Source organism: Theropithecus gelada, chromosome 13, assembly GCF_003255815.1.
Source record: "Theropithecus gelada isolate Dixy chromosome 13, Tgel_1.0, whole genome shotgun sequence".
In the NCBI taxonomy this organism is placed as follows: domain Eukaryota; kingdom Metazoa; phylum Chordata; class Mammalia; order Primates; family Cercopithecidae; genus Theropithecus; species Theropithecus gelada.
Window position 1 is genome coordinate 11,563,469 of NC_037681.1, and position 143,832 is coordinate 11,707,300.

At 44.3% G+C, this 143,832-nt stretch overlaps 3 protein-coding genes across 6 annotated transcripts; 1 reads left to right on the plus strand and 2 right to left on the minus strand.

Moving 5' to 3' along the window:
- Positions 1 to 8,934: 8,934 nt before the first annotated feature.
- On the minus strand, positions 8,935 to 22,065 carry C13H2orf49 (chromosome 13 C2orf49 homolog). 2 transcript variants are annotated; one of them, XM_025353595.1, is made up of 5 exons: positions 20,482 to 20,640; positions 18,399 to 18,565; positions 15,190 to 15,316; positions 14,941 to 15,063; positions 8,935 to 12,820 (listed from the first exon to the last, which is right to left on the minus strand). In XM_025353595.1, exons 1-5 carry the CDS (start codon positions 20,578 to 20,580, stop codon positions 12,764 to 12,766), a joined length of 573 nt encoding a protein of 190 aa, XP_025209380.1. In that variant the 5' UTR covers positions 20,581 to 20,640; the 3' UTR covers positions 8,935 to 12,763. The 2 variants fall into 2 exon arrangements, with proteins under 2 accessions (XP_025209380.1, XP_025209379.1); XM_025353594.1 differs by having other exon boundaries at positions 9,329 to 12,820; positions 14,941 to 15,316; positions 20,482 to 22,065.
- A 6,045-nt stretch (positions 22,066 to 28,110) lies between these two features.
- TGFBRAP1 (transforming growth factor beta receptor associated protein 1) lies at positions 28,111 to 105,550 on the plus strand. 3 transcript variants are annotated; one of them, XM_025354758.1, is made up of 12 exons: positions 28,111 to 28,519; positions 49,315 to 50,016; positions 58,119 to 58,313; positions 60,304 to 60,458; positions 72,323 to 72,405; positions 75,992 to 76,333; positions 79,016 to 79,073; positions 80,996 to 81,139; positions 83,034 to 83,180; positions 83,708 to 83,867; positions 86,994 to 87,427; positions 89,182 to 92,303. In XM_025354758.1, the coding sequence occupies exons 2-12, from the start codon at positions 49,329 to 49,331 to the stop codon at positions 89,356 to 89,358; spliced, it is 2,583 nt and encodes an 860-aa protein (XP_025210543.1). In that variant the 5' UTR covers positions 28,111 to 28,519; positions 49,315 to 49,328; the 3' UTR covers positions 89,359 to 92,303. The 3 variants fall into 3 exon arrangements, with proteins under 3 accessions (XP_025210543.1, XP_025210545.1, XP_025210544.1); XM_025354760.1 differs by lacking the exon at positions 89,182 to 92,303 and adding an exon at positions 104,548 to 105,550 and having other exon boundaries at positions 28,436 to 28,519; positions 49,312 to 50,016; XM_025354759.1 differs by having other exon boundaries at positions 28,436 to 28,519; positions 49,312 to 50,016; positions 89,182 to 92,304.
- Positions 105,551 to 111,492: 5,942 nt separating this feature from the next.
- On the minus strand, positions 111,493 to 113,533 carry GPR45 (G protein-coupled receptor 45). The gene has a single exon (XM_025354775.1). It carries the CDS (start codon positions 113,281 to 113,283, stop codon positions 111,982 to 111,984), a length of 1,302 nt encoding a protein of 433 aa, XP_025210560.1. The 5' UTR covers positions 113,284 to 113,533; the 3' UTR covers positions 111,493 to 111,981.
- Between the last annotated feature and the right edge of the window lie 30,299 nt (positions 113,534 to 143,832).

Consider the following 143,832-nt stretch of genomic DNA (forward strand, 5'->3'; position numbering starts at 1 on the left):
AAGGAGAGCCCCAAGTGTGTTGCATGAACTTAGAAATTTCTGGCTGACAACTGAACCGTGTATACTTAGGCCAGACTCCAAGCAGCCCAGCCAAGGCTTAAAGCATTGACTGACGGGACTTTACGGATAGTGGTGTGCAGGGCTTAGCTGACCAACCCTCTTCCTACTGAAGGAAATTACTTGTATATAAACCACACAACGCAAAGTCTCTGAAAATTTCCCCAAAGGCATGTAACAAAATAAACATTCATTCAGGAAAATCCACTACGAAGTCTTAGGAAGAACAGTGAGTCTGTGGCATTTGAGCCACAGCCTCATCCCATCTCATCCCCACTCCCCAGCTTCATGTGACAAACTCTACTTTGGGCCAATGCAGCCAAAAATTAAGGGGTCTTTCTTCCCCCAGATACTGGTCTAGGGCTCTGCCCCAGGTGCCACAGGCTGAGAATCCTAGAGCTCCAATTGCCCCTACCCTAGCCTGCCAGTGCGGAGGCTCCACACTGGGAGGGGCAATCTCCGAAGACCGGTGGCTACCAACCCACTCACAGAGAAGGCGTGTCACTCCCGGAGAAGCAGGCCACTGTCCAGCCCCCAGGGGAGAGCCAGGCTCTGAGACTGGCAACTCAGCAGTTCCGCCCAAGGGGGCTCGTATTTGGTACCGAGAATTGAGAAATCTTTGCCTAAGGGGATTGTCAAAAACAGTAAGACATCTTTCCAGAGAACCATTAAGGAAGGGGCTGGTAACTCCGTGCTATTAGTAGCAAAAAGCAGAATGACAGACCAGCCAGAAGTTTAACATGGAAAAGCAGAGAAAGAGCCAAGAGGAGCCCTCCTGGAATCTTGTTTATCCTTGAGGTTCGGGAAGTATGTATGGACTGGGCTGTATCCACTCAGGAGCAATCAGATGTCCAACAAACGTGAAAGCATTCTCCAAGGCATACACAGGTCCATCAGCAAAGAGCAGAAATCTTATTAGCTCAAAGGGCGTAAGCAGAACCTCTGACCAAACACTGGCTGAACATAAACACATGTCTGTTCAAAGAACTAAAGGAAATCATATCTAAAAAAGGAAGGTAAGAGAACAATTATAGTTGGTCCTCCATATCCACAGATTCCTCATCTGTGGATTCAACCAACTGTGGATCAAAAGTATTCAGGAAAAAAAAAAATGTTGACACAGTTCCAAAAAAGTAAAACTTGGATTTTCCACATGCTGAGTCCTATGTTGAATCCATGCAGATGAAGTGATGTGTAGGCACTGTATTAGGTATTATTATAAGTAATCTAGAGATTATTTAAAGTATACAGAATGATGTGAATAGGTTATATGCAATTCTATGCCATTTTCTATAAGAGACTTGAGCATTCATGGAGTTTGGTATTTGTAGGGGGTCCTGGAATTAATCCCCCACAGATACCAAGAGATTACTTTACTCACCAAACAAACCAATGAAGAGATAAAAATTATTTTTAATAAATCAAATGGAATTCTGAAGTTGAAAAATATACTAAATGAAATGAAAAATTCACTAGAGGGGGCTTAATAGTAGATTTGAATTGGGAGAGGAAAATCAGTGAACTTGAAGATGGAACAACAGAAATTATACAATCTGAAAAACAGCAAAAAGAGTGAAATGAAAAGAGCTTCAGAGAAAGGTAAGAAACCATTAAGCATACCAATATATGTGTAATGGAAGGACTAGAAGGACTAGAAGGCTAGGAGAGAGAAAAAAAGAACAGGAGAAAATATTTTTCAGAGTTAATGACGAGCCAGGCACAGTGGCACGTGCCTGTTGTCCCAGCTACTCAGGAGGCTGAGGTGGGAGAATTGCCTGAGTCTAGGAGTTTGAGGCTGCAGTGTGAGAAAACAGCACCTGTGAACGGCCACTGCACTCCAGCCTGCACAACATAGTGAGACCTTCTTAAAACAGAAAAAGAAGAAAAACAGTTAGTGGTTGAAAAAGCCTCCAAATTTGATTTGATGAAAAATATGAATCTACATATTTAAGAAGCTCAATAAACTCAAAGTAGGATACATGCAGAGACCATACCCAGACACATCACATTCAAAGTGCTGAACACCAAAGATAATGAGAAAACTGGCTAGATGTAAAATAATATAGCTATATGATTAAGACTTTTTATTAAATTGGGAAATTAAACATACATATACAAAAGTACACAAAACAAATGCTGACAGGCAAAACTAAACCAACGAGATGTTGGAAATACTCTGTATTATGGGTTGTAAACTATGGTCCCTGGGCTAAATTCTGCCCACTGCCTGTTTTCTTTCCTAGTTTATTTTTTAGGGACAGGATCTCACTCTGTTGCCTAGGCTGAAGTGCAGTGCCATGATCACAGCTCACTGTAACCTTGAACTTCTGGGCTCAAGTGATCTTCCCACCTCAGCCTCTCAAGTAGCTGGGACTACAGGCACGCACCACCATGCCCGGCTGTGTGTGTGTGTGTGTGTGTGTGGGGTGGGGGGTTGTCATTTTGAGATGGAGTTTCGCTCTGTCACCCAGGCTGTAGTGCAGTGGCATGATCCTGGCTCACTGTAACCTCCACCTCCTAGGGTCAAGCGATTCTCCTGCCTCAGCCTCTCGAGTAGCTGGGATTACAGGCACCCGCCATCACACCCAGCTAATTTTTGTATTTTTAGTAGAGACAGGGTTTCACCACACTGGCCAGGCTCGTCTTGAACTCCTGATCTCAGGTGATCCACCTGCCTCGACCTCCCAAAGTCCTGGGATTACAGGTGTGAGCCACCACACCTGGCTGATGCATGGCTATTTTAAAAATTTTTTGTAGAGATGAGGTCTCACTATGTTGCCTAGGCTGGTCTCAAACTCCCGGGCTCAAGTATCCCCCCATCTTGGCCTTCCAAAGCGCTGGGATTACCAGCATGAGCCATCACACCTGGTCTTCTGTTTTCTTAAAAAAAACAACAAAAAACCGTTTTGTTCAAACACAGCCATGTATGTTCATTTATGCATTGGTTTGCTGGCTATTTTCTACTGTCTGGACCATTACAGAAAAACGTGCCACCTGTGCTGTACTGTGTATCTTGTTCTGGGTAGTGATACACACACACACACACACACACTTTTTTCTCCTAAGCTATATAACTTAGAACTTTTCTAACTTTACAGCATTTTATTATAACTCAATAAAAATTTTAAAAATTTATAGTATGTTACACTTTGAACTTGAGTTCACTTGAGTATACTTTGAGTTACTTTAAAGCTTGTCTTTTTTTTTCATTAAACAGCAAGCCAACTCGTTTGATCTTTGATTATTACAATATGTGAAACCTTTGGGGGTCAGTCTCTACTGCCTGATGTTTCTGTTGCAGCCCACACTGGGTCCACTGTGCTGGGATTACAGGCGTTGAGTCACCACGCCCGGCCAGGATATTATAAAATTCTTAATAGAACTAGTCTACCCTCAATCAAAACCATGAAAATGTAGTCACTGAAGTAAGTGAAAGAAACAGTTTCACTAATGAGGTAATCATTCTACATGAACCACGAACAAGGCAAGAAACTCAGTAAATCTATCTGCTGTGGTGCAATGTACCCTGGAACTACAATGGTTACTACTCCCTCAATATTGCCCTTAGCCCTTTATCTCTGGAAAAACTTTAGAGGAATACCTGCAAAAGAACTCAGTGCTGTTAGTAGAGCAGAACTTTAGAAAACTAGCAGAGAAATCCTTGTGATCACAAAAATGAAGCCCGAGGTATATGTACTACACATTGTGGACTTGCTACAACTAGACACTATCCAATTTGTAAGCAGAGGGCTGCCCTCAAGTCTTTGAGTCAGCACAATAAATAAACCCTAACTCCTTTGGACAAAACTTTGTAAAACTAGTTATATTAAAGCAAAATAAAAGTTATATTAATTTGCGTATCACTTCATCATATTACTTTAGAAACTTAAAGTATATACTCAATTCTCATCATCTTTAGTGATGCCCATTCAGACTTGAGGGCACCTCTCATTTTCTGCCTAGTTATTAAATGACAGATTACAGAGGCTCAGGGATAAGCATAAGGTTAATTCTAGAAATATCAAGAAATAAGATCTGCAAGAGTCTTAAGGATAAGAGTGAAATCCATCTGCTTTGCAAAGGAGGAAGTGGAAGCCCAGGAAGAATAAAGCTTACTCAAGACTGCGAAGAGGCCAACACACTAGAAATCAGAAATCCTGACTCCTAGCCTACTGTCCCCTAAAACATGAGATTTTTTCTTACACATAGAGATGGAGATGGGGCAAGTGCCATCTCTAAATACACGAGTTTTTAACACTGAGAAGGAAATGTCCACGTGACATACATGCCAAAATGTATGTAGTGACCTTTCAGTGGGAAAAAAAAAAAAAAAAATTGAGACTAGAACTCCATTATAACAGTAAGAGCAGACTGACTTCATCCCTGGCATCTATTAGCATTTATGCAGTTTACTCACTTACTATGTTCTGAGAATGCTATGGTTTGAATGTCTCCCCTAAAAGTTCATGTGTTGAAAACTTAATTGCCATAGACACAGTATTAAGAGATAGGGCCTTAAAGAGATTAGGCCATGAGGGCTCTGTCCTCATGAATGGATTAATGCCATTATCACAGGGGCAGTTATTATGGAAGTGATTTCTTGACTAAAAAAAAAGAAAGATGAGTTCAGCCCAACTTCTTCTGTGCTTTGCATACTCACTGCTGTCTTTCCGCCTTCCACCATGGGATAACCCTCACCAGCTGCCAGTGCTGTGCTCTTGGACCTCCCAGCCTCCAGAACTGGGAGCCAAATAAACTGGTCTTTATAAATTATCTAATCTGTGGTATTCTGTTATAGCTGGAGAAAAGGGACTAAGACAGAGAGGATCTTCTACAAGAGTAATCCAGTCGTTTGATTTTGATTGGTTTCTCTAGGCTTCAAGGAATTAAAAGATAAAACTAGTAAACTGCCTAATGCACAGAATACTGTGACTTTAATTATTAAATGTTTTTTTTTTTTTTTTTTTTTTTTTTTTTTTTGAGACGGAGTCTCGCTCTGTCGCCCAGGCTGGAGTGCAGTGGCCGGATCTCAGCTCACTGCAAGCTCCGCCTCCCGGGTTTACGCCATTCTCCTGCCTCAGCCTCCCGAGTAGCTGGGACTACAGGCGCCCGCCACTTCGCCCGGCTATTTTTTTGTATTTTTTAGTAGAGACGGGGTTTCACCATGTTAGCCAGGATGGTCTCGATCTCCTGACCTTGTGATCCGCCCGTCTGGGCCTCCCAAAGTGCTGGGATTACAGGCTTGAGCCACCGTGCCCGGCCAATTATTAAATGTTCTTCAGATTCCTTCTCAAATTTTTATTTAGATTGAACAACTGGGATTAAGAAGGAGAAAAGGCCCACCAGGCATGGTGGCTCGCGCCTGTAGTCTCAGCACTTTGGGAGGCCGAGGCGGGCAGACCACAGGGTAAGGAGATCAAAACCATCCTGGCTAACATGGTGAAACCCTCTCTACTGAAAATACAAAAAATTAGCTGGGTGTGGTGGCATGCACCCATAGTCCCAGCTACTTAAGAGGCTGAGGCTGGAGAATTGCTTGAACCCAGGAGGCAGAGGTTTCAGTGGGCCGAGATCCTACCACTGCACTCCAGCCTGGGCAACAGAGCGAGACTCCATCTCAAAAAAAAAAAAAACAAAAACAAAACCCAAACAAAAGAAGAAAAGGCCCTTGAGGACAGGGACCATGTTTTATTTACTTCAGTTCCTTATTTAGAGCCTAAGTATAGAGTAGACACCTTAAAACTGGTGAATCGCTGTTGTCTAGGGATTTTGTTGTTAATAGAGAAAAGTCAATTTGACATTCTTTTTCATTAAAACAAAACTGCAAAACTATCTTAAATGATACGACTTGAGCAACATTAGAAATGAGTTGGAGTCTCTAAGATTAAAGGCAAAAGGAATGAACATAGTCACTCTCATAATTAACAATTTATAATCACTCTCATCTAGCTGATAAAGTCGTTTCCCACATGGGTACAGGCTAACAACTCCTGCAACTACTGCTGGGTAAATGGATGGTGGTTGCTAGGAGCCATGTTTCTCACTGTTGGAGTGGGAGGTTACAGACATGCAAGGGAAGTCTGGAATGATCAATATGGTAATCGAGTCAGAGACATAGTATGAGCTCATGTTTTACTACTATAGGTACAGATGGTTACATATAGATAAATCTATAGAAATGTACACCTATAGGGCTTAATATACATACATATATTTCCTTGCTCTGTCAGTTGAGGAGGCCTAAAAACAATGACGCCCCAGTAGCAATCAGCATACTTAGTACCCAGATCTCAGTTTTCAATAAAAGGAGCCAAGGCTTCTTAGAGAAATGATTCATTCTAGGGCTTGGCCAAGAAATATACAAAATGACACTAGAGCATCCTATAGTACCAGAAAGGAAGTGTTCAAAGAAAACACCATGATGGGGAAAGTCACAAGGAAATGGGAGCTAACTGAAAGAGCTTTTGATGGCCAATGCAAGAAATAATTTGAGTTAAAAAACAAAACAAAAAACAAAAACACACATTAGACTTTAACCCAAAATACAAACTAAGTATCCATGAGTCATACTGACATACATCACTGAATAAAATTAATGGTAGAGAATAGATAAGTCTCCTGTGCAGAATTACAAATAATTTAGGTACTTCGCCAGCAAAGTAACTCCGCATTCCTGAAGTGACTTTGTCCCAAAGAGCACAGTATGTATGAAAAGGGGAAATAGAAATAACCTTTTTTTTTTTTTTTTTTGGGGGGGGAGAGGGGGTGGGGGGCAAAAGTGACATTCAGAAGGGAAAAGCAGTAACTTTATGGTGGAAAAAAAATGACAAACACTATGTCAGCCAAATGAGATTAAAGTTAACCTCAAAAGTAATATCATGTTTACAGTATGTGTTCTCAAAATAATGTGATGAAAATAGCAATTTACCTCTGTGGTCTTCCCCCCAAAACACACAGCCCCAGTCTAGTCATGAGAAAACATCAGAAAAATCTCAATTGAGGAACATTCCCCAGGTATTTACCTGACCATTACTCTTCAAAACTGTCAAGTCATCAAAAACAAGGAAAGTCTGAGAAACTGTCACATCCAAGAGAAGCCTAACATGACATGACAACGAAATAACATGGTATCCTGGGTAGGATCCTGGCACTGTAAAACGGTACTAGGGAAAAACTCAGAAAATCGAAAAAAATTATGAACTTTAGTTAATAATGAGTCATTTCAACAAAGGTACCATGCGAATGTATGTTAGCAGGGAAACAGTGTGGGCTATGTTAAAAATCTGTACTACTGTGCCAATGTCTCCAAAAATCTAAAACTGTCCTAGTTTATTTTTTAAAAGTTTATTTTCAAAAATTACATAGCAAGGCAGAACAGACATAACAGAAGGCTTCGAAAGATAGGATGGTTTTGTATTTATGAAAAGTATTTGTCTTTCACCATAACTGGTAAAGCATTTTAAAGTCTCTTAAAGGTTTAACTGTTCATCAAATAAGTTTTAGTTTAAACTATTTACCTGAAGATTAAAAAAACAAAACAAAATTTGGCTAATTTTACTTGAAGATAAAAGATAGGGCTATTATCGACTTACTCAACTAGTCTATTTTTGACTAAACTGAATGCTTGGTTAAGTCTCAACGAGTTAACAGCTTCCAATTGGTATCAGAATCAAATCCAAAGTCCTACGTAGGGTCATACATCATCTGGTCCTGCCTATTCTTTGACGTCATTTTATACTACCATTGCCCCTATTTTCATTCACTTGAGCCACACCAGTCTTTCTGTTCTAAGAACCTCGTAAGTCTTAGGGCTTTCATGTTTTGTCCTTGTCTGGTACCTGTTACCTACTGCTGGGTAGCAAACTACCCCCAACACTTAGTGACTTTCTACAACTCCTACTTTATTCACTCATGATTCTGAGTGTCATCAATTTGGACTGATTCCACCAGGAAGCTCATCATGCAGCTTTAGTTAGCTGGCAGCTAGACCGGGGATAGGTGACTACTGGTCACATGTCTGGCAGTTAGTGCTAGCTGCTGGGTGTTGGGAGAACCATGCATTTCCATTGGGTAGCCTGGGCTTTTTCACAGGGCTGCAAGCAGAGGTCCAAGTGTAAGAGTAGAAGCATTCACTTGATCAAAGCAAGTTACAAGGCCAGTCCATATACAAGTGGTGGGAAGCTGACTCCAGCCTTGATGGGAGGACTATGCAGCCATCTAAAATCAGACACACGTAGAATCCTTCTCCTGAAAGCTTTCCATAGCTATGCCTTAGTCATGCTCTCTTCAAAATATAGTATCTTCAGAGGCCTTTCCTAACCACTGTGTTTAAAATAGCTCCTCATCCTACTTTCTTTGTCCTTCACCATTTCATGACCCTGTTTTATTTTCTACCAACTGTCCATTATATCCTGGTTCACTTGTCTGTTTTCTCTATGAGAGCAAGTACTTAATCTGCCTTGTTCATTCCCAAGAGCTAGCATAGTAGGTACTCAACAAATATACAGGCAATTCAAATCTCTATTTTTTATTCCACAATAAGATGATCAAGTTATTAAAAAACTGAAAAAGTCATGTACTTTAGTGAGTAAAATGTACTTCAGTAAAAACAATCTAAGTGGAAATAAGACTTTTGTCTCTTCTGTCCAGACAAAAAAAAAATGAAGAATCTACGTGTGAAAGTACAAAGTAGAAGCTGGGTGTGGTGGTGCATGCCTGTAGTTCCAGCTACAGGAGGCTGAAGCATGAGGACCGCTTGAGCCAAGGAGTTCAAGGCTGCAGTGAGCTATGATGATGCCACTGCACTCCAGCTCTGGGTGACAGAGCAAGACCTCATCTCTAAAATAAAACAAAAGACAAAGTAGAAAGTTACCTGAGTCTTTTCCAAATTATTTAATTTAGAGCATCAGTCTCTAAATACAGTAATATTAAGATAGCAGTTTAGAAATTAACTTTTTTTCAGATCACTGTAACATAAAATCTCTCAACTGAATCTCTAGTTTGTCTCATTTTGTTAAGAGCTTTAACATTAGATGGGAAGGTTCAGAGACTTCTATTTCCATCCTTCAACATGTAGTGACAGTCAACGTATCAGGCTCTGTAGCACCATGATATCCCAGCACCAGACTACTCCAGCCATCCTCTCATTCAAAGAAGGGCTGCAAGACGTGGTTGGACTACTCAAATCACATCTGATCTTAATCCAGGTACAGAAAGTTGTACTATAAAGAATACTTTCCAAAATTGTTTACTCGAATAAAAACAGATCAAGTCATTACAGAGCATTTTTCCATTTTAATAAGAACAACAGACCTACTCAAGGTAATTTTATTCTGTTTATTTAAATAAGGATAAGGCTACTTAAAAGACTCTTTACATACAAAATGTACAAGGTTAAACTTTTCTGTACTGAATTACAAAACCTGCACAAGCATTTAATAAAAGAGCACACTTAAAAACATTTGACCATCATTTAGCCTCTAAAAATTACTGAAGTTCAACAGTAGTAAATAGAGGAAGCTCTTACATATATATATATATATATATATATATGATTTAATCTACTGGCAGTTTTACTTAATGTAAGTTTTTAAAAGGTCACATTGCTATTGAATGAGTCTCTAGATCAGTTTTAGAATCGTCTCTCAAAACTTAAGTCAACCAAAATATTATTTCAAATAATAATTCCAATTCTGAAGAATTTTAATACTAGCAAATATATTATGGCCTCATAGTAGTAACTGAACCAGCTTTCCAAAGTGCCTGCTAGCTGTCCAGATGAATTAGGCTACTTTGGAAAACTGTACTGTCTTTACAGCCATTGAGAAGTCATTCAGTGCCCTGGTGCTGTAGGGTCCTGAGACTTTCCAGAATTCACACAGCAGTCTATGATCCTTCAAATGTAAGAGGACAGGGGGTCAGCCTATCTTCACCCCTCATTGAATGAGGAGGGCCAAGCAATAAGACTTGCAAACCTAAGCCAGAAGCTTGGGTTCTACAGTAAGGAGGAAGGAGAATTAAAATAGAGAAAGAAAATGTGTAAGGAGAAAGGGTAAAGAAGGAACAATGAGGGAAAGGAAGAAAAAACAAGGATGCCTGCTAATGGCAGGAAGTGGTAAAGTGACTATAACTACAACTTACAAGCCACCCACTAACTCTAATGCCATTCATTTGCCTACTCCAATAAGAAAAGCTGGCTTTACTGGAATATAGAATCAAGAGCAACATTATCCGCCTTATGTTAGTGAGTAACTAGTATTCTAAAGTTGTTTGCCATACATATCAAGTTCTTCTAATCTTTGAAGCAAACCAAAATACTTCAAAACATAGGGCTCCCAGGGCTGCTGCTCCAGATTCCCAGCATTCAGCATGCTTCACTATGTGGAGAAAGACATTTCAAGACAAGCTGTATCCATACACCTTCAGAAGGAACAAAGCTCTAAGAAGGTGGGATCATGTTAACCCATAGTAAATGGTTTAGCGTTTCTCCACATCATTTCAAACTCAAAATAGCTCAATAATATGCTGCTACATGAGCACTGATTCTGAATGTTCATAATATAAACTTCAATTTGAAGCAACAATGTTACACAGTTCAGCTGTTATTACCAACCTACTCTGTAAGTTAAAATACAAATAAAATATTAATTTTATTGAGTAACTAAAAATAAGTTCCCACTGACTTAAAATCGTCAAATGGCTAACTCTCTCTCAACTAAGAGAGATACACAGAAGGAAGCGGAAAGCACAACTGAATATAAAATAAAATTTGTCCATCTACTCTAAAATCTGCACTTTTAAAATCTCCTTTTGCATATATTTATGTATAGGATCACAGTTGCCCACCAACATTATTATGTCTATCAGCCCTGCAGATAACAATTTACTGTAACGTTAATTTATGCAGTACTTAGTATGTTTTATCTTATGTGTACAGATTTACAGTCTGGAATAAAGGCAAAATGATTAAAAACTATTGGGTTAAAGTCTTAGTATGATACTTACCTGCAAGGCTGAATTAATTTTTTGGAAGGCTATTCAATAGCTGAACTAAAATGCTTGTTTTAACAAATCAAAAGAGAAATAAGACTACTTTAAAACATATTTAAAAAGGTAAATCCCAATTTGAAGATCAATCATATAACAAAAAAGTATGAAGTATCCTTTGCTTTTGCTTAGAAACACACAGCAGAACAGTAGAAACTAGAACTCATGAATATAAGGTAAACCCTATCTTCCCACTGATTTCCATTATACAACTGGAGTGAAAAATACCACTCGAACAAAAATAAACAAAAAACCTTAGCAGGTAATTCTGTGTGGAACAGCCCTGTGGGAAGAGTCTATATTACAGCTGCAGGGAATCGCATGTAAGCTAGGAGTCCATCTTCCTATGTTGCACTCTGCAGTGACTTCCGACTCCAGTGGCTCCTCTATTGCCTACTCCATATTACACTAATTTTTGCCCCTGACTGCTATGCTTCCTGGACTCTTATAAATTCTAGAATTCTAACCCCACTCCCAATTCTCTAAACTTTCTTCCATCGAATACCACCTCTAACATGATTACTCTGCCTAAGATTTTTTAAATCAACGTCATTCTGAAAAGATTAAGCTCCCCGGAGCGAGTAATAGCTGAACTCACAGAGTGAGATCACAGACTGCTCATGAAAACAGTAGGTAGGACTGCTGCATGACAAGAACATTCTAAAGGATGGGCCAGGTGCAGAATCGACCAGTCAACTCATAATATATATGTCAATTGTTACAACTTCAAGGAAAGGAACAATAGCAAGCACTGATTCCTTTTTGCTTTTTATGGGAAGAAGCAATGTAAGCAATTAAAGAACAACATTTTTATCTGTATATTCTCAATAGTTTTCCAGCAGTACTACAAAGATGCTTTTCTTGGTGAACCTTTAAGGATGAATGTTGCAATATTTACTAAAATACTATGATAAACTCTTATATGCTTCTGCTTTGTAAAAGAAATTAAAATGGCAGGCAAACTAGTAAAATATTTGAGTTTTTAAAAAAATCTCAAATTTCCCCAAAGACTCTGAACAAGGCTAATGAGAGTAACTCCTAAAATTCACTGAATGCTTTCTTTTTTTTTGAGATGGAGTTTCGCTCTTGTTGCCTAGGCTGGAGTGCAACGGCATGATCTTAGCTCACTGCAACCTCCACCTCCTGGGTTCAAGCGATTCTCCTGCCTCAGCCTCCCGAGTAGCTGGGATTACAGCATGCACCACTATGCCCGGCTAATTTTGTATTTTTTAGTAGAGACAGGGTTTCTCCCTGTTGGTCAGGCTGGTCTCGAACTCCTGACCTCAGGTGATCTGCCCGCCTCAGCCTCTCAAAAAGCTGGGATTACAGGCGTGAGCCACTGTGCCTGGCCAATTCAATGGATGCTTTACAGCAGACTTGCAGCTAATGATTTCAGTAGGGTCAATATAAATGACATATACTAAGCCATTGGTTTTAAAAGATATTCTTTCCTAATCAGGGCAAGACAGGCAAGAATTTTAAAAAAGGAAGGGAGGGAGGGAAGAAGGGAAGGAAAATAAATCCTTTATTTTTTTAAACCTATTTGGAACCTCTTAAGAAAATTCCACAATAATCAGGATTTCTGTAAATATTGTCAATATATATGAACATGTTTGAAAAACTACAGTTACAGTATATTTACATTTTTGGAAACTTTTCTTCAGGGCCAAGTAACATGTTGTATCTTCCTTTTTGCTTGTGGGGGCTTCAGGTTATTCTGAAAGACATGAACAGAAATCAGTTTATACTTGTACGAGTATCAGAAAACAACTAAAATGAACATTTTAAACAACCAAGGTTTACTATTAATATATTAATGGAAGATCACTGCTGCCATCTGGTGGGAATATATTCAAAGAGAAGGGGGTGAGTTTTCTTTTTTTTTTTTTTGAGACGGAGTCTCGCTCTGTCGCCCAGGCTGGAGTGCAGTGGCGCGATCTCGGCTCACTGCAAGCTCTGCCTCCCGGGTTCCCGCCATTCTCCTGCCTCAGCCTCCCGAGTAGCTGGGACTACAGGCGCCGCCACTTCGCCCGGCTAGTTTTTTTCTATTTTTTAATAGAGACGGGGTTTCACCGTGTTAGCCAGGATGGTCTCGATCTCCTGACCTCGTGATCCGCCCGTCTCGGCCTCCCAAAGTGCTGGGATTACAGGCTTGAGCCACCGCGCCCGGCCCGAGAAGGGGGTGAGTTTTCTAGTGCTGTGGTTCTCAAACCTGTGTAGTTTAGAATAACTCAGAGCACTTAAAAACATGACCCAGGCCTGGTCTTATCCTAGAACCAATTAAACCAGAATCCATAAAAGGTAGGGGGATAAGGCTCTGACTTCTTTTTGCTTTTTTTGGAAGCTCTTCAAGTGATCTTAACATACAATCAGGGTTGAAAACCACTGACTGCTCCAGATCTGCCTTCTCCCTGTCCAGCCCATCTCCCCCATCAACTTGGCAATCCAAAGTCAGTGGGAAACAGGCCAGGCAGGCAGCTCATGTCTGTAATCCCAGCACTCTGTGAGGCCGAGTCAGGCGGATCACTTGAGGTCAGGAGTTTGAGACCAGCCTGGCCAAGAGGTTTGGTGAAACCCTGTCTCTACAAAAATATGTATCTCGTATCTATAAAAGAGTAAAATTTTCTAGGGTAGAGAAATGCTATTTAACAGCCTGGAAAAAAAAAAATTCTGAGGCTTACTCCTTATGGCAATATTTGAGATGTAGCTTTATTCTTCTAACTCTTATCCCACACCTTCCTCCTCTCTCCTACAAAGGTAGCTGAAGGGTGTATGGAGGAAGCATGGCCTCCGGAGTGTGTGCCCTGGGATCGAAGAAACCTAAATTCAAATTGCAGTCCGGTCGCTTACTAATAACTCCGGAACTCTGGACAAACTTATTTAAATTTACTAAGTTTCTGTTTCCTTATCTGTGAAATAGGAATAACGAAGATGCCTACTTCATAGGGTTACTGACAGGAGTCAATGAACTCATGAAAGTAAAAAACTCATGACCAAGTCAGGTGGTTTTCTTTTCCCAGGGTCTACTATTTTAGAATGTTTGAATTTTCTGAGTTTTGATCCCTTTGATACATGATTAGATAATGATAATACCAAAGCCAAAGTATACTACAGGAATAACGGCTATTAAACTACTAGGTATTTAAAAGTAAAAGTACTTTTCTGAAGAGCCTATATATATTACATATATATATGTATATATAAAAACTCATCTCACAAATTAAACTCTAATACATTGTGTTAACTGCACCAAATTTGCCAACAAGCATCCAAATGACTCAACATAGTAGAGCGCAACATAATAGATTTCCCCAACTTCGGCTATCCCCACAAAGCGAGGTAACTTGAGCAGCAGGCAAGGCAAGTGGTAAATCTTAAAAAGATTCTGGTGTGGATTTAAGGTATGGTGTGGGTTTAAGGTGTGGGTTTAAGAGAGACTTAAGGTCAGGCCCCAAATGCTACTTAATAAATGTGAGACCCTGGACAAATTACTTAATGTTCTAAACCCTGCTAATAAAGGAATATGTATCTGTTTTAGTTCCAAGACAGTTAAAGGAATTAAATGAGAAAAATCTAGGGAAACTGCCTAACAGCTCCTCTCTCTATGTATTTAAGCAGAAATAACTTGAATTAACTTTTAAAAACATTAATCACCACGGATTTTAAAATTCCAGGATTCAAGTACTGGAGTAATGAGATGTATTATACAAATTGGACAGACCATCAAAAGGGTTCAAGAACAGAATGTAGCACAGTCGACCCACCTCCCGTCATCAGGCAGACTGCTCAGGTTTCATTCAGACCACTTACCAGCATGGAAACCACCCCCATACTTACCATGGCCTCTGCTTCTTCTTTAGGAGCAGCTCGCTTTAACTTCACTGGAGTAGTTCCAACAGGGGACAATGGTGGCGACTTCACAGGGCCTGAAGGACTTTTCCTATGCGTTAAGTCATGGTTCTGTTTAGTGTCATTATTATTGTGTTCCGTTTTATTGTTCATAGGCAAATTGGAAGACAAAATTAGGGGTGAAACACTCGAAGAGGAATTTGATAATTTTCTAAAGGCATTACTGGTAAAGCTTGCCTGAGGGGGAGGCTTGAGTCGATCATTATCTCCATTCTCTGTCTTTTTCACTTTTATGCTTGTACTTGTTGAACTTCCATCAAATACGATGAGGGGTCTTTTCCTTAACCCATCTACAGTACTACTCCTGAAATCAAAGAGATGCACTCTTGAAAAATACCATCTGGAATTCAAGTTCACTGGAATTCAAGTTAAAATAAACAGTAAACAAAAAGATTTATTGATAAGACTAATCTATTCTAAGTGAGACTATTAAAAATGAATTTTCTATGTTCACTCTAAATGAAAGAATTTCCTAGTGTTTTATTTCAAAGTTTAAAATAGTTATGTACAAGAAATTCAAAGTTAGCTTTAATGTATACACAAGATGCAGCTATTTTTAAAACATCAATTAACCATCTAGCCCTGGAACTTAAAATGAGATTTCCTAGTTAAAAAACAAACACCAGCTTATTGATGGGGTTATCTTAACCATGCAATCTGTTATTATTTAAAAAGGATAATAAACTATAAAACTATACCAAGACTACCACAGTAGCAGTCTACAAATGAGGCACAGCATTCTACTCCATTCAATAAAGGTCTCTAAAGCCAAGGCATTTTCTAAACTAATTGTAACTATGACATTTGTACAAGTTCAATTGTAAAATTTGGCAAGTGTCTCATATTTACCTCCTGGAAACCTAATTTCCACTCTTAATAGTAAAGGTTAATAATGAAAGCATTTATTTGCTTACTACTTATTATACCTCAAGCTATATCACAGATCAATTGAAAAAAAAAATTTTTTTTTTTTTTTGAGAGGGAGTTGCACTCTTGTTGCCTAGGGTGGCATTCAATGGCATGATCTTGGCTCACTGCAACCTCTACCTCCCAGGTTCAAGCGATTCTCCTGCCTCAGCCTCCTGAGTAGCTGGGATTACAGGTGCGTGCCACCATGCCCAGCTAATTTTTGTATTTTTAGTAGAGACGGGGTTTCACCAAGTTGGCCAGGCTGGTCTTGAACTCCTGACCTCAGGGTGATCCACCCGCCTCAGCCTCCCAACATGCTGGGATTACAGGCGTGAGCCACTGCGCCTGGCCTTAAAAAAAAAATCCTTTTAATTAAACATATTAAAAGAACTTGACATAGCCAGTTATCAGGAAGAACATTTTAGCCCTGCCACTCAAAGTGTGATCCAGGGACCAGCAGCACCAGCACAGCAACGTCATTAGCTTGGGAGCTTGTAAGAAATGGAGAGTCTGGGGCATCAACCTGAACTAATACATCAAACCCACCTTTGAACCAGACTCCTAGGCAGTTGGCCAAACTCAACAATTCTTGGGTCATCACTGAACATTATTTGGTAGAAAATGAGAAATAAGCTCACTGTATACCCACTGCCTTTGTAGAAGTAGAAGGGAAACAGGGACTGAGAGCAGGGTTTGACAATTTGTTTAATCTAAGATTCAAGAGGCACATTAAAGTTTGAGAAGCACCGGGCTATATTGCTATGGACCTGGTCCTAGCTCTGTGTGACCGTGGGCATGTTATAGCTCTTCTCAGGATCTCAGTTCCTCCATAGATGAAATAATAAGCAGTTCAACAATACAAGATGATCTCTTGGATCCTTCCAGTTCTAATGCTCTGATCCAATTGTGAATTTAAAAAACAGTCAAAGATCCTTTCCGAAATGATTTTGGGGGACTAATCAAGACAGTTGTACGAAGATTGCTTCAAAGGAAACTATGACCAGCACATAAAGTTTTGCTTACTAGAACAATATGCCTGAATGTGCTGATCAAGAGGAAAATACTGGCTGAATACCAGCAAAAGTAAATTAAAAGTCATATGCAGTGTAAGCCATATTTATGAAAGTTAACACCACTACATAGTCTGTACAAGTAAAAGTAACCACCAAGCTAAAATGATGGTCAATCTGAAGTGCATTCTTGATCAAAGGTCAGACTGTGTATTTTCCAAAAGACAATGAGGAGACATGTATTCTTCGTACTTGGAGAATAATCTCAATCCTTAAGTTTTACTTTGTAAAACAGAGACTAAAACTCAGAGGAACATACTCCCTTTTACCCCCACCTTCCTACTCTGTATTCTCTCACTGCTTCTAGTGGATTGCCTATGATGGTGTCTTACAAATAGAAGGTGCTAAAAAAATTAATTGATCGATAGTATCCACTTGAGATATAATAGGCATAGAAGAGTTCACTTAAAGATCTTAGGACACTTTGTACTTATTAACCAATCAACAACACTGATTAATCACATGTAATTTTCTTTAAAAAAGAAAAATCACTTGCTTGTGGTTTTATAAAAATTTTTTTGAAATTAAATAATTTTAAATAGCATAACTTAAGCTAGTTAACAGGCCCTTCATTTGTGTATTATTCAAAGACCTTAGAGTTTTACCTGACTTGACTTTTTTCTCAAAATTCAGGAAATCCTATTGGCTCTATCTTCAAACATGCATGCTCCAACCTACCAAATTTACTACTGTAGTCAAAGCTGCCGCCATCTATTGCCTAGATTACAGTATAGCCTTCTAATTTGTTTCCCTGCTTCCACTCTTATACACGCCCATTCCCTCCCCACACACCTTAAATCACTTCTCAGGACAGCAGCCAGAGTCATCCTGTCAAAATGTACATCTAATGATGTCACCACTCTGCTTAAAACCTTCTAGTGGCTTCTCATCTCAGAGTAAAGCCAAAGTCCTTACAATGACTTACAAAGCTTTACATGATCTGACAACCTCTCCCGTTGGCCCCCAATACAACTCGTTCCTCCTACTTCGCCATCCAACCCTGATGGCTGCTTTGTTGTTTCTGGTATACGATGGGCACATTCCAGATCCAGCCTCTTGTATTCTGCCTGGAATGCTAGCTTGTTCTCTTCTTCCTACAGGTCTCTCTACTAAAATGTCATTTCTCACTAAGATCGTTCCTGGACAATTTACCAAAAATTGTAATCTTTCTCCCTGGTCTTTATTACTATATAACAATACCATATCTTAACTGTGTTACTATGTTTCTCCCAACAAAAATATGAGCAGAGAATTTTGTCAGTTTTATTCACTGCTATATGGACAGTGCCTGGTGCTCAATAGATAGTTATCGAGTAAATAGCTTTTTTACTTAAGTTTACTTCAGGAAAAATCAATAACTGTTTAGTTATATAAGATAAATTGAAAACCAGAACCACCAAAAAGTACCTTTTAGTCTCATTTTTAATCTCATGTTGTTCTCTTTTCTTTTCCATCATTTTTCCCCATCTATTCTTCGGCAAATCCCTCTGAGGCAATGGTATTGCATGCTGGACATAAAGGTCAGTAAGACTGTCTTTGTTTACCCTTACATCAGTTTCAACAGCTATGTTCTTCTGTGGGAAAGGAAACAAAAGCAATTTCAAAACAACATTTTTTATTTTAATAAGTAACCACCTTACCTAACAGGGTAAAACATGACTGCTTAAATAACAAATTATAAAAAGCAATTTTCACAAAACACGTGCACTCAGAGGCAGTGTTATAGGTTGAATCCTGTAAATATGAGGTTCAGCCTCATCTTAAAGACAATGGTCATATTTTCTCAGTGTGACAAGGATTGCTGTCCACAACTGCTCAGCCAACACACCAAGCATGAAAGATCATTTCCAGTAATATTATCTTAATATACAAAGGGGATTGAAAACGGGAGACTGCCCGGGAAAAACAGACAAAAGAAAGCTAACAATGATTAACAATCACCACATTCTGTCAATAAGCTACTTTGAGTGTTACTATCATGATCAGATTAGTGGGATGAAGGTCTCAGTCTGTCTTATATTTCTCGTGCTTCTCTAATCTGGTGCTTCCTAAATTGAAGTTAACTACTAAGATTTCAAATAATACCACAGATAGGAACTGTTATCCCCGTACTGATGACAGTAGCAGTACATCATTAGAAAAGCCTGCACCCCATTTTCACTGGTCCTTTCAAGTAAGCCTCCAGTCACTGTCCAACCATCTAATCACCAAATTCCTCCTCATTTTCCAATTTGTTCTTGACATCATGAAAACCACAGCATAAGCACAGTAGTCATGAAGACAGAGTTTGGATTTAAGAAGGAAAAATGAGAATGGAAATGAGATCACAGGCTCTTCAATTTCAACTCAGAAAGGCTTGAAAACATTACATTGAAAACATTAAACAGTACAACTGACAAGCCTATATCCTCTAACAAAAACTAATAAAAGCACATTTTACTTCTCTTTCGTATATTGGACTCACCTATTTTTACCCTGTACTCACTCAGAGGTAGGGGAAACTCCCAGGATTCTCTTGGACAACATTCCCAGAGAATTCACAGGCCCGTTACTTTGGAAAGTATTGCCTTAGGACAGCTGTTCTCAAAGCGTGCTGTCTAGGCCAGCAACCAGCTGGTTAAAAATGCAAAATTTCAAGCCACATTACGGAACTACTGAACGAGAAACAGGGGACGGAGCCCATCAATCTGTGTTTTAGCAAGCCCTCGACTGATTCTTAAGTACCTAAAAAGTTTGATAACCACAGGTAAAAACTTACTACCATAATTAAAATAAGCTCTACTTGGCAAGAGGACTTGAAATTCAAGAAAGATAGGGTACCAGGGGAAAACCATATGGAAAACAACAAAATACGCTACATAAACCCCAAGGAAACTTTCAGTAATTCTCTATCACTTAAAACATCACTTTTTTCCTTTCTCATTTTTCTCCTATTACTACAGGCCACGCACTACATGGAGAGCCAGGAGCCCTGAATTCTCCCCCGGGCAGTACCATTTACAGATGCTGTGACCTTAAACAAGTCACTTCATCTCTCTAGAACTGTTTAATCATCTTTAAACGATTAGAGAGGGTGTGCAATGGACGGCTTCTCAGATGCTTTCCAGTCCTGACAGTCCATGATTTCTACCTTCCATGTCTATTCTACGCTTCTTCCCCACTTCCTTTCTTCCTCAGGTCGGTGCTTACACACAGGCAGGGGGTGTCGCCTGGGATTCCTCTTTACAAGCCATCGGGACTCAGATAGATAAGCCCTATTTCCCAAGCATTCCTGATATTCTACGGACGTCTCTTTTTCGGAGAGGAGGCGAGGAGCGGGAGCGAGGGGACAGCTGGCTGGTTTGCGTGGGTGGAGAGTGGCACAAACCCGGCGGGAGTGTCAGTGGTTGCCGAGGGCTACTTAAGGCAAGCTCAGGTGCAAGCGCCTCACCTGGGAAGGCCCACTCGCCCGCCCTCCTTCCCTCCCTCCCTCCGATCCGGCGCGCCCAACCTGCTCTAGAGTGAGGAGAAGGAACTCTTGGGACAGCAGCTCCGGGTGCAGCAGCAGTTCCGAGTCCGTGCAGCTGCGACCGCCCACATCCCCCGCCATCGTCGTCGCCAGGAGACCCCAGTCGGCTACCCACAAAGCCCCGCGAAGGAAGCGTTCCGGAAGTGACGTACCCGGGCGGAGACTCGCGTGTGTCGTCACTCTGAGTGCGCCGCATGCGGGGCTCTTTCCCTCGCAGCTGGTGCGAGTGTTGGGGCCTGGTCCAGCTTGCAAAAGCTCGCAGAGACCAGAGAAAAGAGAACGATGTCAGACGTAGAAACAAATGGCGTGTCAAGTTTTGCAGGAAGGGAGGGAAGAGTGAAGCTCCGGGAGCCGGCGACGATTGGTCGCGCTTTCTGTGACGTCCAACGGCAGAGGTCAAAGGGATTCCTGGGGCAGCCTCAAGGGAAAGAATTCTGGCGCGGGGGGCTGGTATACAGTACTCTAAATATGGCAGTGGTTGTGTCTGAAATTATCGTGCTTTTCTTTGTTTAATCTGTTTCTTGTCTCTTCATCGCCCTTCTATATAACGTAAGACCAGAGGCTTTATTTAGTGAATTCCCTGTAACCCAGGCTCCTTGGACAAATAGGTATTCAAGTATTTGTTTTGAAGTAATGCTCTGAATTAACCTGCTCACATGTAAAAAATAATAACCGGCTGGGCAACGCCAGTAATAACCGCCAAACGTTTGTTAGACATTTACAGTGTGCCAGGGACTGCGTTTTACGTGTATTATCACATTCCTCAGAACAGCCTAATGAGGTGTGTATTACCAGAATGCCTATTTTTCAGATGAGGAAACTGATGCATAGAAAGAATAATTTACTCAAGAGTGAGGAAGTAGTAAGCATAAAATCCAACTACATTTTTTCTGCATGTATTAATAGCTACAGTGAAGTTTTTAAATTGCTGTAGGTATCAATTATAGTCTAATTCCCAGTAATTCACTTACTAAGAAATATTTTCTGCTTCTCTTTTATCATTCATGGGAGCGATACATATCCCTAAATATTTTGCACATTTAAAACTTAAACTTGTTGGGTGTGGTGGCTTATGCCTGTAATCCCAGCGTTTCGGGAGGCTCAGATGGGAGGATTGCTTGAGGCCAGGAGTTCTAGGCCAGCCTGGGCCACGTAGTAAGACCCTGTATCTACAAAAAAAAAAAAAAATTAGCCAGGCATGGTGGTGTCTCTGCAGTACTAGCTACTTGGGAGGTTGAGGTGGTAGGATCACAGGCGCCCAGCAATTCTAGCCTGCAGTTAGATAGGATTACCACACTGTACTTCAGCCTGGGTGACAGAATGGTACCATGTCTGAAAAAATAAAACTTACAGATATGTTTTGAATATTTATTGTATGCATCCTCTGTGATGTGTCATTTTATTGGAAATTATTGCATTGTCTACAAAAATATGAAGAACTCTGAGGATGCCAAAAGATAAACCTCAAAAGAGTACTAGAAGTGAGATCCTCAAAAAGAGAAAGCTGAGAAGTGTTTCCCAATTTTTCTTATTAATGTATGTAATACTTTATGTCTAAAAACTGAATTTCAGAGCTGGGAGGAAACTTAAAAGTTGCTCAGTCTAGTTCTTTCAGGTTGGTGCCAAGAAAGCTGATCAGACTTGCCCAAAATTGAACAGTCTTAAATCTGAGCTGAGGCAGGCATCTGTCTTAAATTGGAGTTAAATGTATTAGCGTCATGGTATTAACATCATCATATTCCACATCTCAAATCTTATTTGATTTTCATTACAATAGTGAAATAAGTGTGATTAGTGTTATCCCCATTTCCTTCACCAGGAGGCACATTGTTTTAGTATCAAAAGCAGCTACCTTGGGAGAATCTGGGGCTAGAAACCTGACCTCATTTCAAGTTTTACTCTGTTGCACCAAAACCTTGGGTGAGTTACTCAGTTTCTCAACTTCAGTCCCCTCATCAGGAAAATGCTGTCTTAGCACTTTCTGTGAAGGATGATCAAAGGAGTGGAGATTATTGTAGAGATTGTAAACACACTTGACACAGAGTAAGTGTTTAAGAACTGGCAGCTGGTTTTTACAAAGTTATTGGTCATAGAAGGCAGTTTAGAGGAAAGGGCAGGCTTTGGAGTGGCTCAGAGTTGTGTTACAACCTTGGCTTCTTTGCTTACCTAGGACATACACTCTAGCTGTAGCGTCCTCCCCTCTGAGATGGAAATTACAAGCCATCTCGCAATGTTGTGAGGATTGGAGCTCAAGGGTGTAAAATGCCTCCTCTGGGGGCTCTCCTTGGAGACGTCTTGTATCCTATTGATTGTCATCGAAGGAAAGAAGTGGCAGGATGATGGTGTAAGAAGGAAGAACCTTGAGTTTAACAGTCTGAAAAAGTGGTTACAGGTTCTTGCTGTGCTTTTTCTCTCTGCGGTTTTCTGAACCCATCGCCTACCCTGAAGCCTTAATTCATCTGCAAAAATGTTTTGTGGCAGGTAAGATGTCTTTTTATTCTTCCAGTACTTCCCAGTTTAAAACTAAGAGTACTTCCTTGCTTAAAACTAACTATATTAATACTGTTCTAGGTGCCTCTGAAGCAGAACTCTTGAGATGGAAGGGTTGTCATCTGAGGAAAAAAAATCGAGATTAAGAGAGGAGGGACTAGAATGAGATTCACTTACCCTCTCTCCTCCAAGGGAAGGAGGAGAGGATGGTGATGCCTGCCCAATCCTTCCTGGGCGGAACCTTTGTAGCATGGAACATTGGAGAATTTGCAGTCTGCTGACTTTCTGATTTAGGAGGTTGACGGGGAGGCCTTATAATTTGCATTTCTAACAAGTTCTGAGGTGATGCTTCAAATATGTCCAGGCAGAAGGGCCGCCACGCAGAGACTTCTGCCATACCACATGAGAATTGAAGCCACAGACATCTCCAGCCCTCAAGCCTGAAACCAAAAGACTGAAAACCAAACACTATGGTGGACAAAGAACATCTCAGAACTTCTGTGGGGACCAGTGACACAAGGACCTAAGGTCTCTCTCTTCTCATCTTGGCACTTCGGGTAGTCTCCCCAGTCTTGACAAAGCCCTGGAGAAAGGGGCGGGCCTCCCGTTGGTAAGATTGTCACTGCAGATAAATGGAGGTTTCAAACAGAAAGGAGGAGGGTCTCCCGTTTGATAAGATTATTGTCACTGCAGGTAAATGGAGGCTTCAAATAGAAATAGGTTTCAGTTACAGAAAAAAAAAATTATCTTTGTTACACATTTGAGTTTACAGGCCTAAGGTTACTCCCGCTACATTGTCATCTGTAACCATAAGGCACTCAACATTTTAAGGTAACTATAAGGATTTTTGCTTCACTCAAAGATCCTGAGGTTTTATTCACATTTTTATTTGGTGACTATAGTTGACAAGAACAAAGCTGTGGGGAATCAACAAACACTGCCATGCCTGGCATTGTCACCTCACTAGATTGTGCATTCCTCTGGGACAGGGTCCATACATTGCCTTCAAATCCCTCACTTAGTCATTAGCCTGCACGGTGCTTGTACTTAGTAGGTGCTCAATAAATGTTTGTGGAATGAATGCATGATGAACAAAATATATACTGAGGACTCTGGTGTTGGTTCTTGTTGATAATGTAATAGTTAAGATATGTTATAAATATTTCATCAAAATATTGTGTCAAAAATACACTTGAGCAGGCTGGGCGCAGTGGGTCACGCTTGTAATCCCAGCCCTTTGGGAGGCTGAGGCGGGTGGATCACTTGAGGTCAGGAGTTTAAGACCAGACTGGCCAACATGGTAAAACCCCATCTCCACTAAAAAAAACAAAAGTTAGCTGGGCATGGTTTTGAGTGCCTGTAATCCCAGCTACTCGGGAGGCTAAGGCAGGAGAATCGCTTGAACCCAGCAGGTAGGGGTTGCAGTGAACTGAGATTGCACCACTGCACTCCAGTCTAGGGGACAGAGCATGACTCCTAAAAAACAAAAAATATATATATATATGTGTATATATAAAGTATATACATACACACGAGCATAAAGGAGCTTCAATGTGAAGGTAACAGTTTAAGCAATATTTCATATTTTGGACCTATGTTGTTAGCTATTTAGAGCAGTTAAACTACTGGCTTGCTTTTAAATCCATTGTCTTAGTCATTTCAAGTTGTTACAACAAAATACCATATACTGAGTAGTTTATAAACAACAGAATGCATTTCTCAATTCTGGAGGCTGGGAAGTCCAAGAGCAAGGTGCTGGCAGATTGGGTGTAGTGAAGACCCATTCATAAATGGCACCTTCTCGCTGTGTCCTCACATGGTGGATGGGGCAACAGGCTCTCAGGCTTCTTTTATAAGGGCAATAATTCAGGAAGTTTCCACACTTGTGACAGAATTATCTCCTAAAGACCCCACTTCCAAATACCATCACCTTGAGCATTAGGTTTCAACATAGAAATTTTGGAGGTACACATTCAGATGATGACAGCACTCATCTCATGTTACCTTTCATCGTTGGCTTCTTAGTGCCTGCCACACAGCACAAGAACAGTAAGTGTACACTGAATGAATACAGATGAATGAACCTTTCCCCATCCTCAGATACTTCCTAACTGAGCCCCACTATCAAACTTCTAGAGCACATTATTTTTTCCCTTATGATCTGGTTAGGTGGGTTTTTCTTCCACATATCACACTAATCCAGTGGTCCTCAAAATTGTGTGCCCGTTAGAATCCTCTGGAAGGGTTGTAAAAATAGTTTGCTGGGTCCTAACCCAAGTTCCTGATTTAGGAGGTTTGGGATGGGGACACCAGAATTTGCATTTCTAACAAGTTCAGAGGTGATGTTGATACTGCTGGCTAGCAACTCTACCTTATAAACCACTGCACATTAAACTTTGAGGGTAGAGACTGTCTTCCTCATTTCAGTATCTGCTGAAGCCTTCCTCATTTCAGTATCTGCTGAAGTACCTGGCACACAGGAGCTGCTCAAGAAATAGTTGAGTGAATAATAGTTCAAAAAAGTTTATTTTAGTGAAGCTAGATTACAAGTACATGGATGTGTGTGTATATATGATTAAATGAGCTATTACATGTAAAAGCTCTTAAAACATGGCACATAGTAAGCTGTTGCTTTAAAAAGAATCGAAAATGTAACCTTTCTTTGCTTATCTTCTAAAATGACACCAACTATCCTACACGTGTGCTCTTGAAGAGCGAGACTCTGTCTCAAAAAAAATTTTTTTAAAAAGCTTATATATTAGAATAATGGAATCTTAGTATTAAAAGCCTCTTTTAAAGTTAATCTAGGCCGGATGTGGTTGCTCATGCCTGTAATCCCAGCACCTGGGGAAGCCGAGGTGGGTGGATCACTTGAGGTCAGGAGTTCAAGACCAGCCTGTTCAATATGGTAAAACCCTGTTTCTACTAAAAATACAAAAATTAGCCCTGCGTGATGGTGCGTGCCTGTAGTTGCAGATACTTTGGAGGCTGAGGCAGGAGAATTGCTTGAACCCGGGAGGTAGAGGTTGCAGTGAGCTGAGAAGATTGTACCACTGCACTCCAGCCTGAGCAAAAAAAAAAAAAAAAAAAAGTCATCTGGTTAGTCAATATTTCAATATTGAGCTTCAAGAATTTTTTAAAAATTGGTTGAGTGTTTTCTACATGCAGAAATATACAGCAGAGAGCATAGACACAATCCTTGCCCTCCCAAGTGTATACCCAGTGAGAAAGTGAGGAGCACAAAGTATGTGTAAGTATAAGGATCCTAAGTTTTGAGAGTAGACAGCAACTATGAAAATATTCCGTTATATCGATGCAACTCAGTCTTCAATAATCGTTCTCATCGGAGCACATCTTTTTCACATTTTGTAAAATAACGCTTGGTATGGGCCCAAGGAATATCTAATAAATATTAAAAGTGAAGTTAATAATTGTTTTGAAAGCCATATGATTGATATTCTTAAATGTAACCAATAGAAACAAGGAATTTGGCCTATGCACATATTTGCACATTTATGGTACAGGCATTTACATGAAGGTGCCTGTCATTTGTGACACAGACTTTTCAAGTTTCAGAAGGAACTGATGTTTCTAGATGGAATAATATGGAGCTTGCCATTATAAGAATCCTGTGATAAATCCTTTCATAAAATAAATATGTCTGAATTATTTCTTGTTATACATTTTCACTCCTGGATCATCTAAAGTAGAACACAAAGATTGTTCATAAACTGTTCATTCAAAACTATATAAAAAGAATCACTGTTGCTAAATTCTGGATTCTTACTGTTGCTTTTTCTTACTAGCATGAGGTTTGAGACAAGTCACCTTTTAAAATTTTTTTAATTTATATTTTCCTAAGTGAATTAACACAGGAAGTCATTCACCTTTCTTTGCCTCAATCAACGCATTTGTAAAATGGTAAATTAGTAGCATCTACTTCATTGCTCAGTCACTAGCAGTTTCTGAAGTCACTGTCTGGCAGTCAGTAGATATCACCTCTGTAACCAGTCTTGTGCAGCTCTGTGTAATGTGATCTGGTAGAGGACTAAAATGCTAAAGCACAAGGGTGAATTCTAGGCCCACCTGAGCCAGTGATTAGTTGATGACAAGTCACATAGTCTCTTTGAGCCTGGGTAAAATGAGGAGACTGGATTTGCTCTTGTACCTTCCCAATCCCTGGCTCCACTAGCTGTTGGCCACCTTAGACTTGAAGGTCCATTCACTGCTGCCTGCCCTTGAAGCTCAATTGCTGGCCACAGCTTTACACTCCTGGGAAGCTAGTCCCCTACTTGGAGGCTGAGCCGGTGACACTGGTTCCACTGGGTCAGAGCTGAGGCCCCACTGGGCACGGGGCATTTATGTTGCCATGAGTCACACTAAGGTAGGGATGGAGGACAAGTCACAGAAGATTGCTGGGGTTTTTTTGGCCGCTTTCTTTTTCTTTTTTTTCCTTTTTTTATCCCTTTGAAACAGAAGACCATGGAGTACAATCTGGTATCTGCCTTCAGACTTGGGATAATACCTCTGTTTTACAATACTCAGAGTGGCTGTAAGAAAGCTGAGGCCACAGGTCACTAGCAGGTCCTAAAGTCTGAAAATCACTGGGAAAATTTGACTTTTTATATGCTAATAATTGAGTACTGACAACTCTGGTAGGAGCTTTCCAGTTCTTTCATCATGAAATTGGACTTTGTATATTGAAGAGAGGTTCATGGATTCATAGTAACCTACAATTCTTCACTGCGGCCTGAACCAAAGGAATAGCTGCAGTTGGGTTTTCGTAAAAAGAGTAAGATAGTCCCAGGCCTCCCTTCTCAAATAAGTTATCAAGCAGGTGGACTCTGCCAGTCAGGGGTCCCAGTCAGTCCCTGGGGCCCTGGGGCGCTGCGGGCCTCCTGCGAGGACTGCGCATCCCAACAGTGCCTTCGGCTCTTGGTGGGGCACCGGCGGTACGTCCGAACCTCCAGCCCGCCTGGTCAGGTGGCCGCGGGCCCAGGCATTTCCCAGGATTCATTTATTCGTTCATTCAGCAGGTATTTCCCGAGCGCCCTCCTCCTGTGTAGGTGACAGAAACTGGGTGGCGAGCCAGCCAGGCAAAGCCCGGCTTCCCTGACGCTCCCCGCGGCGGCGAGGGCGGAGAAGAGACCTCAGCCCCACGGCTCGCACAGCTGGCGCGGACCGCGCTCTCGCCCGGGGCCGGCGGCCTCAGCGCCCCCCGAATGAACACCTTCCGCCCGCCGGCCGCCCCGCGAGGCGGGCCGTGTCGTGGCCCCGGTACACGGAGGGGGACGAAGAGGCCCGGAGCAGGGCCCTTCTCGGCCTGTGCTCGGAGCCAGGCGGCAGGGACCACGGGCCGGCGGGCGGCGCGGGGACGGCTGCGCTCCCGCCCTCCGCCAGCGCCTGGCGGCCGCCCCACGTGACGGGAAGCGGCGGCTGCGGGGTCGGGCCAGCCCAGGAGCCGCGGGCCGGAGCGGGGCGGCGGGGCCCCAGGCCGCGGGGCGGCGCGGGACGGCGGGCGCCGGCGCCGGTGAGTGCGGAGGGCGGTGGGGCGTGGGGTGCGGGGCGCGGGGCGCGTGGGGCAGGAGAGCGGGGAGCAGGAGGGTGGGGGGCAGGCGGCGGGGCGGGGTGGAGGGCGAGCCCGTGCGTGTGCGCTGGGGCAGGTGTAGTGGGGGCTGGAAGGCGGGGATGGGGGAGCAAGTGGCTATACACTTGGGGGCAGGTGTGCAGGTGTGCGACTTGGTAGGTGTCCCTTGTGGGGGCCAGCTAGCCTGCTGGGGAGGTGTGCACGGGTGTGGGGTCAGCAAGTGTGTATGTTGTGTGTGAGGAGTGCGTGTGTGTTTAGGGCAAGGGAAGACCTGAGAGACCTCGTCCTTGATTTGGGTTTTCCGGGGAGAAGGGCCAGGAAGGACTTGCACCTCCATCCCAGGTATGGAAGGGTTTGGGCGCTGTGATTGAGGTTTCTCGGAGCTCTTTGGATTTGGGAGCTCAAATTCGGGTCACACTCTGGCCTGAATTGTCCTGAACGGGAGAGTAGGCAGGGCTGTGTTGGGGAGCAGGGAAAAGGGCAGTGCTGGACTTCCTGGCCCCTGTTTTTAGCACCAGGTCAAGGGCTGGAAGCTGTCATCCCCGTGAAATTATTTTCTTTCCATTGCGTTCTGGAGGTGCAGGTGCAAGTTAGTCCGCCTGCCTCCCTGTGTTAAGTGCTGATATCCTTAAACACGGAAGCTGTCCAGTTGTCTGCACCTGCCGTGGCTTCTACCCAAGGACTGTTGAGTGACCCTCAGGAAGCCTCCTCCCTGGCTGCTGAAAGTCGAGGCTCACAGATCACACAGCAGGTCTTACTGCACGTGGGCTGCATGGGCAGCTGTGGTCAAAACATGTCTGAGCAGAGTTTAATCACTGATGAAGTGCTCGTGGGCAAGCACCTTGTCTATCAGGAAGAAAGGCAGCTGCGGGTGTGATTGTGGTGGCAAGTTAAAGCACTGAGAAGGTGTGCAGGGAAGATCCTACTGCATTGTGTATGTTGGCTTGCTTGGAGTCAGGATGAACGAGTGTAGAGGGGCTGTGTGGTGGCTGCTGCTCTCTCATGGTGGACATGCTTCTCTCTGTTGGTCAGCCGGAAGCTGGCAGACAACTTAGAGCTCGCAGCTCCATGGTCAGTCGGAAGGAACATTTGGTCAGCTGCTTCCTTTTCTTTTTCCTTCCATTTCTGCCAGCCAAGCAGCCTCAACAGTCATTGCAGCTGCTTTTGTGATGTGTAGCAAAAGGCCGCCTGGGGTACTAGAAAGTCTACTGGCTGGAATCTGCTGGAACCTGTCCATAACTAGCCTGCCCAAGGTCATCTATGAAATGGGAGCGGTGCTCTGTGGTGGTAATGAATGTGGAGTGTGGGTTCAAATCCTGCCTCTGCCATTTCCTGTGACTCTTGGGCAATTTGCTGGACATTCTGAGTCTCAAGTTCCTCCATCAAAATAGGGATAATATTAGAAAAGGCACATAGATTCTAATAAGAAATTGTGCCTGGAAAGGATCTGGCACAGGGTCTGGCACTTAGTAGGTGCCCAATAAATTATTGTTGACAAATACAAATGAAGGTATAGAGCCAGGTCTCCCTCAGCTCTGAAAATATGTAGTTTTATGTTTTGAGCAATTGTTAACCTAACAAATGGTTTACTCTGGAGTTAGACTTGTGGGTTCTCAATTCCAATTTGCTGTGTACATCAAGGTTTGCATTATACAATTGAATTGGTGAGAGGTGAGATGCCACTCTTAGCCTTCATTCACTCTGTCTTTTCTTCTCCACTCATGATTGTGCATGGCAGTCCTCTTGTCGTAGCATTGGAGGCAGAGCTTTTTCACCACTGCAGGAATCCCAGGACCAATCTAACCTCAGCCTAAACCCTCCAGAGACGGGGATTTGTAAAGGGCCCATTCTTCATTTAGGCAGCTCCGGTTGAGGAGTTTTAAAAGCACAGAGCTCTCTATTTTAAAAATGCTATATTTTCTTTTTGTTGTTGTCTTCTGGGTGGTTTTTTTGCTGTTGTTTTTGGGACAGGGTCTTGCTCTGTCACCCAGGCTGGAGTGCAGTGGTGTGACCATGGCTCACTGGTCTTGATCTCCCAGACTCAAGAGATCCTCCCACCCCAGCCTCTCAAGTAGCTGGGATCACAGGCTCGCACTACCACACCCAGATAATTTGTAAATTTTTTTTGTAGAGATAGAGGTCTCCCTGTGTTGCCCAGGCTGTTCTCAAACTCCTGGCCTCAAGCAAGCCTCCTGTCTCGGTCTCCCAAAGTGCTGGGATTACAGACCTGAGCCACTACGCCCAGCCAAAAAACTTGCTGTATTTTCTGGGTCTGCAGCTAACATCTCTGTTATGAAAAAAAAAAAAAAAAAAAAAATAATGAAGTTATTTGGCTTATTCCTTCATGCTAATATTACAAATTTGTGATCTTTTAAGAAAACTTGAAGAAACTGTACTTAATGGGTTAAGTGTCTTCATCTTGGTCTGAATCCAGCCCTCGTTAGAAATACATTAAAGTAGTCATTTGTGGCGGCCAGGTGTTTGGATACTGCCGAATAATTTGGCTCAGACTTTACAACTCATCTCTGTAGCAAACCTGACTCGTTTTTCTTTATTTAAAAAAATACATACCTACTAAATGAATGTAGAATAACAACTTAATTTGGTGCCACCCCAAATGACTTTAAGCGCCTCATGAAAAGTGAATTATAAAATCTTGTAGATGATTTGAAATCAATATCTTTTCTCGACAGTCAAGTAGCTGCTGTTGAGAAAGTTAAAGATTTAAGAAAAAAATCCTGTATTTAAAGATGACAACTGACTAGCTATTATGGACTACCAAGTCCTGTAGATACTCAATAATTCTTTTTTTTTTTTTTTTTTTTTTTTTGAGACAGAGTCTCATCCTGTCACCCATGCTAGAGTGCAGTTGCGTGTTCTCGGCTTGAGTGATCCTTCCACCTTAGCCTCCCAAGTAGTTGGGGCTACAGGTGCATGCCACCATGCCCGGCTAATTTTTGTATTCTTCTATAGAGACAGAGTTTCAGCATGTTGCCCAGGCTGCTTTTGAACTCCTAAGCTCAAACCATCCATCTTCCTCGGCCTCCCGAAGTGCTGGGATTATAGGCATGAGCCACTGCTCCTGTCCAGTACTCGATAATTCTTTGTGGCTGTTTGAAGGTTCAGAATTGAGGAAGATATTATGAAGTAAATACCATATTTCTCTTCTGCTCTTTTTCTACCTCCCACTTCTCTTCCTAAACCCTTTTAATTCTAACTGCTGATGGTACTCTTATAGGATGTATATTTTATATAATATGTACATACACACACATATACCCTTATGCATATGTATGTATACACATACCATATATATAGTGTGTATATATGTGTGTGTATATAAATATATCTTTGTATGTATTTAAATAATTTTGATTAGTATTGACCAGTAAAAAGGATACCAACTAGGAATAGTTACATATATTAAATATACGCCATGATAATATTAAGATGACAAGTTAGATATTAAAGCTTAGCTGTCTTTTTTTTTAATCGTCTTTTTTTAGATACTCTTGCAGATTATCAGAACAGGTCCACTGCACTATAACTAGTCTTGCTGTCCCTGTTGCATGAGTGCAGAAGGTAACATAAAGTGGTTGTCGAGTAGTGTCTTCATTTTCAAAGGGGGGAAAAGTTGACTTTTGTACAAGCCACTACATTTATTGTTGATGCCTGACAAATTTCAAGATTGAGTCATTCAACAGATGGCTGTGGGACTTAGGGAAGAACGTGAGACCAGCATGGGGTGCAGCTCAGGAAAAGCAATTGCTGTCACATAAACGTGTATCCTGTTTTGGTAGATTACTATGTTAGTAGAGAAGTGTGTCAACGTACTATTCTGTGTCTGAATTTCAGCAAGCAGATAAAGCCACAGGATTCCTCTTCTGGATTCATGGTGGGGAAGCAGTAGCAAAGACTCCTGAGGAGGAGCTGTGGCAGCGTGCCAGTCTAAGTTCCAGAGTGGCCTCCTGCTGAGCGTTATCGCTTTGTTCAGAACTGAATTCTAGGAGAGGATCTGAAATCATACTTGTTCCCCTCAATCAGTAAGAATATGGCCTTGGAGTCATGAACGAAAACTAGGGTCAAAGCCCTGTTTCATCACCTTGTAGCTAGGTAACCTTGAGCAAGCCATCTAAGATCTCTATCTCCATAACAATGTCCACCTCTCAGCGTCAAGATAAGAATGAAAGGATAATGCTATATCAAGTGTGCAATATCCCACCAAAGCCATTTTTGGGCTCTCGTGAGGGGGCATCAGGGCGTCAGCCAGGGCTGCAGCCTATGGGTGCCACCCATCATCCAGGCTTGGGGCAGTATTGGCCTTGGGAGCCAGTGTGGCGTCTGATTAAGGATGTGTGCTTTGGAGCTGACTACCTGGGTTGGAATCCCAGCCCTGTACTTACCAGCGTGGCTCTTCCACCTTTCAAGACCTCCAGTCCCTTCCTTTTCATCCAGAAGTAGCTGAAGAACAGTATAGGGGAAGCACACAGCCCAGTCCAGGTTCCTGTTTTATAGAGGAGAACACAGGCCCAGACAGAGCCTCTTAGTGAGTGGCCTAAGATCATCAGGAAGTGACCAAACAACAAGCAGAGCTCAGGCTTCCCAGATTAATGTCGGGAATGTCTGCTATGCAGCATGCCCACACTTACCACAGTTCACTGCTGGGGTGGTCCAGTTTTGCTCTGGGGCCTTGATCCTTACTGAGAGGCTGTGCTCCTTCCCGGCCTGAGTATCCACCCTCAGAGCCCCCCATCGGACTGCTTCTCCCAAAGCTCACGGTATATCCAGTTCTGAACACAGCAGGAGTCAGCTCACATTCACCCCAACCCAACCAATCTCAGCCCCTCTGTCGGGGGAAATACTCCACATGAGCAAAACTCCCAAACTCTCCTCTTTGAAATGCATTTTCAGAAAGAAAGAAAAAAAAAACTTTTAATTTATGGATATTATTCCTCTTGTAATTTTAAGCTAGGACACTAGGCTGGTGAAGAATCACCTCCAAAAGTGGCTCAATAAAAAAGGCTCCAGTAGCCCAGAGTATGCTAGGGGAGTCCTGGGCTGGACTGATGGACAAATGTGAAACATGGGTTCATGTTTGTCCTTTTTAGTCACTGATACTCTCAGTCTTATGACTGTTTCCTTTCCTGCTAGAAAAGGAGATTCCCAGGTCTCTTTTCTCTTTCTTGATCACTCTAAGGTGAGATAATTATCCAATTATCTCCCCAATTACATTTTCATTTTAACTTTTGAAGTAATTTTGGGCTTACCTAAGAGTTGCAAAATAGTACAGAATTCACGAATACCCTTTACCCAGCTTCCTCCTTTGTTAACATCTTGGATGGCTGTAGTATAATGATCAAAATGAATCAAGTAGTGCCAGTAAACACTATAAAGTGCACACGCGATTTGAATTTCACCTGTTTTTCCGCTTAATGTCTTTTTTTCTCTTCCAGGATCCTTTTTCTGATCCAGTTTCCCCACTTTGCATTTAATTGTCACTTATTCTTGGCTTCTAATCTGTGACAGTACCTCAGCCTTTCCTCTTTTTTCATGACCTTAACACTCTTGAAAGGGTGTCAGAGATTTTGTAGACCGTCCCTCTGTTTGGATTTATCTAAACCCCTCCAGTTCCCATGGGGGATTTGAGATGCTCTCTGACAATCACCTTCACAATCTTTAGAAACAACACGTTTAAGAAAACCACATAAGTATCTCAAGACTTTAAGTCAACCCATAAAGCTACCAAAATGCATTTTTCAGATGGGACTTCAGTGATTGTCAGAGAGCCTATCAAACCCCACCATGGGAATTGGAGGTGTTTCGTGGTTTGTTTTTTAGTAGGGACTCTTGTTGACATCTCATTTCATTCATTTAGCACAAACACTGCATCTGAAGGTAGCTTGCAGTGGGAGAATATTGCTGGCAAGGTTTGCCTTTCCTCACCCAATATAGAATTTTGAGGCTGTGATTTGGCTCTTCATTCAGTCAGGAACGCAGCATGGGAGGTAGAGGTTTTCAAGCTTTCTCTCCCTGCTGCCTGCAAAAAAAGTGTCCAGTCATACCTGCCTGTCCTGCTCAATACCCACGATATGGTGGCCAGGAGAGGAAGAATGGGCATGGGGTTGGTGCCTGTGCCAAAGGGGGACAGGAAGGTCTGAGTTTGCACCGAGTCCCAAGGGGTTGCAGAGATAGAGGCTGAGCAACAGGCCTCTTGGCAGCTGCCCACGCTGTTTCTGTTTTAGGAAGCTGACAAAGCCAGAGGTGGGTGTCAGCACATCCCCCCGCCCCCGTGACTGAAGTCACCACCTGACTTTTCCAGGCTCTCCCTCCCCATCCAGGCATCACAAGAGCCACCATCACTGGGACCACAAGAAAACTAGTCTCCAATGCATGCTTCTGAGTCTTTCTCTCTTAAGCTTCTCAGGACCGGCCTCAACAAACATGGGGAATAAGGCAAGGTGTCCCACTGTGTTGCACACCACCCCTTTTCTTCACCTTCCTCCTCACCACCATGGTTTGCTTTTGGCCAAGTCCTTGGTGATTTAGCTTTCTCTCCTAATCATATGGCACCAGCACCCAAACTAGTTGACTGGGAGCTGTGAACGAGTGTGTGCGTGCCAAGTGTGTACGAAGTGTGCCAAGTTCTGTCTGCCCCGCATCCGTCTCAAAAGCTGTTAGGATCTATGGCAACTTTTGTCAATTCACTTATAGCTTTGCTTTCTAGAGCTAATATGTGATATACAGTCATGCGTCAGTGAACCACTAGGATATGTTCTGAGAAATCTCCCACTGGGCAATTTTGTCATCGTGTGAACATCGTAGAGTGAACTTACACAAACCTGGATAGTACAGTATATTATACACCTAAGCTATATGGGTATGGCCTGTTGTTCCTAGGCTACAAACCTTTACAGCATGCTACTGTACTGGATCTCTAGGCACAAGAGAATCTTGTAACACGAAAGTATGTGTGTATCTGAACACATCTAAACATAGAAAAGGGATAGTAGAAATACTATATAAAAGACTAAAAAAAGGGTCCACTTGTATGGGGCACTTACCACGAATGGAGCTTGCAGGACTGGAAGTTTCTCTGGATGAGTCAGTGAGCAAATGGCAAGTGAAAGTGAAGGCCTAAAACGTTACTGTACAGTACTATAGGCTTTGTAAATATTGTACACTTAGGCTACACTAAATTTATTCTAAAAATACTTCTCTTCAGTAATAAATTAACCTTAGCTTACTGTAACTTTTTTACTTTATAAACTTTTTTTTAAAGTTTTTGACTCTTTGTAATAACAGGTAGCTAAAAACATGTTGTATAGCTGCACAAAAATATTTTCTTTATATCCTTATTCTATAAGTTTTTTTTTTTTTTTTTTTTTTTTTTTTTACTTTAAACTTTTTGGTTAAAAATGAAGACACACACACACACATTAGCCTTGGCCTGCACAGGGTCAGGATCATCCATATCCCTGTCACCCACCTCCACATCTTGTCCCACTGGAAGGTCGTCAGGAGCAGTAACACACATGGAGCTGTCGTCTATGATAACAATTCCTTCTTCTGGAGTCCTCCTGAAGGACTCTGTTTTACAATTAACTTAATTTTGTTCTGCATAAGTAGGAGTACACTCTAAAATAATGATAAAAAGGATAGTGGAGTAAATACATAAACCAGTAACATAGTCATTTATTATCATTATATCAAGTCCTACATACTGTGTGTAATTGAACGTGCTAGACTTTTCTACGACTGGCACTGCAGTAGGTTTGTGTACACCAGCAACACCACACATGCGAGTGATGCATTGCGCCACAACGTTCCAACAGTGAGACTGTCACTAGGTGATAGGAATTGTTCAGCTCCATTATAACCTTATGGGACCACTGTTGTAGATGCTGTCTGTTGTTAATGGAAATGTCATTATGCAGCACGACACTGCTCAATTTTCCCCTGTGACAGACATTGCTATCTGTCTGCGGCTTCATGGGCTTAGTAGATATGTTTATCCAAGTTAACTGAGAAACTGCTTCTCAGAGAAACATTTTTTTTTCCTATAAAGGTTCTATATTAAAATGGCAAAATAGAAACTTTAAAAAAGTCATTGTAGGCCGGGCATGGTGGCTCATGCCTGTAATCCCAGCACTTTGGAAGGCCGAGGCGGGCAGATCACCTGAGGTCAGGAGTTCGAGACCGGCCTGGCCAACACGGTGAAACCTTATCTCTACTAAAAATACAAAAAAATTAGCCAGGCATGGTGGCAGGTGCCTGTACGCCCAGCTACTCAGGAGGCTGAGACAGGAGAATCACTTGAACCTGGGAGGCAGAGGTTACAGTCAGCCACGACCGTGCCACTGCACTCCAGCCTTGGCAACAAAGTGAGAGACTCCATCTTAAATAAATAAATAAATAAGGACTTGTATTTATACAAAAACTGTAAATTGCAGGAAGAGGCAAAGAAAGAAAGATACTCACGCCTAAAGCCAGGATCCCTGCCATCAGCCAGTCAGAGGAGGTCCAGTGTGTGGGAATCTGTGCCGCCCTCTGAAGGCCCATTCTGAGGCTGCCCTTGTCTCCCAAACATTGCTCCTTTCCATATAGACAAGTGACATTTGGCGATGAAAAGGAGGCAGTGTGTTTTCCTTTAGGGGTTATTACATTGGTAAATTCGATCCCACCGCTGTAGTTAATGGTAACTATTTCTGACTCATTGTGTTAATCCTTTGGAAACGTGTCTAGAGAGTAGTGTTTGCTCAAATCCCTTTTGACAACTGCTTGGTTTGTGGAGTGCCTTGGACACTTACAGGCTGTTTGGAACTCAGCAGCAATTCCGAACTGATTGTAGCTTATAAAACAAGAGACTGATATTATGGAACCATAAGAATAGGTTAATAGCTATAATTTTTCTTACTAAATAAAGGAGGAGAGGTTGGCTGAGGTTAAAATTTTAAGGGCTGTACATCTTAAGCTGAGTCTGGAGTTTATCTTTTGGGCAGGGAACTACCTTCTGGTGTGTGATAAGGAGGATAATGACCTAGTGTTTCAGGTGTGTGGCCCACATTCCTGCCTCCTTTCTGCATTGCCTTCAGATCTGACCTGGCTTTGGTCCAAATGTTAGAATGACCACTTGATGTCTATTCATTTTTGATGGACTGTCATAAAGAAAAAAAAAAAAACTTCTTGCTGTAAAATGAGAAAAGAACAAATCTTACTTGAGGTAGTGTGTCCTTTTTAAAATGCAGATACAGAATTAGTCTTGAGCTTATTCACAGGACGGTGCCTTCTATTATAGGGCTGACTTTTGTGGTTCCTCCCCCAGGGTGATGAAGTTCTGGTACACGTATAGCTGCATAGGTTTCGGAAGAGTCTGTTTCATTTATAAGCTGTGAAGTAATTAGAAAATGTGAGGGCTTTTTGCAGACACAGAGGACACCAGGCCAATCTTAAAGTTGGCTCGCAGGTGGACATTATTTGGTAGAGCAGATAACAAAGTGGCATTCTTTGGTTCAAGAATAATTACTGGTAAAGAGCCCATCTTAGTAAATGCCAGTTTGTCATAGCATTCTTTTGGGAGAGTATATTTATCTCTGTACCAGGTTAGGAGTTTCCTATTGTGTGTGTGTGTACATATGTGTGTATATAATATGTATGTGTGTGTGTATATAACAGATATATGTTTACATATAACAAATATATATATTTCAATACATGACAAATACATATTTTAATATATAACAAATATATACACACATACATGTATGTATAAATGTGTTAAACATATACATACCTATATGTGTTAAACATATATATTAAAATCTTATATATGTGATGTGCTAATATTTACATGGTTAATGTTGGAGCTACAAGCAGCCTCTTTTGTTTTTTGTTTGTTTGTTTGTTTGTTTTTTGAGACAGAGTTTTACTCTTGTTGCCCAGGCTGGAGTGCAATGGTGTGATCTCGGCTCACTGTGACCTCCGCCTCCTGGGTCCAAGTGATTCTCCTTCCTCAGCCTCCCAAGTAGCTGGGATTACAGACACCTGCCACCACGCCCAGCTAATTTTTGTATTTTTAGTAGAAATGGGATTTCACCATATTGGCCAGGCCCAGCCTACAAGCCTCTTTTTATGTCTAGATTATCTACTTAAAAAATTGCTCTTGGCCGGGTGCAGTGGCTCACGCCTGTAATTGCAGCACTTTGGGAGGCTGAAGCAGGTAGATCACTTGAGGTCAGGAGTTCGAGACCAGCCTGGCCAACATGGTGAGATCCCGTCTCCACTAAAAATGCAAAAATTAGCTGGGCAAAATGACGCACGCCTGTAATCCCAGGTACTCAGGAGGCTGAGGCACAAGAATCGCTTGAACCTAGGAGGCAGATGTTGCAGTGAGCGAAGATCGTGCCACTGCACTCCAGCCTGGGTGATGGAGTGAGACTCTGTCTCACAAAAAAAAAAAAAAAAGAAAAGAAAATGCTCTCATTCCCCATTTATTCTTTCTGCTGTGACTGTTTTTTGAATGAGGTCTGTCCTTGGTGAGTTTTAGTACAGAGGAAATGGAAAGAAGAGTAAGATAGTAAAACCAGTTTTGAACTGGTTGAAACTGAGAGTGGAGATACTTACGTGGCCCTGAAAGTGGAAGGGAGAGGGACAGAGGCCCATGAGGTGAGAGGCTGGCCTCACAGAAGCTGCTGCCTCAGATGGTATACACACCCACGGGGCAGGGTGTTCACCCCCTGAGCCATCTACCACATGCTGGTCTTTCCCTTCACCTTCTAGGGGATATTTATGGAAAACGATGGATGGAATGCCCCAAATTGGACTTTGATATCCTGAGAAATGTCTATTAAATATGGATACAAAATAAACTAAGCACTGCATTTAGATAAACTAAGCTTCCATGCAATCAAATTTTTAACAAGGAACATACAGTTGGTGAATTCCACCAGGTTTATTAAACAGATTCTTTCTCTATTTCCAGGGTAAGCTGGTTTGGGGAAATGAGTAGAATTTTATACATTCTATATGTACATATGTATTTTTAATTAATATTTAATGCCTATAGAAACATATTTGTAATCTGTATAAGATATAGAGAGTCATAATAAAAGCAACCCCCAGCTTCAGAAATAAAACATTGCTGACCCTTGGGAATCTCATGCACACCCACACCCAGTTCCATCCTTCCCAGATTTGTGTTCCTCATTCCCTTAAAACTCCCTTACGATTCATCCTTGTGGGCGGCTCTAGTTCATTCTCTTGCAGCTGCACAGTATTTCAGCCTCTGAGGAAATATGAGTTGTTTCTAGTTTTCCCCTGTCTCAAACAGGATTGCTGTGAACTTTCTTTGCCCTGGTAAGCACAAAACAGACTCAGTAAGGCAAATGCCTAGAAGTAGAGTCATGGCTTACTCAGCCATGACAGGGGCTTCCTAGAAAATGAAAACGTGTCCTTACCAGCTCCGAACCTTCCCCCAGCATGGTGGAGCCTCCTCATTGTGCCGTGTTCTTAGGAACACCTTGTGTTGTCAGACTTCAAATATTTGTCAATTTAATGGGTAGAAAATGAAATATCACTGTAGTTGTAATTTGCAAATGCCAGGTGCTAATCAGGTTGTGTTCTTTCATGTTTATTGGATATTCATGTTTCCTCTCCAATGAAAGGCCTGTTTGTGTATTTTGCCCATCCTTCTGTTAGATCCTTGACTTTCTTGCTGCAGGAGTTCCCACATCATCCAGATGTTTCTGGTCAGATACATGATGTCAGTGTCTTCTCTCCAGCCCCCTTTTTCCCTTATCTTTTCACTTTCTTCATGATGTCTCTTGAAGAACAGAAACAGTACATTTTCACATGGGAGAATTTATCATTTTTCCTTAGGGTTTGTGCTTTTTTATATCTTATTTTAGAAATTCTCCCTTACCCTAAGAAGGTCATGAGAATATTTTTTCTTGTTTTTTTTTCCAATGTTTCAAAGTTATGTCTTTTATACTTAAGAATATTAATCACCTGGAATAATTTTGATGTGTGGTGTGAGGTAGGAATCTAGCTTTCTTTTTTTCTTTTTCTTTTTTTTTTTTTTGAGACGGAGTCTTGCTCTGTCTCCAGGCTGGAGTGCAGTGGCGCCATCTCAACTCACTGTAACCTCTGCCTCCCATGTTCAAGCAATTCTCCTGCCTCAGCTTCCCAAGTAGCTGGGACTACAGGCACCTACCACCATGCCCTGCTAATTTTTGTATTTTTAGTAGAGATGGGGTTTCACTATGTTGGCCAGGATAGTCTCTATCTCTTGACCTTGTGATCCTCCCACCTCGGCCTCCCGAAGTGCTGGGATTACAGGTGTGAGCCACCACGCCTGGCAGAATCTAGCTTTCTTATATTCTCTATGGACATCCAGTACACCAAGCACTGTTTACTGTACATGTGTATACATGGTATATGCCCCACATGTACAGTGCCACCCTAGTCACGCTTCAAGTTTCCACATATGCGTGGCCTGTTTCCGGGCACCCAGGTGTGTTCTCTAGGTCTGGCCTTGTGCTAGTCCAACATTATCTTAATTACCATGGTTTCTGATTATATTTTATCTGTTGAGTCAAGTCTCCTGGCCATTTTTCAGACGTGTCTAACTTTTTCTGGCCCTCTCTGCCATGTGAATTTTTTTTTTTTTTTTTTTTATGACACAGTCTCATTCTGTCACCCAGGCTGGAGTGCAGCAGCATAATCTTGGCTCACTGCAACCTCCGCCTCCCAGGTTCAAACGATTCTCCTGCCTCGGTCTTCTGACTAGCTGGGACTACAGGTGTGCACAGCCACGCCCAGCTAATTTTTGTATTTTTAGTAGAGACTGGGTTTTACCAGGTTGTCCAGGCTGGTCTCAAACTCCTGACCTCAGGCGATCCATCCGCCTCGGCCTCCCAAAGCGCTGGGATTACAGGATTATAGGGATGAGCCACTGCTACCAGTCTGCCATGTGAATTTTAGAATCTGCTTTTTGAGTTACACGCACACACGCGCGCGCGCACACACACACACACACTACCTGTACCTGTAAGAGTTTGTATTGGAATGGCACTTTTTTTTCTCTGGATCAGGTAGGGAATTTTTTTTTTTTTTTTTTGTAAAAACATAATTTGCATACAGTAAAATACACAGAACACAAAAGTCAATGAATTTTGGTAACTCCATACACTTGCATAGGTAATACCTTAAGTAATATACAGACTATGTCTGTTACCCAGAAAGTTTGCTGTGTCCCTTTCCACTTAGTAACCCTGTTCCTTCCAAAGTAAACACTGTTCTGATTTCTGTCACTATAGATTAGCGTTGCCAACTTTTGAACTTCAGGTAATTGGAAATATACAATATAGGCATGATTTCTTCCACTCAGTGTTTTTGAGGGTCATCTATTTGTTGCCGTTGTCAGTAGTTTCTTTCTTTTTATTTCTGAGTAGTATTCCACTGTATAAATATGCCACAATTAAATGGGGGTAAGTGGGGAAAACTGAGCCGTTCCCTTTTTTTGGGTAATATGAATAAGCTTGCTGTGCATATCTTATATATATCTTTTTGTAGATATAGATATATACCCAAGAGAAATGGAAATATTAAACGTGACGTAACTGGACAAATGCATGTTTAAGTTTATAAAAAACTGCGGAACAGATCTCCGAAGTTTACCCTTTTAAACTCCTTCCAGCAACGTATGAGATTTCCAGTTGTTTTACATCCTTATTAACATTTCATGTTGGCGATCTTTTTAATGGTAGCTCTTCTAGTAGGTGTGAAGTGATAGCTCATTGTGGCTTAAAATAAATATCTTGGTTAAAGATGGTGAGCATCTTTTCATGTTCTTATTGGTCCATTCATATGCCTTTTGTGAAAGTGTCTGAGTCATTTGCCCATTTTTAAAATGTTTGTCTTCTTGTTATTGGTTTGTAGGAGTTTTTCTATATTCTGGATATGAGTCATTTGCCAGATATATGCATTACACATTTTTCTCCCAATCTGGGGCTTGACCTGTTTGTCTATCCTCATATCTTCATTACTGTAGTATTAGAGTAATTTCTGAAATCAGTTAGTGTAGGTCCTTCAGTTTTGTTCTTCATTTTCAAGACCTTTGACTATGCTATGTTCTGTGCTTTCCATTTAAAATTTAAAACCAGCTTTTCAATTTCTGCAGAAAAGCCTTCCAAGATGATAATTTAGGTCTTCCTTAATGTCAAACAATAAAATTTTATTACTTTATCCTTACAGATCTTAAATATCTTCGTTAGATAATTCTTTCATACCTTATATTTTCTACTATTGTAAGGTTTTTTTTTTTCAGTTTGTAATTTTGGGGCTAGAAATTCAAACTACTTTGGTTTTTTAAAAAATTAAACTATAAAGTCATTAATTCTAATAGCTTTTTTGTGGGTTTCTGTGTAAACAGTAATGTCATTTGTGAATAATTATAATTTTATGTTTTTGTTTTCAATTCTTTTTTTTTTTTTTTTTGAGACAGAGTCTTGCTCTGTCACCCAGATTAGAGTGCAGTGGTGCGATCTTGGCTCACTGCAAGCTCTGCCTCCCAGGTTCAAGCAATTCTCCTGCCTCAGCCTTCCAAGTAGCTGGGATGACAGGCGCCTGCCACGATGCCCAGCTAATTTTTGTAGTTTTGGAAGAGACGGGTTTTCACCATGTTGGCTAGACTGGTCTTGAACTCCTGACCTTAGGTGATCCATCTGCCTTGGCCTCCCAACATGCTGCGATTACAGGCATGAGCCACCAAGCCCAGCCTGTTTTCAATTCTTTATAACTATTCTTGTTTTGTGGTACTGGCAAAGACCCCTAATACAGTGTTGAACTGAGATCGTGTATTAGTTTCTAGGGCTGCTGTAAGAAAGTACTACAGGCTGGGTGCCTTAAACAACAGAAACTTACTACTTCAGATTTCTGGAGGGTAGAAATCTGAGAGCAAGGTCTGGAACTTCAGACATTCCTTAGCTTATAGATCTCCTTCCTCTTCCTGTGTCTTCACTTGTCTTTTCTCTGTATGTGTCTGTCTCTGTGTACAAATGTCCCCTTTTTATAAGGACACAGTCATATTGGATTAGAGCTCACCCTAAATGACTCTGATCGTCTTATTTCCACAGAAGGTCCCATTCACGGGTACTGGGGATTAGGACTTCAGCATGGCTGGGGAAGATTCATTTCAACCCATAACAGATGGCAATAGTAGACATTCTTGTCTTGTTCCTTGTTTCAAAATGAAAGATTTTAAAATTTAATTTAATTTAATTTATTTTGTTTATCTTATGAGTTAATTTAATGCTTTTTCTGCATCTATTGAAATAATTAGTTGTTTTCTTTTCATTTATAAATGTGGTGAGCTAAAGGAACAGATTTTATTACTTTAAACCAATATTGCATCCCAACTTAGCCATGTTATATTTTTAATATATATTTGTTGATTTCATGTGCTAACATTCAGTGTTTTTTCAGGTTTCTTTGTGAGTAAGAATGATCTGTGATTTTCCTTCTTCCTACATCCTTATCTGGTTTGAATATCAAAGTTTTACTTTCTTCTACTTTCATAAAATAAAGTAAGGATATGTTCCCTCTTTCATTTATCTTTTTATCCTTAGGAACATTTATTCTGTGAAACTGGAATTAGGTGGTTCCTGAGTGTTTAGTGACAGATCCATCTGGACCTGGTGCTTGCTTTGTAGGATAGACAGTGTCTATTAAATCAGGATGTAACCAGTGCTCTGTGCTGTGAAAAGAAGTGGGGCCTCTAGAAGCCTATACAGCTTTTGTAACAGGTCTCCAAGTAAAAAACACAGAAATTTTCTTTGAAACTTATAGGTAATATAAAATCTGTGGCTCCCAGCCCCATGTGTAGCCAGAAAGAATAGAATTGTCATTTTTGAACTGAGGTTTAGTAAACTTCCTGAGGAGTAAGGGAAGATGCCAAAAGTCATCAGTTCTTTTTTTTTTTTTTTGAGGCGGAGTTTCACTCTTGTCACCCAGGCTGGAATGCAGTGGCACAATCTCTGCTCACAGCCACCTCTGCCTCCCAGGTTCAGATGATCCTCCTGCCTCAGCCTCTCAAGTAGCTGGAATTACAGGCATGTGCCATCACACCTGGCTAATTTTTGCATTTTTAATAGAGATGGGGTTTCACCATGTTGGCTAGGCTGGTCTCGAACTCCTGACCTCAGGTGGTCCACCCTCCTGGACCTCCCAAAGTGCTGGGATTACAGGCATAAGTCACCATGCCCGGCCAGAAGTCATCAGTTCTTTTAAAATGATGCCAGATACTGAATAAAAGATAATGTTTCTGTGTACATTTGTAGAAAAAGATTTGCATTTTTACATTAGCATTTTTAAAGATGCTGACTAAGATTCTGATTATCACCAGTGACAAAATCTTTAAAATGACAATGTGCATATTCTTAACCTGGTAGGAAGTAATTACTAATATTTTTATTTTGACCCTTAGCACATATTGCTTTATACTATTACTGATTTATTTTTCTAGTCCTATTTCCTTAAGAGGACGGGGAGACTCTTAGGAAGTGGGATTGTGTCTTATAATTGTTTATTTTAGTTTTTTGCACACTTAGAGGTGCTTGCTACATATGCAGTGTTAGCTTTAATTAAATTATGGTCCTTGAGCATACTCACATTTTCCAATCTCTTCCCTACCTGGGTATGTATTTTGAAATTCTAAGAAAACATTAAAATGTTGATCTTTTAAATTATTATAATCATACTTTTTAAGTGAATTTTTTAAATTTAATATTCTTATTTTTATTTTTAAATAGAGACCAAGTCTCAATATGTTGCCCAGGCTGGTCTTGAACTCTTGGGCACAAGTGATCTTCCTGCCTTGGCCTCCCAAAGTGTTAGGATTATAGGTAAGCCTTAAAGTTCTAACAAAAAGTTTAAATTTTAGATCATTTTGAGATCACACAGTAAAGTATGAATTGTACACCTTAGAGAAACGTTTCCTTTCATTACCGTGTTGAAACTTCTCTGATTCAGAACCCCAGCAGATTATATTTAATGAAAATACAGAGGTGTGGCCTAAAGTTTATCTATCTTTTTATGATTCATATTTTATCTAAGTAAATATATCATGTGAATTAGGTCATGGAGAGAATTTTCCCACTGCTTAAAAAAATAGGTTTTAAAATTATTATTATTATTATTATTGTTTTTGTGAGATGGAGTTTTGCTCTTGTCACCCAGGCTGGAGTGCAGTGGTGTGATCTTGGCACACTGCAACCTCTGCTTCCCGGGTTCAAGCGATTCTCCTGCCTCAGCCTCCTGAGTAGCTGGGATTACAGGCGCCCACCACCACGCCTGGCTAACTTTTTTTTGTGTGTGTATTTTTAGTAGAGACGGGGTTTCGCCACGTTGGGCAGGCTGGTCTTGAACTCCTGACCTCAGGTGATCCACCTGCCTCAGCCTCCCAAAGTGCTGGGATTACAGGCATGAGCCACCACTCCTAGCCAATTTTTTAATTCTTTTTTCTTTTTTATTTTTTCTGTGTGAAAGCATCTCACACTGTTTCCCAGGCTGGAGTGTAGTGGTGCCATCATAGCTCACTGAAGCCACAAACCGCTGGGCTCAAGCAACTCTTCAGCCTCAGCCTCCTGAGGAGGAGGGAATACAGGTGTGCCCCACCATGCCTGGCTAATTTTTTATATTTTTTTGTAGAGACAGGGTTAAGAATGAGTCATTTTTAAGTGCTAGCATGTTACTTCTTCAGCTTTCATTTACCTCCATGTAATTCTGCATTATTACCATTTAATTACCAAAGCAAGTCCTTAATTTAAAGACCTGTAATAGGAAGCTTATCTTTAGCAAGGCTTGAGTAGCTAGTTTACTAGATAGTGAAACAATATTGCATTTCTTTTTAAATATAGAGTTATGACTTTTTAGTAAACCATATATTTTTTTACAGCTCTCTCTCCCTCTCCCCTTCTCTATCTACCCCAGGATTTAGACTAAATATGAGGAGTTTGATTCTTTCTCTAATATTCTTTACTGCAAATGTGTTTAGTTTATCCCTTGTGCTAAATGAAGACAGGGGCTGGAATTATGGATAATATACTTTTAAGAAGCTAAATAAAAGGAGTTTGATTATAGGTGCCCAGAGTTTGTTTCTCTATTCCTTCCGCAAAGTAAGACACAATTTACATTTTAAATAGCAGAACTGCTTACTCCTGCCATTTAAAAAAGACAACCTTGATTGATTAATCAATGAAGGAAGAAGTATTTTGTATTACTTCACCTTCACTAACTTAGATGTCTGGAAGCCGACATTTCAATATCTGGGTTTTACTCATTAGCATTTACATGGAGAAAAAAATATTGTCTAGGTGGGTTTTGGTGGTTGTGTTTGGTTGGGACAAATACGTGACGTTGTTTAAGAGCTGTTTGTGCCAGAGACTATTTGTAGACGTCTGCAGGAGTTCTTCACCCGGCCTCACCTGGGATTCTGGGGATGCTCCCACAGCCCCGAGGTAGATGGACATGACTCCTTCTCTGGGGTGCCTTTTGAGCCTCCCTCTACACTTCCCCCATCTCTTTTCCATAGTTTCTGTGAAGATGAGCTCCCATAAATGAGTGTGAAGATGTCGTGGGGTGGGGCAGGTGTGTGAGTGTGTGTTCTGGCTTATGATGCAGGCTGTCTTTTGGTGGAGGTGAACAGGTTACCCATATCTGAGGACAGAGGACAGCATAGTTTAATCTCTTGGTGCCCAGCTTGGGAAATAAACACCAGAAGCAAGCTGGTAGTTTGAGAGAGGAATAGGAGCTGATCCAGACTGGGAGGGAATCATAGTACTTATGATGAGATCCAAAAGTTTGAGTGCCGTGTGCCAGCTGTCAGCATTTCATATGAGCTGACTTACTTCAGCGATATGTAAGTTATTATGCTCATTTCACAGATAAGGCAATTGAGACTGGAATAGCCAAGTGTCCGTTCAGGCTGCTGTTAACAAACTACCATACACTAGGTAATTAATAGACAATAGAAATGTATTGCTCGCAGTTCTGGAGGCCGGGAAGTCCAAGATTGAGGCATGGTAGGTTCAGTGTTTGGTGAGGGTCCATCCCTCAAGGGTGGTGCCTTCCAGCTGCCTCCTCACACAGTGGATGGAAGGAAAAAATAAGCGCTCTGGGGCCTCTTTGATAAGGGCACTAATGCCGTTTGTAAGGGTTCCACCCTCATGACGTAATCACCTCCCAGTTGCCCCACCTCCCAACACTACCACTCTGGGGATAAGTTTCAACATATGAATTTTAGGGGGACACAAACATTCTGACCATAGCAACAAGTAATTTGCTCAAGCGATGGGAAAAAACAGGAAGGACTGACATGTCCACAGACAAGCCTCCTCCGCCCTGGGGTACCCCCCTCCTGGGGGTTTTGTTGAGCTAGGGAAGGGGGCTGGAGTCTCACTCATGTGTAGTTGTCATTACCTCCATGGATGGGGGCAGACAAGAAATTGTGGAGTTCGGAAATTTTCTAGTTGAAAGGCACCAAAGAAGTTCTCTGATTCCTTCCCTTCCCTGATGCATGAACCTTTCTTGAATATTTCTGAGAGGTCTTCCCCACTTTGCTGGAATGCCTCTGAGTATTAGGAACTTAAGCTCTCATGAAGCAGCACTGTTCCATGTTCAGAGAGCTTGAGGTGAGGAAGTGATAGTGATAGGGAACCTTTCACTTCCCAGCTGCCTGCAGCTCCCGTCATTCTCTGCAGTCCTCTTTCCAGCTCTCTGATCCCCTGCCCTGCTCCTGATCACAGGGACTGTGCCTTTGAGTTTGCTTCTGGCCGCCTGAGAAGTCAGAAAGGCCACCTTGCCTGGTCTTCTCCCTCTGACTTTGTGGAGTGTGAAGCCACAGTTCTCCACAGACGATGAAGTAGGAGGCCACAGGCTCTCACTTTCAGTGGGAACCAGGGACCAGTCCACACATCCACTAAATAGCTCCACTCACCACCTGAAAGCCTTTTGAGCTCCGAGGCACACCTTTACTCTCCAAATGAATACATTTCCTCCGGAGCTGGGGTCCTCTGGAGCTGGGGTCCTCCGGAGCTGGGGCTGATGCGCCTGCCTTTTTGGGAAGAACACAAAGGAATGCAAGCCCTGGCACCTGCCTCAGTGTCCCTGGCAGGATCCTGTGACTGTGGTTGTGTTCACTGACTAAAGTACATATTCAAGTAGCTGTCAAAACTCAGGGAAGATCAATGAAGATCACTTGTACCTTTTTCAGAAATCCTTTTTTTTGTTTGTTTGTTTTAATGGGGTCTCATTATATTGCCCAGGCTGGCCTCCAGCTCCTGGGGTCAAGTCATCCTCCTGCCTCACAGAAATCCTTCTGTTATGTTGCCTGTGGGTGAATGCGTGCATTTGTCTTCTGCCTGCAAGCGTGTCTCCCAGGAGCAATGCGAGGAGGCTCCAGGTGACTCTGTGTGGGGACTGAGCAGGATGGCATGTGATCACAAGCACGTGCGTGTGTGTGTGGGTGTGTGTGGAGGGGTGTGTGTGTGGTTTTCTGCTGGGGTCTCTTGCTGTCCGATGGGGGAGGTCAGTGGGGAAATGGTTTCTTTCCGTTTTTTGACAGCATAGAATGTTTTCCTTTAATGAACATGCTAACTAGGGAATCCACGTATCATTATTGCAACCTCTGTTTCTGCTTCTTCCTTGTTCCCCTAAAATCAGTTTTCGTCTTTCTCTTCCAGCAGATCAGCCAGTAGACATGATGAACATCAAAGCCTTTACGCTTGTCTCTGCCGTGGAGCGGGAGCTGCTGATGGGCGACAAGGAGCGCATCAACATAGAGTGTGTGGAGTGCTGCGGCAGGGACCTCTACGTGGGTACCAACGACTGCTTCGTCTACCACTTCCTGTTGGAGGAGAGGCCAGTGCCTGCCGGGCCGGCCACGTTCACTGCCACCAAACAGCTGCACAGACACCTGGGCTTCAAGAAGCCCGTGAACGAGCTGCGCGCAGCCTCAGCGCTCAACAGGCTGCTGGTGCTGTGTGACAACTCCATCAGCCTGGTCAACATGCTGAACCTCGAGCCGGTGCCCTCGGGGGCCCGCATCAAGGGGGCAGCCACGTTTGCACTGAATGAGAACCCTGTGAGCGGGGACCCATTCTGTGTAGAAGTTTGCATCATCTCTGTCAAACGCAGAACCATCCAGATGTTTCTGGTGTATGAGGACCGGGTGCAGATCGTCAAGGAGGTGTCAACCTCCGAGCAGCCCCTCGCTGTGGCTGTGGACGGCCACTTCCTGTGTCTGGCTCTGACCACTCAGTACATCATCCACAACTACAGCACGGGCGTCTCCCAGGACCTGTTTCCCTACTGCAGCGAGGAGAGGCCGCCGATCATCAAGAGGATAGGGAGACAGGAGTTCCTGCTGGCGGGCCCCGGAGGGCTGGGTGAGGAGGATGCATTTGTGCACCTGGTCTTTTTGGGTGGCCTCCGTGACTGCATGTTGAAACTGGAGAGTGAGATTGGCGCTGTGCAGAATAAATCCTCAGTGACATTGGGCATGTGTGGCAAGACAGAGGCAGCAGTGCTTGACCAGTGCTTAATGAAATCCAGTTCGATTGTTCTGTGAACATGGGGTTGGAGTCATAAAACCAGTTTCTTTCACACTGAAGTGGAGCTTAAGGACAGCTCTGGTGGTGTTACCAGGAAGGGCGGATATTCTCAGCCCTTAGTCATCTTGGGAGAAAGATTTTGGCCAAGAGACAATTCAGAGATAGCAGAGAGCTTTAGGAAGGGAAATAGAGAACAGAGAGTTTATATGGAGAGAGACAGTACGTTCTGAAAGATGAGGCAGAATGGGATACTGAGAGAGTAAGCCAGCAGCCCTGAGAGTTCTACCTCAGGTTTTTATGATGCTGGATTTTTTCTTGAAGTTCCCACCTCTGTCTTAAGTTTCTGCCTTTTTCCTTTGTCTGGTTTTCCTGCTTCTGCCTTAAGTCCTCGCCTTTTTCTCCTGCCTAATTTCTACCCTAAGCTTGTGGGGCCCTCTCTTGCTATTAGTTGGTGTGCACGTACAGCCGGTGTTGGATGTGAATCCCACCGAATGGCTGCATTGCTCATTACCTCCAGCCCAGGAAGGTTGTACAGCGGTTAGGTCCATCCTTACTGCACCTGCATGTCTCTTTGGAATTTCTTCTTTACCCTCTTTCTCTCCTCTCTCCTCATATCTAGCATGCATTTTGTTTGTTTGTTTGTTTGTTTTGTTTTGTTTTGTGACAGAGTCTCGCTCTATTGCCCAGGCTGGAGTGCAGTGGCACAATATTGGCTCTCTGCAGCCTCCACCTCCCAGGTTCAAGCAATTCTCCCTGCCTCAGCCTCCCAAGTAGCTGAGATTTCAGGCACACACCACCACGCCTGGCTAATTTTTGTATTTTTAGTAGAGATGGGGTTTCACCATGTTGGCCAGGTTGGTCTTGAACTCCTGACCTCAAGTGATCTATCCACCTCGGCCTCCCAGAGTGTTGGGATTACAAGCATGAGCCACCGCGCCTGGCCAGCTTGCATCTTTTTGATGGTCTCTGGGATGTGGGATTTTCCAAACCTCCCTTTTCTCAGGGCCTCTTCGCTCCTGCTTATGTCTACCTATCTACCCACTCCAACAGTGGGAAAATTCTTTTAAGTAAATAACTACAAAAATAACTTCAGGCCGGGCACGGTGGCCCACACCTGTAATCCCAGCACTTTGGGAGGCCAAAGCGGGTGGATCACCTGAGGTCGGGAGTTCGAGACCAGCCTGACCAACATGGAGAAACCTTGTCTCTACTAAAAATACAAAATTAGCCAGGCATGATGGTGCATGCCTGTAATCCCAGCTACTCGGGAGGCTGAGGCAGGAGAATTGCTTGAACCCAGGAGGCGGAGGTTGCGTTGAGCCAAGATCGCGCCATTGCACTCCAACCTGGGCAACAAGAGTGAAACTCTGTCCAAAAAAAAAAAAAAAACCCGAAAACTCCGTAAGGGTTCCTGGTAAGATTTTCCCACATGGGTGGGTTGTCATTTGATTGTTTTCCTCATTCTAAAAAGGAGTTGAGGCCAGGCGAGGTGGCTCACGCCTGTAATGCCAGCCCTTTGGGAGGCTGAGGCAGGCAGATCACCTGAGGTCAGGAGTTCGAGACCAGCCTGGCCGAAAGATGAAACACTATCTCTACTAAAAATACAAAAATTAGCCTGGTGCGGTGGTGAGCATCTGTAATCCCAGCTACTCAGGAGGCTGAGGCAGGAGAATCACTTGAACCCTGGGGGGGCGCGGAGGTTATGGTGAGCTGAGATCGTGCCACTGCACTCCAGCCTGGGTGACAGAGTGAGACTCTGTCTAAAAGAAATAAAATAAATAAATAATACTGAAAAGGAGTTGAAGTAGCTCACTAAGTATTTTCAATGTCAGGTACATAACATTTTCTCTTTTATGTCCTGTCATTTCATCCCACCAAAAAGTTTTTCATAGCTAGCTCCTCAAAAGGGACTTTAGTGGTTCTTCTGTGGCCTTACCTAATTCTCCGGACAGCCTTATCAAAATTAAGAATCAGTGCTTTAACTTTAGTGATGTCTCCTGGTATTTTCTTCCAGCCAGGGGTGGCTCATATTAGAATTCGTGTATATGTTCATGGTACAGGGATGCTGGCGAGAGTGCGTTCCCTTGAACACTGGTATTTTTTATCCTTGGAGAGTTTTTGTATAGACACCTCATTTCAAAGTGCTGAGTGCAAACACATTTTCTTGTGACAAACAAGAATTCCTGTCACGAACTATTTCATGTATATGTCTTGATTTTCACTTTAAAAAAAAATATATATATACATACTTTATTTTTTAGAGCAGTTTTAGGTTCACAGCAAAACTGAGGGGAAAGTACACAGAATTCCCATGGACCTCCTGCCCTCCTGTTATCCACATGACAGTGGTACGGGGACACGTTGTTAGCACCCGAAGCCCGTAGTTCATATTAGGGACTGTGCTCCACAAATACGTCATGACATGAATCCACCATTATAGTGTCATTCACAATCCGTTCACCACCTTGAAAGTCCTTTGTGCTCCGTCTGTTCATCTCTCCCTTCCCCTAAGCCCCAGCAGCCGCTGATGTTTTTGCTGTTTCCATGGGTTTTTTCTTTTCCAGAGTGTCATCTAGTTGGGACCATACAGTATGTAGCCTTTTCAGATTGACTTCTTTCGCTTGGTCATAGGATTTTCTCTTTCCCCCCACCCTCGCCCAGGCTGGAGTAGTACAGTGGTGCAATCTCGGCTCACTGCAACCTCTGCCTCCCGGGTTCAAGTGATTCTCCTGCCTTAACCTCCCGAGTAGCTGGGATTACAGGCATGTGCCACCATGCCCATCTAAATTTTTGTGTTTTTAGTAGAGATGGGGTTTCACCATGTTGACCAGGCTGGTCTCAAACTGCTGACCTCAAGGGATCCACTGACCTCGGCCTCCCAAAGTGCTGGGATTACAGGTGTGAGCCACTGCACCCAGCCGGTAATATGCATTTAAGTTTCCTCCATGTCTTTTTATGGTTTGACACTATAGAGTCTTACTTTTTGAAGAAAAAATCTTTAGCCCAGCCACATTTGTTTTTCGAAAAATTGAGGAATTCCATACTGTGAAATTTTTTTGTTGTAGAAAACATATATAAACTTATATAATAAAGAGAGTAGCATAATGAACCAGGTAGAGACATCACCCAACATCAGGCATTCTCAGTTTATACATGTTTATTTTGAGGCAAATCCCAGACATCATAGCATTTCATCTGTAAACATTTTAGTACATATTTCTAAGTTACCTAAGAAAACCCCAATTCCTAAAAAACCTGACAGTAATTCCTTAATATCAAATATATCTAGATGTGATATATTTGATGTGAATGCCTTCATTGCTCTGTAATGTTAACAACTATTGACAGTTACTGCCGATCAATTCGGTTATTCAGTTTTCAATATGGGGGTCTCTTCTGTCTTACAGAAATGGCTTTCTGAAAAGTATCATTATAAACTCATGGACGTAAATGTGTGTGATGTGCTTGGTTTCATCCATGCCTGCTGGGAGTTTATTCAGGTGGACTCTTCAATCCCTTTTTCATGCCACTAGAAATCTGATTGCTTCCTTGACTTTCAGGATGCTCCCAACTCACCTCGTACATTTCTTGTCCTGGGTCTGGTTTCAGCCATTTCTCCAAAAAGCCCCGATGTTTACAGACCACAGTCTGGGAGCTAGGGGTGCTTGTTGCTCATGTGTTCTAGGCCTTTCTTTCAGTAGACAGTGCTGGGAAGTATGTCTTTTTTGTTTTATTTTATTCTTTTAGAAACGAGGTCTTGCTCTGTTGCCCAGACTGGCCTTGAACTCCTGGGCTCAAGCAGGCCTCCTGCCTCAGCCTTCCCAGGTAGCTGGGACTCTAGGTGTGCACTACTGCACCTGGGCAAGTATATATTTTGTAAAGATAATTTCATTGTGAAATCATGTTGATAGAACCAATCCATCATTGTACCTGTATTTCCTTTCAACCACACCAAAGATCTTACTTCTCTACTACCTCAACATAATTACTCCTTTGATTTATCCCGCAGTACATACAACAGAGTAACAGGACCAACACTACCGCTCCCACAGTATAATTATTGTAAACTTTGATGGTTTATGGTTCTTTCTGTCCTTAGGGTATTAGAAATATAGTCAAATTACTGTGTTTCAAAGTCACTTGGAGTAGTTCTTCTCTGTGTGGTTATGCCATCAACCAGATTTATAGTTAGATTTGTTTGTTTCATTTTACTTTTGATTTTTAGAAATTGCTTTGGTTTATTTTTTGTTATATAAATGTTTACAAAGTTCCAGGACAGATGGATACAGCAAGATATCATCAAAGAGGTCTAAGCTTACAGCCAGTTTTTTGCCAAGTCTCCCTCTCCCATAGATAACCTTTATTTTTAGGGTTTATTCTTGCATTTTAAAATACAACATAAATATGTAAATATTTGTATCTTCTCCTTCTTGGCCAAATGGTAGCGTACTTTTCTTCACCTTGCTTTTTTTTTTTTTTTTTTTACTTAATATATTAAAGTGGTCACTTCAGAGTATAATGTAGAGGTATTCTTCCTTGATTTTTATAGCTGTGCACTATTCTGCTGTGTGGAGGTACCATAATGCGTTCCATCTATTGATGGACATTTGGGGTCTTTTTCAGTCTTTAGCTATTTCTAGGGAATTATATTTGTGTGTATGCGTGTGTGTTTTCAGTGTATCTATTGGAAAGCTTTCTAGAAAGGAGATAGCAGAGTCAGAGTATAAATGCGAGGTGTTGCCATAGTCTCCCTTGATAAAGGTTGCACCATGTTATTTCTCCCCAGCAACCTATGAAAGCACCTGTTTCCCTCCAGCTTTGCCAACAGAGGATGTTGTCCAAACTTGTGTGTTTTTGCCTGTCTAGTATATGAGAAATGGTTTCACAGTGTAGTTTTAATTTCCATTTCCCTTGTTTATGTGCATGGTTGAACATTTTTCACATGTTTAAAAACCATTTACATTTCTTCTAATGGGAATGATCTCTTCTTATCTCTAGCCCTTTTTTTTTTGTAAGTATTCTTTATATATGTGAGATACCAACTTCTCTGTTATATAAGTTTCAAGTATTTGTTTCCATGTTTTACTGTGCAAAAGCTTTTTAAAAAAATTTGATGTAATCTCACCAGGTGTGGTGGCATGTGCCTGTGGTCCCAGCTACAGGAAGCTGAGGCAGGAGGACCGCTTGAGCCCAGGAGTTCGAGGCTGTGGTGCTCTGTAATTCTGCCTGTGACTAGGCACTGCACTCCAGCCTGCGCAACACAGCAAGACCGCATCTCAAAAAGAAAAAGAAAATTCTGTGTAATCAAATGTATCAATATTTTCTGATATTGCTTCTTGAATTTGAGTTATAATTAGGAAGATTTCTCTGTCTTCCAGGTTAAAGACAAATTCACCTGTGTTTTCTTCTAGTACTTGTGTGGTTTTATTTCTTTTTTTTGAGAGAGTCTAGCTCTATTGCCCAAATTGGAGTGCAGTGGCACCATCTCAGCTCACTGCAACCTCCACCTCCCAGGTTCAAATGATTCTGCTGCCTTACCCTCCTTAGTAACTGGGATTACAGGTAGGTGCCACCATTCCTGGCTAATTTTTTGTATTTTCAGTAGAGACAGGGTTTCAGCATGTTGGCCAGGCTGATCTCGAACTCCTGACCTCAAGTGATCCACCGGCCTCGGCCTCCCAAAGTGCTGGGTTTACAGGCCTGAGCCACCACACCTGGCCAGTTTCATTTCTTATTAGTGAAGAGTGTAAGGAATACATTGAATTTTATCTTTTTAAAATTTTTATTTATTTATTTATTTTTGAGACAGGGTATTTTTCTGTCACCCAGGCCAGAGTGCAGTGGTACAATCTCAGCTCACTGCAACCTCCGCCTCCCTGGTTCAAGCGATCCTCCCACCTCATTCCCCTTGTGGTACCTGAGACCACAGGTACCCGCCACCATGGCTGGCTAATTTTTGTATTTTTTGTAGTGACTGTGTTTCACCACATGGCCCAGGCTGGTCTTGAACTCCTGGACTGGAGTGATCTGCCTGCCGTGGCCTCCCAAAGTGTTGAGGTTACAGGCGTGAGCCACTGTGGCCAACCTCAATTTTATCTTTTTTATATAGCTGTCCAGTTTCCCAGCAAACTGATTAAAGAGTTTATATTTTCCTTACTGATGATGGCCTTTAATGTGTACTAAATTTCCTAATGTATTGGGTCTGTCTCTGGACTTTCTGTTTTATTCTCTCAGTTCATTTGCCTATTCATGTACCAATACCTAACTGTTTTAGTTATAAAGATTATAGGCTGGGCAAAGTGGCTCACGCCAGTAATCCCAACACTTTGGGAGGCCGAGGCAGGCAGGTCACCTTAGTCCAGGAGTTGGAGACCAGCCTGGCCAACATGGCAAAACCCCGTCTCTACTAAAAATATAAAAATTAGCCAGGCGTGGTGGTGCATGCCTGTAATCCCAGCTACTCGGGAGGCTGAGGCAGGAGAATCGTTTGAACCCAGGAGGCAGAGGTTGCAGTGAGCCAAAATAGTGCCACTGCACTCCAGCCTGGGCAACAGACTGAGACTCGGTCTCAAAAAAAAAAAAAAAAAAAAAAGGTTGTACTCCATTATCATCCTTTGTTGGTTGTAGTGTTAGGACTGATGGGAAATAATAGTCGATAATCTTTATGATGCACTGTGTCTCAGCTACATGGGCATCAGGCTAAATGAACCAACCTTCTTAAGTTTTGTTCTGCTTGTAACTGGCACAATTATAAGCAAACTGAAAGATCACTTGTAACACCTCTCACACCGTACCTATATACAGATTCTGTCTATGGCATAGTAAACACCAGACTTTAAACCTGTGGTTTAAAGCACTGTCCTATGACAGTGCTTTTTGAGATGGGGTCTCACTATGTTGCCCAGGCTGGTTTTGAACTTCTGGGCTCAAACAATCTTCCTGTGTCAGCCTCCCAAGTAGCTTGGATTATAGACAAGCACCACTGCCCCAGGCCCTTGCCCCTTTTATTTTAAGAACAATCATCAGGGCCTCTGTGCTGCATAGTTCTCTGGGCGATGTTCAGCCGTGAGCAGGTAAATGCAGGGACCCTGTTTGACCTCCAGGGTGAGGCTGGGCGATGGTGGTGGTGTCCATGTGACCACGAGAGTTGTGCCATCTAGGGCATGTTCTTTGAGCAGAAATTCAGCAGAATCCTCAGGATCGCACCCTATTTGAAAGTCACTTTGTCCTCACATGCTTTATAAATCGTCATGCTTTCATGAGGACACATGCTTTATAAATCGTCATGTGGCTTATATGGAAATGTATTTTTAACCTCATTTTTATTTTATTTTGTTTTATTTTATTTTATTTATTTTTAGACAGGCTCTCACTCTGTCGCCCAGGCTGGAGTACAGTGGCATGATCATGGCTCACTGCAGCCTTGACCTTCAGGGCTCAAGTATTCTCACCTTAGCCTCCCGAGTAGCTGGGACTACAGACGTGCACCACCACACCTGGCTAATTTTTATATTTTTTGTAGGGCTGAGGTTTTGCCGTGTTGCCCAGGCTAGTCTCCAACTCCTGAGCTCAAGCACCATCTGCCCTCCTTGGTCTCCCAACATGTTGGGATAACAGGCCTGAGCCACCACATCCGGCCTATTTTATTTTTTATTTTTTATTTTACTAAGTTTGTGGTAATATTATTACAACCTCATTTTTAATTGGAAGTAAATATCAGATATACATTCTGGGTAAGGTAGTTCTCTTCACAGAAATAAATTCCTGTAGGGCTCTTCACACATACAACATATTATATTATTTTTCCTTTCTTGAAATACAAGACCGTACAAGAAAATTGCTGGTGGGCAGGGGACGTTCTGCATCTAGACATAGCTACAGGAAAAAGACACCATGCTTATTTGGAAGCCCACCTAACTCTTTCTTTTTACTTCTAGGCATGTTTGCCACAGTCGCAGGGATATCCCAGCGCGCCCCCGTGCACTGGTCGGAGAACGTGATTGGGGCGGCTGTGTCCTTCCCATACGTCATAGCGCTCGATGACGAATTCATCACAGTCCACAGCATGTTGGATCAGCAACAGAAGCAGACCCTGCCCTTTAAGGAGGGCCACATCCTACAGGACTTTGAAGGTACTCATTCACATAGAAGTCTTAGTGAAATTTCCTTAACTCTTTTGTGATATTTCTTCAGTGAATATCATTTAGGAATTGGGCCTTGCGCTAGGCATAGAAGATACACAGATGACTCCAGTACAGCCTCTGTGCTTCAGGGGCTGCACAGTTAGTGGGGAGACAGACATTTAAACAAATAGTTATGGCAGCATAAAAGCGTGATCACGATGGAATAAGGCCCATTGTGAGAGCAGAGGAGAAAGTATTTCCTAGAGATAGCAGGGAGGACTTCCTGAAGCAGGTGCTGTTTTAGCCAAACCTTTGAGGATGCGTAGGAGTCAGCCAAGCAGATATTGTGTGAAAGCACCTTCTGGTACAGAGAAAGGTGTATGCGAATCCGTTAAAGACGGTACTGTGGGCTTCAGGCCACACAAGCAGTTCACTGTGACCGTAGTGCATGGTGTGTGTGAAGGGGCAGCGTGACCTGAGGCTGCAGCAGACCAGGGTAATCGGGGAGGCGGAGGCAGGAGGGATTTCATTTCGTGTGTATGGTGAGCCACTTGAAGGATTTACTGTACTTTTCCTCAGTTTTATTTTGAACACTTGGAAGCATTCCGAAAAGTGGTAAGAGAGACAAAGTAAACCACCAGGAACCTTTCACCTAGATTCAATACTTGTTACCATTTTGCTGAGCCATTTGAAAGTAAGAGGAAGATATCATGATACTTAATCCCAAAATTCTTTCACACACATCTCCCAAGAATAAGGGCATTTTCCTACAAAACTACAATGTCATTTTCACTCCTGAAAAAAATTCACATTAATTTATGATACCCTCTCCTGTCCTGCCAGTATTCAGATTTCCCCAATTGACCTACGAATGGCTTTTATCATAGTTTCTTCCAACCAGGAACAAACGAGTCTAGATGTATGCGTTGCATTTGCCACTTAAGGATTTTAGTTCACCAAACGAAGGATTCTAGTACCCTCGCTGTGCCAAGTGCTGTCTTGTAGATGCTTACAGGAGATAAGAAGGCTCCGTGTTCCTGCCATTGAGTGGGTTAATTCCAGTGGGGCTCCGGTGCCTGCGCTGGGGTCACACACAGAGCAGTATTGGGGTGCGGTGCCTGTTGAGTGATAGAGGCGGGCTCAGGGTGTGGTGGACACACAGAGGAGGAGGATGTAACCCGCCCAGGGTGGGAACACAGGGAGGCTTCCTGGGAAAAGTGACTCCAGACAGAGGAGGGACAGAATGTCATTTGGGAATGAGAAAAACTGCCTTAGTTGTGCTACAGAAGACAGACAGAGTTAGATTGTTTCCTGTAAACAGGTGGTGCTTAGCTGAAAGTTTCTGCAGAAGGGAACCAAATTTAATTTGGAAGCTTAGGAGTAGGAGCTCGTCTAGGACCGCGGTTCTGACTCTTCCACAGACTACCTGTGGAGGGGCTCACAGGTAAAATGACAATGGCAGTGGGCCAGGTTAACGTGCAGGACTGTGGGGAGATGAAAATATTAATGGCAAGACTTTGGAGGTATTTCTGGTTGGCAAATGAGGATGAAATATTATCTCATGCTTCAAAATATCACGTTAACATTTTAATTTTATGTAAACTAACTTGGAGGGAAAAGAATGTTATAAAAATGGTGTGTATTCTTATTGATAATGTTCCCCGATTGCACTCTCCGTCTTCAATGGGCTATGTATCATGTGTTTCCTACACTGATTTTACATTTACCAGCACTTCTCAATTAAAAAAAAAAAAAAGGCAAAAAAAGCCAAGATGTTATTCTTTGGAAATGTCATAGTAAGAGTTTGCCCTTTCCTGACAGTTGACAGTGTGGGAAAAAGAAAAGCATTATAATTTATAATTGTTGTAGGAATTCCTTTGAGAAAACTCGGGGGAAATTGTTCAACAAGTCAGGTAATGATCCAGTTTGGGGAAGCAGTTGTGCTTTTTTGCAGGCAGTATGTTTTCTCTCTTTCCGACAATGCTCAATTTCTTCCCAGGAAGAGTGATCGTTGCCACAAGTAAAGGAGTTTACATCTTGGCTCCATTACCTTTGGAAAAACAAATACAGGATCTCCTAGCAAGCCGCAGAGTAGAAGAGGCTTTGGTTTTAGCAAAAGGAGCCCGGAGGAACATTCCGAAGGACAAATTTCAGGTTTGTAATGAACTGGTCACAGAAATATGCCTCTAAGTCACCAGTTAGAGGACATTCAGATGTAACTAACGTGCATCGGCCCTTCCTATGTACCGGGCCGTACACACCGCTTTTATATCTGTTGTTTAATTTTCTCAACAAATCCACATTGTATAGATAAGGAAACAGGCTTTCGGGCGGTCGAACAGCTTGTGACCAAGAAGGCACTGGCAACAGCGGAGAAGTCAGGCTTCCAACTTCTGACTTAATTCTGCTACTTTAGGTATGGGCTTCTATTTCTAATCAACTTTCCTCTTCCGTGGACCTTCAGAGAAGGATCAAGAACACAGTTCTTATAAAGCAAAAGAGTGAAGTCAGATTAATTTGTCTCCGAATTTAGAATTTGTATTTGTCAGGAAGTTGTTGAATTAAAGTTTAGATTTCTATCATCTATAGGAAAAGCTTTACTATAGATTAGTAATACTGTAAATCTATTTACTATAGATTTACTGTAACCATATCGATAACCATTTTACCAACTAGGTTGATATTGTAGGAACCCCATCTAGTTGATTTCCTTAGGAGGGCATTTTTAACGCACTTGAGAAACACTCATTTTAAATATAGTTGGTAGAGCAAATGCAATTGATATAAATCGGGTCTCCTAAAAACTATTACTTGATGAGTTGTTAGGTTGTTCAAGTTACTCTATATTTGAGAGGAACAAAACATAATGTTGATATGTTTGTGTGCTTCGTATGAATATCTAAATTAATAATAAAAAGTTGTTAATAATGTTGGTCAGATTTTAGAGACAACAGTGTGATTGTTGTGGAATGAAATGCTCTTTGGCCTCAGGTGCTTTATGCAGCAAAGGGTAGATTCTGAAAGTGAAAGAAGACGGGATGTGTGATTTATTGTTGTGGGCTGTGAAGGTGGACAGGACCTCTTTTCTACATTTAAACGTTGATAAACTTTTCATCTTTGTTCGTCTTTTGAGTGAGACTGATCTACTAGCGTTCAGCAGGGGGCAGCAAAGGCAAAAAGAAGAAAGCTGCTGAGCTTCGGGTGCCCTGGAGGGGAAGGTGCAGACCAGAGGCAGATCGCCAGTCGCAGGCCTGCCACTGCCACGCGCACTCTCAGCCCCTGCTCCTCTCCTGCGAGCTGCCCTCAGTGGATGTGTGGAAGTCCAGGGGGGCCACGTTCCAAGGTTTCCACAGCTGCCATTGTGGAGTATTCCCTCCTTGCACACACACCATGTGCACATTTTAAGCGTGTTAACATTTTCTTACAGAGGCTTTCAATGCCCTTTATCTGATTCTTGCTCTTTTTTCCCCTATGCTCTTTGCCAGAGTAGAGCTACACAGTCAGTATTAGGTGATAGTAGTCATCTTGTTCTCCAATCTGATATCTCAGGGTGTTTTGTTTTGCTTTGTTTCTTTTCTAACCTGCTTCCCGCTTCTCCCTGTATTACTGCAAGCTCCTATCTCCTGCCCTGGAAATACACCCTCAGAATTATCTCAAGTTCACCCATTATTCTCAGTTCCCATTGTTACTGCTGGTATTCAGACCATGCTCACTTTTGCCCGCGTTTTTAACAGCCTCCATGTGTGATTGCAGTCCATCTTCCGTGCAACTATGTGGAAATGATCTTTCTCAATTACGGACCAAGTCCTTTGCTTAGAATACTTTAGTGGGCATCTCGTTGCCCAGGTCAAGTCCACAGCCTTGAAGCTTGGCTGACCCCACCCTCTTCTGTGGCCTCCTTGTCTTTTACACACACTTACACACGCTCCTGTGAAGCACATTCCTACATTCTACATTTCTGCCTCAAAGGGTGGAAGACAAAGAGAACAAACGAGCAGTGAGCCCGATGATATGTCAGGAACCCTGCAAGGCATCTAAAAACATTTGTTGTTTTAACCCTCAAAAGCATTCGGTCATGGCTGGTACCATTGTCCTCATTTCACAGACAAGACATGGCAGCGCAGATCAGCCATGCCTCTGGACATCAGGCTGGCTAAGTCAGGCTGGCACTCCCCGTGGGGCCCTTTACCCTGCAATTACTGGAGTGTACGTCTCTACTTGATAAAATGGTTTTGATAACTCGCTTAAATATCTCCTCTTCACTAAGCCTTCCCTTTCCTCTGGGCAGAGCTAAGGACTTATTACCCCATGCACCTGCAATTTACGGCCCATACCATTTATCAGTTCACCCCTCAGCTCCACGCTTCTCCCTCCCCTAGGTCCTGGGTAAGTTCTTTCCTTTTAATACCAAGGAAAGAATTAATGAGTAATTCAGAGCTTCCAACTGGACTTCAGCAGAGCTGTGGTATAATGGATTGACAGCACCGGGTTTTCGTTTGAAATGGAAACCTTAAACAATAAAACAATATTGATGCAAAAAAAAAAAAAAGATTCAGAAATGACTTTTCATAAATGTGTATGTTTTAAAGGATTAGATTCAGCTCATCTGGTTAAGTACATTGCTTCTTTTAGTCTTAGAGTGCTTGTGACCACGTGCTAGACCCCAAGCTTTAAGAAATCAGGAAGGGGAAGGACGAGAAGCTTGAGCTCAGTAGACTTCTTCACCGTTGCACTCCTTTCCCTTCATTTAAAGCAAGGGCTGGTTTCGCTTCTCTGAGTTCTGAATTAGCAAGGGGTTTGTCAAGAAGTTTGACTGTGGGGCTGGGATTAAGGATCATTTCTTCGAGCCAAAAGGGTTGTTCAGAACTTTAGAAAACAGGCCTTAAATTATATTACAGTTTAGAATGCTGTATTTAAAATAAGAGACAGTAAAGGGACATCCTGCTCTATAGACAAAGGTTTGTGTCACACACAAAATATTACTTCATTTCTATCACACAATATGGATAGTGTTTATATTTAAGCTTGAGCTCTGATAGATTTTTTTTTTCCATTTCATCTAAAAACATTTTAATACATGTCTCTAAAGGCACTGATGCTCTTTGAAATGTAACCACAGTACCATTGTCGTCACTCCCCCAAATCATCACTGATTCCTTTGTGTGCTGGGTATCTGGTCAGTGCTCGTGTTTCCACACTCGTCCAATGAATGTTTTTGCTCTGCTTTTTTTTTTTTTTAATCCTTAGGGAAAATCTCGCTAGGCTGTACACTCAAATTACTGTTTTAATGTCACGTGGGGTAGTTCTCCTCTGTGTGGTTCTGCCACCAGCTCTTATATATGTAGTTAGGTTCATTTGTTTCATTTGACTTGATTTTTTTGGGGATTGCTTTTTAAAATTTAATTTGTTTTATAATTATCTAAAATATTTACAGAGCTCAAAAGTCAAATCAGTAAAACAAAGTATATTCAAAGAAGTCTAAACTCAGTTTCTCTCCTTCACTCTATTCACTGCCTCCCTCCTTTTACTGTGTGGTCTGTTTTATTTGCATGTTCTTTCTCTCTCTTTCTCTCTGTCTCTGTCTCTCCCCCGCTCCCCCCGCCACCTCCCTTTCTACCCCCCTCATTTTCTTTCCCTTCCTTCTTCCCACTGTCCCTCTGTGTCTCTCTGTCTTCCTCCCTTCTTTTCTGTCTTTTGGTGTATTTGTGTTGTATTTTTTTGTTCTAATGGTTACCTTAATATTATCCACCTTATAAAATTCCTTTACGTTCTCTTTTTTGGGAGGGTTTCTATTGTCTGTTGCCTCCCCACTTGGAGCTGTGTTTGAAATTAGCCAGTAACGTCTTCATCACTGTTCCCCTGTGTTCCTCAGCATCTGCTTTGGAGGAATAGCCCTCAATTCCCAGCCGGTACCTGGAAGGCAGTCAGCAAGCGTCTCATCTTTTTTGTATAACCTCTCATTCTTCCCTATTTGTTGATGGTTGTATTGTCTGTACTTCTTGAGAGCATCGAGCCTTCCGCATGCTATTTGGTCTCTTAGTTCTGTGGACAAATATGTGTTGAATGCTCACCATCAAATTTTCTGTTGATGTCTTTCCAGTCATTTTGGTTTTCTAAAGCAGTCCTCTGGGAGATATTTCACAGTGGGAATATGGGGACACTGTCTCTTGAGTTTGTGCTTCTTGATGACAGTGACAATTCATTGCAGACTTTATCCTTGAGGGCCAGTTTGGCTGGATACAAAGTCCTCCACTCGTCTTATCTTTCAATGAGGAACCTAAATATGTTCTACCATGATAGAGTTGCAGTGCAAAATCTGATGACAATCTGGGTTTCCTTCCCTTGTAGTGACTTGATCTGTTTGCTTAGAGGCTCAAAGCATACAGATTTCTTTTATGTCAGATTTCTCCATGTTGGCACACGTGGCAAATTGGAGCCTGCAAAGTCACCTCCTCCTTCCCACCCATTCCCTCTGCACCCAGCCCAGAGGGTATGGCCACCCATTCCCTCTGCACCCAGCCCAGGCAATCCCCACTTCTACTTCTGTCTCTATGACTTTGACTACTCTAGGAACCTCACAGAAGTAAAGTCACACAATATTTGTCCTTCTGTGACTGGCTTATTTCTCTTAGCAGCATGTCCTCAGGGTTCATCCATGTTGCAGCACAGAAGAATCTTCTTCCTTTTTAAGGCCGAGTAATATTCCATTGTATGTACTTACCACATTTTGTTTGCTTATTTATCTGTCGATGAATAAGTTGCTACCACCTTAGGCTGTGGTGAATAGTGCTATTATGAATCAATCATTCTGTCTCTTTTCAGAGGAGACTGAGAGATTAAAAAACTGTACCCCTACTTTCTTAGTCATCTCAGATTGCTAGAACAGAATACTATAAACTGGATGACCCCAACAACGAACATTTATTTCTCAGTCTGGAGCCCGAGATCCAGGTGTCTGCAGGTTTGGTGTCTGGGGATGGCCAGCTTCCTGATTCGTAGATGGCCGTCTTCTCAGTCTTCACATGGCAGAGACAGAAGGAAGCTCTCTCAGTATTCTTATAAGGGCACTACTCAGATCCCATTCATGAGGGCTCCACCCTCATGACCTCATGTAATCCTAATTACCTCCCCAAGACTATACCTCCTAATACCCTAGGGGGAATGATTTCAACATAGGAATTTTAGGCAGACACAAGCATTCCGTCTGTAACAGCCACCACCTTCCCAAATACCTTGGTTTTAGAACATTTTATTTATTTATTTTTTTGAGATGGAGTCTCGCTCTGTCACCCAGGCTGGAGTGCAGTGGCGCAATCTCACAATCACTGCAACCTCCGCCTCCCGCATTCAAGGGATTCTTCTGCCTCAGCCTCCCGAGTAGCTGGGATTACAGGCACGTGCCATCACACCCAGCTAATTTTTTGTATTTTCAGTAGAGACGAAGTTTCACCATGTTGGCCAGGCTGGTCTCGAACTCCTGACCTCAGGTCATCTCACCCTGGCCTCCTAAAGTGCTGGGACTACAGGCATGAGCCACCGTGCCCAGATGGTTTTGGAATATTTTTAAATAATTTATTTGAAAACCCAGAATCCATAAAGAAAAAATTAAATTCACACACACACATACACTGTCTTTCTCTCTCTCTCTTTCTTTCTCTTTCTCTCTCTTTCTCTCTCTCTCTCTCTCTTTTTCTCTCTCTCATATACACATCCTGCATGGCAAAACCTATAAACAAATTCAAGAGAAATAGCAAATTAGGAAAAATATTTGTAGTTTGCAGCACAGAAGGAGAGCTAATTTGTCTAATATCTGAAGAATTCCTTGGGATATATGAAAGAAATATGAATAGCCCAATAGAAAAATGAATGTGAACACATTTTATAGAAAATGAAATTGCTGGCCAGGTGCAGTGACTCACACCTGTAATCCCAGCACTTTGGGAGGCTGAGGTGGGAGGATCACTTGAGGTCACGAGTTCGAGACCAGCCTGACCAGCATGGTGAACCCCTGTCTCTATTAAAAATACAAAAATTAGTCGAGCATGATGGCATGCACCTGTAATTCCAGCTACGTAGGAGGCTGTGGCACAGGAGTCACCTGAACCCATGAGGCAGAGGTTGTAGTGAGCCGAGATTGTGCCACTGCACCACTGCACTCCAGCCTGGGCGACAGAGCAAGACTGTCTCAAAAAAAAAAAAAAAAAAAAAAAAAAAGATTTGCCTATCTAATAGATGTATGAAAAGATGCTTTGTCTCTCATATAGAGGTATGCACAATAAGAATACACCAGTACATTTTTCATTCATTAGATTATCAGAGATCAGAGAGTTTGATAATACCGTCCTGGTGAAAGTGGGGAAACGGGTGCCTTCAGGTGTCCTGTAATAATTTAAATTGATACAGCCTCTTGGGAGGGCAATTCAAGAACATCTGTCGACATTAAAACTTACAATTCCATACCCAGAAGTGTATTTTACAGATCTGATCACTGAAATTCGAAATAACAAATGTAGAAAACTTTTCACTCCATTATTGTTTGTTAAAAAGCAACAACCACAAAACCTAGAGGCTGCCAGTGGGACATGATTAAATGTATTATAGCCCAGACAGGGGCTGCAGCGCTGTGCAGCCAGGAAGAGTGTCAAGGCCTTTAGGGCTTAACACATAGCATTAAGGTGGAATAAGTTACACAAAGTGCCAGTGAGCCTGCATAACATGCTACCGCTATTAAAATGGCGTAAAAGTATTTGCTCGTCAATACATAACATGTCTCTGGGAGGCTACACAAGAAATTAATAGCACTGATTCCTTCTGGAGGGCATCTGCTGGCTGGGACAGGAATGAGAGGGCTCGCTGTATCCCTTTTCAGTGCCTCAAAATTTGAGCCCTATTGAATATATTACTTAGGAATTTTGAATTTTGAAAAGCACAGAAGAAAAAAATACATGCGTGTGGTTAAAAGAAAAATCAAATGGCAAATGTCCTTTTCTTCCTCAGCACATCATTTTTCTCTCTAAGTCACCAGTGTTGCAATTTTTTGTGTATATCCTTCCCAAGAGAAGTTGGACCTGTTTTTTGTTTTTTTTTTTTTTTTTTTTTTTGTAAATTTTGCTTATGTGTGCTCTCCCTCTTTTCTTGCCACCACCTCGCTGCCTCCTTTCCCTATTCCCATATTTGGAATTGACCACTTTTTGTGCTTTGCATGTGTCCATTGCAGGCTTCCTTCTGAATCAAGGCTTCCCACTTTGTTTCACCAAACACTTGTGCAGGGACAGTAACAGGTGCAGGGTGGGAGGAAGATTCTATTTTGGAAGGTTAAGTTAATTGGGTTTCTTAATTGAAGGTTTTTTGAGAGCCTCTAATATTCTAATACTTACTGTGATTCCCTAAGAGGGTATATTTTATGTATTATTATATTTTTATCTTTCTGTGCACCCTCAAGAAGGGATATATATATATATACTATATATTTATCTATATCTATATTCTATAGATATAGATATTCTGTATATATAGAAATGCATCATTTTATACATGATACAGTTGTATTTTTATATCTACACAAGTAAGTGCATTTCAGTTTATATATTTTATGTAACATTTACATATATAGATACACATACATACACACCTGTTTACAAATTTATTCAATCAGGACGCATTGCCTTTTTAACAAGGAGAATGCCATGGTCCTCATGTTCCACCTAATATATTTTGGGAAAGATGTTTCTGTTTAGACAATAACTTACATGGTTTTTTAATAAGTTAAAAAAAAGGGGTTAGTATGAATATAGTTAAAATGGTAACATTCATGCCAATTTTTGTGTAGAATTTGTCTATACTTACAAGAATGATACTTATGTCTCATATATTCCTGTTATATTCTCCATGTAATGCGGCATTATAACATGAATCTTAGTGGTCTGCCCCATGCCAGGAGTAGACTATCCTCTGTGCATTGGTAGCTGGCTGGCAATAACTGTGTTTGCCAGTTTCCCTTCTCCAGGTCTGCAGTCGATCGTATAATCTAGTCAGGGTGACCCACTGCCTCTTAGCCCCATCCCATCCCTGAATTAAAGAACCAGTCATAGCCGAGAGCCCTGGAGAGGGAAGCTCAGGAAGGGGAGAGGCAGCCTGCTCGTGCTGTCGTCAGCACTGGCTTACGAGTCTGCGTCGCCCCTGTGTGCCTGTTCATCTCCCCTCAGCTCCAAGGTTTACATGGTGTGTGTCCTGTTGTGGTATTTGCAAACTCATTTGGTTGTGGTTGTCACCTTTCTCAAAACACTCTTACTATAGCTATGAAAAATATTCTAGTCTGAGCCCACATTTGACCTATCCAGTTTTTACAGACTTGAAAGAAAATATTTTTCTGAGTTGCAGTAAATGACTCCATTATATTCCTTGTCCACGCCTCACCACTTGATGTGTTTTTGTGTCACATTTGGCCTAGGAGTTGGTGTAGCCACCTGAGGCGCCATGTTTGAGGAACTGGCTTTTGTCACGTGACAGTGTCGGTGCTGCCACCGTGTGGTTGTTCCAGCTGCTCATAGGAAGTTTCCTTTTAAAATCTAATTTTCTGTAAGTCTTTCTTTCATTAGAAAAGGATTTATCCACCTCCCTCCATTACTCACAGAGATGTGATAGAATCAAGCAGACAGACCTAGAAGGTGATGGAGAAAGTTAAAGCCTGGGATTAGTTAGGAGTGCTAATTACAGGCTCAGCCTGAACACAGAGACAACATTTATTGTGTGCTTATTGCACTCCAGGCACTGTTGTGACGGCCACACCCAACTGCACTCTCTTAATCCCCACCCCAACTCTGAAGTTGCTTGATTCTGCTCCCTTTATAAAGATGAAGATGCCATGTGGAGGGTCAGAATAACCTGCCCACGGCCACACAGCTAATGACGGGCAGAGCCTGCACTCAGACCCACACATTCTGATTTTAGAGCGTTTCACCTCAGCCTCCACCACAGATCACCACAGAAATGAGAAGACTTCGGCTACTACCAAAATTCAGTAAAGGGAAAAAATCTACCTGGAGAAGTTTAAAAAAAAAAAGTGGTAAAATATACATAACATAAATTTTACCATTTTAACTATTTTTAAGTGTGTAGTTCTGTGGCATTGAGTGTATTCACCATGCTGTGTAGCCATCACCACCCTCTATCTCCAGACCTTTCATCTTCCCAGGCAGAAATGCTGTACTGTTGAACACTAACTCCCCACCTCCCTGCCCTACACCCCCACCAGCCCTTGGCAGCCCCCATTCTGCTTTCTGTCTCTATGAACCTGACTGTACTAGGGACCTCGTATCCGGGGAATCATTCAGTATTTGTCTTGTGACTGGCTGACTTCACTGAGCATATTGTCCTCAAGGTTCATCTGTGTTGTGGCATGTGTTGGAATTTCCTTCCTTTTTAAGGCTGAGTAACATTCCATTAGTTGAAAGGTTGTGTATTTGGTTAGGCAGTGCATAGTAAGGAGCCATGAGAGAAGCTGCCCTTTGAATTTAGTGTTTGGAGGAACTGTTCTCTCCAGAAGCGCTTGTGTGATATTTAACTTAGACAATGCAGCCTTGGAAACAGTTTTAGAAATCTTTAGATTAGAATCTTCTTCCAGTTCCCCAAATCACAAATGTTAGAAATGTCAGTTCAGAAAGATAATACTAATAATAAGGATTTTGACTTCAGTTTCAACTTGCTTCCAGAATCCATGCAGCCTCTTAAGCCTGGCCTGCAGCCTCTGTACAGAGTAGACATAGGGTGGCTCCTTAGAGGGCTAATTTGTTGACTTATTCTCTTCACCTGGGAATTTGTACCACTGCCTTATAATGAGGGATGAGCTGGTAATGAAAAAAGAAGCTTGGAGCTTCCACTGATGAGTTAGCTCTGGAGATCAATGGACTTTCTTGTTCTCTGTCCTTCGTATGTATTCATCCGTCTCGTCTTTTCCCTGGCAGCCTACCTGGCTCCAGGTTTTATAGCCCAGGATCACCTGAGCAGAGAGCAGGAGGAGGCATCGATGGTAGTAGACAGTTTGGGAATGAGACCGTCAGCTTGGGAGAACCAAGAATTGGCCATGCTTGGTAAAGTTTCTGATCAGGCATTTTTAGGTGGAATCCGACGGTGCTCTCTGTGTCATCCCGGGCTTCCGCATCCGTGATGCTTACATCCGGGACGAAGAACCTCTTGGCATTCCCCTTCGAAGTGCGCGTGTAGCATTCCCAGACTAGAGTATAGAAAATAACCCCTTCTTCTTGAGATTTGGAATGTCCACAAAAGTAATTTCCATTTCCCTGCAGATAGGGGAAGAGTGGATGCCATTTGAATCCTACCGCCATAAGGAATAAATTGCCGTTCAGCTGATTTCTCCTCAACAAGCCTGGGTGTGATTGAGAATTCCTCTCCAGCAGCTGATGGGTCCTCTGCATCCCTTTTGCTAAGTGGCTGGCCTCTAGTATTTCTGCTTTCGGAAATGTTACTGGCATTCCAGGCAACAGAACTTTGCCTCACTCCCTTTTGCTTACTGTTGGGTGGCATAATTGGTTCGGTCTTTATGTCAGAAATGGCTGGTTTCGGGGCAGAAAAATAAAGACAGATGGTAAAAAGAAAACTGAAAGGTTTGAGCAGCCTGCTTTTTCTGACGTCTCTAAAGGGATTTCTACTGGAAGTAGGTGAGGAACGGTTGCTATGCTTCTGAGAGTCCTTTAAAACTACTGTGTAGTGAAAGCTTTTTTTTTTCCTTCCACCGTGTCTTCGGGTGCTGAGTGAAAGCCCTTTGAAAAGTAATTTAAGAGAACAGAATTGATAGCATTTTGGCACTGGGGCTCCACTTCCCTTGTACTTCAGTGGGTGACATACCAACTGCCTGCTGTGTACCTGAAAGAATCAGTGAGTGGAAAGACCTGGCCTCTGGAATCAGAAAGGCCTGGTTTTAAATCACGGTCCAACCGATTCTTACTTTAGTAAGTTGGGGCTAAGAATGTAACATCTCTGAGCAGAGTTTTTGTACCTGTAAGATGGGGATAGTGAGTGACAATGGAAGTGGAGTTTCATACAAATGGATCAGTAAGCACCGACTGAATGGCAGACACTAGGCTAGTAGTGGGAGATGCTAGGTGAGTGATGTATGTGCCGTGCCTTCACGGAATGTGTGGCTGTCAAATGGAAGGATGTGTTAGGAAGAGGAGGTGTCAAAGTCAGAGACTAATTAAAACACAGTCTTTACTCTTGAGGCGATTAGAGCCTGGGCTATGGTGGTGGCGTCTATAGGAACAGAGTGAAGAAACACGTCCAGGAGCCATTTCATATAGACGATGGGCAGGACTTGGACGCCAGCCATACTGGACGGTGACGGAGCGGGCCGTGGGATCAGAGACGCCACACAGCAGATTCCTAACGTGCATTCTGCTATTGCTGGATGTAACAAGAACAAAGCAGTCATGGAAATGTGGGTCATAGTGGAGTAAACACGATGAACTGGCCCCGTTATTGCAGGAGTGTCGGATGCTGGTGTGTTAGTGTGGGTTGGACATCACCAGCAGGAGATGGAATGTGCAGCATTTCTGCATCTCTGGCTAAGAAAGCCTGGGTGTTTATCTGTTTTGTTATGAAATGAGTTGGCCCTGTGCTCTGAGGGATGCTCTGAAAGGTGGTACTGTGAGTTCAATTCCACAAGAGTGGAAGAAGGCCAGGCAGTTCCTGGACTGCCAGAAACACCAGGGTTGCTGATACCCATCTCAGCAATCACAAGTGCAGGGCCTCGTTGAAGCCCTGTGAGTTAATAAGGAGGAGAATTGGAGATCAAGAAGTGCATTTGGGAAGCATTGGAGAATTACAAAAATAAAACCACAAAGAGGCAGACATATGTCATTTCATATACACCTTGTTTTTTCCTCAGCTTGTAATTTTACATGTCTATGTTATAACAAACATTTATTTAGGGTTAGATGAATTTAACCCTGCCGTGGTGGTTTCAAGATTCGCTAAGAGATGACACCTGTCTTTCCTTACAGGTAATGTACAGAAGAATTCTGCAGCAGGCGGGATTTATACAGTTTGCACAACTTCAGTTCCTGGAAGCTAAAGAGCTCTTCAGGTAATTTGAGGTGCTGGTAGCAAGGCTGCCACCACAGTGTCCCTCTGTGGCCAGAACCTGTGTTTCCGGTGTGACGTCACGGTGGGATGTGTTGCATGGTTAGATTGTGCTTCAGGTGGATACGGTGGAGGTTGCTTGTGACAGCAGACCCCGCCAATGCTGGTTCCTCGGCGTCACCCCCTCACCCGGAGCCTTAATTTAACTGGCCTGTGTCTTAGAGTGGGAGCAGAGGAAGGGCACAGACACTAGTCCCGTGGACACATCAAGATTGTTTTGTCAGGAGAAAATTCTAAACAGCGGATCTGATAGCACACTGAGGACCCCTAGGAAGGCGCCGTGGTTCACTCTTGCTTCTCTCCAGTGATTTTACAAGAAGCTGTGAGTTTGGGGTGGCGGGGAACACAGTGCTTCTGGAAAGACCTATGAAACTTTCTGTCATCCTCTAATGACCTTCTAACTGTTCTGTTCCTGGTCAGCTCTCAGAAAGCTGAGTTTCTCTTAAGGAGGTCCCTTCTGGCACTGCAATGACCGCTGTGCTTGTCAGATGTGCTTGTGGGCTGTGGAGTGTGTTCTCCCCTTTCCCCCGCCCACCACGCCTGCCTTACAGGCACGCCTCGCAGTCACGCCGCCTCCGGCTGCCCTTGCCCCACAGCTGAGTGCTCAGTGAGGAAGGAGTTAGCCGTCCCAGGCCTTGCTCAGCACTCTTTGCAGAAGATTAAGTTAGACCTGCTATGAGAGTCTTGAAATATCCTACCCAGGCACTGCCTTTAGAGTAACTTCTCAAAATGTCTCTCCAGGATAGATTCTGCACAGTTTACAGCTGTCTAAGAAATACATGTACAGGAAGCCCCTGAATAGATATTTTCATCGAAGTAGTGACTTGAGCAGAACGCCTCCCTTGCCTGTTCTGTAGGGGGTGTGCTCATGACCAGCCACATCCTTACATCCATGGTGGCTCTAATTTTTCGCTCTATGCTGGGTATTTGAGGGATGGCAGTACTGAAAATGATTACAGTTACAAAATTGGCTGTAGAGAATGGATTTCTGAGTAAAGAAGGAATCATTCCTTGAATAATGATGCCCCATATAACTTTTCCTTATGCAACTCTTACGTGTTCTCTGTTCTTGGTAAGACCCTTGGCTTCGGGGTTTAAGTCAATTTTTTGCCCCTTTGGACCTAGGTTCTTTTCTGTCATATCTTGTGTCAGCCCTACAGTGTTGGAGACCTCCTCACCGGGGTCATGGGTGTATCCCAAGGTGTCTTCCTTCTCTCATGGGTCAATCTGAAACATTAGGTGATTGTCCTCAGATGGATTCCTAGAGCAGTCCTCGGATTTTGTAAGAGAATAGATGTGGGGGCTGTTATTAGGATGACGTTTCTGTACTTCCGCACCTCACTCTCTTAATGGCTTAAGTTTAGATTGCTGCTGTGCTTTGGTCCAAAGTGTGACTGAGAGAACGGATTTTTTTTGTCTCGTTTTGAAGCAGCATCTCATTCTGTCTCCCAGGCTGGAGTATAGTGCTGCAATCATAGCTCACCACAGCCTTGACCTACTGGGCTCAGTGATCTTCCTGCGTTAGCCCCCTGAGTAGCTAGGACTTCAGGTGTATGCCACCACGAGACCCAGCGAATTTTTTATTTTTTTATATAGACGGGATCTTATTGTGTTGCCTGGGCTGGTCTCAAACTCCTGGCCTCCAGTCATCCTCTTGCCTCAGCCTCCCAAAGTGCTGGGATCACAGCCATGAGCCACTACGCCCAGCCTGAGAATTGATATTTGAAGAAGACACTTCTAAGACAAAGATGATTCCACTTCCTTTTCTTGCTCACAGCAAATGTTGCTAATAAATTGTGATTTTCTTTTCCTCATTGAACTGGGCCCGTCCTCTGACTCCTTCTCAGTGCCATGCCGGAGGCCACAGTTACCAGCTAGTTATGGTTGATACTTAAGAGAAAATTGATCATACGTAACCTGGGGACATGGGCGCTGTGTCTCTTCCTTTAGACAACCTGCAGCCTGTCATTGTATCAGCTAGGTTCAGCTCTTCTTTCATTCAGCAAACGTGGCCTGAGCATCTGAGCAGTGGATGGAAGGGTAACCCAGTGCCTGCTTCTCTGGCATGCCCATTCTAGCTTGGACACTGAATGTGTGCCTTTCCTGCAGCACAGGTGCCGCTCTGCTGTGGAAGCGTTGTTGCATGGGCTCACGTGAGCCAGTGGAGGAATCTTCATTGGATTCATCCTGGATCTTAAACAATGAGCAGAAACTTCTCAAATCAAGAATTGTACTTTAGGTCAGGGATTCTCAACTGTGGCACTGTAGACATTTTGAGCCAGATAATTATTTGGGCAGGGGGGTACTGTCTTGTGCATTGCAGGGTGTTTAATGGCAGCAGCCCTGGCCTCTACCTGCTAGATGCCATAGCACACCCCCACCCCAGTCATGATAAAATTGTCTCCAGGCATTGCCACATGTTCCCCAGAGAGCGAAATTGCTTTTCACCAAGAACCACTGCTTTGGGCAAGGGAACAACAACAGCAAAGGCTGAGAGGCATGAAATGTACACATTGGCAAAATAAGCAGGTCTAGTAGAAGTGTTGGGGTGTGGGAGGGATGCTTGAGGCTGAAGTTGTAGAGTAGCTTGAGATCAGTTTGGGAAGGGCCTTGAATGCCATACTAAGAGGTCTGAAATTTATCCTATGGGTTGTACAAATCATGGGAGGTCAGGAGAGGCTGAGTGAAGCGGAAGGAAGGGCAGCCAGAGGCGGAAGCCAGTAGAGGAGGCTTTAAGCTGATCAGAGCTTGGGTGAAAGAGGATGCACTGAACATCGCAGGCAGCATGGATCCTGGCTCCTTCCTCACCATTCCGTGTGTCTGGGGTGGGGTGGCCCCTGCTTCTGTTTCCACAGCTGGGTCTGACACTGGGCCAGGTTTGAGATCCACAGCTCCTGCTCTGATTGTAGCCAGGACGAGCAGGTTCCGGAGAGGAGATAGGAAAGGAACTGTTTGTTGCATCCCAATGTTAGGCTCTGAAATTCTACGAGAGTCCCCACAGAAATGGCCACATGAATATTTCTGTGTCTTCTGTTGTGAGATGTTGGTGAGGAAGTTGTAAGTTAATGTTTTTATAAAGTCCCTTCTTTAAGGACCATTCAACAAATCTGTCTGTAATTTAGTGCCAGGAAAATGCTGGTTTCAGCAGAGCTGTGATGCTGCCTTTGCACAGCCGCAGACGCTGATGGCGTGTTATCCCGGGTGTTGCTTTTTCTGCCTTGGTTTCCAGGCTCAGCTGGGTATTCTCTTCATCATAGGCATTTTGGTGTTCCACTCTCATGCCAGTTGCGTATGTGTCTTTCACCTTCGTCCCTTCTGTTCTTTTTTGGAGCCAGGTGGGAGCACCCAGTTGGATGGTGCTTTGCTGCACTCGCAGATTAGAATGGTCACCCCGACGTGATTACCCTGTCCCCAGCTCCCCAAACCCCTGTGAACGTGTGCCACCGTGCACTCCCCTCCAGTGCTGTTTTGTGTGCCTATGTGTACTCTTCTCTCTTTTTGCTTCATTTAGTTTGACACTGTAATTGCAGAAGCGGCCAGCTTGATGTCCGGGAGCTGATCTCTCTCTACCCCTTCCTGTTGCCCACCTCCTCCTCCTTCACCCGGTCCCACCCTCCTCTTCATGAGTACGCAGACCTGAACCAGCTGACCCAGGGGGACCAGGAGAAGATGGCCAAGTGCAAACGCTTCCTCATGAGCTACCTGAACGAGGTCCGCAGCACAGAGGTAGCAAATGGCTACAAGGAGGACATCGACACAGCCTTGCTCAAACTGTACGCAGAGGCTGACCACGACAGCCTGCTGGACCTCCTGGTCACTGAGAACTTCTGTCTCCTGACAGACAGTGCCGCCTGGCTAGAGAAGCACAAAAAGTGAGTGCTCCCCTCCTGATACGACCAGGGCTTCCCGCCCTGCACCCTTACTGAGGCCCTTTGCTGGGGAGATCCTCGTGAAGTGACTTAGCCTTAGCCAGTGTGATGTTTGCGTTCCCAAGGACCTGTAGGTGATTGCCATGAAATCATAGTGACAGCAGATGCATGTGCTTCTCAGATGCCCTATCTGTCACCACCGTCTGCAGACCCCTTGAAGGGGTCTTGGAGGGCATTTGTTCTCACACCCATGCTTGAATGATCTGGAGTACAATTTGGAACTAGTAATGGGCTTTGTGAGTAAACGAAGTTATTTTTCTTTTTTTTTTTTAATTACTATTTTTTTTTTGAGACGGAGTCTTGTTCTGTCACCCAGGCTGGAGTACAGTGGCGTGATCTCGGCTCACTGCAACCTCTGCCTCCTGGGTTCAGGCAGTTCTCCTGCCTCAGCCTCCCAAGTAGCTGGGAGTGAAACGGAAGGAAGGGCACCACGCCCAGGTCGTTTTTGTATTTTTAGTAGAGACAGGATTTCACCATGTTGGCCAGGCTGGTCTAGAACGCCTGACTTAGGTGATCCGCTCGCCTCAGCCTCCCAAAGTGCTGGGATTACAGGGGTGAGCCACTACGCCCGGCCATGAAGTTATTTTTAATTTCCTTTATAGTTTGCTTTGTATTCACTTATGGGAGATGCCACATGTTTATTGGTAAAATTTGCAGTGCATTTTAGTTACTGACTACTGAATTGAATAGATAGCTAAATAAATAGATTCAAAGGGAGGCTTCTTGATCTTGTTGATACATGGTATGGTTTTAAACTCTGCCTTCCTTGGCTGGACATGGGGGTTCATGCCTGTAATCCTAGCATTTTGGGAAGCCGAGGCAGGCAGATTGCTTGAGCCCAGGAGTTTGAGGCCAGCTTGGGCAACATAGTAAGATCTCGTCTCTACTAAAAATTAAAAATAAATTAGCTGGGTGTGGTGGTGCACACCTGTGGTCCCAGCTACTCAGAAGGCTGAAGCAGGAAGATTGCTTGAACCCAGGAGGTTGAAGCTTCAGTGAGCAGTGATTGCACCATTGCATTCCAGCCTGGGGACAGAGCTAGACCCTGTCTCAAAAAAATAAAAAACCGCCTTCCTTATGTGCATGAGTTAGTAGATGGCCTTGTATATCGTGGGCTGTTAATGCATAGTGCCTGGCTGGGTTGGGGCCAGCAGCTTCTCCATTCTGGGCAGCTAATACTTCGCCCAACCATTCTAGGCCTCAGTTTTCTTATCTTTAAAAATGAGAGGGGTTGGGTGATCCCTCAGCTCCACTTAGAGAACACGATTTTTTTTGGTCTATGATTTTTGTTAAGGATTCGAAACGACAAAAGCGTGGATGAACTCCCACAGGACCCTGGGGTCACTGTGCTAGTGCCTGAGACGCCAGAGCCTTCCACATGGGTACTGGCCTTTTCAGCAGTTGCCATCAGCCACTCGGATATGCTGTGGAATCAGTGTTAGTTTTCTCAGGAGGCAGAAGTGACAAGGGATGGTGGGATCTGTAGAGTCAGCATGGCTTTCCAAAAGGTTAAGGAAAAGAGAAGGATTCATGTGGATGCCCCAGTATCTTGAGAGTGTGCCCTTGGAGGGAAGGAGCCTGACCTCCCGCTGGTCAGCCTTCTCCAGTTTCCTGCTGGGGAGGCGGACCAGGAGTGTGGCACCCTTGCAGACTTCGGGAGGGTGCTGAGGGCTCGCTGCCCAGGCAATGCCAATGCTATTGCCGATCTTTTCCATTTATAGGTGAGGAGTTAGAGGCTGGGGAAGTTAACCTACTTGCTGAAGGCCAAAGAAGCTGGAGTTGAAACCCAGGTTCTTGAACTCTGGGCACTCTCTCCCAGGACGCTCCCTGACTCTGTGGTCTGCGAGGCCCGGACACTAGCCCTTCCTGCTTGTTCCTCATGTCTGAAGCCCCTGCCCTCCTTCTCAGTCACTGCTTAGGCAGCGTAGCTTCTGCATATTCTTCTAGTACCTCATATGGGTTAATAGTAGTAGACCAAAGACATATGAAATTATATTAACATTTGAAGCAAATCATAAAGCAATTCCAGATGTGATTTTTCCATAGTTTACTTTTTCAGCTCATCTTAGACTGGAATCAGATTCTTTTTGGAAGCTGATAGAGCATATATTTTTAGTATCATAAGTAAATATACAGAAATGAACATCCTTTGGTTGTTTGTTGTTGAACTACATGGGCATGCGTGCGCGCGCGCACACACACACACACACACACACGTATTTTTTGAGACAGGGTCTCACTCCATCACCCAGGCTGGAGTGCAGTGGCACATTCAGGGCTCACTGCAGCCTCAACTTTCTGGGCTCAGGTGATTCTTATGTCTCAGCACCCCAAGTAGCAGGGACTACAGATGTGTACCCCACACCTGGCTAATTTTTTTGAATATTTTAATAAAGATAGATCTCACTATGTCGTTGCCCAGGCTGGTCTTGAACTCCTGGGCTCAAGCCATCCACCCACCTTGGCCTTCCAAAGTGTTGGGATTACAGGCATGAGCCACTGCACCCAGCCTGAACTCGAGTTGAATAGAATATGGGGAGCTTGGAGTGGGGGGTGTCACTGTGTGAAGGTCGCCTCCAGGAGCTGATGAACACAAGTTGTACTTACCATGTTGTCCTGTTTCAGGTATTTTGCACTTGGACTGCTCTATCATTATAATAACCAAGACGCGGCTGCAGTTCAGGTGAGTTTAGTCGCGTTTCCACGTGATTTAAAAATCAGCACCGTGTAATACTTAGTGTTACTTTAAAAAAAATTCACAAGTTGACAGAGACCACTTTTGCCTGATATACATCCTTTTATACAGAACAAAAATGATTCTGTTTTAGAAAGTGAATTCCTGGAGGAATGTTGGCCAAGAGTTTTCTTCTCTTTGTCTTTCCGTCTCCTTAAAGAACATTATCAAGACTGAGTTTTTGAAAACTTAAGAAATGAAAAAAGGATTTCTCACAGAGTCACAGTATATCACTGCCCTTACCAGAAAATGTAGGCAGTGAATGACAGTCGGATTTATCATTTCCACTGTTAGTGACGATCAGTGTTGCCAGTGAGCTGGGTAAGTTCTTATCCTTGGGTCACCTGTGACAAAACCACAGCTGGTGCACGCCAGCCCCTTGCCCAAGGCCATGCATCCATGGTAGATCTGAGATCTGAACTGTGCTCCATTGGCCCGGCAGAGGTCCTGCACCCTGATCGAAATGGCATCGATTTATTAGCATTGTCACATTTTGTGTCTTACGTCTTGCTACTGATCTTGAGAAAAGCCTTATCTCACAATCTCAGGAGACTTTCTCCCCTTCATTATTCGTTATGCATTTGTACTGCACCATGTTGTTTCCTGGTGTGCCCTTTTGCTTTATTTTGTGAGGGGCCAAGGGCATCAGCCATATTCACCAAGCTCAAGTCAACCTCATGACTCTGGCAAGGCTGAACATGTATTTAGTGTTGGATCACTTTGTGAGACTATTGTGGTAACCTGATTGCAGAGCAGAACAACAGCAGCAACGAAAAATGGGGTGGGGTGAATTAACATGTACCCAATGGCCAAGAGTAGATTTGGGTGTCAATGATAAAATTTTCATTTTCAAAAGCCTGGTGTTCTCAGAATTACAGCTTTATATAAGTATAGTAATAACCTTAGCAGAGCTGTAGAGAGATAGATTTACAAACTTGAAATGATATGGGATAAATCTCCATATGTGGTAGAAATGTATATAAAATGGCACATTTCAAGGTATGTGTGATTATTTGATTTGGGGAATTCTGTGTTGACGAAACGAGTATCATAAAAAGTGTTCATATGCTGACATCAGAATTCCAGAATTCATATGCCACGCCTGTTTCTGGGCTCCTTCCTTGTGCTGTGGCTTGGAGGGGTGGTGTGGTGTGCAGGTAGGTGGCGCACGCCATGCAGGTAGTGCGGAAGGAACCCACGCAACCGTCATCCTTTCCACGCCCACGTGATGCTGCCTCATTCCAGGGTCCTGAAAGTAAGCTTCGCTTAACATGGTAGAGAAGTTTCTGGCTGAAAAAGCAAAAGGCTTTTATCACTGAAGTCTATCCTGAGCTTCCTGTGCAAAAGACAGTGGGAAGTCAGGGGACAGAGTCACCAAAGCTTTTTTAAAAGCACAACATCTGCCTATCACAGTCCAAAGGAGACTTCAAAATCAAGAATATCTGTGACGGAGAAGATGGAAACAGAGCCTGGCTTATAGGTGAATCTTCTCTGTGTCAAGACGTTATGAGAGACTGTTTTGTTTATTTCATGAAGAAACATTTTTAATATATTCACCTCCCTGCATAAATTCTGTTTACTGTTATTGAGAAAGAAGAGAAAAGAAAAAGAAAAAAAAAAGAAAAGATAAAAGGAAAGAAAGAGAAAGGAACTAGGAGCTTTATTTTTTTTTATTTCTTGGACTTATGTCTTTTTACATTTATTTCTCCAAAAAAACTAAAATTTAAGCATTTACAGTTTTTCTAACTACTTTAAAAGATATTAAAAAGCCAAATAAGTAAACATATGTCATTTCTCAACTAATTCTAAGATACATGCCTTTACGATTTTTTTCTTTTCTTTTTCTTTTTTTCTTTTTGATTCCTTTCCAGTTGTGGGTGAACATTGTGAATGGCGACGTCCAGGACTCCACACGCTCAGACCTGTATGAATACATCGTGGATTTTCTTACCTACTGCTTAGACGAGGAGCTAGTGTGGGCCTATGCTGATTGGGTCCTGCAGAAAAGTGAAGAGGTTTGTGCTTCATAAAAATGCATTCTCTTTGGTTGGGAGAGGTGGTAAAAACAGACCCCAGAGACTTTGATTTTAGAGGGGAAAAGGAAGCTACATTTCAGCCTCCTGCTCTGTTTTTTGTTGTTGATGTTGTCTCCCTTTTAATACCTTCCCTTGAGCTCTCTGGATTCTAGCTCTGGGGCAGTTCTGTATCTTGCTGCTGAGACATTCCATTGAGAATCCCTTGCTGGGGCAAGTCACTTGTGTAGAAAAGCAAGACACATAGCCAGCTTGCATTTTTAGCGTCTTCTTAAGAACTTGTGTCTGTGAACCCCGCTCCTCGACCTCTCAGAAGTCTGACACTGCTGTTTTCTGGAGCAGGATTAGGTGGTTGCCCTGCAGGACTTGATCTTTGGGAGGAGGCAGCACCCAGACCTGGGCCACACTGGGCAGCCTGTTGCCCTCATCCCTGCTCCCACCACGGCCAACATGGAGCTGGTGGGCCTGGAGGAGGGAGGGGAGCCATGAGCAAGACTCGGCCCGTCTTGGAAGCTGAGAAATGCTGACAGTGAAAAAGCACCTGCTGGCTAGAGGGGAGGTAGTAGGCTCAGGACAGTATCCTTAGTAAAGCCCCACAGGTGACTGGGAAGAAGACAGCAGGCATGTCAGTTCTCATCGTGAAAAACGTGTATGCTTCCATGGCTCCCCTCAGAGAGACAAAATGAGCTTTCTGATGCAGGACCTTGGTCCTGAATGGAGAGTTTCTGAGTGCTGCATCTGCCTTTCTAAAACCTGAGTTGGAATAGATTCTCATATCCTCTGTGGTGCTGGCTTCCCTGGAAAATCAGAGCCAGGCACTTACACTTTGCATACTTGTTACTCCATCTTTACTTTGCCTCTATGCATACGCCTGCAGAGTACATCCTGACCGGGCTCACACACGCCTGCAACATGGATCTCAGTGCCGTTGCAAGGTTTAGGCCTCTCCCAATGCTTATGGATGATAACAGCAGAACATACATGGAATTCAGTGTACTGCATGGTGGACAATCCCCTGACAAAGGTCATCACTTAAATATCACAGCAACCCCTCAGTGGGCATTAGCTACACATGAGGAAACTGAGGCTATAGTTGGTAGAGCTGAGACACAAATCCAGGCTTATAGAATCCAAAATTCGTACCATCATACATGATATATGACTGTATTGGCCTTGGGGGGTGTGCGTGTGTGCATGCACGTGATAGAACCTGCACATATAAGTGCTCGGGGGGTGCAGTGGAGAACCGCTTTCCTGCTGCCTCACTATCCTTTCCTCGAACCAGGGGATTGGACCTGTGCCTCCACTTGATAGACACAGGAAGGCAGCCTGGAAACTCACTCAGGGACTGGAGGCTCGGATCTCAGATTAACCATCTATCATAAATAACCCAGGGTAGATAATCCATGTTCAGAGAAGTGGGTTTACTGTACAGAAATTTCAGTGCTTTTGATATCTTTTCACATACTGTTCGGCAACTGGCTATCCCTGTTCTTGGATGATCTTAATGTTATAAAATTGTTACTCCATGGATTGTCAAAATCTGTCACCAATAAATGCTTTGTTCTTCAGTTTCCAATTTGCACGGGGTGTGTGAGGAGGGCTTCAGGGTATAGGCTGGCTTTTCTGTCTTGATTTTTTGCCCTCTGGCCTTTGACAGTGCTTCATGCTGGGCTGTTTTTCTCCATAATTATCTTTTTTAAACCACTGTATTGAGATATGATTGACATACAAAAAGCTGTGCATATTTAATGTGTTATGTCATCATATTTTAAGTGATGATCTTATCCAAACTTGAATGTGCAGTGACCAAAATAAAGATGAAGAAAAGGTGGGTTTGAGAAGCACAGCAACTGTATTGTTGCTCCTCTTTCAGGTCGGAGTTCAGGTTTTCACCAAGAGACCTTTGGATGAACAGCAGAAGAACAGTTTTAATCCCGACGACATTATCAATTGCCTTAAAAAATACCCTAAAGCCCTTGTGAAGTATCTGGAACATCTTGTGATAGACAAGAGACTGCAGGTGAGCACTGCAGAACTTAGACTAAAGAGTGTGGGCTGGAGAGACGGAATTGAACTAGAGCACTTTTTGGCGTGTGGTTCTGTGTAATGTCTGTTCCCCGGGTGTGATCCATCCGTACTTGTTGAGGGTCTGATGGGGGCCTTGAGGCTTGGGGAAAGAGACCTGGACCAATAGGTAGCTTTATTTTTTTCTCCTTCCATCTCACCCCCACTTAGCTTTCATTTTCCCTCTCTTTTCCTTCTTTGTTATTATCCTTAAAGGAAACAAAGGGAGCTATACCTTTTTGTAGGTTATCTAAATTCTGTGGCCCTTACTTCTCAAAATAAGAGGTGACTTTTTGTTCTATTCCCCAGAGATGGTAAAGTCATCTCAGTATCGTGGTTTCTGAGAGGGTTTTGATCCAGTGAGTGAGTGCCCAGCTCATGTCAGCGCAGCCCCGGGCTCCAAGCCCTGGCTGACCGGGGAGACCTTTGACTTTCCCACTTGAAAACACTGTCTGTCTGCTTGGCTCCCCCTGTTTCCTGCAGAAGGAAGAGTATCACACTCACTTAGCTGTGCTCTACCTGGAAGAGGTGCTGCAGCAGAGGGCCTCCACCAGCGGCAAAGGCGCAGAGGCCTCCGAGACGCAGGCCAAGCTTCGGCGGCTGCTCCAGAAGTCCGATTTATACCGAGTTCACTTTCTCCTTGGTGAGGATGATCTCAGTGTTGTCTCCCTTTGGAAAAAACTCGTATCAAGGGGGTGGGAGGAAGCAGAGAGAAGGGCTTTGGCACAGCTCCTGGGTGATTCCACAGGGTGAGTCTTTGAGCCTCTTCTTTAAAAATATTTTTTTTTAAATGAAGACAGGGTGTCGCTTTGTCACCCAGGCTGGTCTCAAACTCGTGGCCTCAAGTGATCCTCCTGCTTCTGTCTCCTAAGGTGCTGGGACTACAGGCATGAGCCACCACACCCAGTCTTTGCACCTCTTTTGACAGAGTCAGCCTCCCTGCAGGGAGAAATGAGGCTTCTTGTGCCTTTAAGATGGACTGTGCCTCTAGATGGACAGTGTCCTTTGACTGATGATGTTGGCGCTGCCCTGGTAGCTTTTAGACGTCTGTGTGTCTCTTGAGTGTCCTTATTGAATGTCAAAGCACTGAGTCATAGTTCCCTCTGATGACTTCAGTCTCTGATCGAGGCTTACAGCAGGCACGGCCCCCAGCAGCCCACTCCCAGGCTGCTTAAGGCTCAGGTCCCTTGAGCTCTAAGCAAGAAGGTTGTGCAGGTGTCTTGGAGGGGATTTGGGTTTCCGTTCCTCAGGGGTACAGAGACCACAGTTTCTGTATCGTGTAAAGTTCCACAGCGCAGCATGGTGCTTGCAACTGATAGAATTAATTAGTTTCTTGCCACATTCGACATAGAATTTCTGGATTTATACTCACTGGGGTTAGTGATGTGTTTTTCTTTAATGGCCTTTAATACCATTTTTGATAACAAAGTGTATCTAACACATGTGTTGTCTCCCTAAAGCACATCACAGCCTCCCTGAGCTCAGGAGCGCTAGGCAGCACTTCAGCACCATGCTGAAATCACCAACAAAAAGCACCAAAATGCAAAAAAGTGTGGCAATAAATAGCCTGTGAAAAGGAAACGTGTAGGTAGTACGAGAACTGAAGCAAGGAGGGAGGGTGCTCCTTCTTTGGCCTCAGCTCTGCGTCAGGCTCTGTGCTTGTCGCAAATGACCTTGAAGTTGCTGCGGGTGTTGATTGGGAGGTTACAAATAAATTTCAGCGAGTAGATGACTTTGTCAATACAGAATCCACAAGTAATGAGGATTGACTAGTTGTGCCAGGCATAGGTCAAAACGCTGAGGCTGCCTTATGACATGCAGTTTCCACAACAACCCTGTGAAGTGAGTCCCGTTTTTCCTTCATTTTTATGGAAGAGTGCACTGAAGCCCAGAGAGGTTACCCTGCTTGCCACAGGTCACACAGCCCATGAGCGGTAGAGCCAGAACACAGGTGTGGGTTGGTATTTCATGTGACCAGCACACACTGGTTCTGGCTTGCACCCGCACCTACATTAGGACTTCCGTGACGATCCAGCATGCGACCTGTGTTCACTCACCGTCCCTGACTGGTCAGTGCCAGGGTGTCCCGGCTATTAAATATTTTTACTCACTCCTGACTTACCCTTTTTCCTTTACAGATCTCCTTATAAAACTCTCAGGCCAGCCACAAGTGTGTGGTTCAATGTTTGCGTTCTGCCAGCTTTTCTGAGTGTGTAGAGTTGTGTCACTGTGCATTGAGGATATGAAAATGGATGACACTTAGTCCTGGTCCTCAGAGACTCAGTTTAATGGGAATGCAGATAAGGGCAGGTACAGTTCTAGAAGGGCCGAGGAACCCACGAGCCGTGCCTTGGGGTGGAGGGGTCAGAGGCAGCCTCGCGGAAGAGGCCCTGTATGAGCAGTCATTAGGTGTAAGTCTGGGCTTGCAGGTAGCACAGGGAGCTTTCAGGCAATGGGGGTATCCCCCGCAGCACTGTGGGAGGAGCACTGGAATCCAAGGATACGTAATTTTGTATCCTTTCTTAGTTAGGTGACTTGGGGAGATGTCAGTCTAGGGAAGTTGTAAAAACGATTCCAGCCCAACCTATCCACTCGGGGTGGCTGTGGGAGTCAAATATAAATGAGATGATAGATGTAGAAGTGTAAGTCACCACAATGATCTTTTTTTAACTGTCTTTGCACCTCTCCTGGGGCCTTAACTATGGCTGCCACTTAGTAATTATTTGTTGGCCTTCCACTGTGAGGATGAAGGCGTTGCCTATTGTGGCTTCTGTGTCTGGTGTTATAAGGGATGTACCTTGTAGGGCCAGCCCTTTGCTACACAGCTAACAATGTCTGCCATGTTCTTCAGGCCTGAGGGATAGCCAAGATTCAAATGCCTATAATTTGATTATTAGCCTTGACCCTGAACTAAGGGTCATCCTCATAATATTTCTTCGCAGTAGGAAGAGATCTTATAATCTCCTGAGGATGTAAAAACAGATGAGACTCACTTCTGGTCCTTAGAGACTCAGAGTTCAATTGCAATGCAGATAAGGGCTGGTGCAGTTCTAGACAGGATGGGGTGGGAAGTTACTCATGGGGTAGGAAGCAAGGTGACTTTGCCAGTGAGACACAGCCCTCTGAGGGTAGGGCCTTGGTCAGGAATGACACTTTGGGTTATGTCATTTTCCTTAGGACCTGGAAGCTTAATTGCAGGTGAAAAAAAACAAAAAATCCTATTATTGGCAATCTTTTGTTGAATAATGTAGAGATGGATTTTGAATAATATGAGTTCATATTCCATTTAATGAAATCTACTTAAAATGGGAATAAAGGGGTTCAGCACACCTTTTGGGGGAAGTAGTGTTTGTTAGGAGTTTAGGGACATAGTGTCCTTCTATTTTAGTCAAAAGATACTGTCCTGGGAGGATAGAAGTGATGATGGAGTGACTGGAGACGTGGAAGGCTGATACTCACTGAGCCACTGGGCCTTTCTGAGGTTGTGGTTCATTTGTTCTGTTCATCCTCTGAACACTGGAAAAAGGAATTATTCTGTGGTCCAGCTATACTTTTGAGTAGAGTCTGCCTTCTGTTTTACTAACACCCGGATTCACAGTGTGAAAATGCAGGAAAAGCTTCCCTCAGTCATCTGGGTGGCAGCATCTGGCATTGTGAGGGAGCCAGGTCGACTTTTCCCCTCCTGAAGCCCAGAGCAGCAAGGAGGCCAGTTGCTGGGCGGGTGGCCGGCGGGCCCCTTTCTTTCTGAGCCGTGGATTCTGTCTCACAGAGAGGCTGCGGGGAGCTGGGCTGCCCATGGAGAGCGCCATCCTGCACGGGAAGCTGGGCGAGCACGAGAAGGCACTGCATATCCTGGTGCATGAGCTGCGGGACTTCGCAGCGGCCGAAGACTACTGCCTGTGGTGCTCCGAGGGCCGAGACCCACCCCACCGCCAGCACCTCTTCCACACACTGCTGGCCATCTACCTGCGTGCTGGCCCTGCCGCCCACGAGCTGGCCGTGGCTGCTGTGGACCTGCTGAACCACCACGCCACCGAATTTGATGCCGCCCAGGTGCTGCAGATGCTGCCTGACACCTGGTCAGTGCAGCTCCTGTGCCCATTCCTGATGGGGGCCATGAGGGACAGCGTCCATGCCAGGAGGACCATGCAGGTGGCTCTCGGCCTGGCCAGGTCCGAAAACTTAATCTACACCTACGATAAGGTGAGTGCCGGCCCTCACGAGCTGCTTCCTGGTCAGTCAACATTGCATTGAAGGTAGATTTTACTGATGGGAAAATAGTCTTTGCTGGTTTTTCTTTCTTTCTGTCTCTGACTACAACACATCAATATCTGGTCCTACTCATAGACACTGAGGTCTGTGTGAGCAGAGGCAGAGGCTGGGCTGGTAGGTGTAACATCAGTGTAATTTTTCTACCCTTTTGGACGCTGGTGATTAAGAGAGTCTGTGGGAGAGGCTGTGGGGAGGAAAGCAGCATCAGAATATCAGGCATTTACCCAGCACATGCTGTGTGCCAGGCACTGACCCAGGCATTTTATGTCGTGCTAGCATTTTGTCATCATGACAGTTTTATGCAGTATCTGCTGTCAGCACCTCCATTTTACAGGAGAGGAAACTGAGGCACAGAGCAGTCACATGCTCAGGCAATGGGCGCACCCGTAGCTGCCTCCCAGGCCGGTTCAGAACCCCACATTCTTGGTCCCCACGCTGTACTCCCCTTCTGGAGATTTCTTGTGGGCCTAAATTCCACACGGCTGGCAGAGTCTTCTTTCCAGAGCGGGAATCCGACGTGTTCCCCTCCCACTTAGAAGCCTTTGCTGACGCCCCCTGGCCTGGAAGATGCAGTCCCATCTCCTTCGACCCGTCCCTCCCCACCTCTCTCTGCTCCCCAGCTCATGTCCTGGCTTTAGCACACAACCTTCCGGATGTGACTTGGTATTTCACAGTTCGCTGCTTTTGCAAATGCTGTACCCACTGCCTGAGACATTCTTACCTTTTTCTTTGTCCCCAGCAAATGTCCAGTCAAAACTTAGCCTAAGTAATTTTTTCCCTGGGTGAAGCCATCTCATACCTCTTAAATAGAGTGATCACCTTCTCTTTCACCCACCTTTTACTTCGTGTTTGCATTCACAATTGTCACCCTGTACTATTAGAGTTTGGGTTCTTTGAGGAGAAGGAACCTCATTTCTTTATCTCAGTGTCTGTGGGGCAAAGCCTGGCATGTTGAAGGCATCTAATCCATGTTTGTGGAATGACTGATGCAACTAAGGAGTGTAGGATGAATCGCTAAGTTGCTGCTTGATCCTGCCAGTAGACCAGCCTGCCTCGGTTGACACGAGTGAATTATGTAGCAAAACTTTATAACTTTCAGAACTCAAGTCCTGTTCATCAGAGAGGGACCGATGGCATTAAGACTCAGTTTCACCAGTTACCTCTAAGGAAACGGAAGGGTGTCTCCCAGGATCAGCCAGGAATATGCCACTCATTCACTGTATGACTTTGCCTACATCCCTTATTTGTTTGTGCTTTACTTTTCTTATTTGCAAATGAGAGAACCCTGGAATTACACTATTATATGGTCCCATTCAGCATTAACATTCATGACCTTCTAACAGGCCTTGCTTGAAAGGAGCAGAGCCCAGGGAATGTTGGAGAGAGGATCTTGGGTGGAAATGCCTCAGCCAGACAAGCAGTCATTACTCTTGTGAAATAAGAAAAGCAATTGTGTAGCTTTCTTACTTCTCCAGTTACAAAGGATGATTTTATTTACACCTTTAGCATTTCGTTTCAAGAAGTTGATATTAAAGAAATCCTCATCATAATAATATTATTAAAGAAATCCTCATCATAATAATGGCCCATGGAGTAATGCATGTCAACTCTGCAAAACCAGAACGTAGCCACTTTAAGTATACTTAACACATGACAGCATTCTCAGTCTTGGTTTCTTTTTGCAGATGAAGTTGAAAGGAAGCTCAATCCGACTCTCAGACAAAAAGCTTTGTCAGATATGCCAAAACCCCTTTTGTGAGCCTGTGTTTGTTAGATACCCAAATGGTGGTCTTGTGCACACCCACTGTGCTGCCAGCAGACACACAAACCCCAGCTCATCTAGCCCTGGCACTCGGACTTGAAAAGCTTGGCCCGAGGGTGCGAGGGGAACTCCGAGTTCTTTCTGAGCCTGCTGGACGTGAAGAGCAGACGACCACCATGCTCTGTGTCAGCCAGGACGAAGGGAGACATCTGGGTGCCAGGGAGCCCTCCGTCCACACGCAACAAGGACTCCTCATTGCTGACCGGGCTCTATGAATGCACATGGAAAACCCCTACAAATCCCAAAAATAGAGACATACAAGAGTTCACCTGTCCAGGTACATAGTAATCCAAGACAGAGGTCTACTTTGAAAAAAGAAGGGAGTCTTCCTCATACAGTCCAGACCCAGGTGGGGGATCCCCCACCACCCCCACACTCCAACCTTTAGACTCATGTTTGCACTGGAAACGTGGCTTCGGCATGGCTGGAGACAAAGCCCTCTCTTGCCTGGGTGAGTGGCGAGGGCACAGAGCCTCATAGGGGTCAGCCTTGCCCTCCTGCAGAGATACACTTTCCATCCACGCCACTCACTCGTGGGCCCGTTTCCCAGGGCTACCTCGTGGGCTCTGCCTTTGCCCTAAGAAACGGCTGACCCTGGAGAAGTACCTTTGTTCCTTCTTACTTCCTCTCCGGCTCTCAGCTCCCAAAAGATTCTGCCTTGTGTACCCAAGCACTCACTCTTGGGTGAACTCATGCCTCTGGCTGCCTAGCAAGTGAAGATCTATTGAGAAACTGAGAACACTCCAAGAGAGAAGCTGCTCTCCCCACCTTGAAGAAGCCGCAGACACGGGATACCCACGGCGGGCAAGGGCCCAGCCGTGTGTTCCTTTCCTGTTGTGGCATCTGCTCATTTGAAACTCCATGATGAACACATTGAACTAAACGTTTTTATTTAAATTTGTATCATGTTCGTAGTTGCTCTCTTGTTGAGAGAGTCATCTGTCCTGTTTGTTAGGGATATTTTTTCTTGTTAAAATGTACCTCCTGTTGAATACTCGAGAAATTCAAAGGGAAGCGTGGTCGGCAGACACTGAGCGTTCTTTTCTGGAGAGGCCGTTTTTAGCCTCGCACCTTTAGCAGGACCGGCGGCGGGTGGAAGGGCCCATGTGCTGGACGGGGGTGTCGCCTCCTGGATGGCCCACCCTCCCGAGGACATCCAGACAGGCTGTGTCACGTTCCAGCACTTTATGTGCCTGCTCTGAGGTGTCCTGAACACACAGCAACGGCCTCTCATTCATCACAGGCTGGAGATTCCTTTTGTGTTTCTGTATAACATCGACGATGAGCTGAAGCTGTTGTCACTTCACTGCCCTCTTCGGAATTTCTTCATTGTGATGACTGATTCTGTTAGGGGCTAACAATAAAGGCAGTCTGCCCACTACTATCATGCTTGGGAAACAAGCGTCAGCTTGTACATATGACGAGAGAGGACCCCGAATACACCCTCTCTTCATCAGCCCAAGCCTTACCGAGGTGGGATGAAGACCTCATTCTCTGTTCTGTTCTTTAAAACATGTTTCCTGAACTAATATTGGTCCATGTATTTTTTGTCCTTTTGGGACTCTTAAGTGGGCCAAGAAGCAAAAACATCCATGTGTTGTTTGGGGGGAATTGGCACCATTTTTTCCTGACTATGTTTCAATTAACTAAAGAATAAATGATGAAGAAATTCTCCTTGTAGCACAACTGTATGCTGTGTAAATTGGTGGGAGCTCAAAGCCCCGTCATGTGTTTTACCTGTGGGTGACTCTGTTGTAGAATGGTCATATTACTGCATATGTTATCAGGATAACTTGTGAGTTTGAGTTTATATTTCTCAAAGAACAAGTTACCCGTATACGCAACATTGCACTATTAAAAGCTCTATTTCTCTGTACACCAAATGGGTAAAATCTTGAAAAAGCTTAGCAATTTCTCATTTCTAACACGGAGACGGAGTCTTACTCTGTCACCCAGGCTGGAGTGCAGTGGTGCAATCTCAGCTTACTGCAACCTCCACCTCCTGGATTCAAGCGATTCTCCTGCCTCAGCCTCCCGAGTAGCTGGGACTACAGGCATCCGCCACCATGCCCAGCTAATTTTTGTATTTTTAGTAGAGACGGGCTTTCACCATGTTGGCCAGGATGGTCTCGGTCTCCTGACCTTGTGATCTGCCTGCCTCGGCCTCCCAAAGTGCTGGGATTACAGGCATGAGCCACAGCACCCGGCCAATACTAGTCTTTTTCATTTTTTCACTGAACATTGATCAATACTCTAAAATGTTTGTCATCCTTTAGAATAGTGGGAATTAAAGTTGAGGAGTTTTCCATCTCTACCAAATCCTTAACCACAAGCAGCATTCTATTACAGTATGAAGAATTGTCTCATCAGTTAAAACTGTACTCTTCTCTAACCTTCCTCTCACTCCTACAAGGTCCTTTTCTCAAGTCATATTTTTGAGAGAAATGTGTGGTTCTTTCTCACAGGCCTGCTGATTTGTAACTGTGCCATTGAATAGAGCAATTAGATCCATCAGACCTTTTTCCCGTCATGAGGTTCAGTGGAACCATTCTAGTTAAAGCAGCATGAACTGAACTCAGTTTACATTCATATTCTGTGGGCAATACCATTTGGTTTTTGGAAGTGCTTATCTGCTGTTCCCTATCAAGTATTAATGTAGGAATGTCACGTGGGCTGCGTTGCACTGGGCTGAGTTCAGCTGCGGTGCTCCCACTGATGCGTGCTTGCGTGTGCTTCTCACCTCCGGAGCGCAGGCAGGTGTCTGCAGGGTCCCAGCTCTGAATGGATGCCCGTGACACAACTGGGGCAGCCCTTGCTTTTTTGCTTGCTCTCCCACAGAAGCCTTTGTCCTTGCAACTTTATCCTTTGCCCCTGATTGGGTCCCAAATACACAAAATGTACAAATGTAAACTTGCTCATTTTATTAAAATTCTTTTAGTTCTTTGTTCTTTCTGTAATTTTTTAAAATAAAAATTGCCTTGATGGAGTGACGGTTTCCACTCGCACCATACCTAGTCTAAAGAGTTCTAGAATCTGTACCTTCTTGCTTTTCCCAGCACCTACAGAGGACTTGAATTGCCAACCCCTTCAATTCTGCTATTGTTTCACCAGATTTTAACGTGTCTGCTTCTGAATTTGCCCAATGCATATTTCAGGGCGCTCCTTGACATTGGTTGCCTTCAGGTTAATCATGCACTGAGCAATTCAGCCAGGAAGATTTCTGATTACTTCTTATCTAGTTCACCTTTTAGCCAGATACTCTTAAATAAGCCGGCTACTCTTGGATTTCTAACCCTGAGCATATTCAAAGAACGTAACTCTTACAAAATCTTACCTTTTCAATTTGGCTTCATCCCCTACGCGGTTGCTGATGGCGGGTCTTTCGACCATCCTGGTGAATTTCAGAGCACTTTCTCACGTTCTTTAATTCCAGGTACTGTTCTAGCCCTGAAGAAAGGGATGTGTTCACACACATGATAATCCTCTGAGTTTTTTGTTTTGTTTTTCATGAGATGGAATTACGCTCTTGTTGCCTATGCTGGAGTGCAGTGGTGTGATCTCGGCTCACTGCAACCTCCACCTCCCAGGTCCAAGTGATTCTCCTGCCTCAGCCTCCTGAGTAGCTGGGATTACAGGTGCCTATCCACCACACCCAGCTAATTTAAAAAATATATATATTTTTAGTAGAGACAGAGTTTCACCATGTTGGCCAGGCTGGTCTTGAACTCCTGACCTCAGGTGATCCACCTGCCTTGGCCTCCTAAAGTGCTGGGATTACAGATGTGAGCCACCACGCCCGATCTCCTGAGTATTCTGACCCTTTTTCATGTCAGTGGATTGGGGTGAATCCCAAATACGTGTGAATAGAGGTGAGGCGTCACGAACTCACACATATTTGAAATTGAAGAAGCTGAGGCACTGAGTGTCAAGGTAGTTTTCTTGGAGTTGGAGGAGGTGCCAAGCTAGATCCGTGGTTCCCACCCACAGGGAGGCTGGGGCTTCACCAACCATGAAGTCCCACCTGGGGCTTCGCCAACCATGAGCAGATAACCAGAACACAGCCCAGGGTGGATTCGCATTGGCTTTTAGATTCCAACCATCGCATTGCGGTTTTTAGAAAATCATAAAGCAGCAGGTGCAATATTCTTTTCTCATTTTTACCTCATTGGTATCTGAAGGCCCATTAGCACATTAGAGAATAAGTAAGAGGGGGCCTTTAGACGTGTAAACCCGACTGGAAAGGAAGACATGTAGATTCACACTAACTGCATTGTGAGAATGTTACAACGGCAGATTAGGCTAAATGGTTGGAGAGAGTGTGTGTAAATTGATGTCCTAAATGTGTCTGTCAGTGAAAGCAGAGACTGGTGTCTGACTCAGTTAAATGGACTGTGACTCGTGTTAGAGTAATTAGATACTAACTAACACCCCATTTGCTCTTAGCAGATCTGTCAACCTTAGCGTTTGAAATGAAAATGTACAAGAATCTGGACCATATGGACTAGCGGCCCTTTCACCTTCTCAAAAAAGCTAACTGGCTGGAGCACCGTCCAAGGCTTGTTAACAGTTGTTGGGAGATAAGCACTGGAATTAATGAAGCCTACTTTTCCTTAGCTTGCAACTGGGGGAGGGAAACAAATAGCTATCATTCAGCCTGCCATCCAGAGTCGTAAATTAGTTAAATAAGATCACGTGGCAAGAAAAGCTTGGAAAGCAATGCACGCAACTCAACAGGACGAGCATGACTTGAGAAGTCAAAGGTCAGGTGTCGGGAGCATGGACCTCTTGGGGCTCTGACACCCCTGGCTGTGGGCCTCGGTGAGTCAGGTCATCCAGACCTCCGTGCCTGCACCAGTCCATTTTTGCATTGCTCTAAAGAAATGTTCGAGACTGGATAGTTCATAAAGAAGAGGTTTATTCGGCTCATTGTCCTACAGGCTGTACAGGAAGTGTGGTGCTGGCATCTGCTTCTGGGGAGGCCTCAGGAAGCTTCCAGCCATGGCGGGAAGCCAAGGGGGGAGCAGATGTATCACATGACGAGAGTGGCAGAGAGAGCAAGGAGGAGGTGCCAGCCTCCTTTAAACAGCCAGCTCTCACATGAACTAACAGGGTGAGAACTCACTTATTACTATGGGGAGGTAATTCGTGAGGGATTCGCTCTCAAGTTCCAATACCTCTCACTAGGCTCCACCTCCAACTCTGGAGGTTAATTTCAACATGAGATTTGGAGGGCGACACACATCCAAACCATATCAGCAGCATTGTTCATAAACAGGAGGTGGAGCTGGGCAGTATCTGAGTTCTCTTCTCGTGTTAACCTTCTATTCCAAGCAATGGAAGTCAGGGCAGGGTAGCAGTGTGGTCTCAGCCTTCATTACCAAGAGATGTCCTCTAGGACCCAGGGTCTCAGGTGGTCCTTGAAAGCACCAAGCAGAGGGACTCATGCACAGCATCCCACAGGTGTGCCCCCACAGGTGTGTATGAGCATGCCAGAATCTCATTGCATGGTTCCTCGGTTCAGAAAGTGACTCTAGCCCACTCCACCCCTCAATCCCGGTTCCAGCTGGAGCCAGGAGAGGAGTTGGTCTACACATACCTTTTTTCAAGTGGTTTTCAATTTCCCCTTTTCCTGCAGCCTCTGCCTTGCCTTGCCTTGCCTTGTCTTTCCTATACTTTCCTTTCCTGTTCCTTTCCTGTCCTGTCCTGTCCTGTCCTTTTTTGAGATGGAGTCTTGCTCTGTCACTCAGGCTGGAGTGCAGCAGTGTGACCTCGGCTCCCTGTAACCTTCACTTCCCGGGTTCAAGCGATTCTCCTGCCTAAGCCTCCCGAGCAGCTGGGACTACAGGTGCATGCCATCATGCCCAGCTAATTTTTGTATTTTTAGTAGAGATAGGGTTTCACTATGTTGGCCAGGTTGGTCTCGAACTCCTGACCTCAAGTGATCCTCCTACCTCAGTCTCCCAAAGTGTTGGGATTACAGGCTTGAGCCACTGTGCCCGGCTCCCCTTGCCTTTTCTCCTGTGCTCTAGCTTTCACAAGTCCTTTTCTCTTTCAGATTCCGTGTGTGTGCCACTAAGCTGGGGAGGCCAATCCCCAACCTGACCTCAACAGGAATGTGAGCTAAGATGACGCGATGTGCTTTGAGCTGACTCACCCAGCCCCTGCCTCTGTCTGGTCGCCCACACACGTTTATGATTTACCTCCACAGCAATGTGCTTGATAGAACTGGGGAGGTCAGTCGGCCCACCCTCCCTCACTCCCGCCTCTGCAGCCAGCACATTATGGTAAAACCCCACCAACTATTTCCAAACTATTTTTTAATACGTTGCTGACTTACAGACGGCTATTGACTGAAGCTCATAAATATAACTGAAATCCTAAACTTTTACTTTCTTAAGAATTAGAGTACAAGAGAGCATTTCCCAGTTGTTTATAGGCCATCATGATGTACACCTCTAAAGAAATTCAGTTTCTTTGACTTCAGTCGGTTTACAAGAACGTATTCCCTTTATATGAGTAAACATAGTCAGAAACTCAGTTTTATGCCCTCCCCCAAAAAGACAGGTTATCATATTACTGGTCTGGCTATATTTAAGTGCATTTTGCATGTATGTTAATATTCTTTCCATTTTCATAGTGTATTTTTTATTGTGGTAAAATATAGCATTAAGTTTATCATTCTAACAATTTTTAAGGGTATAGTTCTGTGGCATAAATATATTTACATTGTTATGCAATCATCATTACCATCCATCTCCGGAACTTTTTGCATCATCCCAAACAGAAACTCTGTCCCCATTAAACACTAATTCCCTGTTTCTCCCTCCTCAGTCCCTGGCACCCACCATTCTACTTTCCGTCTCTATGAACTTGACTATTCTAGGTATCTCATAGAAGTGGCATCACACAGTATGTGTCCTTTTGTGACTGGCTTATTTCACTTGGCATAATGTCCTCAAGGTTCACCCATATTGTCGAATATGTCAGAATTTTCTTTGTTTTTTATGGAGAGAGAATGTCACTCTGTCACCCAGGTTGGAGTGCAGTGGCACGATCTCAGCTCACTGCAGCCTCCACCTCCCGGGTTCAAGGGATCCTCCTGCCTCAGCCTCCGAGTAGCTAGGATTACAGACGCATGCCACCATGCCCAGCTGATTTTTTGTATTTGTAGTAGAGACAAGATTTCACTACATTGGCCAGATCTCGAACTCCTGACCTCAAGTGATCTGCCCGCCTCAGCCTCCCAAAGTACTGGATTACAGGCATAAGCCACCACACCCGGCCATGAATTTTCTTCCTTTTTAACACTGAATAATATTCCATTTCATGATTTTAAAATAATATAGTTACCAAGAGTGTATGTGCATAGAGTATTTGCATTTATTTTACATAAAATTAGAATTGCTGTTTTGTATATTCATATCAACATAGAAAAATATAACCCTATAACAGCCCATCTAAAAGTCCTTATTGTCCTAATCCCTTCTATTGTGTCCAAACAGACCAACAAGCAGAGCTCATGAATGGTCTAAGGTGGGCCCTTGAAAATGGGTTCAAAATCAGCACAAAGTCTTTGCCAACAAGGAAAGGCACAAAGGTTTCCCCATCCATGATGTGACACTTGTTCATCTGCAAAGGTCCGTGTAAAGCTGATTCAGAACGAGATCCAGACTAACTTACAGGAAAATGTGGCCAGAGCCAGGGCAGCTGCTGCCCTGTAGGTCAGAGCAGATGACAGAGTGGCCACCTGCCCTGTGTGTTTCATTAGCAGGTCTCCTAACAAAGGTTTGCACGTTTTCCATCTTGTTTCCCAACCCCTCTTCATATAAACATCTACAACATCTTTTGGGAAGGGAAGGAGGTGTGCCGTGTGCCCAGATCTCTAGTCACACCCCTTCTTGGATGGTTGCTCCAGCTAGTAGGGCTCCAATTCCTGTTTTTGAGAGGCTCACCACTGCATGACATCTGGAAGTGCAGAGAGCTGCTGAAGCTGGTCACAGGACAGGAAGAGGACATTTATCCTCACTTTTCCTGGGAGGGCAAGACATGACTTTGCAGGCAGTATAGACAGCATGCGTGTTTTTGTCTGGGCTTGGGAGGGGAAGGGCTGGTATTCACTTCTCCCTGTGTATCAGTTGGGGCGCAGTGCCTCAGCAAATTAGAACCAGCCTGTTTCCTTGGTCAGGCTCCTTCTCCCACTGCTATGGTGTCGTGATGCTATAGATTTCCTAACACATTTCCACACCTGCATTGCAGGCCCATGTCCTGGGCGATTCCTAGTGGAATAGACCACAGCAAAGGTAATGCAATTATAGAGGAAGGTTGGCTGTCCCATCACATCAAACTTGAGAGCCTCCTGTAAACCCATCATTATCTCTGCTCCCATAACTGTAATTTCATGCAACTGAACGATGGAAACACGCAGCAGCAGTGCCAGTTTCCTATCTGTGCTTGATTTGCTCCTGCTGGTGTAATTTTCAGGTATCTTGTGTTTATACAAATACTAGAAAACAAGCTGCTGCTTAAGCAGCAACCGACAGGGAAGGTCAGCTGTTCCCTACCGCCATGGCCGTGCCAGGATGCACATTGTAACAGTCAGTGTTCTCCAGAGAAAAAGAACCAATAGGAGAGAGAGAGAGAGAGAGAGAGAGAGAGAGAGAGAGAGAGAGTGTAGGGGTGGGGAGAGAGAGTGTGTGTGATTGAGAGACTGATTTATTATGAGGAATTGACTCAGGCCATTCTGGAGGCTGAGAAGTTTTATATTCTGCCATCAGCTTCTGGAGACCCAGGAAGGCCTGTGATGTAATTCAATCCAAGTCTGAAGGCCTGAGAGCCAGTGAGCTGATGGTCTAAATCCCAGTCTAAGGGCAAGAGAAGATGAGAGGAGATAGTCCAACTCAAGCACTGAGGCAAGTTAAAAACAAAAAGACAAATTCCTCCTTCCTCTGCCTTCTGTTCTATTCAAGCCCTCAATAGATTGGATGATGCACACACATTGGGAAGGGTAGATCTTTCCTGAGGACCCCAACTCCGAAGCTAATCTCCTCTGGAAACACCCTCACAGAGGCACCCAGAAAGAATGTTTAATCTGGGCATCCCATGGCCCAGTCACATGGACACATGAAATTGATCCCCTGGGCCAGGAAGACGGGAGGATCTCTCTGGGAACCATCTGGGGCTATTGAGCTGGCGAATCGCCTTGTTTCCTCCTGAGGCAGAGCCTCAGCAGCAATGACTTAATCCAAGTTTATGATTGTGTTCATGCAACTGCAGAATTAGCAATGACCTGGCCATCGAGGGAGGCAGCTTAGGGACAGAGGGACTCACCAAGAACTGTATTTCATGCAAAGTGGGCAGTTTTTCCCTTTGTTCCTTTGTTTGTTCGTTCGTTCATTCATTCATTCATGTGTTCAATTATGCATTCATTCCGCAAGTATGTGTAGGGAGACTGCAGTATGCCAGGCATTGTGCAAAGTTCTGTGGATAAATGATGAAAAAACCAACAGGTGTTGGCAAAGACTTTGTGCTGATTTTGAACCCTTTTTCAAGGGCCCACCTTAGACCATTCAGGAGCTTTGCTTGTTGGTCTGTTTGGACCCAATAGAAGGGATTAGGGCAATAAACAGATGACTTTTAGATGGTCTGATATAGGGTTATATTTTTTATGTTGATATGAATATATAAGATAGCAATTCTAATTTTATATAAAATGCATCCAAATAGTCTATGCACATACACTTTTGGTAACTAAATATACGACTTAAAACCCATGAAATGGAATATTATTCAGTGTGAAAAAGGAAGAAAATTCTGACACACACTACAATATGGATGAATCTTGAGGACATTATGCCAAGTGAAATAAGCAAGTCACAAAAGGACACATACTGTGTGATTCCACTTCTATGAGATACCTAGAATAGTCAAGTTCATAGAGATGGAAAGTAGAATGGTGGGTGCCAGGGACTGGGAAGGGAGAAAGGGGAAATTAGTGTTGAATGGGGACAGAGTTTCTGTTCTGATGGTGGTGATGATTGCATAACAATGAAAATGTGTTTATGCCACAGAACTGTACACTTGGAAACTGTTAGAATGATAAACTTAATGTTATGTATATTTTACCATAATAATTAAAAAAAAACAGTTTGAAAATGGCAAGAATACTAATGTTACCAGAAAGAGGTCTAGATCCAGACCCCAAGAGATGGTTCTTGGATCTCGCACAAGAAATAATTCAGGGCGAGTCCACAGAATAAAGTAAAAGCAAGTTTATTAAGAAAGTAAAGGAATAAAAGAATGGTTACTCCATAGAGCAGCCCCAAGGGCTGCTGGTTGCCCATTTTTATGGTTATTTCTTGATGATACGCTAAATGAGGGGTGGATTATTCATGCGTCCTCTTTTTAGACCATATAGGATAACTTCCTGACGTTGCCATGGCATTTGTAAACTGTCATGGCACTGGTGGGAGTGTAGCAGCGAGGACGACCAGAGGTCACTCTCATCGCCATCTTGGTTTTCTTGAGATTTAGCTGCTGCTTTACTGCAACCTGTTTTATGAGCAAGGTCTTTATGACCTGTATCTTGTGCCGACCTCCTATCTCATCCTGTGACTTAGAATGTCTAACCGTCTGGGAATGCAGCCCAGTAGGTTTCAGCCTTATTTTACCCAGCTCCTATTCAAGATAGAGTGCTCTGGTTCAGACGCCTCTGACACTATCACACATGGAAAATGCACTTAAATATAGCCAGGCCAGTAATATGATAACCTGTCTTTTGGGCGGGGTGGGCATAAAATTGAATTTTTGACTATGTACTCATATAAAGGGAATACCTTCTTGTAAACTGACTAAAATCAAAGAAATTGGATCTCTTTAGACGTGTACATTGTTTTGTCTTGTAAACAATCAGGGACAATTGCAGCATAGTGGGACAAATGCTAGAGTGGGCAGTGCGGGTAAGCCAGAAGCCCAGTGGGGGAGCCTTAAGTCGGGGAAAAGTGCCCCAGGCAGAAGGAACAGCAGGACCAGCCCTGGAAGTGAGCAAGGTGATGGCCCCTTGGAAATGAGAGAAAGGGGGCAGTTTGAGTAACCAGGAGTCCAGGGAGTAACAGGGGAAATGGTGATAGAGAAGGCTGGAGGGGAAGCTCTATCCTGGTTCTAAGCAAAGTAACACAAGTATTTGAGCTATGGAAAGAGCAGCAGTTCTACCACCTGAGGGAGCCACTGGCAACATTTCCTTCCGGTATTCTGCCTGTTCATTTTGAGCTTTGCATAGTCAAAGTTTTTTAAAACGTAAGAAAGGGAGGGGGTGCAGAATCCAAACTGTTTTAGCCAATCAGTTCATCGTAGAATACTTTGCCTTAAAATAGAGAGTATTAATAGAAAATGTGAGGTATGGTGAGGCCAACAGATCGAGAGATGACTGCCGCTGAAAAGGTTGGTTGTTACCGCAGCTCCCACGAGAAGGGGCACAGCATCCCACGCAGGGCCACATGGAGATGCACCGGGTTGGTCAGGAGGCAGAGGGACGGGTAGGGAACGTGGACAGGAGCCTTTGCTGTGGCTTCCACGGGAAGGGATGGGAGAGACAGGGTGAGCAGGCTTAGGATGGGCTGGTTTGATTTCAGTGGGCTCTGGGGTGCAGGGGCTTCCCTAATTGTTTGGTACCTGGCTCTGGGGTGATTGGCACAGGTGGATGGTGACCCCATGGGTGAGAGCTCCATAAAGGAGGTGGTTGGGGTGTAAGCCCTGGATTGGTTGTTTTGCATTTGAAAAGCATTCTTCAGTGGGGTGGCTCATGTCTGTAATCTCACAACTTTGGGAGGCCAAGGGAGGAGGACCGCTTGAGGCCAGGAGTTTGAAACCAGCGTGGACAACATGGTGAGACCTCGTCTTTACAAAAAATTTTTAAAAATTAGGTATGGTGGCATGTACCTGTAATCCCAGGTACTCAGGAGGCTGAGGCAGGAGGATCACTTGAGCCCAGCAGTGAGAAAGAAAGAGAGAGAGAGAGAAAGAAAGGGAGAAAGAGAGAAAGAAAGGAGAGAGAGAAAAAGAGAAAGAGAGAGAGGGAAAAAGAGAAAGAGAGAGAAAGAAAGAGAAAAAGAGAGAAAGAGAAAAAGAGGAAAGGGAAAGAGAGAGAAGAAAGAAAAAGAAAGAAAAGAAAAGAAAGGCAGAAAGGAAGGTGGGAAGGGGGGAAGGGAGGGAGGAAGGAAGGCTCGTGGGCTAGCTGTTTACTGTCTCTAGGAATTGGCTGACGCTGGGAGGGGAAGTCTGTCCTCTAGGGTCAGCAAGGGCCCAGTTATCAAAGCATCAGTGACAGAAAATAAAAAATATGGTTACTATATCTTTTTGATTAGGCCACTGGGACAGCTGAAATTATATTCTCTTCTGTTTCTCAGGACAGAGAATAGAACATTAACATTTTCGTATACTTCTCACAGCAAGGCAGGAAAGTTTGCCTCCAAGTATCTGTCTTAGTCAGCTTGGTCTGCTGTAACAAAACACCACAGACTGTGGACTTAGACAGCAGAAACTTACTTCTCACAGTTCTGGAGGCTGGAAGTCCAAGACCAAGGTGCCGGCAGATTCAGTTCCTGGAGAGGGCTCTCTTCCTGGCTTCAGATGGCCACTTTCGTGCTGCGTCCTCACATGGCAGAGAGAGGAAGCTCTGGGGTCTCTACCTCTTTTCCTAATTCATCATGGGGGCCCCACCCTCATGGCCTAATCACTTCCAAAGGCATCAACTCCTAAGGCCATCACATTGTGGGTGAGGATTTCAACATATGAATTTGGCAAGGGAGACACAATTCATGCCATAGTAGTAGGAAAGGGCCAGAAACAGGACGTGAGTCTGGAAACCCTTCCCAGGCCAGCCTGGCAGACGGAAAACATAGTTAATTCTGCTGGTTCAAAGGGTTTCTTGAGTCTACGTGACTCAAAGGGGCCTGAAGTGGAACAATTCTTCCAGCCCAAATTGGTTTCTGGGAGGTGCAAAAGACTTTTAATGGTTGTTTCTCTTACACTCTCCTATATATAATTAGTGAATAATATTAATTGGTCTTAGCCTTTGTAAAACTGCAAAGTTCTTGAATAATGCCTCCTAAGTCAAAAAGGCTGTGTTTGCTCTCCCCAGTACCTTCTTAACCTGATTCATAATCCAACCTGTGGCCCAAAGGAGCCTGACACAGCCTGCCTGCGAGGGCTGGGTGGTGGCTGATGGGAGGAACTTCGTGACCTCCCCCAGACTTTCCCACGGTTCTGGGAATTCTCCAGCTCAGCTGGTGAGAGAATAACTTGACACTAACGTTCTGAAAAGCAATTTTATTATGGCACCAGAAACCACCGTTTCCACTTTTAGAAGTTTATTTTAGGAAAATAATTAGCAGCTAGGCAGAAAAAGTTATGTCAAGGATGCTCATTATAGCAGCTTTTAAATGGTGAAAAATAGAAGAGAAGGAAAAAAAAACCCTTGAATATCCAAAACGGGAAGCCTTAAGTATCAGAGGCATATCCCCACAATGGAGAACTCCTGGCCACCAGAAATCACTTCCAAAAATGGGACAAAAACCAAACAAAACCAAAACAAAGATAAAAACCAGGCCACAAAGTTGTGATGCTGTATGATCTGAAGTTTGCAAAAGAAAAAGCGTATTTTTATACATAATAATAAAACCGGTTTTAAAATCCCTCTAATAAACACACTGGTTGTTTGGTTTCTGTTTGGTTTCTACAAGGAGCACGTTACTTTTATAATTTTAAAGAATCAGGAGATAAGATTTTTTAAAACTAGGAGGCCAGGTGCGTTGGCTAATACCAACTGGGATTACAGGATCCCAATGCTTTGGGAGGCTGAGGTAGGAGGATTGCTTGAGCCCAGGAGTTCCAGATGAGCCTGGGCAACATGGTGAGACCCTCTTTCTACAAAAAAACGTTTTAAAATTTAGCCAGGCATGGTGGCACATGCCTGTAGTCCCAGCTACTCAGGAGGCTGAGCTGGGAGGATTACTTGAGCCCAGGAGTTTAAGGCTGCAGTAATCTATGATCACACCACTGTACTCTGGCCTGGGAGGAAAAACGAGACCCTGTTCTTTAAAGCAAACAAACAAACAAACAAATAAACAATCAAGGCATGGTGGCTCACACCTGTAATCCCAGCACTTTGGGAGGCCGAGGCAGGCGGATCACCTGAGGTCAGGAGTTTAAGCCCAACCTGGCCAACATGGTGAAACACTGTGTCTACTAAAATACAAAAAATTAGCCAGATGTCGTGGCACGTGCCTGTAATTCCAGCTACTCGGGAGGTTGAGGCAGGAGAATCGCTTGAACCCAGGAGGCAGAGGTTGCAGTGAGCCCTGATCGCACCACTGCACTCCAGCCAGGGCAACAGAGCTAGTCTCCATTTTAAAAAACAAACAAAAAACCAAGGAACATTTATTCACATATGTCATTCTTGTAGACAATTTACAACCTTTAAAGATGTTAAAAAGTTTAAAGATGTTAAAAAAAAAAGTTTAAAGATGTTAGTATCATCTCACATCAGGGGAAGGGCTGGTATCTGCTTCTTGCATGGTTTAAGGAGAAGGAAGGATTCAAGGAAACCAGAGAAGAAGGTAGGGGAATGAAGAGGACATGCAGGCAAAAGGAGGTTCCCATGAAGTATAACAGAGATTTAGAGATGAGTGGGACAAAAAGTCATGGATCATCATCCAGGGGAATGTGGGAGGCAGCCAGGGACCCCGTCTGGGCTTGGCTAGCGAGAAACCCCATGGTGCCCACAGCCACCCGTGCGGGTCTGAAGGGAATGCATCCCGGCAGTCCCCAAAACCCCCTGCAAGGGGGAAAGGACTTTCTAGTAGCCTAGACTGGCTATTTCCCAAGGGGCCCTTCAGATTCCAGAGAGAATTCCAAGGCCTTGGGGAGAAAGAGCCTCCTATTTCAGATAGTTTCAAAGCAAATTAAGCTTCCCATTGTTCCTTGTGCATTTTTAAAATCATTCGGTCTTGTTTATCTTGTACAGTGAGCTTAGTGACCCTCTCATTCTGGTGTAATAAAGCATCTAGAGTCTTCAGAAGACCATCGCAAAAATGCCAAAAGGAAGAAATATGGCAGCAGCATTTTAATGAGGGAGGAAATGAGAAATATATTCCTCCAAAGGACCGTGAATAAAGAACAGTAGGACTTCCTTTTAAAAAATGCTTCCGAAAATGAGCTTGGTTATTTTTCCTAGACAGGAATAGCTGGCAGAGGGGCAGCAGATGCCAGAGGCAGCAGGAGAGAGAACGGAGATGGAACATAGAGACCCAGGGCAAGTAATTTGTTCTCATTAACTGGGCCTTGGGGATCTTCAGGAGTTTACCTGAACACCCAGGAGGCTGAATTTGCATATCAGCGCCCTCAGATTGGTGGATGCAGAAGGTGAACTTCTGGTCTCATCGAAGTGTTTCTCACACAGATAAGTTCTTTCTGTTCTTATCAGACTAAGAGGAGTCTGTGCTGCAGCTCCTACTGGTTCCCTCTTTGACTACGGCAATCTCTGGCACCTCTCCTATTCCTAGAACACCTTGTTCTCTGCTCCTCCCAGATGAAGGGGCAAGAGAGCAGAAGGGAAACTGGAACTCTCTGCTAAAATAACCTTGGACACCAGCCCATAATAATGCGCACACCTGTGCACGCACACACACGTATGCACACACCATGCTTTTGCATGCAAACATCCTTCTATTCTTACAGAATCCAGATGCTGACCTCCCAGCGAGGGTTCCCAAGCCCTCCGTCCCCTGGAATAGTTAAATTATGGTGCCTTGGCCTGAGCCCCGCCCATACTCTATGGTGCTCCCTCTGAGCCACGGCCACCAGCCTCCACCTTTCAACAGCCAGAGCGTTGAAACTACCTTCCTTCCTTTAATGTAATCAAATTCTTGGGCAGAGTTGATCGTAATCAGCGTTGACTGTTTATTATTTTACACAGTAATTTTTTTTCTTATCCTGGCAAAGTTCCTCTCCTTGTGGCTCCAGATTTTCAGTCATCTATCTAGTTACTTTATGTCTCCCATCGTTTGTTTAAATGTGGTGCCTTTCTTTCCTTACCACAGGTATAAATGCATGCATTTTCTGTATTTGGATGTAGGACTTTGTAGGTTGGGGGCTGAGATAAAGAGAGAGGTAACCATCTTTGGCTGATGTGTTAGAGAGATGCTTACTTTACAATAAACAAAGGCTCCTTTGTGAAATTTGTAATTTGTATGTGTTGCTAGGACCTCCTGTTTTTAAAAATTGTGTAGTGTTTTGGTAGACACCGCCAGATGTCCACCAAATCCTTCCCGTCTTTCTTTCTTTTTTTTTTTTTTTTTAAAGATAGGGTTTCTCTCTGTTGCCCAGGCTGGAGTGCAATGACACCATTATGGCTCACTACAGCCTTGACCTCCTAGGCTCAAGTGATCTTCCTGCCTCAGCCTCCTGAGTAGCTGGGACTGCAGGTGTGAACCATCATGTTTGGCTAATTTTGGCATTTTTTTTTGTAGAGACAGGGTCTCCACTATGTTGCTTAGGCTGATCTTTAACTGAACTCTTGGGCTTAAGCTATCCTCCTGCCTAGGACTCCCAAAGTGCTGTCCTTATAGATGTGAGCCACTGCACCCAGCTCCCATCTTCTTCCACAGTAGGCTGGAGCTGGGCAGACAGCCTCCCGATGAGGGACTCCATTTCCCAGCCTCCTTTGCAGCTAGGTGTGGCCGGGAGCCTCCGCTCTTGGTGGTGGAAGACCAGGGTGGAGTGCGGGTTGTCTTATTGTACATGCTCCCCCATTCTCTCCCCGGTCTCATGAACTGGAACATGGAAGTGGCTGCAGCCCAGAGTGACCATAAAGATAAGGACAGTGCCCCGGGGACCGTGGGAAACTACATGGAAGGAAACTGCATCCTAAACAACCATACAGAGCAGAGCACCCACCTGGCTGCCTGCACTATTAATCGGAGGGAAACGAAGTTTGTCTGTTTCAGGCCCCTTAGTGTCGGCTGTCTTTGTGACAGCAGCCTTTTACCCAATCCGCCTCCACCCTTCTCTTGCCTCTCTGCCTTCCCGGACAGGCTCCACAGTGCCCTGGGGACCTCAGAACAACCCCGAGAGCAGCGACGTGCACCAGAGGCTGCGCTTTCTAGGCATGGGAATGGGCTGCATCACACATCCATCTCATCCGTCTGTGCAGCCCTGTGAGACCAGCTTACAACCTAGGGAGAGTTTTGAATGGAGTGAAGTAGTGCAGTTGAGGTCAGCAAGCAGAATTTTGCTCTTGAAAGCCAAACTCATGCTCCTGGCTTCTGTGGATGTGGTGTTAGTGTCAACTGAACCCTGAAATCCTAGACCACATGAGGATGAGGAATGAGTCTGTGAGAGTGTGATATAATATATTGTGTGTTTGGTCTCTGCCCCTGGTTCCTGGCCTTAGTATCTCCAGAGTGGTAAGAGTGTCTGTTGTATGCTAATGAGATGACTGGTGACTGGGGGCCCGAGGTGGCTTCAGGAGGAGGGCTGATCACTAGAAAGACTGTGACAGGATTAGAGGGTTGGGACTTTCATCCCACCCCCAAAACCTTGGGAGAAGAGAGAGGGGAGAGGGGCTAAGGTTGAGTTGATCAAGAATGGCCAGTGTTGTAATCAGTCATGCCTATGGAATAAATCCTCCATAAAACCTGAAAAGGTCTAGGTTCAGATGGGCTTCTGAGTCGCTGGATGTGTGGAGGTCCCTGGTGGTGATCCGGGACAGGGCGTGGAAGCTCTGCACCCCTTCCCACACACCTTGCCCTGTATCCCTTGTAATAACTTTGTAATTAATATGGTTTGGCTTTGGCACCACTCAAATCTCGCCTTGAATTGTAACAATCCCCACGTGTCAAGGGTAGGGCCAGGTGGAGATAATTGAATCATGGGGATGGTTTCCCCCATACTATTCTCACGGTAGTGAATGAGTCTCATGAGATCTGATGGTTTTATAAAGTCGAGTTGCCCTGCACAAGCTCTCTTGCCTGCCACCATGTAAGATGTGACTTTGCTCATTTGCCTGTCGCCAGGATTGTGAGGCCTCCCCAGCCATGTGGAACTGTGAGTCCATTAAACTTCTTTCCTTTATAAATTACCTAATCTTGGGTATGTCTTTATTAGCACTGTGAGAACAGAATAATACACTAATACATGGGTAAACGTAAATAAAGTTCTTCCCTGAGTTCTATGAGCCACTTTAGCAAATTAAGCAAACCTGAGAAGGCGATTGTGAGAAACTCCCATTTATAGTCTGTGGGTCAGAAGCACAGGTGACCACCTCCTGCTTGTGATTGGCATCTGAAATGGGGATGGTAGTCTTGTGGGACGGAGCCCACAACCTGTGGGTTCTGACTCTAACTCCAGGTAGGTAGCGTCAGTATTGAATTGAGTTACAGGACACCCAGCTGCTTTCCACTAGAGACTTGCTTGCTTTTGTTTGTTTATTTCCAGAATGACCAAACAGCCATTTTCTCAAAGAACTTTCCACCCTTGCCCAAAAGGAACAAACCTTGGCCATCAGCAGGTCAACAGTGCGACTCTAATGCTTCCATGTCTTTAGCATCTGCCATGGACTCAGCCTTGGATTAGATCCTTTCCATACATGATTTTGTTTATTCCTCACTGTGGTCTTCCGGCTGGGAGTTTTTCTGCCATTTCAGAGATGAGGCAGGTGGGGTACAGGAATGCCATGTCACTTGCCTGGAATCCCACAGAGAGCGAGGCACCCTGGGGTTCAGACTGTCCTGTTTCAAGCACATACTCCACATCCCCTGCGTTTCCGTAAGAGCAGAAACTGAGCACGGGGCACTCCTGCAATTGTGAGGGCTCTGCAGCCAGAGTTCCCAACTACATGAACAAGGGAGCTGAACAGTGTTGAAAATACTTAACGCAGAAGTTTTTTTGAATCAAAAAACAAACAAAAACACGCACCGTGACTTGTGTGCAGGGAAAATACACCCGTGGCTCCGAATGGCAAAGTAAGAATTGATCTAGGTATTTGCTGCTCATCTTGGTCATCAGAACATCCTAGGGAATCTTTGATTTTGTTTCACCCTGACCTTGGGGACTACAATTCAAGATGAAAAGGTGGCAGATTTGCAGGAGTAGTTACAAGTAGGAGGACACTTCTGAGACTTCCTTGTGTCTCATTTTTAATGCAAGAATCTCCCAAGGATCCCAGGTGTCTGCCTCCAGGGTTATTACCATGGTCAGCCAGTTTCTTTCTCTTGCCTAAGGCCCTACAGAGATAATTTAGCTGTGAAGCTGCCCAGACTTCACGCAGAGTGCAGGGTTTGGGTGAACCACAGGACTAGAGAGAAGATGCAAAAAAAATTAATAATAAATCAATGGGTTGGGCATGGTGGCTCCTGCCTGTAATCTTAGCACTTTGGGAGGCCGAGGCAGGCAAATCACCTGAGGTCAGGAGGTCAGTATGGTGAAACCCCGTCTCTACTAAAAATACAAAAATTAGCCGGGTATGGTGGCGCACGCCTATAATCCCAGCTACTCAGGAGGCTGAAGCAGGAGAATCTCTTGAACCCAGGAGGCGGAGGTTGCAATGAGCCAAGATCACGCCACTGCACTCCAGCCTGGGTGACAGAGTGAGACTCCATCTCAAAAAAATAAAATAAAATAAAACAATGAAGCAGTGCTTATCCTGCAAATCTCAGGGAAGGAGACCAGAACCAGATATTTGCTTGGTATCTTAGGAAATGGAAGTTTGTTAAAGGTTCAAGCAAGGCCAGGTAGGATTATGAAAGTGGCACACTGCAAGTCAGAGGAGACTAACTGGCTGGAGTGATTCAGCAGCACCATCATAAAAACCAAAACAAAACATGTGGGGGCAGCCAGCTGTGACCCATGTTGTTCCAACAGTCTCCCCGTTGTCATCTTATCTTTAGTCTTTCCAGCTTTTGCTAGTAACTTTCAGGTTCTAGACTTCCTGAAGCCTTTCTTCTTAGGGCACTGCTGTGGCCTGAATATTGGTGTCTCCAAAGTTCATGTGTTGGAAACTAATACTCGATGTGATAGTATTAAGAGATGGGGCCTTTGGGAGGTGAATGAGATTGGTGCCCCTGAAAAGAGGCTTGAGGGAATGTCCCTTCTCCTGCCATGCAAGGACACAGCCACAAGGTGCCATCTATGAAGCAGAGCGGGAACTCTTGCCAGACACTGAATCTACCTACACCTTTATCCTGGACTTCCCAGCCTCCAGAACTGGAAGAAATAAGTTCTATTGTTGATAAATGAGCCAGTCTGAGGCATTTTGTTAAAGCAGTGTGAACAAATTGATATAGGGGTACTGGGTATTGGATTCTGGGCTTAATATGTGTGGTCTTGGTGCAAATTTTGGCAAGAACATAGAGGCTTATACACCGAAAGAGCAATAATACTTTATTTAAAATATATACAAAATTATTACTTTGAAACATATATATTACTATCCAACATACATCATATAACACTGATCGATGTAAATTTTGGTACCTTCATTTATTCAGTTGTGAACTCTTTTGTTCAAGGCTCCTGAAGAAATTATCTGAAATGCCCACCAGAGGGGGGTGCCCATGGGCTTGGTCCCCTTGGTGGCTTGGCTGTGCTGTTGGGCACTGCTGGGGAACTACAGCCTTACTCCATGGAGCTGAAGGCAAATCCCCACCTTGCTGGGGGAACTGGAGACACAGAATTGATGGGACCCACCTCTGTCGCTCACACGTCAATTGCTCATCTTCTCCCTCTCTCTCCATCTGGGAATAAACGGGGAGGGAGGTGAGGGGGAACAAGTGTCAATTATCTTCTTTACCCTCCTCTGGGCTGAAGAGGAGGGTTAAGGGAAGTTATGTTTTCCCTTTCACCCCCCTTCTTCTTTGCCCATGTTACCACTACCGTGGGAAGAAAGTATGAGAAGGAGGGGCTGGCTCTTAATTCAGTTTAGAAAGAAATGGGAAGTGAAGCAAAAATGGGGCTTCTGTGCTCTTAGGCTGAATTTGAGTTACAATGATCCTGAGATAAATCAGACAACTGCTTTGGGGCATGGCCCATGCCTCATTCATCACTATCTCCCCCACAGTGCCTTACATCTAGTAGGCACTTAATGCATGCTCTTTGCATGGATGAATAAATGGATGCAGGGGACCTGATGACTTCAGACAGAAAATACACATTTCAGAATCAGAGAGTTTGAGAGATGAAAGGGCACATGGGAAATCATCTAGACCTGCCTCCTCGTTTGCCATATGGGGAAACTGAGGCCCAGAGAAATGAGAAATGAACAAGGTCACATGACTAGTTCCTGATAGAGTCAGACCTGGAATCAGATTTTCTAAATTGCTCCTTAAATTTCCCACCCTCTTCATATCTGGAACAATAAAGAGAGCTCAGTGGGCTCAGTGTTATGCCCTGGATCAGGACCCTCATATGCCAGTGTGGGGACCCCTGGTGGTCGCCGAATAGGGCACAAGCAGAGAAGTCCCCTTTGGGCAACCTCACTTCCGGGATCTGGTCCCAGTAGGTAAACAGGATGGCAGCAGTGGATCTGAGTGAGGTAGGAGGAACACAGAGACCAATGGGGACCCCGAGAATTGGGCTCCTTGGTGCCGCACTTGCAGCGGGTCCAGTGCTGAAGTGGATTTGGTGGCTCGAAGGGCTCTGGAGCTCCAGGGGATCCAAAGGAAATATGTAAACTAACCCCAGCCTGCCCGCTGCTGACACTGAAAGCAGGTCACTACAGACGCTTGCTCAGCAGGTGAGTTATAGCACACGGGAAACGGAGGGGAGGAAAATGAACGGCTGCAGGGACAGGGGTGGAGGCAAAGAGGGAAGGGCCAAAGGGTTCTCCAGTAGACAGGCCGAGTGACCTTAGGGTGCAGGGACGGGGTGGACCCAGCAGGTGGGGGGCGCTGGGGACATGCAGGAGCTCCTGGATGTGCTTCTCACTTCACCTGGGCTACGCATGACCTTCTCTGGGCTTCAAGCCTCTGAGGCCTCCCATGCATCATTCCAGGGAGCTCAAAGCACAGAGGCTCACTCCGCTTCCCCGTGTGATTCTCGTTTCTTTCTAGGAAAGATACTTAGGCCTGGGAAGAAATGCACATCTGATCAATATAAAGGACCTCTTGTGAGTCCACACACACCACAAACATCAATAGCTGAAGAGCCCTGATGTCAAACAAAATGAGTGAACACCCAGGAGCTCACACCTACTGGAGTTTCTCAGGGTTTCTCTTGAGCAGGTGCAGAGAGGGCTCAGAGGGCAGGTTGAAGCTCTTGTGACTGACCCATCCTCCTGCCCCACACTCAACCAGCTTCACTCCCTGTTGCCCTCCTCCTCCCTTTCTGCCCAACTTCTGCACGCCCCAGCCCACTCCATTTTTGCCTTAATGACTTTGCAGTCCCCATCAGCCCTGTATTCGGCTCTTCTGCAAAGAGAAACAAAAATAATTCATCTTGCCAAAATTTGAAATTTGGGCGCTGCAGCTCATCTGATTACAAATGAGTACCTTTGTGCTTAAATAGCCACCACAAAGTGCAGACTATGACCAACATGCCAGGGAACAGAACAGGACAGACCAGCCCACCCTGGGACCCGGGCTCGGCTGCTCCTTCTCTGTGGCCCCCTGGTCCCCTAAACCGCAGACTGGTTTTCGTTGCACACGTAGACTGTGCTCGGCTGGATTCTCCTTCGGATCCGCTCAGGCACTTTGGGGAGGATTTGGAAGGTCTGGGGCAGCAACTCTATGCAGGCCTCGCGGAATTTTTTGATTCTCCAGCAGTAGACGATGGGGTTGAAGACGGACTTGAGGTAACTGAGCCACAGGACGCAGGTGCTGGTGGCATAGAAGGAGGAACCGCAGTAAAAGCGCTGGCTGAACACAGAGAGGAGGCTGTAGATGGAGTAGGGCAGCCAGCAGAGGGAGAAGCCCACGAAGAGGATCAGGATGGTGGTGAAGGCCTTGGTCTTGAAGCTCAAGTCCACGCTGACCTGTTGCTGCCGCTGCAGGCGCCGCAGGCCCGCCCTGGTGAGCTGCCGCAGGTCCAGGCTGTCCGACTGGTTGTGCACTCGCACGGCGTTCTTGCGGACCGTGTTGAGGATGCACATGTAGGCGCACAGCATGACGCCGAAGGGCGCGAAAAACACGGCCACCACCAAGGTGACCACGTAGGCGCGGTCGGCGGGGAGCTCCGTGTAGCCCAGCACGCACTGTGGGGCCCGCGCCGGCACCTCCACCAACGTCCAGCCGGTGAGCGAGGGCCCCGCGATGCAGAAGGACAGCACCCAGGAGACCGCGATGATCACCTTGGCCCTGCGCGGGTTCAGCTTGTCCTGGCGCTGGACGATGATGAGGAAACGGTCCACGCTGATGATGAGCAGGATGGCCACGCCCTCCAGGACGAAAAACCAGTAGAGCGTGGCTGAGAGGCGGCAGAAGTTGTCCCCAAAGTGCCAGCGCACGGTGATGAGGGTGACGGCGGTGAAGGGCATGCAGCAGAGGGAAAGCATGATGTCCGAGAAGGCCAGGGTGGCCAGCAGCAGGTTGATGGCCGAGCGCATAGCCGGCCTCTGGTACACGATGATGCAGACCACAGTGTTGCCCAGGAACCCCACCACGGTCATCAGCAGCATCACTGCGGCCAAGGAGATCCTCAGGGGTGCGGGCAGCGGGGTGGATCCGGAGTCCGAGGCGTTGCTGGTGTTCAGCAGCAGGTATGGGTAAGCCTCGAGGGACGTGCTGTTGCAGGCCATCGTGGAGAGACCCTTGGAGCTGGGACAGAAGTGGCCAGGAGGGCTCCCCTCAGCGCTTCGGTGGCTGCCATTTTTTGTCTGCCGGCTGCATGTTCCTGGATGTCTGTGGACCTCTGGGGCACTGGAATGGTCTTGGGGAGAAACGTCCGCCTTTGTGAGCGCTAGCTGGGATTTACGATTCATGGATCACATCCTAAGCATTTCTGCCGGGAGCGACTGTGTGCACAGCTCGGTGCTTGGACACTCTGTAGCGGACAGCAAGCAAAAGTACAAAAGAGAAGGGAGTTAGAGTTTCCAATCGCGTTGAAGAGAGCACGCCTTTAAACTTTACAGGTGTTTCTAAACAAGTTTATTTACCACTTGGGACAAAGCTTCGTATTCACAAATATTGTCTGAGTCTTGTCAAGGGGCCCAGAGAAACCTAATCAGCTCTCCTCTGGGGAAACTGAGGAAGTAAACTTTGTAGTTAGTGTCTATGTAATAACTTGACTTTTCAGCAACCTGTTGGAATGAAGCCTTGGTCTAGCCAACTAGCGTTAGAATCCAGCTCCTCAAGAGAAAGGTTTTGCCTGTTTCATTCTCTGCTATCTCCCAGTACTGACAACAGTGGCTGGCATGCAGTAAGTGTCCAATAGATATTTGTTGAGTAAATGAATAAATGATAGTTAATGCTGCTGCTATAATATTTGTTTAGCTTTTTTAAAAAACCCACTTCACTGAGGAATGACTGACATGTCAAAAGCTGTACAAATTTACATCTCAATATACCGAGAACCTATCACCACTAAGGCCAAACACGTACCCAGCTCCCCCTGCCAAAGCTCCCTCCTGCCACTTTTCTGGTATTATCATTTTGTTTTGGTGGCAAGAACACTTCACCTAAGATCTCCCCTCTTAGCAAATTTTAAGTATACATTTTTAAGTTTTAATTTTTTTTTTTTTTTTTTTTTGAGACGGAGTCTCGCTCTGTCACCCAGGCTGGAGTGCAGTGGCCAGATCTCAGCTCACTGCAAGCTCCGGGTTTATGCCATTCTCCTGCCTCAGCCTCCCGAGTAGCTGGGACTACAGGCGCCTGCCACCTCGCCTGGCTAGTTTTTTGTATTTTTTAGTAGAGACGGGGTTTCACCGTGTTAGCCAGGATGGTCTCGATCTCCTGACCTTGTGATCCGCCCACCTCAGCCTCCCAAAGTGCTGGGATTACAGATTTGAGCCACTGCGCCTGGCCAAGTTTTAATTTTTAAAAAGAAATGTAAGTGTGTTTGTTTAACTTTATTTGATAAGTATAAATTCGCATGGAGTTATAATAATAAATAATATGGTGAAATTCTGTGTGCCCTTCACCCAGTTTTCCCTAATGGTAACGTCTTGGATAACTGTGGGGCTGCTATACTATTACTTCCAGAAGCACAGACTGGGAGAAGGGAACTTCCCCCAAAGATAAGGACTTTTAAAATACAGTGTTAGCTGGGTGCAATGGCTCATGCCTATAATCCCAGCACTTTGAGAGGCAGAGGCAGGAGGATTACTTGAGGCCAGGAGTTCAAGACCTGCCTGGGCAATATAGAGAGATCCCATCTCTACAAAAAAATGAGCCAGACTTGCATCTATAGTCCCTGCTACTCAGGAGGCTGAGGCAAGAGGATTGCTCGAGCACAGAAGTTTGAGGCTGTAGCGAGCTAAGAAGGTGTCACTGTACTCCAGTCTTGTTAACAGAGTGAGATCCTGTCTCTAAAAAAAAAAAGGAAAAAAAAGTAAATGAAATGAGCTTTTATTCCTTTACTTTCTTAATAAACTTGCTTTTACTTTCAAAAAGGTAAATATAATATTAATTTTAATTTTGTCTCACTGATGTGGTAAGAGTGTGTTCAGTAGCTCAGGTCTGCAGTCACATCACCTGGGCTGGGGGAAGTCCAGCCTGCATCGTTTATCCAGCCTGGACATCTGGCTGTTGGATGCACCTCTGTTCGTAAGAAACTTCTCTTTTTCTAAATTCCTTGTGGTCATTGTTAACAGATATCTCACACCGAGGGGAATGTGGGCAATGTAAGAAGCCAGGAGGCCTCAGACAAGGCCTAGAGGATCTGGGAGTGGCAGTTATTTGGTGATGCTACCTCAGTTTAGACCCAACCAATCCTTGGTCTTCCTTCCCAAGCACACCCAGAATGGGTTCATCTCTCAGTGGTGGGTACCAGTATCCAAACTTTTTCTGAGCTATAAAAATCAGAAACATGGTGTGTTCATTTATGAATGGGAATTATCTCTCATTCAAACCAAAATTATGACCCTTCTTCATCTCAGTTTTCTGATCTGTGAAATGGAGGTAATTATATATTTACCCCTAGAGTCGTTAAATACAAGTGCAATGCCCGGTAAAAGAAAGGCATTAATAAATTAACTCCATCTCCCTCATTGTTTCAAGTTTAGGGGTTTCTGTCTCTTGGATTAAACTGCAAATTTGTTGATGGCAGGAACCATGACATGCATGTAGGAAGCCCTAATGGATTAAGCTCCTCTTGGAGCACAGGATAAAGGACCACTGAGAAAGAGCACACACTCGTGCATCCATGTGCCTGTCAATCTTAGCTGACAGTGAATTCTTCATCTGCACTCTTCTCTATGCTATAAACTTAGATTTTCCTCCCAATGATAATTACAGAGAGTGATTTCATGCTTAACTAAAGGAGCAAATAATGCAAGGTATCTTTTTTTTTTAATGTATATGTCTTGAGGTTGAACCTGATTAAAATTATTTTGGCTTCTGGACAACAACCCGTCTTAGATATTTTAATTTAGCATTTTGGTCCCAGTCCTGTTGTTAATATCTGAATCAACAGTGCTTTTATTGCAAGGGACTAAGGCACGAAGATCAAAGTAAAAGGTAACAAGTGAACAAGAAATATTCTGCTGGTGTTCTTGGAATAACAGCACTCACCATCTCCGGCAGTTTTCACGGTGAGAAATGGGTGCCACAATATGAATTTAAAGCTGCAACAGAAGCTAGCTGGGAACTGAACCGTTTCAAGGTATTTATCTTAGTTCCTTTCCAAATGATCTCACCCTAGAACTGGGAGGCTGTGCCAACTGTCAGGAGGTAAGTCATCCTCTCTAACTGAAGTGTGATTAATCAACTAAGGAAAGTGTGACCAGGCTGTGTGCTGCTGTGTGCCATGGTGTGGCTAGCTGTGCACTCGCAGAGTCTTCAGTGAGCTGTGTCCACACAAAAGATAGAAGGCGCTTTCAGCAAGGCGGACACGTGGCCACCCATGCATTGTGTTTACTGCAAGATTTTCTAAAGCCTTCCCTCTGCATCCTCACACTTGGCAAGAAGGCAGGGAAATTATGAAAAGGAAGCTCAGATACAGTCCACACGAGCTCCAGTTCAGCAAAGTAGTAACCAGTGGAGCCGAGACTGGAAGCTGAGACTCCAAGGGAAAGATGGGTCTGTGGTGAGGACGGTGGCTTGGGGAGGATGACTTCATGTCTGTGACACTGACAAGCATGGGGAAAAGAAAAACCATCCCCCCACCCCCAAGCTACACCAGTTGAGGTACAGACAAATTTCAAACAAAATCCCACTCTGTTCTCCTTCCCCGGTAGGTGGAGAATGGGCTTCTAAAAACTTAGCTTCGGCCGGGCGCGGTGACCCACGCCTGTAATCCCAGCATGTTGGGAGGCCCAGGCGGGCGGATCACGAGGTCAGGAGATCGATTGAGACCATCCTGGCTAACACGGTGAAACCCCGTCTCTACTAAAAATACAAAAAATCAGCAGGGCGTGGTGGCGGGCGCCTGTAGTCCCAGCTACTCGGGAGGCTGAGGGAGAAGAATGGCGTGAACCCGGGAGGCGGAGCTTGCAGAGATGGCGCCATCGGACTCCAACTTGGGCGACAGAGCGAGACTCAGGCTCAAAAAAAAAAAAAAAAAAGGACTGAACTTCGTGAGGATGAGAGAAGGAACCTTTGTCTCTGCTCAATTCTATGTGCGACCACCAGGGGGCGCGCTGGGGCAGCCTCGGGAGGCTGGGAAGTACCAGTGTCTGACCTGCCAAAGCCTTTCTTCACCCTCCCTTCCTCCCTTCACCCTCCCTTCCTCCCTTCCTCCCTTCCTGCCTTCCTTTCTTCCTTTTTTCCTTCCTTCCTTCTCTCTTTTTTCCTTCCTTCTTTTTCTCTCTCATTTCTTTCGTTTATCTTTCTTTGTTCTCTTCCCCCTTTTTCTTTTGCCAACTTTAAAAGTCTTTTTATTATGTTAAATTTCAAACATAGCAAAGCCCCACTTGGCTAAGCTTTTGAGCTGTGTTCCCTCCATTTCCTTCCATTTAAGCTGGCTCTTCCTGGTCCCCATATACCTCCCGTCCAGGCTTTTGTTTTCAGTACAGCGGGGGAGATCCTGCCAAGTTTTCTTGGGGAGAGGAGTCCAGGCTGTGAGTGGCCTCGTGAGACAGACATGAGAGGGGGAAATGCGGCCGGGAGAGTTTTGAGGGACTTGGGGACACAGCAGAGGTCCCTGCAGCGGCGCCGGGGCAGCTCTCCAGAACTCCAACGGTCCTCCTAAGGCCTGGTCAGCGGGGATTCGAGTGGCCTTCTGCTCGCAAACTTGTGTTTCAGGTAGCAACACTCATCTTCGGCTGGGAATATGTTTGGCTTTAAGCAGTCAGGAAGGAGAAGGTAAGAAATGTCTATCTCCCTTTCCCATCCTCAAGATCAGGCTTGAAGACGATCTGCCGGACCCTGATTGAAGCAGGGAGGGATAGTTGCTTGACGAAGGAACAAAGGCAGGCAGAACCAGAGAGACTGGCGGAGGCACAGGGAGCCAAGGAGCAGCGGCGATTGCCACGTGGAGGAGGAAGACTTTGCCACGTGGAGGAGGGAGACTTTCTGGCAACCGGGCGGTGAGCCCCGGGTGACCTTCAGCTAGAGGGCATGCCTCTCCTTCCTCCCTGCGCTGAAACAGAATGGCTGAAAGGCGCTGCGTGGGGACGGCGGAATGGATTATTGTGTCTGAAGTCCTGTCCCATTCAGAAAGCCCACAGCATCACTGTTAGGTGGTCAGGAAAACGATGGAATCTTCCCCGCCTTCAAATCTCACATGCTACCGTGTCCTCCCCAGCAACTCCACTCGCTCCCCGTGACACTTCCCCTGTCCCTCCAGCAAAAGCTGCCCTGGGCTTGTCCTTGTTCCCAAGTGGCTTCGTCTGTCGGAGCATCCATTCCTGTTGGCCCCTTGCCCAGCTCTGCGTCGAAAGGTATTGCGTGCATCCCGGTCCCTCTGCACCTGGACCCTGCGGGGTCGAGGCTGCGCCCAGGTGCGTTCCGGGGGCGGGGCTGCCAACCCCTGATCCGCGAAGGGAACTCTCACATGCACAGTGGGAGTAGGCGGTTCTTTTGGAACTGTTTTTCACAAACATTAAGAAAAAAGTCAGGTACACACTACACACAGGTGCATCTACATTTTAATTATCAGATTTGGAGTTATATATAGATGCATTTACATATATATGTACATCTGATAGAATTTGCTTTCTCTCTGCTGGTTCGGTTTCAGCCAAATGGTGGAAAGCCGTCTTTCTCCATAGACTTTAATATTGCTGCAGGTAAAACCAATTGGTTTTGTGATATTGGATTTTTAATCCCTGCTCCAGAAGAACATGTTGGTTCAAAAGAGGATGCCAAATCTGAGAAACGAAGTCAATTTTGGCAGATGGGGAAGCTAGGAACAGCCCTTTGCTGTGGGAACAGCTTGACTCTGTCATTACCTGCAACCTTGTCCCTGTCTTTTTGATACAAACTCTCAAACAGATGGTATATTTCAATTTCAATAACTTTATTGGCGGTGAAAAAATATGCAAGAGCTGCCAAAAGTAATACATCAAGTAGCTGTGTTTAGAAACAGGTGTCGCGCCACGTGTCTTAACTTCAAAGAAAAGTGAGCTGAAAGGAACCAGATTTTTTATTCCTCGACTTGGACAAGATTCTTGGGGAGAAATTTTCAAATACAACGCAACTGGGAAGTCTTTTAATGAGGCACATCTTCATTGCCTATTCTTCTTAGTAATGGCTAACATTTCTCGTGTGCTGATCCCCTTACACAGCTCCGTGGTCACGAAGCTCGGCCCCTGCGTCTTCAGCATCCGCGTCACCTAGGAACTTGAGAAAGGAAAATTCTCAGGGCCACTCCAGACCTACTGAATTAGAAACGCTGGGACGCCAGGGGGCGCCACCTGCATTTTAATAAGCCATCCAGGGTAAACGTTCTCAGTTGTAGGAACTACTGACACGGTTTCTCTCAGTTAACCCTCACACACTGACTCCTCTTTACCGATGAAGAACTGGATGCACAGTTATTTATCTAGAAAGTACAGTAGTAGGGTCCTGCATTAGAACCAGACGATCTGACTCCAGGACCCATGCCTTAACTCCTAGGCTATGCAAAGAGAGGCCACTCAGATAGTGATATAACTAGCAGTTCCTATCAATTTTATATCAGAAATGAGTCAGCATTGGGAGCCACAGCAAGGATGTCTTTCAGCAGGAAAGGTAAGATGTGAAGGCCGTGGGTGCAGGGCCCGTGTGTGGGACTGCCACAGGGCTATGGGTGTTTTGGCAGGCACTCAGGACACAGGCTGCCCTCAGGCCTATAGGACTCTGTGTGGATCTGATGCAGGAGCTTTTGCAGATGCTTCTCAAGCAAATGTGGATGAGGCCTATTTGTCCCCTCAAATTTAAAATCTGCTGGCTGTCGAGAATGTAGGATTTAACGCCAGACCCATGGGAGATGCAGGGTGGCCGCGGAGACTCAGACACTATCTCATCTCTTTGTTCAATCCTTGGTGCTTCCCCACCCTTTTAAAATCAAGACTTATATAGAAAATGTGATTCGTAGGGCACACTAGAGTGACGACCGCAGGCCTGTGCTGCTGCTGCCAGGGCTAAGAGGTTAATGTCTCAGACACATCAGCAACCCATTCATAGCCCCAGAGCCTTGCACACCAGCTGGTGGCTGGGATACTCTAATCTTAGAGGCCAGCTTGAAGATTTCAGGCCTCTACATATCCCCAGTCTAACAATGACTGAGTTGTTGCTCTGACCAAAGAAACAGTAATAGGTAGTATTAGAATAAGACTTTAAATACACGAAGTGCTTCCAAAATGTGCTTTTACTTCTTTCTCACAGCCACTGGGATGATACATGACTATTCCCACTTACAGATGAGGAAACTCAATCAATGCAATTAGGTGATTTGCTTAAGCTGATACAAATGGAAGAATGGAAAGTCGAGTCACATCTTTTTACTCTTTGACTCTTCCCTCCTTTCCTGTGTCCTGGGTAACCCCATGTTAGGCGTACCCACTCAGTGTTCGTGAGGGTTTCATTGTGTGGACAAATTTATTTCTACAGATTCAGATAGATTATGACTCAGACTGACTGCCTATGCTTGCTCTGGTTATGAGAAAGAACAATTGGTTATTTAAGAACTTATGAAAAGTCCAAAATGACCCACGGATGGCCGTAAAATACTCGTTTTTAAGCATCTTTATGCTACCACCCTTCTTTAGAGCAGGGGTTCTTAACCCCTGGGACCACAGACCAGTACCTTTCCCTGGTCCATTAGGAACCAGGCCACACAGGAGGAGGTGAGTGGAGGACGAGCAAAGCTTCATCTGTGTTTACAGCTGCTCCCCATTGCTCACATTACCACCTGAGCACTGCCTCCAGTCAAATCAGCAGCATTATTCGATTCTTATAGGAGTGGAACTATGTTGTGAACTGTGCACGCAAGGGATCTAGGTTGCACACTCCTTACGCGAATCTAATGCCTGATGATCTAATCCCTGATGATCTGGTGAGGTGGAACAGTTTCATCCCCAAACCATCCACTCCTGGTCCTGTGGAAAAATTGTCTCCCATGAAATGGATCCCTGGTGCCAAAAGGTTGGGGACCACTGCTTTAGAGGAGGCCGAAGCATATAATTGACTTAGGGTCACCACCTTCCGAATTAATCCTTGAGAATTTTGTTTGTGAATTTTACTATTAAAAGCCAACTTATTCACTTCCTTTCTTAACTAGTTTAGAGGTGTTGCCTCTAAGGTAGGGTTTTAAAAGTCCCTGAACCATGTATGAAGATTTTGCTAGAGGCACAAAGCATATGGCACTTGCTTAAAAATGGAGTTCTATATTTCAACGGAATCTGAGACAATTAGCACTTTTTCAACACGCTGAAAATTAATACCTGCCAATGTTGTGTTCTCCAGGTAGAGTGTGTGACATCTCAAGTAGCCTGCACCCAGGGGCTCCCGGGACAGGTGCGGCTTACACAGGAGAAAAACCCAGTACTGACACCTCACATTTCACTGGGCTGCTTTATAAAACCTGTTTCCTTCTCCAAAATTACATCTGCGGGGCCCTCTACTACACTTTTACCTGGCTTTCTCAAAAACTAATTTTAAGCTTATTTGTGCCTTTTGCATTTTTTTCTGACATTTTATGTCCTAATTCTAAACAAACAAACAAAACCTGTAAGCCTGGGGAAAATATACTTTTTCATTTGTAGTGTAAAGCAAACAGACACAGCTTACGTACTCTAGTAAAATTATTTTTGATATTTTAATGTTTTAACAGCTTCATTGAGGCCTAGTTTATGTATCATGACATTCGCCCTCTGCACATTGACAATTAAATGATTTTTAGCCAATTTAAAATGTTGCAAAACTATCACCACAATCTGCTTTGAGGATATTTTCATCACCTCCAAAAAGATCCCTCATGTCTGTTTGCGGTCAACTGATTGTACTTTTTATAATTGCTCCAATTTGTTTTTGCAAAAAGGGTTCTTAATATAACCCAATAACTTGACAATTCCTTTTTTTATTATTTTTTTATTTTTATTTGAGAAAGAGTCTCGCTCTGTTGCCCAGGCTTAAGTGCAGTGGCGAGATCTAGGCTCACTGCAACCTCCATCTCGCGGGTTCAAGCAATTCTCATGCCTTAGCCTCCTGAGTAACTGGGATTACAGGTGCCCGCCACCATGCCTGACTACTTTTTGTATTTTTAGTGGAGACTGGGTTTCACCATGCTAGCCAGGCTGGTCTCCAACTCCTGTCCTCAGGTGATTCACCCGCCTTGGCCTCCCGAAGTGCTGGGATTGAAGGAGTGACGCACAACACCCAGCCAGAACTTGAGAATTCTAATTGACAGCTTGGTAACTCTAGCAGCACCTCTGCCCTTCCTACACAGGCCCATGACATATGGAGGAGCAAGGCTGGAACATCATTTAAATTACTGAGTCCTTGTGCCCTGACCCATGTTAGTATCCATGATCTGAATTAGGAAGTATTAGTGGGGCAGGAGGTGGGACAAGCTAAACTTATTTGCCCATGTAAACCCACCAAAGTACCAACCAAGATAAAGTCACGATGAACCAATGAAATACAGGAGGAAACGGGGCCTCTGTCTTAAAGTGTCAAGACTTGGACTCAGAAGATCAAAATTATAGTCCTGGTTCTGCCTTATAGCCTGGAAAAAATTCCCAACTGTTCAGTTTCTTCTTTTGTAAAATGGTATTAGGGTACCTACCTCACAGAGTTGTAAAGATTCAATATGTGGGAAAGCACGCTGCATCTCACAAAACACTAGACAGGGGTAAGGAAGGGTCTTATTTTTTTTGTGGTTGTTATTTTTGGGGTGGGGGTGGGGAGGACAAAGTCTCGCTCTGTTGCCCAGGCTGGAGTGCGATGGTGTGATCTCGGCTCACTGCCACCTCTGCCTCTCAAGTTCAAAGGATTCTTGTGTCTCAGCCTCCTGAGTAGCTGGGACTACAGAGGCGCATCACCACGGCCAGCTAATTTTTGTATTTTTAGTAGAGACAGGGTTCCTGCCATGTTGGCCAGGCTGGTCTCAAACTCCTGACCTCAAGTGATCTGCCTGTCTCAGCCTCCCAAAGTGCTGGGATTACAGGCATGAGCCACCACACCTGGCCTGGGAAGGGTCTTTATTAGGACAGTTGGCAAGTTCTGTCCCAAGCACACAGCATGCCAGCTTTTGGGGGCTGTCTGAACCAAGTATGGGTATGTGAGTCCCCTGGGGTGGGGTCCTGAGTTCTTCCTGAGCATTTTGCTTCATAATAAAGTCAACTTTAAATGTTTTAAATGTATGGTGTTTAATGCTTTGCACAACTTTTCATGATCTCATTACCTGAGCTGTTTTACTCCCATGAGGTCACACAGCATTGCATAGTGAGGCTGAAGCTTGTCACCTGGGTTATCCTTTTGAAATTTCTCCAAGCTAGACTTTTGCCATTCTTCTCTAACAGCAGGTTAGAGCCCTCCAGCTGGCAGAAAGCACATATCCAGAATCTCAAGGAGTGCCAGACCCTTCCCTCCCCAGCGCAGTCAGCCGACTTAGCACACGATGCCATTTTCCTTTTCTGTTACATTAAAAAAAAACCAACAAAACTTGGATATAAAATCCTCCTAACTTTCTAAGACACTGGACAAGAAATTAATGTATTCATTTATTCAGTTAATATTTCCTGAGTAGCATTACCATGGGGCAGGCACGAGAGATTCAATGGTGACTTCTGCCTTTTAGAGCTTTATAATCTGATTTGCTTTTCTCCAGATGTGGTCTGCAGATAGCTGCATGAAGATGACACGGGCTGCTTATTGAGAGGACAGACTCTGGGGCCCCATGGCAGACTCACTGGATTAAAATCCCTGGTTAAGGGGCCAGGACTCTGGTCTCAGAGGACTCTTAGTGCCCCAACCTTTGAGACTGGCAGCGAATGGGAACAGCATAGAGAAGTAGAAGAGGCTGAGCTCTGCTGCCTTGTGATGCAAACAGAATTTATCATCTACAGGTAAGAATTGTGGGCCAGGCACCACAGCTCACACCTGTAATTCCAGCACTTTGGGAGGCCGAGGTGGGAGGATTGTTTAAGGCCAGGAGTTGAAGACCAGCCTGGGCAACATGGCGAGAGAAAAAACAGAAAGAAAGGGAAGGGAAGGGAAGGGAAGGGAAGGGAAGGGAAGGGAAGGGAAGGGAGAAGGAAGGAAGGAAGGAAGGAAGGAAGGAAGGAAGGAAGGAGAGAAAGAGAGAAAGGAAAGAAAGAAGGAAAGAAAGAAAGAGAAAAGAAAGGAAGGAAGGAAGAAAGAGAGAGAAAGAAAGAAAAAGAAAGAAAGAAAGAAAGAAAGAAAGAAAGAAAAGAAAGAAAGAAAGAAAGAAAGAAAGAAGGAAAGAAAGAAAGAAAGAAAGAAAGAAAGAAAGAAAGAAAGAAAGAAAGAAAGAAAGAAAGAAAGAAAGAAAGAAAGAGGCCGGGCGCGGTGGCTCAAGCCTGTAATCCCAGCACTTTGGGAGGCCGAGACGGGCGGATCACGAGGTCAGGAGATCGAGACCATCCTGGCTAACCTGGTGAAACCCCATCTCTACTAAAAAATACAAAAAACTAGCTGGGCGAGGTGGCGGACGCCTGTAGTCCCAGCTACTCGGGAGGCTGAGGCAGGAGAATGGCATAAACCCAGGAGGCGGAGCTTGCAGTGAGCTGAGATCCAGCCACTGCACTCCAGCCTGGGCGACAGAGCGAGACTCCGTCTCAAACAAAAAAAAAAAAAAAAAAAAAAGATTGTGTCTTATACGGTTGCGCTGGGGCGGGGGGCCATATGAACCGGCCGGCACTAAGATCTACATGCCTAGTTCTACTTCCCACCACATCGCTTTTTTAAAAATATATATATATAATTGTTTTTGGAGCAGCTTTAGGTTCACAGCAAGATGGAGAGAAAGTACGGAGATTTCCCATCCACACACTGCCCCACATATACACAGCCTCCTCCATTATCAACATCTCCCACCAGTGTGGTCCATTTGTTACAGCCATGAACCTGCATTGACACATCGTAATCACCCTTGGTTCGCTCTTGGTGGTGTATGTTCTACGAGTTTTGACAAATGTGTAATTTCCAGCATTGTAGTGTCACAGAGAATAGTTTTACTGTCTTTAACCACCCCCATGCTCTGCCTGTTCATCCCTCCCTGCTCCTCAATCCTTGGCACCTACTGATCTATTCCTGTCTTCATAGATTTGCCTTGTCCAGAATGTCATATGTAGTTAGCCCTGTATTCCTGAACCCCACCACTGCGGATTCAACCAACTTCAGATTGAAAACATTGGGAAAAAAATCGCATCTGTAGTGAACATGTTTGGGTATTTTTTCCTTGTCATTATTCCCTAAACAATACAATAGAGCAACTATTTATATAGTATTTACATTATATTAGGTATATTATAAATAACCTAGAGATGATTTAAAGTATATGGGAGGACATGGATAGGTTATATGCAAATACTATGCCATTTTATATCACAGACATGAGCATCCAAAGATTTTGGTATCGGAGGGAATTTCTGGAACCAATGTACCATGGATATTGAGGAAAAGACTGTAGTTGGAATCATACTGTATGTAGCGTTTTCAGACTGGCTTCTTTCACTTAGTAAGTTTCCTCCATGTCTTTTCATGGCTTGATATCACTGAATAATATTCCATTGTCTAGGGGGACCACAATTTATTTATCCATTCACCTATTGAAGGGCATTGTTATGGTCTGAATGCCTGTGTCCCTCCAGAATTCATACGCTGAAATTCTGATCCCCAAGGTAATGATATTAGGAGGTAGAGCCTTTGAGAACTGATTAGGCTAGGGAGTAGAGGACTCATGAACGGGATTAGTGTCCTTTTGAAAGAGTCCCAAAAGGGATCCCTTGCCTCTTCCTTCATGTAAAGACACAGTGAAGGTGCCATTCTATGAACAGGGAAAAAGGCCCTCACCAGATGCTGAATCTGCTGACACCTTGATCTTGAACCTCCCAGTTGCCGGAACTGCAAGAAATAAATTTCTGTTGTTTATAAGCTACCCAGTCTGTGGTATTTTGTTACAGTAACCTGAACAGGCTAAGACAGAAATCACGGTTGCTTCTGAGTTTCCATGTGCAAGGTTTTGTGTGGACCTAAGTTTTCAACTCCTTTGGGTAAGTACCAAGGAGTGTGACTGCTGGATACTCTAAGAGTATGTTTAGCTTTGCAAGAGACTGCCAAACTGTCTTCCAAAGTGGCGATACCATTTTGCATTCCCACCAATAACGAATGAGAGTTTCTGTTGTTCTACATCCATCTCAGCATTTGGCGTTATCAATGTTCTGGAGTTTGGCCATTCTAATTGGTGTGTAGTAGTATCTCACTGTTGTATTAATTTGCAATTCCCTAATGACATATGCTGTTGAACCATCTTTTCATATGTTTGCTTGCCATCAGTCAATCCTCTTCCATGTCTTTTGCCCATGTTTTTGATCAGATGTTTCATTTTTATTATTGAATTTTAAGAGCTGTTTGCATATTTTGGATAACAGTCCTTTATCAGATATGTCTTTCGCAAATATTTTTCTCCCAGTCTGTGGGTTGTCTTTTCATTCTCCTGATTATGTCTTTTGTGGAGCAAAAATTTTTAATTTTAATGGAGTCCTTCTTATGAATTCTTTCTTTCACGGATCATGCCTTTCGTGGTGTATCTAAAACAAATCTCCAATCTCCATATATCTTCTAGGAGTTTTATAGTTTTACATTTTACACTGTGATTTATTTTAAGTTAATTTTTGTGAAGGACATAGGTCTGTGTCTAGATTCATTTCTCTTGCACGTGGATGTCCAGTTGTCCCAGCACCGTTTGTTGAAAAGGCTCTCTTTGTCTTATCTCCATTGTATTATTGCCTTTGCTCTTTTGTAAAAGATCAGTGGACTCTACTCTCACTTTTTAAGCATCCATCATTTTAAATAGAAAGTGCTCACATTAGGTTGAGGGAGGGGGTGATATTTGCATGTTTGCTAGCAAAGAGAAGAGGACATCAGCCGTGGAGTCCCTCCATCCTTCTTGACTATCCAGATACATGCCAGAGAGAGTGGTATGCCTAATGCATTACTAATTAAATGGTTATCTAAGTTACCCAGAAGTCACCCTTGTGATAATATTTGCTGCTCAAAAGGTTAACATCCCAAGGCTGCTTTGGAAAGCCCAATCCGGGAAAACCTGTGCTCTGAGATGAGGCACTGTAGAATGGTTAGTACTGCGGCTTCGGAGTTGGTTCTTACAACCTGTGTTACTGGAGGGAAGCCCTTTAGCCTTCTCAATTTATTTTCCTGACATGTACAATACAGACAATAATATTCATTACCCAGGGTTGGTGTAAGAAAGAAATAACGCACTCTGCACAGTGCTTAATATAGTGACTGTTATTATTCCTGAAATTGTTACTAAGATATTATTTCCTCTTCCTCTATCCCATTGCTCTCTCTCTCCTCCCCAACATTTCAGGCTCTGCCATCCTTAAAGACTTGATGTTATTAATCTATTAGGCCATGAGAGGGCTGCTTCATCTTGTAGCATCTACTGACCTGGCCTGAGTGAGGCCCAATGAATGCTAGCCGCTTTGGCTGGAATCTACCTAAGGTTACCATAACAGATTACCACAAGCTTAAGGAGCCTAAAACAACAAAAATTTATTCTCTTACAGTTCCGGCGGGTGAAAGTTCAAAATCAAGGTGTCAGCAGGGCCACATTCTCCCCGAAGACTCTAGGGGAGCATCCTTCCTTGCCTTTGCCAGCTCCTGGTGGCTCCTGGCAATCCCTGGCACTTGGCTTGTAGCTGCATCCTGCCCATCTCTGCCTCTGCCTTCGCCCAGCATTATTCTATGTCTCTGCCACTCCTCTCCTTTTCTTATAAGGACACCAGTCATTGCACTTAGGTTGCACCCTAATCCAGTATGACTTCATCTTAACTAGGTTACATTTGTAAAGACCCTATTTCCAAATAAGGTCATATTCTGAGGTTCCTGGTAGATGTGAATTTTGGTGGGAACAATGCCCAACCCAGTGCAGGGCCATTTAGGGTCAGCACAGCAGGTTTTAAATACCAATAAGAACAAGTTGATCTGTTCTGCTCCCAGATCCCATCCCCAGAGACCCTTCTAGACAGGGGTAGCATGGAGGGACCAGCTGAAGTCCGGGTATCATCTTGACCCAAACCAGAACTCCAAGACCATTCAAAAACTCCCCCGGGGACTGACTGTGCAAACCCATTTGGGAAAAAAAACCCTTCTGGACTTATTGCATATTGTTCGTTTCTCTTTTCTAAGAACCGTTTCTGAAGCTGTCCTTGAAATAAGTAACACAAAACAATGCCCTTGGATCTATGAATTGAAAAGAGCCCAAATGGATGAAACAAACCTAATTTTGGCAACAGATAACTTATAATAATATAGAAGAAGGTATCTAAAAGCTCCCTGGGCTGGGCGTGGTGGCTCATGCCTGTAATCCCAGCACTTTGGAAGGCCGAGGCAAGTGGATCACCTGAGGGCGGGAGTTTGAGACCAGCCTGGCCAATATGGTGAAACCCTGTCTCTACTAAAAATACAAAAATTCGGAGGCCAAGACGGGCGGATCACGAGGTCAGGAGATCGAGACCATCCTGGCTAACACAGTGAAACCCCGTCTCTACTAAAAAATACAAAAAACTAGCCGGGCGAGGTGGTGGGCACCTGTAGTCCCAGCTACTCGGGAGGCTGAGGCAGGAGAATGGCGTAAACCCAGGAGGCGGAGCTTGCAGTGAGCTGAGACCTGGCCACTGCACTCCAGCCTGGGCAACAGAGCCAGACTCCGTCTCAAAAAAAAAAAAACAAAAAACAAAAACAAAAAAAACCAAAAATTAGCTGGGCATGGTGGCGTGCGCCTGTAGTCCCAGCTACTCTACTCAGGAGGCTGAAACAGGAGAATTGCTTGAACCCAGGGGACGGGGGTTGCAGTGAGCCGAGATCGCTCCACTGCACTCCAGCCTGGGTGACAGAGCGGGACTCTGTCTCAAAAAAAAAAAAAAAAAAAAAAAAGGCCGGGCGCGGTGGCTCAAGCCTGTAATCCCAGCACTTTGGGAGGCAAAGGTGGGCGGATCACGAGATCAGGAGATCGAGACCATCCTGGCTAACACGGTGAAACCCCGTCTCCACTAAAAATAGAAAAAATTAGCTGGCCGTGGTGGTGGGGCCTGTGGTCCTAGCTACTCCGGAGGCTGAGGCAGGAGAATCGCTTTAACCCGGGAGGCGGAGATTGCAGTGAGTCGAGACCGTGCCACTGCACTCCAGCTTAGGCGACAGAGTGAGGCTCTGTCTCAAAAAAAAAAAAAAAAAAAAAAAAAAATTAAAAAAAATAAAAGCTCTCTGATTTAGAATATTACTATTTGGAGAAAATTACTATTAACTAAGAGAAAAGTGATATTTCAGTTTTCATTTCCTAAAAAAGTTCTTTCCTTTCATCCTTTCTCTCTCTCTCTCTCCCCCTCCTCTCTGTCCATTCTTTTACAACCTCAGGAGTTAATGGCAGTACATTAGTTTGCTTGAAAGATTTAAAAAATTAGAAAAAATTAATGCAAAACAATATTTTTCCTACAACTTTTTACAGAATATTTATATTTATGTGTTTGTTTGTTTGTTAAGACAGGATCTGACTCTGTTGCCCAGACTGGAGTGCAGTGGTGCAATCTGGGCTCACTGCAACCTCACCTCCTGGGCTCAAGTGATCCTCCCACCTCAGTGTCCCGAGTAGTTGGGACTACAGGGCGCATGCCACCACACCTGGCTATTCTGTGTGTGTGTGTGTGTGTGTGTGTGTTTCATATATTTTTGTAGAGGAGGTGGTTTTGTCATGTTGCCCAGGCGGGTCTCGAACTCCTGAGCTCAAGCGATCTGCCTGCCTTGGCCTCTCAAATTGCTGGGATTACAGGTGTGAGCCACTTCTCCTGGCCAAGAAAATTTGTCATAATAAAATAAATATGGGCTTCGGAGTCAAGCCATGACTTGAGGTAGATCCGAAAGCCAAAACTGTCTAAGGCTATTTTAATTCTGACTGACGTGACTGTAGTTGAAAGGAATAATGAAAAACATTTACATCAAGGACAGGGGCACACAGCCTGCATCTGAGGACGGGTTTCCTCTGTGTGTGTGAAGGCGGATAATCACCGCAGTCCCCTGACCACCTCCCCAGTGTGTCCTCACTAGGTATGGAAAACCCGGGGCCAGGCTGGTATGTTTCTTATCTTGAGAATGGGAGTAAAGTTTTTTGAATGTTGCCAAGAGTTCCCCCACGTGGAGCCCTGCTGGCTCCTTCAATTTCCCAGTCAGGCCTTTCTTCTCCACTGGCCACAGATGATCAGGGGGAAGTCAGAAAGCTGACTGTGTACACAAGGGAGCCCTTCTTAGTTGAAGCAAAGCAATCACACTTTACGGTCCTTTAAGTTTTTCTACTTTAATGTACCTCATTTTACTGTTACAAAATTCCAAAATACTATGAAATGCAAAAAAGGAAAAGAAAAAGGAAAAAAGAGCAAATGAACTTTTAGAAATATATCAGTCTTCAGGACGTGTTTTTAAATATGTAGTTGCCCCATTTGGGACCCAGGCTTCTGTATTCTTCACAACTACTGACAGGCATTTCTTCACCTATTTTACATGACGATCTTCTCAGTGCTATCTTTTTTATTTTATAAAGTTGTTAGCAAAACATTTATCTCTTGTAGGTACTTGATTCAGTAAGGAAGAAAGCAGAAAGCACACCACAGAAGGGGGATAACGTGGAAAAAACTGGGTGCTTCTCAGCAGAGCAGATTCCCACCAGAACAGCAGTTTGGGGGTGAGTCTTAGGAAATGCACCCCAGCACCCACCCGAGTGATTCTCCAATGCCTCATGACAGAGAACCCCTGGGCTGCTTCATGCCACAGTTTCCTTTGTTTAGCTTATTCGCAGTCTGTGCTGGCTGGGACAGGACGCTTCACGTCTGAGAAAGAACAGCCTGAGTGATGGGAAAACAGCAGCACGAGGAGGAGGAGGTTTGGAGAATGAAGTATTTTTTCCTAAGGAGGAGTGAAAAAGGGGGTTAAATCTAGAGTCAGCTGCACTTTGGAATTATCAGGAACCCTAAAGCTGCCTGGTGCTTGTGCCCCTCCCTGGAGTGACATAATTGGTGGGAGGCGAGGCCAGGGCATTCAGATCTTTATATCCCCTCCAGCAATTCCTGTGGACAGCCAGGAGTGAGAACCTGTGATAGAGGATATCATGGGGTGAAGGGCGAAGTCTTGGAAGAAAACAGCGGACTTAGCAGTTAGGAAGAGAGGAGATTCAGGGCAGTGGGGAGGGGTAAAGGGAGCATCTTAGCTTGATGTTCTGACATTTGAGGCTTTGCTGGTCCTAGAAGGAGTGCCCTTCCCAGGGCTAGCCAATTCTTAGCGATAGCAAACACAGGATGCACCCATGGGTGTGCCTTTTTTTTTCTTTCTTTCTTTTCTTTTCTTTTCTTTTTTTTTTTTTTGAGACAGAGTTTGGCTCTTGTTGCCCAGGCTGGAATACAATGGCACAATCGTGGATCACTGCAACCTCGGTCTCCCGGGGTCAAGGATTCTTCTGCCTCAGCCTTCTGAGTAGCTGGGATCACTGGCACGCACCACCACGCCCAGCTATTTTTTTTTTTTTTTTTGTATTTTGAATAGAGATGGGGTTTCACTATGTTGACCAGGCTGGTCTCCAACTCCTGACCTCAGGTGATCCTCCCGCCTCTTCCTCCCAAAGTGCTGGGATTACAGGCGTGAGCCACCGCGCCCGGCCGGGTGTGCCTTTCATCTGCACACCAAACAGTCCAGCGCCCACACTCCAAGCACCTCCGCTATAGAGGCTCTCACGCTCCTGGCCACTATCCTCCACCCTAATCATTCCAGGGCAGATACCAGACAATCTAGGGCATATGCCCCCGAGATCACAGAAATTCAAACTAGCCTATCCTCGGCCTGCCTCGCCTTTCTCAAGGAAACCACAGGGAAGGCTCCCGCCATGTTTTCCCGCTTCCCCAGATTGGCCTTGGTGCTCCCCCGTGTGGTCCTGTGTGGTGTGGCACGGCCCCTTGTTTTGGGAACGGTGAGTAATAAACTCTTCAATGGCAGTCATTCCCTGATCTGTCGGCCTCACCATACCTGAATGATAATAAAACCTGCATTTTAAAACAGAGAGATGCAAGCCGAGGTGGAAGAGGAGACACAGAAAAGTAAAGTATTTTTGAAAGGTGGAGGGTGTGGGGGGAGAAAGGCAGCAGGCTGGCTCAGGGCAGAGGGCCAAGACAAGGTTTTGTGTTTTCTGAAGTCATAATACCTGTTTCATAGGGATATTGAAGACTTGGAGTTACATTTACATTAAACTAAAAACAAACAAACACACACAACAACACTTCGTTAAAAGAGATCTTACCCTGCCGGGAATGTGTTCACCCTGCCACCCGGCTGTGGTTTCCATGGGCTGCATGGGGCAGGGATGTGGCGGAGAGTCTGAGACAAGGGCAGGGGCCAGCTCGCTGTACAGGAGCTTTGGAAATGATAACCAGAAAGTACAAAGCGTACCCTGTCCTTGACCACCAAGATTAATGAGAGTATTGTGGTATAAGCACATTATTTCCTGAACAAAAGCTTTTTTTAACTTAAAAAAAACTGTGGTAAAATGCATATAATGTAAAATTTAGTGCATTACCCATCTGTAAGTGTACAGTCCAGTAGCAAGTACATCCACAGTGGCGCGCAAACAATCTCCAGAGCTTTTTCATCTTGCGAAACAAAAGTTGTACCCATTAAACTCGAATTCCCTATTCCGCCCTCCTCCAGCCCCTAGTAAACACCAGTCTACTTTGTTTCCATGAATTTGACTACTCTAGATCTCTTATATAAGCACATTCTTTTTTCTTAGCACATATTTATATTTTGGTAGCAGAGGGCTGGGAGGGGGAAGGGAAGCATGAGAAGAGGAGGGGGGACACACGATGGTAAATCTGAATGAAGCTGATGACGGTATTAGCCACGGTTTGCTGAGAGCCTCATGTAGGCCAAATATTAGCATAATAGACTGTCGAATTTAACTTTTACCACAAACCCAGAGGTAGGGGTTATTTCTACTTAGAGATTGCATAGCTTGTCTGCCCAGGATGGCCGAGTGGCTGTGGGGGAGTCTTTGAAGGTCTAACTCTAATACTGTTCCATCCTCTCATTCCTGGGCTGGGGGGTGGGGGAGGGGACATCTAGGATGTGGCAATGCCTCTCTGCCCTGTCGTACTGTCATGGTGCAGCATAGCTATTCAGGAGGCGTCTGCCTGAATCTCTGAGGGGTGGGATCTGGTGTGGGTGTCTGCTGTAGGGTACTGCCACCAACCTGTCTTGGGGCACGTGGAGCCAAGGGCTGAAGCTAGAGAAATAACTCCTTATGCTTCCGTCAAGTTCTTGTTCAGGAGAAACTATGTAAATAGAAAGTTACATTTCAAAGAAACCCCATCAGACCAATGGTAATTACTGCTTGTAAATCAATTGTCATTTATCGTGTTCAATAAATATGTGGTTCCTCTAAGCATCTGAAACAATTTGTTCATAATTGTTTAATTTACAAAACAAATATCATTTCTTTGTCACCTTAAATGAATTGACTTAGAAATTCCATTCCAGGAATTGGTTCTAGGAAAACAATTATTGACATTTACAAAGATTTAGTTACAGGGATGCTTTATGCCTATAAAAGAGAGAAGTTGCAAACTCATTCAAAATTCAATGACAGCAAGTTGGTTAGGAGGAGAGGTGATGTAGCACTTGGGATAAATGTTGACTCTGCTCTTTGTGAGTCTTTATGAATCTGGGCCAGTTCCTTACCCTTTATCCCTCATCTGAAAATGGGCATCTTGAGGTTCCCTCTCTCAGTGTTATGGGGAGGAGCCCTGCATGCCTATAATATGGTGAGCACTAGGTCCAGGCTAGATTTTTAATCCTTCTGCCTGGTCATATAATGTCTAAAACAAAATTGTCTTAGGCACCAGAAATGACACTGTAGGCAGATATTCAATGGCATGGAAAGATGTTCATGAATAAACAAGTACAAAATGAAAGTTCAGGAAGAGTTTGTAGAGTTTAACCCATTTATACATGTGCATGTGTTAAAAACAAGATTGGAAGTAAGTGCGCATGTGCTTGTGCAACGGGGTGTTGGGCTGACCCCATTGATCTCCTTGCCTCTCACCTCCCGCTCCTGAAGTCCCTCATCAACAGAGCAGTCAGGGTGCTCCTGGTCAGATGCAAATCAGATCAAGTCACTCTTGTGCATCAGTTTCTCCATTGGCTCCAAACTCATTTAGAAATGGGAGGGGAAGCCAAAGTTATTACTTACAAATCTAGAAAGCTTTCTATGCTCTTTCCCTCAGCTCCACCTTCCCTCTCTGACCCCCATATCGTCTCCTTCCCCCACCCCTGACTCTGCTCCTCCACACTGATTTCCTCGCTGTGCCTCCAGCATATGGGGCATGTTCCCTCCTCAGGACCATTGCATGTGCCCTTCCCTCTGCCCAGAATATTCTTCCTCCAGCTGTCCACATGTCTCCTTCCCCCACTGCCTGCAAGTCTTATTTCAGAAATCACCTTTCAGTGTGTCCTTCCCCATTCATCATAGTGACCATGTTAACAACCAACCCACTGCTAGTTCATGCCCCTGTCCTCCTCTTCTGAGCGCTTATTACTAACATGCATGATAGATAGGGATTCCTGTTGGTTCTGTTCACTGTTGTATCTTGAGCACCTATAACAGTCTCTGGAGCATAGTGGCCACTAAGTAATCATTTACTAGATGGATGAATTATTTTTACTTTTCTTCCATTGCTAACTTATATGTTCTAAGATTTCTGCAGTTAACATATCTTATTTTGCTAATAAGAAAAAGGTCAATTTAAAAAATGAGTAGCGTTTTATCTGTATGTTTCCACTTTTTGCCATTTCTGTTTTAACTCAAGATACTTGGATGTGATGGGCAGGAATGGAAAACAGAGACAGTGAGACGAAGGGAGAGAGAGGGAGACAGACAGAACCCGCTATTTCAGGCCACATCCTGGATAGCAGCCAAGTCCTTTGCCAAATTGGGGGGCTGGAATTTAATACTACTGCTTATCAAGGAAGCCAACTTACTCATTTAAACCTAGGGCTAGAATATTTCAATACCAGCTGCTCCAATTTCTAGTAATTTCCAACATATTTTAATTGTTCAGGTTTCTAATAACATCAAACACATGTTTTCTCCAGCATGAGGAACACATTTAGTTCAAAAACAGCCAAGATGGAAAACATTGGAAGTACATGGCCAAGCCACAGGAGTGAACCAGCCCCCAGGTTAGCAATTTCCATGTGGCTTCCCCCATATTCAGCCAGAAGAAGCGGTTTATTTGCCATAATGAAGGCTCAGGTCAGGTTTCTTGAGACACTGTTTAACAATCAGGTCAAACACAAGTCTGTTCTGTGTTAACCTCCTCTGAGTAACATTATTCGAGGGCTGGAGTGTATTGGAGATGGTGACTTGATTCTTACTCGGATTCAAAGATCACTCTGGAGAAGGACTGTGAGTGTTCCAAGTCTGTCCTTGTTTTTCTCACATATCCTCTCTAGGATACCTCCTCTATTCTAAGTTCTGGAATGCTGCTCAGCGCAATTCCACACACTCACCCAGCTCCCTTTCTTGAGTACCAAAGTCCATGGGACGTTGGCTCTTGGATATTTCATATCCAATCTGCCCAACATGGAACTCAGCACCTTCACCCTCACGGTGGGGGGCTCTCCCCATGCTCTGTATCTCAACGGACAGCACCATTGTCTTTGCAGTTTCCAAAGCAGAATCCTGGAGTTACCCTTGACTTCTCCCTCCTCTCACCTCCTGCTTCCAGCCAACCATCTATTCTCTGTCTTAAGAATCTCAAAAATGGATCCACTTTTTTTCCATCAATGCTTGTGTTTGGGGTGTGCTCCTCTCTCAACTGGATCACAGCAACCAGCAGGCCCCAGGGTGGCCCTCCTCACACCCACCACTATCCACCCTTGCAGCGGCTGGAAGTCATCCTACCAAGGAAGCTAGACCACATCACTCCCCAGTTTAAAACCTGTCAATGGCTCCCTCTCACCTTGGGATAAAGTCCAGACTCCCTCCCATGACTTACAAAGGTGTGTGCAGAGTCATTAGAAGGTTGTAAAGTCAATAACCAGCACTTAGAAAGTAGACTAGAATAGAAATACTGTAGAGTGGTTTGTGCATGATGAGGGCCAGTGTTGTTTGTGACTGTTGATTCATGCCTGGGTGTGTGCCCTGAGTGTGATTGTAAGATGTATTATTATTATTAATTTTTTACCATGGATTGCAGTCAAGACAAGTTTGATAAAGCACTAGTAGACAAAACCTTTTGGGATCTGGCCCAACTCTCTAAGTTCCTCTCTTACTTCTCCAGCTTTGCAACCTTTTCTGGTCACAATGTAGAAACTGCAGTATCTAGACATGTGCAGTATCTCAAACACACAGCTCCCACTACCTCCAGCCCTTTGTGCATAATGTTCCCTTTTCTTGCAGTTCCTTGCTTGCCCTGCATCTACTGAGCCCTGCCACAGCCTTCCTTGAGCCCCAGGCAGGGGTAGATCACCTGCCCTATGTCACACTTACACTGTTGTGCATCCGCTAATTTGTAACTATCTTTTCAGGGCAGGAATCATGTCTATCTTTTCACCTGTATATCTAGCACACTGCAGAGTGGCCAACATACCAGAGGTACTCAACAACCTTGTGTTGGATGAACAAACAAATAAGCCCATTCATTAACTCAAGAGTTGTTCACTGAGCATTTTTTGAGCCTCTCTGATGTCCCAGACCCTGTGGACACATAGAAACAAATGAGACTCCATTCTTGACTCAGATTCAAAGAGAATATATCCCTGACTTCTGCAGCAGGATGCCTTCTCCCCCAGAGAATGGCTCTCAGGCGAGTTCATGAGCAAAACATGCTACAGGGCGATGCCTCCTGGAGGATGAAGGAAGGTTCTTTTGTGATCCCACAAATAGAAATTAAACAAAACCTCCCCTAGCCACATGACTTTACCCAAAATTTCATTACTAGATATAAACCCCGTGGTTCACGCAGAACTGTAATGTTTTGGGGGCGATGAGAGGTGTCATTCCTTGGGTCTCAGCCAGAGATAAAGACTTTGCCAAGCTCCCCTACTGCCCTGAGGAGAAGGAATACATTATCCACCTCAGTTATTCACACCTCATTATGGATGACTTTATTAATCTGTTCTGAAATAAAGTGATGTTGGGCAGAAGGGGAGAAGCTGGAGACTTCCAGCTCCTGAGACCAGGCGTCTCACAGAGAAGGAGAGAGAAAGAGGAACTAGAAGGACACTCTCCACTTCTGCCTCAGTGTGCCAGAGACCACAGGGCTTTGGGATCAGCCAACCTGAGTCCTGATCTTGCCCTGTCCCTGCCTGCTTGGGTAGCTGTGGCCAAGGCACCTACATTTTCAGAATCAGTTGACTTACCTGTAAGAGGGGAGGAAATATCTATGCCCAAGCTTGTTGGAAAGATGAAAACAAAATTTGGAGGCTAACTCTCCACGTGGGCTTTCCATCCAGAGCGCCTACAGTTATGAGGGTAGCTGGGGCAACACTCAAAATGGTCGTGAGGGAGAAAACATGACCTCTTAAAACAGAGAGGGGGACCCTGGGTGAGGCTGGGAAACAGGCTCAGGCAACTGTCACACACCCTGGAGCCAAGAGTGGGTCACAGACCAGTTGTAAGAATGAAAAGTACCATGGCCCGTGATTAAGGAAGTAAAGAGGGACTTTTGCAAACCATTAAGCCACAAGGCACTTTTTGCATTGGTTTCATTTGATCTTTCCTTTACATATGGTACGAGCTTCTGTGTCCGGCAAACCCACCACCAGCAATGGAAAGCTTTCCGCAGTGACCGTGTCAGTTTGAGGAAAGAGTTAAAGGAATGAATACGCCTGCGTATTATCCCTTTGGACCTTGCAGCCCTTCGGCTTATCTGATGTGAACATGCCTCGGGAGCATCCCAGGATGGCGTGTTCTCTATTTCCTGACCTGCTGGAAGACGGGCAGGAAATGAGAGGGTAGGCGAGGCCAGCTGGGCCCAGGGAAATGGAATACCCAATGTCTTTGTTCAAAATAACTTCCACTGATACCTTTGAGAAGCTAATATAAGCCATGCGAGGGCGTCTTTGGGTTCCTGCAAACATTTAATATAAAACATGCACCAAACAGTCACTGGGCTTTGAAGGAAAGGTGGTTTGTGTTCCCCAGAGAAATTCTAGAGTCAGATTTTCATGAAGTTTCTATAAGAAATTGGTAAAAATGAGGAAAATGAGCGGCCCACTTGGCTCTTCCCATGTTGGGGTGAAGGGTAGTGAAAAGTGAGGTGCACTTTACAGTGCCGTCTCGCTCAGGCACTCTCCCCAGGTGCTGCTTCCTGAGTCTTTGCTTATTGAGTTGGAGGCTCACCAAGGTAGAGGTGTTGGTAAGTTTATGTGTCAACTTGGCTAGGCCATAATACCTACTGGGTCCAACATCAATCAGGATGTTGCTGTGAAGGTATATTTTGGATGAATGCAGTAAACTTTGAGTAAAACAAATGTCCCTCCGTAATGTGAGGAGATCTCCTCCAGTCAGTGGGAGGGAAAAAGACTGAGGTCCCCTGAGAAAGGGAGAATTCTGCTCTTTCAGATCGCCTTCCACTTAGCCGCAACATCCACCCTTCCTGGGAGCTCCAGGCTGCTGGTCTGCCCTACAGATTTCAGACTTACAGCCTGTACCATTTCACACGCCAATTCCTTAAAATGAATGTGTCTCTTTATACGCTCACATTCCATTGGTTCTGTTTCCCTGGAGAACCTTGACTAATACAGGGCTGAACACCACACTCCCAGTGCAGGTAGGAAGCCAGGTGGTCAGGGTGAGAAGGGGGCTGGGGAAGAGGGTATTTACTGATCAGGGGGAGTGGAGTCAGGCTAACCTCAGGGTCGTAGGAATCATAAATGGTTCTTGCGTCCCCACCAAGCTAGGAAATAGCAAGCTGGTTCTAAAAGGTTCAGGGTCACACATCTATCCGTTCATTCCTTCTTTCGTGTAACAAAATCGTGATTCTAAGCTCTCTCTAGGCACTGTGGGGCAGCAGTGAGCAAAGCAGGCCCTGCCTTCCTAGAGCTTAAAGGTCTAGCATGGAAGTGACAACACACCTGTAACTCAGGCTTTGAAAAGGAGAAAAGTAAAAGGATAGAGATAAACGGACTGCTTATCGTAAGGCCCCCTTTTTTGGTGGCACACACTGTGCTAGGCCAATAGGAAAGAGATAACCCCTCCTTCAAGGAGGTTTTCTGAGGGAGGCCAGTGAGTTACTAGGCAGCTAAAATTCAAGCTCTGTACAGGGGCCACACAGCATCCTGAGAGGTCACCCAGTTCTTAGGCATGCCCGGCCCTTAGAATCATTCCCGGAGGAAGTGTCCTCAGAGCTTCCGAGCAGCTGCAACCCTCCCCAGGTCTTTCCCTTAGGGAGGATACGCACAGCAGTGGACATATGCACCCGTGAAGCCCCACAGGTGGGCTGCGGGGGCTCTGTCTCGCTCAGGCACTCTCCCCAGGTGCTGCTTCCTGAGTCTTTGCTTATTGAGTTGGTCCAGACTAGAAGGCTGCCTTCTCCCTTGATTCAGGTTCACTTAGGTCTGCATGGTTTCTAGTCTGGGACATAAGTAACATCTCCATCCTCCCACACAGAAAAGCCCCAGTCAGTCAAGGGGGTGGGAAAGAGGGAAAACTGCAATTCAGATGGGAGGGAGAACAGGCTGGGGTTTCCAACCACACAAACTAGGGCCTCCATGAGCTGTGGTCTCTCTGGTCAGGCAGACTCCAGAAATCAACAAAGGGGATGAACGCCTGGAGCTGACTTGGTGGCAGTGGGGGCTCTGAGCTGAAAGAACTGAAAGAGTTTTTCCTTGCCAATGGCTAAGTTGTGGACTGCACACACTGAGCGGGGGCTGATGACACTTCTCTGTTGTTAGTAACTGTTCCTAAAGGCAAGGGTTGACCACAGCATTAGCAACATTTGCAACGTGTGTGTCTTTTCCAGAGCCTTTTCATTTTGCTTGAATGCCTGAGGGAAATGTCCCCTTAATGGCTAGCGATGCGGTGGCACCTCTCTCTTGTATTTTGCACAACACAGTGATGGAGGAAGCCCAGCTGGAAACAAGCAAAGTATTCTTGACGACTGCAAATGGAATGAACGATTGCACCCCAGCAAGAGCAGAGGCTGCAAGGGAGCAAAGAGGTGGCATTGAGAACACACAAGACTAATATTTTATCTCGTGGATTAGGCTTTAGTTGAGAGAAGGGATCACGTCTTTCTATTTCTTTTATATTCCTTCTACCGAGGATATTAGAGAGATTTATGCGAGTGAACACAGTCACTATTTATTACGTTAAAATGTACTATAGTAAGCTCTTAATTTTCTGCATCAATGGCAGGAGGCATTTCTGGGCAGCAGAAGTAGTCATAATAATGATAATGATATTAATACTAACTACTACCTAAAGACTTAATCCTTCAGACCTGAAACTATGAAACTCCTAAAAGACAGCATAAGGGAAACTTCCATGACATTGAATTTGGCAATGGTGTCTTGGATATGACACCAAAAGCACAGGCAACAACAACAAAAAGTAGATAAATGGGACTACATCAAACTTAAATACTTCTGTCAGGCAAAGAAAACAATCAATAGCATGGAAAGGCAACCTATGAAATGAGAGAAAATATTTGCAAATCTTTTATCAAATAAAGGGTTAATATCCAGAATATATAAATAAATCACCACGCCACAACAACAAAACATCAAATTACCTGATTTTAAAATGAGCAAAGATTTGAAGAGACATCTCTACAAAGAAGATATGTAAATAGCCAATAAGCAGATAGAACTATGTTCAACACCACTAGCAATCCAGGAAATGCAAATCAAAACCACAATAAAGCTGGGTGCGGGGCTCACACCTGTAATTCTAGCACTTTGGAAGGCCTAGGAAGGCAGATTGCTTGAGTCCAGGAGTTTAAGACTGGTCTGGGCCACGCGGCGAAACCCCGTTGCTACAGAAAAAAATACAAAAATTAGCTGGGCATGGTGGCTCACACCTGTGGTCCCAGCTACTAAGGGGGCTGAGGCAGGAGGATCACTTGAACCTGGGAGGTGGAGGTCGTAGTGAGCCGAGATTGTGCCACTGCACTCCAGCCTGGGTGACAGAGAAAGACTCTGTCTCGAAAAATAAATAAATAAAATAAAAAATAAATAAATAAATAAAAATTTTTAAAAAGATACAATTGAAGGCATTCCTTACACTCTTCACTATAAGAAATGAAACCGGCCAGGCACAGTGGCTCACACCTGTAATCCTAGCACTTTGGGAGGACAAGGCAGGAAGATCACTTGAGGTCAGGAGTTCGAGGCCAGCCTGGCCAACACAGAGGACCCCATCTCTACTAAAAATACAAAAACAAACTGGGCGTGGTGGCGTGTGCCTGCAGTCCCAACTACTTGGAGGCTGAGGCAGGAGAATCACTTGAACCCAGGAGGCGGAGGTTGCAGTGAGCTGAGATGGAGCCACTACCCTCCAATCTGAGCAACAGAGCAAGACTTCGTCTAAAAACAAAAACAAAAACAAAAAACCACAATAAGGTATCACCTCACACCCATTTGGATGACCAGTACAAACAACAACAACTAGATGATAACAAGAGTCGTTGAGGGTGTGAGGAACTGGAACCCTTGTGCACTGTTGGTGGGGGTGTAAAATGGTGCGGTCATTATGGAAAACAGTATGGCGGTCCCTCAAAACATTCACAATAGGATTACCATATGATCCAACAATTCTACTTCTGAGTATATACCCAAAGAATCGAAAGCAAGATCTTGAACAGATATTTGTACACCCATGCTCACAGCAGCATTATTCATAATAGCCAAGAGGTAGAAACAAACTGTGTCCATTGATGGATAAATGGATAAAGAAAATGTGGTCTATCTATACAATAGAATATTATTCAGCCTTAAAAAGGAATAAAATTCCACCATATGTTACAACATCGATGAACTTTGAGATATTATGCGGAGTGAAATAATCCAGTCACAAAAAGAAAAATATAATACGATTTCACTTATATGAGGTCCCTATATTAGTCAAATTTACTGAAAAAGTACAAGGATGGTTACCAGAGGCTGGGGGAATTAGAAAATAGAGAATTATTGTTTAATTGGTGTAGAATTACAGTTTTACAAAACAAAAAGAGTTCCAGAGATTGGTTGTACAACAATGTAAATGTACTTAATGCTACTGAACTGTACAATTTAAAATGGTTAAGACAGCAAATTTTGGATTGTGTGTTTTCTTTTTAACCACAATTAAAAATGCATTAATTTAATTTCTTTGAAGAAAGAAATGACTACCATTTAGGATTACTATGTGTCAGACACAGAACCAGGTTTCTTTCTTTCTTTTTTTTTTTTATACTTTATGTTTTAGGGTACATGTGCACAACGTGCAGGTTTGTTACGTATGTATACATGTGCCATGTTGGTGTGCTGCACCCATTAACTCGTCATTTACATTAGGTATATCTCCTAATGCTATCCCTCCCCCCTCCCCTCACCCGACAACAGGCCCCGGTGTGTGATGTTCCCCTTCCTGTGTCCAAGTGCTCTCATTGTTCAATTCCCACCTATGAGTGACAACATGTGGTGTTTGGTTTTCTGTTCTTGTGATAGTTTGCTGAGAATGATGGTTTCCAGCTGCATCCATGTCCCTACAAAGGACATGAACTCATCCTTTTTTATGGCTACATAGTACTCCATAGTGTATATGTGCCACATTTTCTTAATCCGGTCTGTCATTGATGGACATTTGGGTTGGCTCGTTATTGTGAATAGTGCCACAATAAACATACATGTGCATGTGTCCTTATAGCAGCATGATTTATAATCCTTTGGGTATATACGCAGTAATGGGATGGCTGGGTCAAATGGTATTTCTAAGAATCAGGCTTCTTACCTACTTTGTATGTAATCATTACAATGACTACAAAGCTTCCTTCATGGGTAATGACTATTAGTTAACCCATTTTGCAGAGGAAGTAACTAAAGCTTAAAGGGCAAATAATGTACCCAGGGTCACACACTGGTCAGCGGACTGGAGCATACGAGCTTGACTAAATTATACAACTAGTAAAGGCTGAGCTGGGATTAGACTTCACTCCAAGCCCAGTGTCATATTTTGGGCAATCAGAGAGGCTAGGGCGGGGTGGTATTTTCTGATCTTCACATGGAACTAAGGCATCTTTTTCTCCCAATGAGGAGTGCTCCCTGATCAGGGAGGTAGGCTACATGGCTAGTTATTTTGGAACCAGGGATGGGTGATGGGTGTTATGGACTATTATGGGGATATATTTCTAAGTCAATGTAGAGGGTTTGGGGAGGGTAGTGTGGACTGAGGGACCCAGTTTCCAGAAGCAACAAATAGGGGGTTAATTTGTAGTGATGCCAATGTCTTCGAGACCCGTGCACCAAAGAGAAGGAAATGGAAAGCAGCATTCATGTGAGTGAGATCCTGTGTTACAGTGTTTACTGATTTCATTTAATTCTTAGAGAAAGAGTCATGAATCAGGGTTCTCATCACTATGAAACAGATGAGGAAATTGAGGCTCATAGCGGTTCAGGAACTCACCCCAGGTGCCATGGTTCGTACCAGCAGAACACATCCCAGGTGTTTG

Coding starts and splice junctions, on each gene's coding strand:
- C13H2orf49 (XM_025353594.1), bottom strand. CDS start 20,580: ATGGCGGGGGATGTGGGCGGTCGCAGCTGCACGGACTCGGAACTGCTG. Junction 18,566..20,481: donor TTCTCCTCACTCTAGAGCAG/GTTGGGCGCGCC, acceptor CCTTTCCCACAG/AAGAACATAGCTGTTGAAAC. Junction 12,821..14,940: donor AAGAAGAAGCAGAGGCCATG/GTAAGTATGGGG, acceptor CATGTCTTTCAG/AATAACCTGAAGCCCCCACA.
- TGFBRAP1 (XM_025354758.1), top strand. CDS start 49,329: ATGATGAACATCAAAGCCTTTACGCTTGTCTCTGCCGTGGAGCGGGAG. Junction 83,181..83,707: donor TGATAGACAAGAGACTGCAG/GTGAGCACTGCA, acceptor TGTTTCCTGCAG/AAGGAAGAGTATCACACTCA. Junction 87,428..89,181: donor TAATCTACACCTACGATAAG/GTGAGTGCCGGC, acceptor TTCTTTTTGCAG/ATGAAGTTGAAAGGAAGCTC.
- GPR45 (XM_025354775.1), bottom strand. CDS start 113,283: ATGAATCGTAAATCCCAGCTAGCGCTCACAAAGGCGGACGTTTCTCCC.